Genomic DNA, 144,179 nt, shown 5'->3' with positions numbered 1-144,179 from the left:
TATCAGGATTACTCTCGCCCTGTCTTCTCTGATCTTCCGAATCACTTGTGGCAGGAGAATCAATGGAGGGAAGGCATATGCCAGCTTGAACTTCCATGAGGCTTGGAGGGCATCCAGTATGTCTGGGTGATCTGACGGAGACAGGGAAGCAAACGTCTTTATCTGTCTGTTCTCCCTCGTGGCAAAGAGGTCCACCTGAGGTTGTCCCCATAAAGCTACTATATCCTTGAAGATTCGGCGGTTGAGGCACCACTCCCCTTGCCGAAGAGTGTGTCGGCTTAAGAAGTTCGCCTCTTGGTTGTTCTCTCCCCTGATATGAATAGCCGAGAGGGACAACAAATAGCTTTCAGCTAAGCTTAAGATTCTTGCAGCAGAAGACATCAGAGTCTCTGATCGAGTACCTCCCTGTCTGTTTATGTAGGCCACTGTAGTGGTGTTGTCCGATAGGATCCTGACATGTTTCTGTTGGAGCTGTGGAAGGAAATGGTGTAGAGCATAGTATACCGCTGTCAGCTCTTTTAAATTAGACGAGTATTCCCCTTCCTCTCTATTCGACCTTCCTTGACAAAAGCTATTCCCCATATGGGCTCCCCAGCCATGGGGGCTAGCATCGGTGGTTAGGATACAGGATGGTACTATGACCCATGGGACTCCTGAGGATAGATGGTCATCATCTAGCCACCACTTTAGAGAAGTCAAGACCTCCTGAGTTAAGGTTATCTTGCTCTCGAGGTGACCACCATGTCGCCTGTCCTCTTGGAGGATCTGATGCTGAAGTGTGCAGACATGATAATGGGCCCACCGGACTGCTGAGGCACAGGAATTTAGCGACCCCAATAGCGACATTGCCCCTCTCAGAGACATGCATGGTCTATCTATGGCTGCCTCTACTTTTTCTTTTGTGAGTGCAATCTTTACTTGAGGAAGTAGACATCTCTGGGTTGTGGAGTCTAACTGGAACCCTAAAAACATCTGGAGGGATTGCGGAACGAGTCTGGACTTCTGTATATTGATGATCCAGCCTAGATCCTGTAAAGATGAGATTGCGTCAGCCACACGTTTGGTACATTGGGTGACCGAGTTCCCGATTATTAGGAAGTCGTCTAGGTAAGGTACGATTAGAGTGTCTTTTTGGCGAAGATAGGCCATCACCTCTGCCATCACCTTGGTGAAGATTCCAGGCACTGTAGAGAGGCCGAAAGGCATGGCTGTATACTGAAAATGACGAATCTTGCCTTCGAACACCACTGCGACCCTTAGGTATTTTTGGTATCTATCATGGATAGGAAGATGATAGTAAGCATCTTTTAAGTCAATTCCCCCCATTACACAGTTTGGAAAGAGAAGCTTTATGGTGGATCTGATTGATTCCATCTTAAACTTATAATTTCTTATAAACGTAAATTAATAATTGTTCTAAACGTACCATCTGGTTTGGAAATTAAAAATAACGGAGAGTAGAATCCTCTACCTTCCTGTCCCTCTGGGACCTCCACTTAAACCCCCTTGGATAGTAGGCTCCGAATTTCTTCTTCGAGGGCCTTTTGTTGAACTATAGAGTTAAGGCGAGTTAAGATAAAGAAATCATAAGGGGTTTGAAGGAATTCTATTTTCATTCCCTCTTTAATTATACCTAAGATCCATGGGCTCGAAGTTATTTGTTCCCATTTTGAATAAAAAAATTTTAATCTACCCCCTACTGGTGGGTCTGATTTTTTAATTTTTATTTTCCTTCCGGAATGTTGAACCCCTGAACATGCTACCCTTTTGTTTTTCTTCCTTTGTGGGCCATCAATTTGATCTATCCATTTGCCTCCTACTTCCAAACGGTCATCTTTTAAAGGTTCTCCTATAGAAAGGGATAGAAGAGTCAGGGAACGCCTTCTTCCTCTCCTTTGCTTTGGCGAGTATGTCGTCTAGGGCTTTCCCGAAGAGAAACTCATCCTCGCACGGGGTTGCACAAATCTTAGATTTCGATTGTGCGACCCCCTTCCAGCTCTTCAAACACACAGTGCCCGCCTGGCGTTGTTCACAAGAGCTGCCGACCTTGCTGCCAGCCGCAGAGTGTCTGCCGAAGCATCGGCCATAAAGGCAGCTGCCCCTCTGATTAATGGAATAGCGGCCCGTAGCTTTTCTCTTGACACCTTCTGCTCGATTTGTTGATCCAATTGGTCCGACCATACGAGCATAGATCTGGCGGTGCACGTGCTGGCTACTGCTGGCTTAAAAATACCCGTGGTAGATTCCCAAGACCTTTTCAATGATGACTCTGCCTTACGGTCTAGCGGGTCTGCTAATAAGCCTGCGTCCTCTACCGGAATAGTAGATTGTTTTGAGGTAGAGGCTACAACGGCATCAATCTTAAGCACCTTGGTCCATTTTAATAGCTCGTTATCGCTAAATGGATATTTCCTCTTTGAGGCCGATGGGAGAAAACTTCTTTGATCATGTTTTTCCCATTCTCTTTTTATTAGGGCCTTAACTGCCGGTATCACTGGAAACGCTCTCCTTTTCTTTTCCGCCAACCCCGCAAACATTATTTCTTGTGTGGTTTGGGCACCCCTTGGTTCCTCACACCCCATAGTACTCCTCACAGATTTGACCAGGTTATCCACACTATCCAGGGGAAAACATGACCGTCCCTCCATGTCTGATGATGATGACGAGGATGTGAGTGAGGAGTTGGAGATTAACCCCTGTTCTTCCTCTGACTCTGAGCTGAGGGTCACTTGTTTTTTGCTCCTAGTCTCTGAGGGAGTACTGGCGCGGTTGATAGCCTGTATTTCCTCTCTGATTATGGCTCGAATGTCTTTTGACGACACTGCGGGACCCTGCCTAGTCTCTCTGGTGCACTGCTTGCAGAGCTTTTTGGGGTAGGAGTCAGGAAGAGGTTCAGAGCATACCGCACATTCCTTATGCTTAGATTTTTCTTTTTTCTTTGTCTGGAAAGGGGAGCCGAAAGGAGGGGGGCAGGAAGAGGTCAGCTTAATAGGTAGAGTATATACTTTGCACACTCACCCAGTGAAGCATTATATTACCGGATCGGATGGCTGAGATCCCGCCCTAGGTCTTGACTCTCCTGTCTCGCTCCGGCGGCCGGTGTCTGTCCTAGCGTTGCGGTCCCTGATGGAGTTGCTCCCAGCAGAGTCTCCTGCTGGAGCGTGCGCTTCCATTGGGGACGACATGGCTCACCACCGCTCAGCTGCGGCGCTGTTTAAATAGATTGCTTCGGTATTTTTTTTTTTTTCCACTCCTGTGTCTGCCCCCGGAAGTCGCTCCTCCTCCCTGGGATCACTGCGCATGCGCCGTCGCGCTCTCAGCCATCCTGCCCCGGAAGTTCAATCATTACTTCCAGGGGTCAGGAGCCTTGGCACCAGCCGGCTACCGCGCCCCCGCTTCTATATGCGGCCCGCGCTCTCCATGCCACCGCTGCTGTTTTTTCCTCTTTGCGCCACTGGCGCACTTACCGCTCCTAGCAGCGGCAGTCTGCGCATCTTGGTGCCACCCGACGTGCTCCTGGGTGAGACCGGGCGGCCCACCCCGGACCCGGTCATCACCCTCCATACATCAGACGAGGGGGGAGCCATCTAATGGGGTCTCCCCCGACGCTGCCTCCGGACCGCAGCCCCTGCCGTTCGCGTGGAGACTGCACAGGCGGCATGCATGGCCCAGGTATGCTTTCCTGAAGGATCGTGGCTCCGTTTGGAACAGGAAACCAAAACTGAGGAGGAAAGGCGGACCGCCCCTTTTATCTTTCCAGTAGGGTTTCCTGTTCCAAATGGGGTGGATCCGATATCTCCAGTGGGTGCTGTCGTGGCGAAGGGTAAAAATAGATTATGCTGATACGATAAAATGCTGACTATTTTATGTACCAAAAACACACCAAAAAAGCGTGTGAACATACCCTTAGGCCAGGGTCACACTTGCGTGTGCAATGCGAGGAACTCGAGCAAGTCTCTCTCATCGATGCGCAGCACTGCCATCAACACTTGGACCGGAGTGTGCTGCATACAAATACATGCGGCCGCACACTCCGGTCCCGAGTGCCAGCAGCAATGATGCGTGAGTTTCATAATGTCTTCCAACCTCCCCCAATAACTGCCCAATAACTGCCCATACCAACAACCGCTATTATTGAATAATAATAGTGGAGACAAGATTTTATTTTGAAAACAAAGATTATTTTTAATAACTTTTTTAGGCTTTTCACATTTTAACCCCTTCACCCCCAAGGGTGGTTTGCACGTTCATGACCGGGCAAATTTTTACAATTCTGACCACTGTACCTTTATGAGGTCATAACTCTGGAACGCTTCTATGGATTCCGGTGATTCTGACATTGTTTTCTCGTGACTTATTGTACTTCATGTTAGTGGTAAAATTTCATTCAAATAACTTGTGTTTATTTGTGAAAAAAACGGAAATTTGGCAAAAATTTTGAAAATTTCGCAATTTTCCAACTTTGAATTTTTATGCCCTTAAATCACAGAGATACGACACACAAAAAACTTGATAACTAACATTTCCCACATGTTTACTTTACATCAGCACAATTTTGGAACCAAAATTTTTTTTTGTTAGGAAGTTATAAGGGTTAAAACCAGCGATTTCTCATTTTTACAACACCATTTTATTTTTAGGACCACATCACATTTGAAGCCACTTTGAGGGGTCTATATGATAGAAAATACCCAAAAGTGACACCATTCTAAAAACTGCACCCCTTAAGGTACTCAAAACCACATTCAAGAAGTTTATTAACCCTTTAGGTGCGTCACAGGAATTTTTTTGAATATTTAAAAAAAAATGAACATCTAACTTTTTTTCACAAAAAAAATACTTCAGGTTCAATTTTTTTATTTTACCAAGGGTAACAGGAGAAATTGGACTGCAAAAGTTATTGTGCAATTTGTCCTGAGTACGCTGATACCTGATTTGTGGGGGGGAACGACTGTTTCGGCGCATAGCAGAGCTCAGAATGGAAGGAGCGCCGTTTGACTTTTTCAATGCAAAATTGGCTGGAATTCAGATCGGACGCCATGTCACGTTTGGAGAGTCCCTGATGTACCTAAACATTGGAAACCCCCCACAATTGACCCCATTTTGGAAACTAGACCCCCCAAGGAACTTATCTAGATATGTGGTGAGAACTTTGAACCCACAAGGGCTTTACAAAAGTTTATAACGTACAGCGGTACAATTAAAAAATCATATTTTTTCCACAAAAATGATCTTTTCACCCCAATTTTTATTTTCCCAAGGGTAACAGGACCCTAAAAGTTATTGTGCAATTTGTCCTGAGTATGCTGATACCCTACATGTGGGGGTAAACCACTATTTGGGCGCATGGCAGAGCTCGGAAGGGAAGCAGCGCCATTTGACGTTTTTGGCTGGAATTGAGATCGGACATCATGTTGCAATTGGAAAACCCTTGATGTACCAAAACAGTGGAAACCCCCCACAAATGACACCATTTTGGAAACTAGACCCCCTAAGGAACTTATCTAGATGTGTGGTGAGAACTTTGAACCCCCAAGGGCTTCACAGAAGTTTATAACATAAAGCCGTACAATTAAAAAATCATATTTTTTCCACAAAAATGATCTTTTCACCCTCAATTCTTATTTTTCCAAGGGTAACAGCACCCTAAAAGTTATTGTGCAATTTGTCCTGAGTACGCTGATACCCCACATGTGGGGGTAAACCACTATTTGGGCGCATGGCAGAGCTCGGAAGGGAAGCAGCGCCATTTGACGTTTTTGGCTGGAATTGAGATCGGACACCATGTCGCGATTGGAAAACCCCTGATGTACCTAAACAGTGGAAACCCCCCACAAATGACACCATTTTGGAAACTAGACCCCCTAAGGAACTTATCTAGATGTGTGGTGAGAACTTTGAACCCCCAAGGGCTTCACAGAAGTTTATAACATAAAGCCGTACAATTAAAAAATCATATTTTTTCCACAAAAATGATCTTTTCACCCTCAATTCTTATTTTTCCAAGGGTAACAGCACCCTAAAAGTTATTGTGCAATTTGTCCTGAGTACGCTGATACCCCACATGTGGGGGTAAACCACTATTTGGGCGCATGGCAGAGCTCGGAAGGGAAGCAGCGCCATTTGACGTTTTTGGCTGGAATTGAGATCGGACACCATGTCGCGATTGGAAAACCCCCTGATGTACCTAAACAGTGGAAACCCCCAACAAATGACACCATTTTGTAAACTAGACCCCCCAAGGAACTTATCTAGATGTGTGGTGAGCACTTTGAACCCCCCAGTGCTTCACAGAAGTTTATAACGCCCGGGCGTGAAAATAAAAAATTCGTATTTTTTCCACAAGCATGATCTTTTAGTCACCATTTTTTTTATTTTCCCAAGGGTAACAGGAGAAATTGGACCCCAAAAGTTGTTGTCCAATTTGTCCTGAGTATGCTGATACCCCATATGTGGGAGAAAACTACTGTATGGGAACACGTCGGGGATCGGAAGGGAAGTAGTGACGTTTTGGAATGCAGACATTGATGGAATGGTCTGCGGGTGTCATGTTGCCTTTGGAGAGCCCCTAATGTACCTAAACAGTGGAAACTCCCCACAAATGACCCCATTTTGAAAACTAGACCCCCTAAGGAACTTATCTAGATGTGAGGTGAGTACTTTGAACCCCCAAGGGCTTCACAGAAGTTTATAATGCCAGGGCATGAAAATAAAAAAATCGTATTTTTTCCACAAACATGATCAATTATTCCCCAATTTTTTTATTTTCCCAAGGGTAACAGGAGAAATTGAAACCCCAAAGTTGTTGTCCAATTTGTCCTGAGTAAGCTGACACCCCATATGTGGGAGAAAACTACTGTATGGACACACGTCAGGGCTCGGAAGGGAAGTAGTGACGTTTTGGAATGCAGACATTGATGGAATGGTCTGCGGGTGTCATGTTGCCTTTGGAGAGCCCCTAATGTACCTAAACAGTGGAAACCCCCCACAAATGACCCCATTTTGAAAACTAGACCCCCTAAGGAACTTATCTAGATGTGAGGTGAGCACTTTGAACCCCCAAGGGCTTCACAGAAGTTTATAATGCCAGGGCATGAAAATAAAAGAATCGTATTTTTTCCACAAACATGATCAATTAGTCCCCAATTTTTTTATTTTCCCAAGGGTAACAGGAGAAATTGAACCCCAAAAGTTGTTGTCCAATTTGTTCTGAGTACGCTGACACCCCATATGTGGGAGAAAACTACTGTATGGACACACGTCAGGGCTCGGAAGGGAAGTAGTGACGTTTTGGAATGCAGACTTTTATGGAATGGTCTGCGGGTGTCATGTTGCCTTTGGAGAGCCCCTAATGTACCTAAACAGTGGAAACTCCCACAAATGACCCCATTTTGGAAACGAGAACCCCTAAGGAACTTATCTAGATGTGTGGTGAGCACTTTGAACCCCCAAGGGCTTCACAGAAGTTTATAATGCCCGGGCATCAAAATAAAAAAAATCGTATTTTTTCCACAAACATGATCAATTAGTCCCCAGTTTTTTCATTTTCCCAAGGGTAACAGGAGAAATTGGACTGCAAAAGGTGTTGTCCAATTTGTCATGAGTACGCTGACACCCCATATGTGGGAGAAAACTACTGTATGGACACACGTCGGGGCTCGGAAGGGAAGCAGTGCCATTTTGGAATGCAGACTTTGATGGAATGGTCTGCGGGTGTCATGTGCGTTTGGAGAGCCCCTGATGTACCTAAACTATTGAAACTCCTAACAAGTGACCCCATTTTGGACACTAGACCCCCCCACGGAACTTATCTAGATGTGTGGTGAGCACTTTGAACCCCCAAGTGCTTCACAGAAGTTTATAACGCTCGGACGTGAAAATAAAAAAATCATTTTTTTCCACAAAAATGATATTTTTGCCCCCAATTTTTTATTTTCCTAAGGGTAACAGGAGAAATTGGACCCCAAAAATTGTTTTGCAATTTGTCCTGAGTAGGCTGATACCCTACATGTGGGGGTAAAACACTGTTTGGGCGCATGGCAGAGCTTGGAAGGGAAGGAGCACCATATGACTTTTTCAACTCAGAATTGGCTGGAATTGAGATCAGACGCAATGTTGCATTTGGAGAGCCCCTGATGTGCCCAAACAGTGGAAACCCCCAATTCTAACTCCAACCCGAACCCCAACACACCCCTAACCCTAATCTCAGCCCTAACCCTAGCCCTAACCCAAGCCCTAACCCTAGCCCTAACCCTAGCCCTAACCCTAACCCTAGCCCTAACCCTAACCCTAGCCCTAACCCTAGCCCTAACCCTAACCCTAATGGAAAAATGGAAATAAATACATTTTTTTAATTTTATTATTTTTCCCTAACTAAGGGGGTGATAACGGGGGGTTTGATTTACTATTTATGGCGGTTTTTATTTTTGGCAGCTGTCGCACGCTAAAAGACGCTTTTTATTGTAAAAATAGTTTTTGCATCACCACATATTGAGAGCTATAATTTTTCCGTATTTTGACCCACCGAGTCATGTGAGATCTTATTTTTTGCGGGACGAGTTGACGTTTTTATTGGTACCATTTTCGGGCACGTGACATTTTTTGATCGCTTTTTATTCCGATTTTTGCGACGCAGAATGAACAAAAACCAGCGTTTCATGAATTTCTTTTGGGGGAGTGCGTTTACACCGTTCCGCGTGCGGTAAAATTGATAAAGCGGTTTTATTCTTTGGGTCAGTACGGTTACAGCGATACCTCATTTAGGTCATTTTTTTATGTTTTGTCGGTTTTATGCAATGAAAACTATTTTATATAAAAAATAATTATTTTTGCATCGCTTTATTCTGCGAGCTATAACTTTTTTATTTTTTTGCTGATGATGCTGTGTCATGGCTCGTTTTTTGCGGGACAAGATGACGTTTTCAGCGGTACCATGGATATTTATATGTGTCTTTTTGATCGCGCGTTATTACACTTTTTGTTTGGCGGTATGATAATAAATCATTATTTTTTGCTTCGTTTTTTATTTTTATTTTTTAAGGGGTTCGCTATAGGGGTTAACTAATGGGACAGTTTTATAGGGCAGGTTGTTACGGACGCGGCGATACCTAATATGTGTACTTTTATTGTTTTGGGTTTTTTTTATTTTCAAAAAATGAATTTATTGGGGAATATTTTTTTTTTTTTTTTACTAATTTATTTGGCGATTTTTTTAAAATTATTTTTACACTTTTTTTTATTTTTTTTTTACTTTATTACATAATCCCAGGTGGGACATCACTGTCCTGTGACAGATCGCTGATCTGTCACATCACAGATCACTGTGACAGATCAGCAATCTGTCACAGGCATTGAAGAAGACTTCCTCTTGCCTGCGCTTTGCAGGCACTGAGGAAGCCAGCTTCCTCCAGGCCCCCGAAGGCCACCGTCGCCATCTTGGATTCGGGGGCCTGGAGGAAAGGAGCCCCCCGCAGCAGCGCTGCACATTGCGCTGCCGTGGGGGGCTCAGGGAAGCAAGGAGGGAGCCCCCTCCCTGCCGATGCTTCCCTTTAACTCCCGGTACACCGCGATCATGTTTGATCGCGGTGTGCAAGGGGTTAACGTGTTGGGGGCGGTCCGTGACCGCCCCTGACACATAGTGCCGGGTGTCAGCTGTGATAATCAGCTGACACCCGGCCGCGATCAGCGGTGCTCACCACTCGGGCGCCGCTGATCGCGGTAGACGTACTATCCCGTCCATGGGCATAGGGGCCTGGGTCCCATGGACGGGATAGTACGTCGGATGTCAGGAAGGGGTTAAGAGAACAACAGACCTTGCTTGCTTGTAGTTAGTCTTCATATCTTCTCTGCTGTCCTGGCTGCTCAACACCGGCACAGGAGTATTGCCAGTGCACGGCACCTTCAGGACTCATGAAGTAGTCAGTGAAGGTTTCTCGTACACGCACACCCGAGTTGGATACCCTTCCTTAACCCAAATTTGCAACAGCATTTAATTCAGACAGCTGTGACTCCTCATCTACATCAGTGCCATATTTTCGAGCGTAGTTGAGTACACAGCATGCCTTAATTACTGTGTCAGCTGTCTGCATATCCAACTGGATGGTTGTGTGAAAGATCCGCCACTGACTACACATGATCCCAAATGTGCATTCCACATATCTGTGTGCACGACTCAGCCGATAATTAAAAACTCTCCGCTGGTCATCCAGTGCCCTTCGTGGGTATGGGCGCAGCAGGTTGGTCTTTAAGGGAAACGCCTCATCTGATACCTTCACAAAGGGTACTGGATGTGTAGAACCCGGCAAAGGTCTTGGCGCTGGGAGCGTTCCGACATCTAGAAGAATTTGCAGTCCAATCTGTGATGCTCACAACACCCGAGAATCCCCAGTACTGCCATAAGCACCAACGTCAATGGCAACAAATTTGCAATGTGCATCAGCCACCGCCATCAGGACCACAGAAAAATACTTCTTAGGCCGTAGTCACACTAGCGATTAAATCGGACGAATGCAATGCGATAAAAAATCGCATTTCATTCATCCCAATGTTATTCTATGGTGCTGCTCCCATCATGCGTTTTTTTAACGGATCCGTTCCTCGGACCGAGAAAATCGCAGCATGCTGCGATTGTCACCGATTTTCGGATCGGATTCGACAATGCAAGTCTATGGATGCGATTAAAAATCGCATTGAAAACGCACCACACGTGTGACTTGCGATTAAATCGCAAGACTTCTCCAGGTCAACAGGAAAGAGCATCAGGCATTGGCATTGGATGTCAATTTGATGCTTAGATGCGAATAAAATCGGTTCATCGCCGGAAAATGGGATGACAGACGGATCCCTGGACAAGAATTCTTTGTGCGATTTCGTACCGTTAAAATGGACCGATTTTTTATTCGTTGTGTGTGACTCCAGCCTTATAATTAAGGCTGTGTGCCCACTATGCGATTTTTAAGCGTTTTTGCCGCGATTTTCGGTGCGAAAACGTTTAAAAATCGTGTACAGAACGCCCCCCATGCATTCCTATGGCATTCCGCACATGCTGTGCTAATGCTGCGATTTTTTCCGCAGCGGAATCGCATCGCGGAAAAAATCGCAGCATGCTCATTCTTTTGTGCAGAATCGCAAAGAATTGCAGCGATTCTGCACCCATAGGAATGCATGAGAATCGCTTACTTCCCGCATGTGGCTATGCCCACCATGCGGGAAGTTAAGCGTCTCATGTGCGGTTGGTACCCACGGTGTGGAGGAGAGGAGACTGTTCTCCAGGCCCTGGGTACCATACCCCTGTAAAAAAAAAGAATAAAAAATAAAAAATCGGGGTATATTTACCTTCCGACGTCCCGCGCTGCATGGCAACATAGGACCCAACAAAACTTAAATACTCTATAATAAATAATTGAGACATCCAGACATATGTGGAGAAAAGTGGCCATGTAAACTTTATTAAGGGTTACTGAAATCCATGGGAAAAACCAAAATCCACCAAATAATTAATTCTTTAATAAATAATTCCATAAATAATTCCTTTATTAATCCGATAACCAAAATTCGCTCATTGAAAAGAGCAATCGTACCCAACTCTAATAAAGTTTTCATGACGGAAAAAGAGAGAAATACATAAAATTGGGGAGGGCGGGCGGGCATCTTCTTAACTTCAAAGTTGAAAAGTGATGAAATCACCTCAGGTTCTAGTATATATAGTCCTTTACTCCCGCCGAAAAAGGCAGACCAATCAAAGCCCGTTACCGGGTCAATTCACACAACTCGATTTCTTATTGGTTAATAACCAGCCAATTAATAAAACAATTCCTCAGAACCTGAAAGAAGAAACTTAGAGACAGCATTAATCCTTAAACTACCCAACCCAAATAAAAACAGGTCCATGTTGCCATGTAACCATCGGACAATGGTCCACTGCTTTGACATTCCCAGCCTAGCGTTCCCAGTAATGCCTTGCGGTAAGGTCCTGTGATGACGTAGTCTCTCGTGACTCTAGCGGTCTCGCGAGATCGCTATAGCAACGCGAGACCAACGTCATCACAGGTCTCGCAAGGCATCGCTGGGAACGCTGAGGCCCGGGATGGCAGCGCGGGACGTGGAAAGGTAAATATACCCCGATTTATTTTTTTATCATTTTTAACATTCTATCTTTTACTATTGATGTCGCATAGGCGGCCTCAATAGTAAAAAGCTGCTCACACTTGTCAAACACTATGTTTGACGAGTGTGACCAACCTGTCAATCACTTTCCAAGTGATGCTTCAAATCACTTGGAAAGTGCTTGAGAAAATCGCGAACAAAATCGCGGCAAAATCGCGAACAGAATCGCGGTGAAATCGCGCGATTTCTGGGAAGGCGTCCGGTTTTCACTGTGCTTTTTAAAACACTACGTGGGCACATAGCCTAAAGAAGCGTGATCCTGATCGCGATGGCTTCAGCACTTTCACATGTTTGCCATCGACAGCACCTATGCAGTTTTGGAAATTGGCAACAGACTGAAAGCCTGCTGCGACCTGCAGCCAAGTCTCCTCGGTTGGGGGAGGCATCACCATGGGCTGCAACTGCCAGATAACGGCACATGTGCACCTCACAATTCTAGAGATGGTGGTTTTACCAACCCTAAATTGGAAGTGCAGTGATGTGTAGCTCTCTCCTGTGGCCAAAAACCTGAAAAAAAAAAATTGATAAGCAAAAAAAAAGGCCAGGCAAAAATAGCACATTTGAAATATAGACGGCAGCAGTATGGGGGCAGTGGAAAGGGCAGTGGCTGGCAGCAGTATGGGGCAGAGTGTGGCAGCAATATGGGGGCAGTAGCGAGCAATAGCTGGCAGCAGTATGGGGGAAGTGTGTCTAACAGTCTTTTGGGGGCCAAATGTGTTACTGAAACCCAAAAAAAATAAAAAAAACTTACCACAAGGTGATGAGCAGCCTTTCCGCAGTAGAGATGGTTCGTCATATGACCGTGTCCTCATAATCTAAAGCTGGAGAAAGAAGGCCGAGTAGGCGATCAAATGCTTCACTTGGGATCCTGCAGAACTGTATGAATTTTTCAGGATGACCGTGAAAAAAAAAAAATTACGATTAAGCACACAGATGAAAATGTCACATAACAACAAAAAATAAAATTAACTATCCATTAGGATCACACGGCTACCAATAGACCTATTTTCCATTATATATCTTACCTCCGTATATCCTGGTAAAGGAGATGGAAGTGGCCCTTTGCCGCCCGCTCTTGAACTATCGGGTGCACCCACATTCTTGTTCTCTTCCTCCTCCTCTTCCTCCTAGAGCGCTCCTATGATAGAATATAGACTTTAGTCAAAAATACATAAAATATGTAATAAAATATTAAACAGATCAAAAAATCGAATGACATTATGTTACCTGCTCGTTGTGGTGTAGGTGTAGCAGATTCAGTAACAAAGTCAGCAGCAAAATCCTCAAGTTTTCTTCGCTCAGACTCCACTGGTGCTGCATGGGTGAGGCATTTTGAAAACAGCCCGAAAGCAAAATGGAGAAAAGGGGTTGGAAAAGGAAATGACCACAGTCATTTTTTTTTCTTTTTTTTATAAGCAACTTTATTTGGGGGTCAAAAACGCTTAAAAAAAGCATTGAAAAACGCATGAAAAATGCGTCAAAATCACGTAAAAAAACACGTAAAAAACCGCATGCGTTTTTCCTGGCAAGGGTATGCGTTTCTGCTCAGGAAAAAAACGCTTCAAAAGCACATTGTGCACACATAGCCTTAGGCTATGTGCCCACGTTAGCGTTTTCAAACGCTCAGGAAACTGATCCCCTTCCCAGAAAATGCGCGGTTTTTTTCCACACGTTTCTTGCGCGTTTTTTGCACAAAAGACGCGTGTTTTTGACGCGTTTTTTTACCGTGCGTTTTCTGGGAACATTGGAAAAGGCTAAAAACGCTCAGCAATGCAGAAATTAATGAGCATGCTGCGTTTTTAGCCTCTAAGCGATTCCTGAGCGTTTAAAAACGCATGCATTGGCACAAAAAGCCAAAACGCATGCAATTTAATGTGAAGCTTCTTTTAAGCGTTTCTGCAGTGTCTGAGCCGGCACAAACGCTGCGGAAACGCTTCAAAAAACCCAACGTGGGCACACAGCCTTAATGTGCTTTCTATGTTTATAACAATAACATTTTATAACTTCCCCCTTACCCAAAATAGTCTACAAAATCAGAGAATCAAATTACTTGGACTTCACTGTTTTCGCGCATGAGTTTAAGGGACCTCTGTATGTCCATTACTGCTTCCAACTAATGTGTTGTGCCGCAGTTATTGTTATTATTTATTTATATAGCGCCATTAATTCCATGGTGCTGTACATGAGAAGGGGGGTTACATACAAAGTTATAAATATCGTTAACAGTAAACTAATTTACAATAACAGACTGGTACAGAGGGGAGAGGATCCTGTCCTTGCGGACTTACATTCTACGGGATAGTGGGGAAGAGACAGAAGGTCGGGGGTGCAGCAGCTCTGGTGGTTTTGAGGTGGCGGCTCAGGGGGTGGTGAGGCGGCAGAATGGTTATTGCAGGCTGTAAGCTTTCCTGAAAAGATGGATTTTCAGGTTCCGTTTGAAGGATCCAAGGGTGGTGGATAATCGGACGTGTTGAGGCATGGAATTCCAGAGGATAGGTGATATTCAGGAGAAATCTTGGAGGCGGTTGTGTGAGGAATAGTGTTGAGCGATACCTTCCGATATCGGAAAATATCGTATCGGATCGGATCGGATTGGATTGGACCGGTACCCAAAAAGTATCGGATATCGCCGATTCCGATACCGGAAACCAATGCAAGTTAAAATAAACCCTTTCTTTCCATGTAGGTTATTTCTACATGAAGGAAAACAACTAAGAATAATGTAGAATGTATTGGGGGAGGTGGAGGAGACATTAAAGGCATAGAGGTTTAGCCCAATCAAATGTAATTGCAGGAATTAATTTTTTTTTTAAAGACGTTCGGAGTTACAAAGATATTGACTATGTTAACTTTTTTATATTTTGTCAGCTATGTATGTTTCACTACTTCCATGCTCTTCATCTTCTTTTTTACTTCTCCCACACTTTCTCCTTCATCCTCAGCAGCAGCATCTTTTTCATCAACTTCTTCTTCTCCTTATTCATCTTCTTCTTCTTCACCTTCATCCTATTATTCTTTTTTTTTAACATTCTTCATATTCTTCTTATTCAACTATTATTCTTCTTCATATTCTACTTCTTCATCTTCTTCCTATTCTTCTTCTTCATCATATTCTTATTTGTGACAGGCATTCATGTAGTTGTTATCTATAAAAGTTTGAAGATTACACCTTCCGTTCTGCCTGTCACAAAAGATTTACAACAAGGATTTGTCCGCGCTCAGTTTGGCCTGCAGCAGCAGGCATTTTCCAGGGGCACCACGAGGAGGAACGGACTCAACCCCATACACTGCTTAGTCTTCTTCTGCTTATAATTTAAATAATATCTTTTGCTTTGATTTTTAGTCTTATGCTTAATGTTCTTCTGCTTTTTGTTCTTCTGCTTCTTGGTCTTCTGCTTCTTGGTCTTCTGTCTCTTGTTGTTCTGTATCTTGGTGGTTGTCTTCATGTTCTTTGTCCTCTTGGTCATCTTCTTCAGGGTCATCTTTTTTGCCTTCTTTGGGGTGGTCTTCAGGATCGTCGTCTTCAGGGTCATCGTCTTCGGGGTCGTCGTGTTGTTCGGGGTGGTCTTCAGGGTCGTCGTCTTCAGTGTCGTTGTCAGGGAGATCCAGAGTAATTACCAAAAACCATTTCAAAAAGCTTGAACTTGGAAATGTAGCAGAAGGTACAAGAAGGCTGAGGAACTGCCGAGAACCAGCTGACGGTACTGGATCCCGGATGGGTAGCAGAAGGAACAAGAGCCAATGGCACTACTGAGGACCAGCTGATGGTATTGGAACCCGGTTACTAAGCAGGAGGTACCTGTGCTAGAAAGCACTACCAAGGACCAGCAGACGTTGCTGGAACTTGGATACCGAGAAGGAGGCACCTAAGCCAAAGGCACTGCCGAGAACCAGCTGACGGTAGTGGAACCCGGATGGGTAATAGAAGCTACAAGAGCCAATGGAACTACCGAGGACGAGCTGACAGTGCTGGAACCCGGTTACTAAGCAGGAGGTACCTGTGCCAGAAAGCACTACCAAGGGCCAGCAGACGTTGCTGGAACTTGGATACCGAGAAGGAGGCACCTAAGCCAAAGGCACTGCCGAGAACCAGCTGACGGTACTGGAACCCGGATGGGTAATAGAAGCTACAAGAGCCAATGGCACTACCGAGGACCAGCTGATGGTACTGGAACCCGGTTACTAAGCAGGAGGTACCTGTGCCAGAAAGCACTACCAAGGGCCAGCAGACGTTGCTGGAACTTGGATATCGAGAAGGAGGCACCTAAGCCAAAGGCACTGCCGAGAACCAGCTGATGGTACTGGAACCCGGATGGGTAGCAGAAGCTACAAGAGCCAATGGAACTACCGAGGACCAGCTGACGGTGCTGGAACCCGGAGGGGCAGCAGAAGGAACAAGAGCCAATGGCACTACCAAGGACCAGCTGATGGTACTGGAACCCGGTTACTAAGCAGGAGGTACCTGTGCCAGAAAGCACTACCAAGGGCCAGCAGACGTTGCTGGAACTCGCATACCGAGAAGGAGGCACCTAAGCCAAAGGCACTGCCGAGAACCAGCTGACGGTACTGGAACCCGGATGGGTAGCAGAAGGCACCCATGAAAAGCAAAGTTGCAAGACCGCGAGCCGGCCGCAGTTACCGAAACCCAACAGTCCTACAGGGGGTGCTTGTCCTATTGGCACTACGGAACCAGCCTTTATTGCCAGATCCCGCAGCCCACATAGGAAGCACCTAAACTGCAGGCACCATAGAGTCGGCTAACCCGACCGCAACACGACAGGACAAAGTTTTGGAGGCAAAGTGACGTTGACACTACCCGGAAACAGCTGGCGTGCTGGAACCAGGCTGGGCAGGAGGGAGTACCCATGCCAAAGACACTGCCGGGAACCAGCTGGCGGTGCTGGAACCCAGGGTAAATACTGCAAACAGAGTGGAGACAGAGGCCTAATTGGAGCAAGTTTGAAATCTGTAGTTCTGTGAGTGTGGACAGAGCAGGAGAAATTGCCGGACACACAGCTGGGGATCAGCTGACATTACTGAACCCCAATAACAAGGGAGCATATGTTGACTGTGCAGACGGCACTTCTGAGCAGCAACTGGCGGTGTTGGGGCCCAGGGTCAATAGTACAAACAGAGTGGAGACAGAGGCCTATTTGGAGCAAGTTTAAAATCTGTAGTTGTGTGAGTGTGGACAGAGCAGGAGAAATTGCCGGACACATAGCTGGGGATCAGCTGACATTACTGAACCCAGATAACACGGGAGCATATGTTGACTGTGCAGATGGCACTTCTGAGCAGCAACTGGCGGTGTTGGAGCCCAGGGTTAATACTACAAACATAGTGGAGTCAGAGGCCTAATTGGATTAATATCTGTTGTAGACTACTACTAATTTTAAACTTGCTCCAATTAGGTCTCTGGCTCCACTCTGTTTCTAGTATTTACCCTGGGCTCCAACACCACCAGTTGCTGCTCAGAAGTGTATGTTGACTGTGCAGACGGCACTTCTGAGCAGCAACTGGCGGTGTTGGGGCCCAGGGTAAATACTAGAGACAGAGTGGAGCCAGAGGCCTATTTGGAGCAAGTTTAAAATCAGTAGTAGTGTGAATGTGGACAGAGCAGGAGACATTGCCGGACACACAGCAGGGGAGCAGCTGACATTACTGAACCCCACTAACACAGGAGCTAGTGTTTTTCTCTGTGCAGATGGCACTTCTGGGCAGCAACTGGCGGTGTTGGAGCCCAGAGTCAACCAGGGTGTAGGCTAAGGCTTAATTGGAGCAAGTTTAATATCTGATGTTGTGTGAATGTGGAGGGAGCAGGAGATATTGCCGGACACACAGCAGGGGAGCAGCTGACATTACTGAACCCCACTAACACAGGAGCTAGTGTTTTTCTCTGTGCAGATGGCACACTTGAGCAGCAACTGGTGGTGTTGGAGCCCAGGGTCAATCAGGGTGTAGGCTGAGGCCTAATTGGAGCAAGTTTAATATCTGATGTTGTGTGAATGTGGAGGGAGCAGGAGACATTGCCGGACACACAGCAGGGGAGCAGCTGGCGTTACTGAACCCCACTAACACAGGAGCTAGTGTTTTTCTCTATGCAGACGGCACTTCTGAGCAGCAACTGGCAGTGTTGGAGCCCAGGGTCAATCAGGGTGTAGGCTGAGGCCTAATTGGAGCAAGTTTAATATCTGATGTTGTGTGAATGTGGAGGGAGCAGGAGACTGTTGTGAGTTCATTTTCCCCTTCACTACTGAGGCCCGAGGAACTCCCTCTTCTGGTAAAGAAAGGTAGTGAGCCTGATTATCAAACACCTGAGGCTGATGATGATGACTGGCTGAGTGGTGTTACTGACTGGATATAAGGCTGCCGACGCCCTTCTGCCCTGCGGGTGATTTCTCTTTGGGATCCTTGAAGACCAGTCTGAATTCCTGCTCCTCTAAAGCTAAGTTTGCTGCTCGGCTTTTTGCATTTGTGCTTTGACTTTGTTTTGCTTTGTTTTTCTGGATTTCTGCCATTCCCTGCTGGGGTGTGCTGAATTCCTTTAGCTCTGTCTTCTGAAAATACCTGAGTGCTGATTTAATTTTTGAAGCCTAGCTGCTTCAGGGTCTTTTTCATATCAGCTTGTTGGCTTATGTCTTTGATAGGGTTTTGGCAGATTGCAGACAGCAGCCTTCCTGTCCTTTCCTATCTAGGTAATTTTGGGCCCTGACTTTGCTCAGTCTATCTTTCTGTCTGTGTTAGTGTTTTCATCTTGCTTCACCGTCATTATATGTTGGGGGCTGCCTATTGCTTTGGGGTCTGCTCTGGGGCAGTTTAGATTTCCCCTTTCTTTCTTTAGGCCTATTTAATTCTCCGGCTGTGATCGAGGGGTCTAGGGCATCATAGGAACCCCCCACGGCTACTGCTAGTTATGTTGATAGGTTCAGGGGTCTGCAATCTGATAGTTGCCAACTTCTCTGGTTTTCTGGACTTAGCTTGTATTTCTGTTTTTGCCTCCTACGGTGACTCAATCATAACAGAATCACCCGCCATACCGCAGATCCTAGGGTACTCAATAGCATGAAAGAATTGTAAGAAAAAAAAAAAGTGTGTATATTTTTTCCTCTATATCTCGGAGGCCGTAGGGGGAATTTTTTTTCTCTCTCAATGGAGATAAAGCAATTGTCTGATCGTGTGGAGCAGCTCGCTGCGGAAGTGCGGGGAATTTCCGCCTACCTTGCTCATTCACATGCTGCTGAACCAAAGATTCCTACACCTGATGTATTTTTTGGGGATCGGTCTAAATTTTTGAATTTCAAAAATAATTGTAAATTATTTTTTGCCTTGAAGCCTAACTCGTCAGGGAGCTCTGCGCAGCAGGTTAAAATTGTCATCTCTTTGCTGCGTGGCGATCCCCAGGATTGGGCGTTTTCTTTGAAACCAGATGATCCTATTCTGACTAATGTGAACGCATTTTTTCAGGCCTTGGGGTTGTTGTATGACGAACCTAATGCCATTGATCAGGCTGAAAAGACCCTGCTGGCATTGAACCAGGGTCGTGATTCTGCAGAATTGTACTGTCAAAAATTCCGATAGTGGGCAGTACTTACTACCTGGAATGATAATGCCTTGGCTGCTCTCTTTCGGAAGGGGTTGTCAGAAGCCGTAAAAGATGCTATGGTGGGATTTCCTGTTCCCTCTGGTCTTGACGATTCTATGTCATTAGCCATTCAGGTTGATCGGCGTTTGCGTGAACGCAAAGCTGCACGAGAGGTGTTGCCACCTGTTGAACAAATGTCTGAACCTATGCAATGTGATAGAGTTTTTTCCAGAGAGCAGCGTCAGGAGTTCAGAAGGCGTAATAAGTTGTGTTTTTTCTGTGGAGATGCCTCGCATATTATTTCTGTCTGTCCTAAACGAGAGAAACGCTTTGCACACACGTTTTCTGTTGGGGGTGTTCAACCTAAGTTTCTTCTGGCTATTTCTCTGATCTGCTCCCTGTCCACATTTTCCGCCAAGGCTTTTGTGGATTCGGGAGCAGCCCTAAACCTAATGGACTTGGATTTTGCTAAACGTTGTGGATTTCCAATGACACCTCTGCAGACGCCTATCTCTTTGAGGGGGATTGATGCTACTCCTTTGGCTAAAAATAAACCTCAGTTTTGGACCCAGGTGGTAATGCGGGTCGCCCCAGACCATCAAGAAAATTGCAGATTTTTGGTGTTGCATAATCTGCATGATACTATTGTTCTGGGGTTTCCCTGGTTACAAATTCATAATCCAGTTTTGGATTGGAAATCTGTGTCTGTGGTGAGTTGGGGTTGTCGGTGTGCCTTTAGTGAGGCTCCGGTGTTTTCCACCTCTCCTCAGTCGCATGATGTTCCTGATTATTTGGCGGACTTTTATGATGTATTTAGTGAGAATGAGTCTGCGTCTCTGCCTCCTCATAGGAGTTATGACTGTGCAATTGAACTGAGCCCGGGGTGTAAATTTCCCAAGGGTCGGCTCTTCAATTTATCTGTACCCGAGCACGAGGCTATGCGATCCTATATTAAGGAGGCGTTGGAGAAGGGTCATATTAGACCATCCTCGTCACCCTTAGGTGCCGGTTTTTTTTTTGCAGCCAAAAAGGATGGATCATTAAGATCTTGTATTGATTATCGTGCCCTCAACAAAATTACTGTTAAATATCAGTAGCCGTTACCCCTGATTTCTGATCTATTCTCCAGAGTTAAAGGTGCTTGCTGGTTTACCAAGCTTGACCTCAGGGGGGCGTATAATCTTATTCGCATTAAGCATGGGGATGAATGGAAGACAGCGTTTAATACTCCGGAGGGACATTTTGAGTACCTGGTGATGCCTTTTGGGCTCACTAATGCCCCTTCTGTTTTCCAGTGCTTCATGAACGATATTTTCCGAGATTTTTTCGATAAATTTTTGATTATCTATCTGGATGATATTTTGATCTTCTCCAAGGATTGGGATTCTCATGTGGAACATATTCGGACTGTGTTCCGGATCTTGAGGGAGAATTCCCTGTATGTCAAAGGATCTAAATGCCTTTTTGGAGTACAGAGGATTTCTTTTTTGGGATTTATTTTGTCCCTGTCAACTATTAAAATGGACCCGGCCAAGGTACAGGCCATTTACGATTGGGTTCAGCCCACTTCTTTGAAAGCCCTCCAGAAGTTTTTGGGTTTTGCTAATTTTTATCGGAAATTTATAGCAAAATTTTCTAGTATTGCCAAGCCATTGACTGATTTGACTAAGAAGGGTGCTGATGTGTTAAATTGGTCTCCGGAGGCTGTTTCTTCCTTTCAGGAGCTGAAGCGAAGATTGACCTCCGCCCCAGTTTTGCGGCAACCTGATGTCTCACTTCCATTCCAGGTAGAGGTAGATGCTTCTGAGATTGGTGCAGGAGCTGTTTTGTCCCAAAAGGATCCTGTAACATCTAAAATGAATCCCTGTGCTTTCTTTTCCCGAAAGTTCTCTCCATCTGAACGTAACTATGATGTGGGGAATCGGGAACTGTTGGCCATGAAATGGGCATTTGAGGAGTGGAGACATTGGTTGGAGGGAGCTAAGCATCAAGTCGTGGTCCTCACTGACCACAAGAATTTGATTTACCTAGAGTCGGCTAAGCGCTTGAACCCTAGACAGGCTAGGTGGGCCTTGTTTTTTACACGTTTTGATTGTGTGGTTTCTTTTCTTCCTGGAACGAAGAATGTCAAGGCAGACGCCCTCTCTAGGAGCTTCTTTGCTGATTCTCCTGTGGTGACCAAGCCTGCTACCATATTAAGCGAAGGGGTAGTTCTTTCTGCCATCTCGCCCGATTTGAGACGTGCTCTGGAAGAGTTCCAGGAGAACAAACCTGAGCGTTGTCCCAGTGGAAAGTTGTATGTTCCTGACCAGTGGAAGAAGAGAGTGATGTCTGAAGTTCATTGCTCTGCTTTGGCTGGTCATCCAGGTATTTTTGGTACTAGAGATCTGGTGAGTCGGTTTTTTTGGTGGCCCTCCTTGTCTCGTGATGTCAGGAATTTTGTGCAGTCCTGTGGGACGTGCTCCCGGTCTAAATCGTGTTCTCGCTCTAGTGGGTTGTTGATGCCTTTGCCTGTCCCCAAGAGGCCATGGACCCATATTTCAATGGATTTCATCTCTGATATGCCTGTCTCTCAAAGGATGACTGTTATTTGGGTGATTTGTGATAGGTTCTGTAAGATGGTTCATCTTGTACCACTCCCTAAGTTGCCATCTTCCTCTGAGTTGGTGCCCCTGTTTTTACAACAGGTGGTTCGTTTGCACGGGATTCCTGAGAACATTGTATCTGACAGAGGAGTCCAGTTTGTGTCTAGATTTTGGAGAACTTTCTGTTCCAGGCTGGGAATTCAGTTGTCCTTCTCCTCTGCTTATCACCCTCAGACCAATGGGCAGACAGAGAGAACAAACCAGACCTTGGAGTCATATTTGAGATGTTTTATTTCTGCTGATCAGGATGATTGGGTTTCATTTTTGCCCTTGGCCGAATTTGCTTTAAATAATAGAGCTAGTTCTGCCACTTTGATGTCACCTTTTTTTTGTAACTTTGGGTTTCATCCTCGATTTTCTTCAGGGCAGGTGGAGCCTGCCTGCCCAGGTGTTGACACTGTGGTGGAGAGAATGCACCAGATCTGGGACCAAGTGGTGGATAAGTTATCTCTCTCCCAGGAAAAGGCCCAGCGGTTTTCCAACCGACATAGGACCATTGGTCCCCAGTTTAAGATTGGTGATATGGTGTGGTTATCATCAAAAAATATTGCTATGAAGGTGGCTTCTCCTAAGTTTAAGCCTAGATTTATTGGACCTTACAAGATTGTGGAGATTATTAATCCGGTCTCTTTTCGTTTGGCTCTTCCTGTCACATTTAAAATCCATAATGTGTTCCTTTGTTGAAGAGGTTTGTTGAACCTGTTGTTCCGGGGGTGGCACCTCCAGACCCTGTATTGGTTGAAGGTAACATGGAATATGAGGTAGAGAAAGTACTGGATTCCCGTCTGGCTAGACGGAGACTCCAGTATTTGGTTAAGTGGAAGGGTTATGGTCAGGAGGATAATTCCTGGGTCTCTGCCTCTGATATTCATGCCAAAAGATTGGTGCATGCCTTTCATCGCGCTCACCCTGATCGCCCTGGTGGCGTGGTTGAGGGTTCGGTGACCCCTCCTCAAGGGGGAGGTACTTTGTGAGTTCATTTTCCCCTTCACTACTGAGGCCCGAGGAACTCCCTCTTCTGGTAAAGAAAGGTAGTGAGCCTGATTATCAAACACCTGAGGCTGATGATGATGACTGGTGAGTGGAGTTACTGACTAGATATAAGGCTGCCGACGCCCTTCTGCCCTGCGGGTGATTTCTCTGTGGGATCCTTGGAGACCAGTCTGAATTCCTGCTCCTCTAAAGCTAAGTTTGCTGCTCGGCTTTTTGCATTTGTGCTTTGACTTTGTTTTGCTTTGTTTTTCTGGATTTCTGCCATTCCCTGCTGGGGTGTGCTGAATTCCTTTAGCTCTGTCTTCTGAAAATACCTGAGTGCTGATTTAGTTTTTGAAGCCTAGCTGCTTCAGGGTCTTTTTCATATCAGCTTGTTGGCTTATGTCTTTGATAGGGTTTTGGCAGATTGCAGACAGCAGCCTTCCTGTCCTTTCCTATCTAGGTAGTTTTGGGCCCCGGCTTTGCTCAGTCTATCTTTCTGTCTGTGTTAGTGTTTTCATCTTGCTTCACCGTCATTATATGTTGGGGGCTGCCTATTGCTTTGGGGTCTGCTCTGGGGCAGTTTAGATTTCCCCTTTCTTTCTTTAGGCCTATTTAATTCTCCGGCTGTGATCGAGGGGTCTAGGGCATCGTAGGAACCCCCACGGCTACTGCTAGTTGTGTTGATAGGTTCAGGGGTCTGCAATCTGATAGTTGCCAACTTCTCTGGTTTTCTGGACTTAGCTTGTATTTCTGTTTTTGCCTCCTACGGTGACTCAATCATAACAGGAGACATTGCCGGACACACAGCAGGGGAGCAGCTGGCGTTACTGAACCCCACTAAGGCTGGTTTCACACTAGCGTTTGATGGTGGTCGCAGGGTCTTGCAAATGTAGGCGCTCATCAGCGTTTAGCGTGCGCTGCGCATTTTACAGGTGTGCGCCCAGATGCGCCGTATGCTACATGTTGCATTTTTTGTTCCGCCGACATCGTTAAAAAAATCGCGCGTGCACGTGTGCGCTCGGTGTGCGCGCAAAAATAGCATTACAGTCTATGTGGTCGCTGACGAGCGCTTGGCAGTGCACGCGTCAGCGCCTTGTGCGCGCGCGCAATTTGAGTAAACAATGTCTAGACACTTATCTAAAACGCCCCCTAAATAAGCAACATTGTTTGGGAGGAGTGTAGATAAAAGAAGGTGTCTTCAGGGACAATTACTCTACAGACAGCCTTGCAGAGAGACCAGACAAGAGCCTAGAAGAGCCTTTACAAGTGTGGATTCAAGCTTCAGGAGCCAAAATGTGGGTATTCTTCAACATAATGTCTGTGTGTCCTGTACAATTTTATAATGTACTAATGCATTTTTTGTTTTAATTTCAGCATGTCTTCTTCTGGATCGGTGTATTCGCCATCTTGGCAAGAACTGGCCCAAGCTGATCGTGAGGTGAGGATCTTGCTGCCTTTGGGTAAGTATATCTGCCTCTATAAATGTGTTTAATTTTTTCTTTCTTTACAGACATCGGACACGGGCACAGAAGGTGAAGAGCGGGAGCGGTCTGAGCGGGAGCAGTCTGAGCGGGAGCGTTCTGAGCGGGAGCAGTCTGAGCGGGAGGATTCTGAGCGGGAGCAGCGCAGTCAAGTTGTGGCGAGGAGACACAATGTTAGTATATATTATTATTTATTTTTTATGTCTTTTTTTATCTTGCTTTTTCTCTGTTTCTTTTTGTATCTGTTTCATTTTCCAAAATTCAAAACATTATAATATTATTTTCTAGGTTCCACAACGGGATGACGAAGTAGTGTACATCGACAATGAGCACCTGATCCGCCTCATTGAGCAGCGTATCCCGTTGTGGGACAGCCGTGACCAGCAGTACAAAGACACAGTGGTGACCCGGCAGCTCTGGAATGAGGTGGCTGCAGCAATGATGGATGGCTGGGACAGCGCCTCTCCAAGTTCAAAAAGGGCGTTCAGTAAGTATAAAGATGCTCTGTGATACTGCATTGATTTTTGGACCTGATGGTGCTGATGTGTTTTTTGCAAGATATATTCTTGCATTAAACACATCAATGCCTTGTGGAGTACATAGATTGTTTTTTGTCTTCAACTGCTGCATTGCTTTATGGTCCTGATGGTGCTGGTGTTTTTTTTGGCAAGATATTTTCTTGCATTAAAAACACCAATGCCATGTGGAAAACAGTGATTGATTTTTGTCTTCAACTGCTGCATTGCTGTATTGTCTTGATGGTTCTGATGTGTTTTTTGCAAGATATATTCTTGCATTAAACACATCAATGCCTTGTGGAATACATAGATTGATTTGTGTCTTCAACTGATGCATTGCTTTATGGTCCTGATGGTGCTGGTGTATTTTTGGCAAGATATATTCTTGCATTCAAAACACCAATGCCATGTGGAAAACAGTGATTGTTTTTTGTCTTCTGCTGTCATGATCCGGTTTTCACTCTTGCTCCAGATGATACTGTTGTTTTCACTGCTACATATATTCTAGCAGGAAACATAACAGTGTCCTCAGTATCATTAGTGACTGCATTGTGTCTCGAATTTTATTTGTGCTGCAGCATTGACTTTGCAAAGTTCTATCCGGTGTGTGTGCTGATAATAACGTTTCCTCCAGTACACTTTCTAATTTTTTTTCTTCTTTTTTTCCCCAACAGTGAACCAAATCCGCACACGTTGGAGCTCGATAAAGGACCGCTTCAACACTGATGTTCGTGCTGAGGGACAGGTTCGGAGTGGTTCAGCGGCAAGGTGCAGAAGAAAGTACCGATATTATCGAGAGTTGGCTTTCCTGAGACCGGTCCTTGCGAGCAGAACGTAAGTTTTTTTTTTCTCTGGTTTGTTATTACTGTGTGCTTTTCAAATCCACAGGTGATGCTTCTTGTAAATGCATGATACTCATGTTTTCCCTTTCTTTCCACAGCACTTGGAGCAGCACCCTGCCACCTGTCAAGGGAGCGGTTCTTCATCGATCGACCTCGAACCCGTCCCAGCCATCCGACAGCCAGGAAGCATCTTGCAGGTCAGCAACACAGACAGCTGGTGACCAGGAATCTGGTCCATCAGGTGTTCCCCTGTCCCAGGTCTCTGTCACTGGCTATGCGGGCACTACCCACCAGAGGCAGAGGGCATTGGACAGGCCTGTCATGCCCGAGTTCATGCTCTTGAGCGAGGCCTTTAAGGGCAGCCTCAAGGCGCTGTCCGCCAGAGTGGAAAGCGGTTTTTCCCTGATGGAACGTGGTTTTAACCACATGGAACACCGCTTCCACTCTGTTGACCAGCGCCTTGACCGTCTGGAGACCGACCTCAACAGACCAGCGCACCATTTTTTCAGTAAAATTGAACAGGGCATGGCGGAACACCTTAGTCCTGAGCAACAGCTGAGTGTGTTACAGGCCTGCAACACTGCTTACTTGCAGGCTATGCAGCAGAATCGGTATGTGCAGCAGTCAGTGGTGTCATTTCCAACAGTTCCACCACTGACTCGCTTCACCACAGTACCGACTTTTGCTGCATACCACTGCACGGCCACCTGCATTCCCAGTGAAGCCTTCTGCTGGACACTCCTCCGCCACCACCACTATGGCAAGCGCTGCTACTGTATGGAGCACCACCACCGCCACAGCACCACCAGCTTGGACCCAAACCACCACAGAACCTGCTTGGGCCACAGACACCACCAGTCAACACCAAAGGAGCACCGCCAGCACTCCTCAGCAACAGAGCACCGCCAGCACTCCTCAGCAACAGAGCACCACCAGCACTCTTCAGCAACAGAGCACCGCCAGCACTCTTCAGCAACAGAGCACCGCCAGCACTCCTCAGCAACAGAGCACCGGCAGCACTCCTCATCAAAGGAGCACCGCCAGCACTCCTCATCAAAGGAGCACCACCACCACTCCTCATCAAAAGAGCACCACCACCACTTCTCATTGGAGGAGCACCGACCAAACTTTATCCCCTTCTAGCAGCGCCATTGCCACTTCTACCGCCACTGCCACCACAGAGCAGCAAAGGGGTGATCCGCATTCCCTATTTTACGGGGCAACAACACAGTCCACCATCACCAGGCGGTCCACCAAAGTAAGGCGGTCACAGGCTGCAAGTTGGTCCGGGCAGGATATTCCTGCGCCAAAGAAAAAGAAAAAAAAACTTTGTTCGTCCATCCACCCTCTCCTCCTAATGTGTCTCAACCTGCCTCCATGTCCTTTCCAGAGCTCCCTTCCCCCAGTACTTTCGTCGCCCCTTCTCCTAGAACCACTTCCTCTACCTTTAGTCGTTCCTCGTCTCTCCACACACCCAAAGTATCCCAATCTTCCCCAAACGTCTTTCCTATTAAAACTTTTTTTTTAGTTTTTGTTACAAAATAAATGTGCAATTGTGCTTTCAAAATATTTTGATTGGTTACTGTGTAAATCGCCGACTACACACACTGTGCCATACTCTTAGCGTTTTTGCCACCAGATATCTCCATTACTGAGACATGTTTCTTGTGTCAGTCTTGGAGATATGTGTTGTCAACTAAACAAATCTACATGACTTGTCTTTTCCACAACAGTCTCTACATTCTTGTAATATTGCAGAGTGAATCCAGCAGGGTTCCCCAACTCCAGTCCTCAAGGGCCACCAACAGATCATGTTGTATGGAATCCCTTGTTTTTTTTTGGCTCTTGATATGGATTTCATTACAATAGGATCTGTTGGTGGCCCTTGAGGACTGGAGTTGGGGAACCCTGCTGGATCCACTCTGTGCAATATTACAAGAATGTAGAGATTGCTGTGGAAAAGACAAGTCATATAGATATGTGTTGTCCAAAAAAGAAATCCAATCTACATGATTTTTCTTTTCCACAGCAGTCTCTACATTCTTGTAATATTGCACAGAGTGGATCCAGGCAGGGTTCCCCAACTCCAGTCCTCAAGGGCCACCAACAGATCATGTTGTATGGAATCCTTTTTTTTTTGGCTCTTGATATGGATTTCATTACAATTTGATCTGTTGAAGTTGGGGAACCTTGCTTGATTCAGTCTGTGCAATATTACACGAATGTAGAGAGTTACCTACTCAGGAATATTAGTGAATTCATGATGCACAAAACACAGCATCATAAATTCACTGATACACCTGGATACTTGCTAATGGTTTTGGGAGTGTAAAAACAGAGAATGCACTCAGTACAGGTTTCAAAAAGGTTTTTTTTATTAACATACCAACAACAGGTATCAAAAATTTTTTTTTTATTATTAACATACCACCAAGAAATTTTTTTTACACCATTTGCTCTTGCCATTCCACCCGTCCTACATCTGAGTTAAAGTAGGCCCCAAATTGGTCCCTCATTTGGCCAACTTCAACGGATGACCTGAGAGGGTGCTGAGTGAATTCAGGCAATGGGTTAGAAGCAACATCATCAAGATCTAAGTTCGGGTGCTCTCTAGCCATGACAAAATTATGTAGAACCACACAGGCCATCACCAACTCATCCACTGTTTCCAGTTTCAGATTAATAGCTGTGCCAAGAATGCGCCATCTAGATACAAGTATACCAAATGCACACTCTACAGTTCTTCTGGCCCTGGTGAGCCTGTGATTAAAAATTCTTTTGTTGAGGTCCAAGTCCCAGCTGGAGTAGGGTTTGAGCAGGTTTTGGAACATCTGGAATGCTTCATCACCAACCATTACAAATGGCTGTGACGGACCTTCGGTGTTGGGAAGAGGCCGTGGCATGGGGAAATTGAAGTTGCTGCCATACAACCTCCTGCCCATGTCCGAGTTCTTAAAAGCCTGGGAGTCATTCCCACGGCCAAATGCCCCAATGTCCACTGCAATAAACTGACATTCTGCATCCGCAATGGCCATGAGTACAGTAGAAAAGTACTTTTTGTAGTTGTAGTACTCGGAGCCTGTTCTTTTGGGCTTGATAATCCGGATGTGTTTCCCATCCACCGCTCCCAAACAGTTGGGGAAATTGCAGACAGTCCAGAATGTTTCGGCAATTTCCAACCACTTTTCTGCGGTTGGCAGGGGCATGAATTCGGGACAAAGAACATTCCACAAAGCCCGGCAGGTGTCCGCTACAATTCCAGACAACGTGGAGATTCCAATCCGGTACTGGAAGTGCAGTGACGAGAGGGTCTCTCCAGTAGCCAGGAATCTGTGACACAAAGACAACAAAAAAAATTAATATTTGTGTATATGTAATTTTTTGACACACGTTAAATTTAAAAGAAAAAAAAAAATCTGCAGGCTTTGGTTCAATACATGGCATCAAAAAATTATGGCAGCCTTTAGTTAACGACTTGGCAGAACTGTAATTCTGCCAGATTTGGAAGAGTACATGTCCCAACTAAGAAAAATCAGCAGGCATTGGTTTAGCAAAACTACGTACCTTAATGTGACCAAGAGCCGTTCCTCAGGAGTAGAGTTGAGCGACTTTTGGTTTTTTAGGGTCGAGTTTGGTTTCATGAAACCCGACTTTTCCAAAAGTCGGGTCGAGCAAAATTGGCCGACTATATGGAAAAGTCGGGGGTTCGACCGAAACACGAAACCCAATGTAAGTCAATGGGGAATTAAAGTCGGCAGTGAGAGGAGGACAGGAAACACACCTACAGTGCCCATTTGAATGCCAAAAGCATCAATTCTTATTACTTAAGCTTGTCAACCCTAATTTACTTCATAATACTAGTTAAGCACTGAAAAATGGGGGTTATTTGGCTAAAGTTGTGGGGGTGTAGGGCTGGCTCCAGGTTTTCGTGGGCCCAGGGCCAAAGAGCACCCCTTTAACCATACCAAAACTCATGATGCTCCGATACGGCAGAGAAATAGCAGTATAGTACAATGAAAAATACTTCACTTCTTACATCTCATGACTGATATCCATTTTAAATTCTCCAATACCTTCAAAAACGGACAGTATATAACTCCATACAGTATTTTGGCAAGCGCTTAGTGTGCTATACAGAGTAATGAGGCCCATATATTTCTCCTTATGGAATCATTGATCCCATATAATGTTTCAAACCGTATATGATGAGCTCCACATAATGCTATAGTATATGTTGGTCCCAATGGATGAAGCTCCACTGTCTTATGGGCCCAAATAATGCTCCATATATAATGGGCCCCATTTCTACTGCTCTAGTGTATAATGGGCCCTGTTAATGCTTCTCCAGTGTCTGATGTCCACCTTTGGAATGCTCCAGTGTATGGTGGGCCCCATATATCATTCACCAGAGTATAGTGCTCCCCAAAAATTGCTGTCCCAACATTGAAAACAATTACATAAGTCTCCTTGCTAGGGAATCCCAGCACTACTCTGAACTCCTTGTCGTCCCCATCTTCCATCTCACTGCACTTGGCTGTTTAGGCCCTCCCACCGGTAGAGACACTTTTGCGTACTATGCGGTGCCCTGTGCCAGTGCCATCACCCATGAGTATGCCACCCCCACCTGCTCAAGGAACCTGCACTTTCATCTGCACCTTCCTCTTTGTCACCGTGTAAGGTGGTATAGTATGTGGGAAGGGGAACCTGAGTTTCCTCTGGGTCAGATTCTGGCAGTGTAGAGTGCGAGGGGAATGTAGTGGTCTGGGTCAATGTACCAGCAGCATCATCCAGCAGTGGCTGGGCCTCAGTGCACTTGTGGCGTCCCCAAGAGTACGGTCACCACTGTGGCATTACCTTCCTCCTAGAGAGTGTGTTGTCAAGCTTGGGAGCAACGAAGGATCTCTCTAGCAGTGAAACCAACACACAACACATTTCCCACTCCAGGCTAGCAGGGAGACCTCTGAACCTGACTGCTGAGGAGCTGCTCTCTGTGGTCGGGAGGAGGTACGTTAGGGCACTCTGTGCAGGGAAGGGGAAGTGTGTGAACGTGAGAAGGGGAGCTGGAGGATGAGCAGAGTTAAGGCTCACTCCTAGCTGGAGCGCATGGTCCCGATTCCGGTCTCCGAGTTTGTAGGGACACTGACGTTCCTGCAGCAGAAACCGGGGAAAGTAGCAGCTGTAAATGCTCTGTACCCAACTAAGGCTCGGAGGCCCCAGCATCGACGTGTGGGAGCCAGAAAGAAAATGCTACAAATGTCTGCCATACAAGTAAAGTCTGAGGAACATCTGTTAGACAGGAGGTGCTTCAGTGAACCACGGTCCTGTGAGTGCTTCCCCCACAAGCGCTAGAAAGGAGACGTTCAGGAAGGTACATGTTAGCGGAGTGTTGGAAGGGAGCTTTCCATTTTGGTCCCGCAGGTTGGCAGAGGTCCTGACCCGGAGGACACAGCACGGAGGCAGGCATCTGTGTAACCTGCAGACTGTGAGTAAAGCTTTGGAACTGCACGCTCTGGTGTCCTACAGTTATTCCAGCACCGCTACATCTGGGTACCAGCACCTACACCACCTGTGCCTTTCCCCCATCACTACATCTACACTTCCCTGGGACTCCAGCTCCATCTGTGGGGAGCTTCACCATCTTTGCTGCACAACACCATCAGTCCCAGAGGATCTGCATGCAGTGTCGGCCTAACATCTATGTTGCCGAACACCACAGGTGGCGTCAAACTATCTATATAAACTCTTTACCATTATACCACGCCATTTACATAAACGCCCAGGGCCACCGTCCGGGTCACCGCTGCTGTGACACATCCCACTGACACCGTCCCAGTACCGAGTACCCCACAGCCCTGGGAGGGCGACCCATATGCCGATTGCTGATCGGGCGGCGTTATTCCCACGAACCTCCAAACAGCGTCCATGAAGGCAAAGTTTTTGGTTTCCGGGGGCAGTATGATTGCAAAGCTGAACCTTAAAGGAATGTCCAAAAGGGCACCACCAGGAGTGGAGCCTGTGGCTTAATTGGACTCCACCCGGGAAACCACAACCAAGCCACCTAAAGAAAAGATGCACACTTTGAAAGCTTTGTCGATTCTGTGTGTGGTGTGGTATGTGTGTTTGTAGTTGTGCTAGCGATTTCTCAGCTTTATTCCATTAACAACCGAGACTCCGGCGTGCCCCCGCAGTACGCGTCAAGCTTACTAGAGGGATAAGCAAGGCTCTGGCACGTGAGATCGAGCAATATCAGGTCTAGCATTCCCGTACATGTCCAGGGCTGCATGCACGCTACACTGAAAGGACCAGCTTTTGTCGCTTACAGGTGCAGATTACCTGCTGAACTCCGTTAGTGATGGGGATCTGGGATTCAGATTATTCCCCGCGAACGAACGATGATTTCCCAGTAAGTTCAGGTCAACCGCAATTCCGGAATTAGGCCTAACCGTCAATCCTGAAAAAATTACGTGTCCAAACCACAGGTGCTGTAGCTTGCTTAACGGCTCGGCAGCCGTTCTCAGGCCCAGTATGGATTCAACAACATTGTAGAAAGTTGATAAAGGGTACAGTTTCACCGGATAACACGTATATATGTAGCCTAGTTTACACATTAAAAATATATGTCTATAGATCAGGAGGCAGACTCAGATGTTCTCAGGCCCAGTATGGATTTGACCAGATTGTACAAAGTTGAGAAAGGGTACTTTATCACTGGATAGCAGGTATATATAGCATAGTTTAAACATGTAAAATCTCCGTGTTCTCAGTATGGATTACACAGCAATCTAAAAAGTGGAAAAAAGGAAATGCATTTGAGGCGTACACAACTATATACTTTTGGTGTTATTTTTAAATCTTCATATATATTTCTGTCTCAGTAATACAGTCCAGCCTCTCCGCAATAGGAAATGAGATGCATACAATTACTGACATAAAGGCTAGTGATTGCAGAAATCTAGGAATTACTATTCAAGGGAAAAGCTTCCGTCACAATTCTCATAGGCGATGCTGACCCTCAATTAATTTGTGTGTTGAGGCAGTGAAAACATTTTTTTGTGAATAAAGTCTTGCTGTATCGCACTACCATTGATTCCATCACTGTTACTCATCTCAATCAAATTTATATCACAGGGAGCGATGTAGTCATGGTGCTCACTGGCTATCATGATCTGTCACATAACTTTGGAGTGCAAAAGACAGAAGCCACAGGCCGTAGGCGATTCTATTTGATTGGCATGAGAGGGCACATTTTAAAATGTGCGCCGGAATGTCACACGTTTGTGAGTAGGAAAACTGTGAAAGCTGATGATAAACCACCACTGCATGTCATTGTGAGTCGACGCCCATAAGAAATGGAAGCCATTGAGCATCTGGAGCTAGAGCCCGGCCAGCAGGACAGGGCATAGCTACATCTTAACCATCATCTTTCAGTTCAATCAATTTGTAGTGGCAGTCCCAGTGAAGGATTTGACAGCCCAGACTACACAGCGGAGGAGCAGGGAGAGGTAAACATTGCAAATGCTGGGGCCCTGCCCAAGCAAGGGGGGCACACTCGTGGGCGTCGGTACTGGCACTGGGCCCCTCATAGTTCGGCGGTGTGTCTGACGACGGGTGTGCACCACCACCGTCAGAGACACTTGATTGCACTATGAGGGACCCTGTGCAAGTGCCCGCGCCCAAGAGTCGGCCTATCCACCTGTCCAGGGCAACGGCACTCGCACGGTTTCGTGCGCTAGGTGGTGACCCCGGCCATGGGGGGGGCAGCCCAGTTAGGGCGGTTTACAAAGTGGCATATGTTGATGTGGGACATTCAGCTGCTGCAAGAGGCGAAATAGGTCAAGTTCGCGGAAATGGATGAGGACCAAAGCAAGCCATTTTTCTGGCAACCTATGTGTCATCAAGAGAAGGTGGGACAAAATCCTTGGAAACCCATGCATGGTTCATTTTAATGAAGGTTAGATCATCCACATTTTGGGTTGACAGACGGGTCTTTTTTTCTGTCAGGATTGATCCAGCTGCACTGAAGACTCTTTCCGATAGCACACTTGCAGCTGGGCAAGCAAGCTCCTGTAAGGCATATTGTGCCAATTCAGGCCAGGTGTCCAGTTTAGCGGCCCAATAGTCAAAGGGGAATGACCTGTGCGGGAGAACATCGATATGGGAGGAAAAGTAGTTTGTAACCATAGTTGACAACTGCTGTATCCTGTCACTTTCCATCGATGCAGTATTACCAGTTGTGTGAGCGGTACTTGAAAAATCAGTCCACAACATTGTCATGAAACCCCTGTCTCCAACGACACTTCTGCTGTGTGCACCACGAACACCTCTGCCAAGCTGCCCCCAGCCCGTACGGCTCGTGTGAGAACCATCACAGCTGCTGTGTGCTGGGAATGCCTCAACCAACCAGTTTACCAGAGTTGCTTGTTTATTAGCCAATATTAGGTCAAGGTTCTCGTGTGGCATGATGTTTTGTAATTTGCCTTTATAGCGTGGATCGAGGATGCTGGACAACCAGTAGTTGTCATCGTTCATCATTTTGGCAATGCGGGGGTCCCTTTTTAGGATCTGCAAGGCATAATCTGACATGTGGGCCAATGTTCCTGGTGTCAATGATGCACTGCGAGTGCTGGGTGGAGGAGCACTTTCTGGCAAATCCACATCCCTCCAGTCACGCACAAACCCTGTACCAGACCTTGCCACGCCAACATTTTCACTTGCCCCACGAGATGCATCCTCCTCCCCTAAGTAATCATCTCCATCATCATCCTCCTCCTCCTCTTCTTCCTCCACCTCGTCCAGGAGAGGTCCCTGAGCAGACAATGGCTGAATGTCATCAAGGATTCCCTCCTCCTCTTCCTCCTCGTCAACATTCGCTGCAGACGCCTGCTCCTTAAGGTGCGTCAAAGTTTGCATAAGCAGACGCATAAGTGATCCGCTCATGCTTAGGATGGCGTCGTCTGCGCTTACCAGCCGTGTGCATGCCTCAAAACACTGAAGGACTTTACAGAGGTCTTTCAGCTTCAACCACTGCACACCTGTCAACTCCATGTCTGCTCTTAAAGTGCCTGGCCGTGTATCCTCCCACAAATACATTATGAGCAAGAGGAAGAAAAAAAAAGTGATCCAGCTGGAGACGGAGGCGGCTGCAATTTACAAAGCTTTTTATTGGACAACTTAAAAATATGTTGGTTCTGTAAAAATTTCTTATAGCAAACACCAAGCACACCAGTGAGGAGGATCAACGCGTTTCAACTAAAAAATAGTCTTAGATCATGTCTAAGACTATTTTTTAGTTGAAATGCATTGATCCTCCTCACTGGTGTGCTTGGTGTTTGCTATAAGAAATTTTTACAGAACCAACATATTTTTAAGTTGTCCAAAAAAGCTTTGTAAATTGCAGCCGCCTCCGTCTCCAGCTGGATCACTTTTTTTTCTTCCTCTTGCTCCTAATTCATGTGGATGCTCACCACAGTCCGTGCTGGGCGTTGGCAGGCTTGGGGATTGCTTTGCAGATGGGTAAGCTGACTACAACTTTTTTTTTTCTACAAATACATTATGGCCTGCCTCTGTTCGCACAGCCGCCAACCATGTGCAAGGTGGAATTCCACCTTGTTGCAATGTCGATAATGAGGTGGTAGTTGGGAAGGTAGAGCAATCGCTGCAGCTTCTGCATACGAATGGAGTGTACAGGCGACCGGCGGATGTGCGCGCACAGTCTTCGCACCTTCTGGAGCAGGGCTGTTAACTCCGGATAATTGTTGAGGAAGCACTGCACCACCAAGTTCAAGGTGTGAGCCAAGCAAGGTATGTGGCTGAGTTTTGAAAGGGCTATGGCTGCCGCAAAATTACGGCCGTTATCACTAACTACCTTGCCTGCCTCAAGATGTATACTGTCCAGCCATGACTCAGTTTGTCGCTGAAAGTACTCGGCCAGCACCTCCGCGGTGTGTCTGTCGCCCAAACACATCATCTGCAACACAGTCTGCTGACGCTTTCCACTAGCTGCTTGATAGGGGGACACCTCGTGTGCAACAGTGGCAGCTGCAGATGGAGTGCTCGTACGACTGCGCTCTGTGGACGAGCTTTCGCTTCTGGAGGAGGAGGAGGAGGGTCGAACGCCTACAGCCAACTGTTTCCTATACCGTGGGCTAGGCAGCACTGTCCCACCACCGCTGTCCCCTGTGGACCCTGCATCCACCACATTAACCCAGTGCGCAGTGATGGACACGTAACGGCCCTGGCCATGCCGACTGGACCATGCATCTGTTGTGAGTTGCACCTTTCCACTCACTGACTGCTTGAGTGCATAGACAATGCGGTCTTTCACATGATGGTGGAGGGCTGGGATGGCTTTGCGAGAGAAGAAGTGGCGACTGGGTAGGTCATAGCGTGGTACTGCATAGGCCATGAGTTCGCGGAAATCTGCGCTTTCCACCAACCGATAGGGCATCATCTCTAACGAGATTAGTTTGGCAATGTGGACGTTCAAACCCAGTGTACGCGGATGAGAGACTGAGTACTTTCTTGACCTACTCATAGTCTCTGGGAGGGTGAGCTGGACTTGAGAGCTGCATATGGTGGAACTAGCGGTGGACAGGGCGGACTGAGAGAGGGTTGATGATGGTGATGGAGTTGGTGTTCTTTCTGATGACCTAGATTCAGTCTTTCGTTGATATAACAGTGGGATTCCCTGACTGCTTTGGCCTTGCAACGACACCTCAACATTTGCTGCTGTGCTAACCAGTGGGCTTACAGTGGGGGAAACAATGTAGCATTGCTGACTACCTTCTTTGTGATCAGTTGCACATGTGGTACTTGAGGTTTGGTGTTGTGTCCACGCTTGCAATTGCATGCTGGTTAAATGTCTAAGCATGCAACTGGTATTCAAATTTTTCAGATTTTTCCCTCGGCTAAAGGTCTTTGCGCACTTCTTACAGATAACCTTGGCCTGATCATGAGGATTTTGTTCAAAAAAGTGCCACACTGCACTCTTCCTACTTTGGAAGACATTTTGCGGCCTAGCACGCTGTGCTATTTTGACCGTCTGGACAAGCTGTCCAGCAACTCTTTTGATTATACGCAATAAACGCAGTGGGCGTGTCTTATGGAAAATCTTTATATAGCCCCTGTTTACAGCTGAATTCTTCACATTTGCTTGCATTTAACTTCAGAACAAGGATCTGCGCTGGAAGAGCTTTGACTTGGATCTGGACATGAGGATGGCTCAGGCTTATGCCGTTGCTTGCCATGAACAGAGGGAGAGAGAGGCAGCGAAGACGGCAGCAGCGGCGTTTGTGAATACATCCCATTATTGAACTCCGGGAGAGCCGTGGAGCGTACCACACCCTCTACAATACAGCGAGCTCCAGGCAAACCCGGAGAAATTTACGGATTATAGCAGGATGACCAAAGAAACTTTTCACTAATTGCTTGGTTGGGTAAAAGAAGTCATCCAGAGACAGGACACACAGCTCTGGCGTGCGATTACTCCTGAGTAGAGTTGAGCGAAACGGGTCGAAAAATTTCAAAAGTCGCCGACTTTTGGTAAAGTCGGGTTTCATGAAACGAAACCCGACTCTAGGGTGAGGTCGCAATAAACTCCCTCTCTCTCCTGTTTTGGCCGTTTGGGGAATCTCTTCCTCAGAGCTGCTCCCACCACCTTCCTGTTCCTCACGCCATGATGGTTCAAGGACCTCATCATCTACACTACCCTCTTCAAACACCTGCTTCTCTTGGGTAGTCTCGCCAGTACAGTACGCACCAGAAAGTGACACCTGAGTCTCATCATCAGATACGTATTGAGGTGTGCTGACCATAGGCACTGGCCCACCCGCCTCTTCAGATTCAGAGAGACAAAGCTGTTGCGCATCACTGCATACTCCCTCTTCTCCACATTCTAGAATGCTGCTTGGCTGAACCCCTCTTTCCAAGCCAAGAGATTCCGAGAACAGAAGTAGAGATGGCTCCTGTCCAGGGCTCTCTGACTGCCTGGGCAATTTGGCAGGTGTTGAAGAGACAAATGGTTGCTCTTCAGTGCTCTGGACCTGAGAGGATGTGGAAGTAATTGAAATGGATGCGTTAGCTGCCATCCATCCGACAACAGCTTCAATTAGTTCCTCCCGCAGCAGTGGGGTACGGCGAGGTCCTACAAAGCTGCGCATAAAGGACTGTTCCCTGGGAAAACTGGGGGATGCTGAGTCACTGGTGCCCGCAGCAGGCACAGAATTCTCACGTCCTCTCCCTGCTGAAACTTCACGCCCACAACCACATGCCTTACTCCCTGCCTTCTTCATCTTGGTAAACTGATAAAGATAGGCAGAAAAGTACTAAGGGCTTAGTGTGCTTATTCCTGAACAGCTGCTAACAGGTATAAGAAACACTAATTTTATAAAGTGTGGACTACACTTTAATATGAGCTAATGTGGCCTACACAACTGTAAAGTGGAGTGTTTGGTGAACTTTTTTTACGTGTTTTGTTTTCACAAAAAACAAAAGGATGTGACCAAAGATGTAAAAGCGATAGTATCACAAACGTTTTGGAGCTATTACAATGCAGGAAGGTAACCTACAATGCAATAGATGAGGCTACAAAAAATAGGCTAATACTAATCTGGCTGGGGCTGCAGGGCACAAGCCAGCAGAAAGGCTCCTCTATCTGCTCCTATGTAGTGTTTGCAACCAATCTAGCTGAATACAGATGGAAGCACACTAATAGGAGAAATTCAGGAAAAATAAGCAGCACTACAGCAAATAAGGACAATGTATGAGGCAGTGACACATGCTGAGCGGACTACAACCAGAGGTGGCTGCAGAACACACTACAGCGTGAGCTGCACTCACACACAGAGACCTCACAGACAGCCGTGAACAGTGCAGAGAACTGTGCACTAGCACTGAAAGGCTGCAGAAAGGCTCCGCTATCTACTCCTATATAGTGTTTGCAACCAATGTAGATGGATACGGATGGAAGCACACTAACAGGAGAAATCAGGAAAAATGAGCAGCAATAAAACAAAAAAAGGACTATGTATGAGGTGGTGCAGAACACACTACAGTGTGAGCTGCACTCAAACTCACAGACCTTGCAGACAGCCGTGAACAGCGCTGCAAGGCAAAAGAAAGCTACAGCGGTTGATAAAGTAACCTGGGTAAAGCACAATATAGAAAATCGCTATCTCTAACTGTCCCTCAGAGTCTGAACAGCAGCGTCCTGTCCCTAACTGAATTCACAGCAGAGTGAACCCAAAATGGCAGCAGCGGCTTTTATAGTGCATCATAACATCATTTCAGCAGCCAATCACAGCCATGCCATTAGTTAACATGCCTACATGCCTAACAGGATGTGCCCACACTTCTTAGGATTCCTCATTGGCTGAATCAAATCAAACTGGCTCATAGCATTATGGGAACTTCCGATTCCGGTACAAAAAGTATCGGAACTCAGTATCGGAATTCCGATACCCGATATTTGCAGTATCGGAATGCTAAACACTAGTGAAGAATGAATAAGTGTGGAGGAGAGTAGGGGGTCTTGGGAGGATTGAAGATTACGTGAGGGAAGATATTGGCAGATTATAGGGACGGGATAGGTTGTGGATGGCTTTGTAGGTCAGTGTTAGTTGTTTGAACTGGATTCGTTGGTGAATTGGGATCCAGTGGAGGGGTTTGCAGAGGGGAGAGACAGGGGAGTAGCGAGGAGAGAGGTGGATTAGTCGGGCAGCAGAGTTGAGGACAGACTGGAGTGGTGCAAGAGAGTTAGCAGGGAGGCCACAGAGGAGAGTGTTGCAGTAGTCAAGGCGGAAGATAATTAGGGCATGTACAAGAGTTTTAGTAGATTGAGGGCTGATGAAGGAACGGATTCTGGAAATATTTTTGAGTTGGAGGCGACAGGAGGTGGCAAGAGTTTGGACATGTGGTTTGAAGGACAGGGCAGAGTCGAGAGTTACTCCGAGGCAGCAGATTTCAGGTGCGGGAGAGAGCGTGATGCCGTTTACCATAATAGATATATCGGGTAGGGAAGATACGTGAGATGGAGGAAAGATAATGAGTTCAGTTTTGTCTAAATTTAGTTTTAGTAAGTGAGAGGTGAAAAAGCATGATATGGCTGATAGACACTCCGGGATTCTGGACTGCAGAGAGGTGACATCTGGGCCAGAGAGGTAGATCTGAGTGTCGTCCGCATAAGGTGGTACTGTAAGCCATGGGACTTTATGAGTTGTCCTAGACCAAGAGTATAGATGGAAAAATGTAGGGGCCCCAGGACAGAGCCTTGAGGGACCCCAAGAGAGGGAGGGCGGGAGGAGGAGGTAATGTGGGAGTGGAAAACGCTGAATGTGCGGTCAGAAAGGTATGAGGCAATCCAAGACAGGGCAAGGTCTTTGATGCTTAGGGAAGAAAGACTCTGTAGCAGTAGACAGTGGTCGACTGTGTCGAAGGCAGAGGACAGGTTGAGAAGGAGGAAGATGGAGAACTGTCTTTTAGCTTTGGCTGTGAGTAAAGCCCCCTTTACTTTTAGCGATGCACCAGCGATCCCGACAACGAAGCGACCGGATATCTCACAGCGACGTAGCAATGCAGCAGCGGTCGATACTTACCTTTCAGATGCGGCGATGATGACGTCCTCCTGCCCGCATCCATGCGTTTCTTGTCGGCGCCAGCAGGAAGCCCAGCAGGAAGCAGCTGACGAGAAATGGACGTGGACGATCTCGCGCGATCAGCGATAGCTAGCGGGGGAGCCGGTCGGAGGTATCACACATAGCGATATCGCTAGCAATATCGCTGCTGCATCACAAAATCGGTGACGCTTTAGCGATATTGCTAGCGATATCGCTATGTGTAAAGCACCCTTAAGTCATTAGTAATTTTGGTCAGGACAGTTTCAGTGAAGTGGTGGGGGAGGAAGCGAGATTGGAGGATGTCAAGTAGGGAGTTAGATGAGAGGTGGGAGGAAAGTTGAGCATGGACATGCTGTTCAAGGAGTTTGGAAGCAAATGAGAGCAGTGATATGGGGCGATAGCTGGGCATAGCAGTAGGGTCAAGGTTTGAGTTTTTGAGGATGGGTGTTATGGTGGCATGTTTGAAGGCAGAGGGGAAGGTACCAGAAGATAGGGATAGGTTGAAAAGATGGGTTAGAGCTGGAATGATCATGTTAGTGAGGTTGCAGAGCAGGTGGGAAGGGATGGGGTTAAGTGCACAGGTGGTGAGGTGTCATTTGGAAAGGAGATGAGTAAGCTCTCTTTCAGTGATGTTGGAGAGAGAGGTTAATAGGGAAGGGCAGAGGTCTGGTATGTGGAGTGGTTGGGGTGGTGGAACAGTAAAGGTTTGCCTTATTTGGTCGATCTTATTTTTGAAGTAGGTGGCAAAGTCCTCAGCAGAGATGAGGGGAGTTGGAGGTGGCAGTGGTGGGCGGAGGAGAGAGTTACATGGGCTGAACAGTTGTTTTGGGTTGTGGGATAATGAAGATACAATTTTTGTGAAATAGGTCTGTTTAGCAGAGGTGAGGGCTAATTTGAAGGCAAGTGTAGCTTGTTTGAAAACAATGAAGTCGTCTGGCAGGCGTGTTTTCTTCCAACGCCGCTCCGCGACCCTGGATGCTTGTTGAAGTTTTCTGGTGAGGTTGTTGTGCCAGTTACCGCCAACCTTCAGGCTTCTCTGCCTCATTTTGTCATTATGTCAGCAGGGAATTGCAGCGCAAATCTGATTTTCTTTCCCACTAATTCTGTACGTACATATTTGACTGAAAGCTCTATTGTGACTTCCACAGAGTAGTGTCACAAATGTGTCACATCCTCCTGGATGATGTAAAGTTAGAAGATCACTAGTACGTATTGTGAATCGCAGGTCTTCCATTTAGCCTGTGTGTTTGTGTCCCATATTAAATGGATTTGGTTTCCTTTAGTGGTGAAAAGGTTAATGACCCTTTATATGCTGGACAGAAACTCGCAGCTCCAGTTCAGCTGCTTCTGATCTGGTCATTACCTCTCCATATAAACCTGGCCTGACCCTCTCTGCCTTGCCAGTGAAAGCTTTGCTTCCTAGCTCCTTGGAGACGCTGTGCTGAATTGGAGATCATTGTTGCTACTGGATATTGATGAATGCTATTTTTGTATGCTTTCCTCATTGTCCTATCCCATTTGGTTGGCACATTTCTATCCTTCCCTATATACCTCTTTACCTTGGGTGAGTGTTTGTATGTTTGTTGCTTTCTGTTATTTCTGTTTAGTCTTTGTGTCTTGTTTACCTTACATATCGGTCCCATTCCTCATGGGGTGGGGGAGGGTACAGCTCATGATTTAACAAGAGCATAGTAAGGTCAGAGACTCGGACCTCTTTACCTTCAAAAGTACCCCCAGGACAGGAATAGTTAGGGTCACAGTACCAGGGACAGTTTGAAGTCCCCCATCCTTACCAAAGATTGTCATAGTGTGACAAGTAGTCACTAAATATTAGCCTCTTATGTTCTCTTATCAGAACCGATGATTATTATTTTCTGTAGTTTTGAAGAATATTTGATTTGCCCACAAAGTCTAAATAATTTACAATGACTGGCCTAGGTCTGGTAATGGAAAACCCCTGTGGTTCTTGGAATGGAGGGCCCACTTTGTGAGCTCTTTCTACCTTCAGTGTGCCGGCAATTCACAGAGAAGTTGGTAACTCTTCCATGCATATCCCCATTAGCAGATTGGGAGAAATTGATTCTGGTAAGCCTATTATTCTCAAGCTATTTCTCCTAGATCTCTTTAACCAAATTATCTACTTTATTGAATATCTATTGGCTCATCTTAGCAGCCTTTATTAGTTCAGATTGTACATTTTCTAGTTCACCCTCTGTTGAGCTGATTCTATTTTCTTCGGCCTCAATTCTGTCTACCTCTTGTGAATGGCTGCTTGCATCTGTAGTAGTGTAAGGGAGGCCAGAACCGTAGTCGTGACCTGTATTCTGGTGGCAGCTGCGTCCAGCCCTTCCCCTACATGAAATAATACTATACTCCTCGGAATACCTGCGTCTCCAGATCCATCTTCACTTCGCAGGCCATAACGGTCCCTCTTCTAGGTGACCCCCATCAATGGAGACACAGTCTGAGACAACTTTAACACTTCACTTTACTTAGGATTTACTTAGGATTTTGCAAATTACAGCCACAGTTCGTGTTATGTCCCATGAATGAGACATTTTACAGACCAGCCTGTGCATTTTACATGCTGTATTGCAGTCTCTCATATTGTTTACTGTTGCTATGTGTTCCTTTGTTTTGCATAGCTGAAATCCTCCCTCTCCTTCAAGTTTGTCCCTCCTGTCTCCCTCTTCTGGGTGTGATGTCACTTCCTTCTTCTTCCCCTTGTGTCTCATTCTCCATCTTGGCTTCATTAGAAGCACATGTGTTTTAATCCTGTCTGAAGAAAGTCTTTTTTACCTGCTGCTGTTTGTATGCAACTATGCATTCATCAAGAATTCTTAAAGAAATCAAAGTCTCTTCTGGATTCTTCATAACATGTGTGCCAGCAGCTGAGTTGAGCTACCTGCGACCGTCGCCTATTGTAAGTAAGGTGAAGAGATTCAGCATCTCACAGAGCCATATTTGCAGCCACAGGCCTCGGGGACAGAATAGTAAAAAAGACTTACCAGATTCATCTGTAAAGCCCACAGCTTCTATAAAGCTACAGAACTTCCTGCAGAGCACCCGCTCTCAGCATATAAGAGACTATACATCTCCCCTTCTTCCTGTGAATCAGGATGGCTGAAGGAATGACTACACGGTCTCTGCCAGACCCAATGCTAGAGGAAGAGTGCATAGAACTCGATCCACCATTTAGTGAGAAGGCTAGACGTCCCACAAAGCCCACATGGAAAGTAAGGGAGAATCTAGAATCCAGTAAACATGATCTTCTCCGTGCTATAGAAGAGCTATGGCAAAAACGGCTGAGTCATATAGACAGCCTGTCTCAGCCTACTTCTCTCCAACGACCACCAGAGGGAACCCTTGCACAACTGTGTTCGGATTATCAACAGTATGCAGAATGAGCAGATCAGTACATATCAGTGTTTCAGAGACCTAAGCCATCAGTTACCTGTAAAGAGCTTCAAGCTTTCCAACTATTTAACTCTGAGAGAGAAAGCATGGTGCGCAATATAAAAGCCAAGACAGAGGCAATAATCGTGCTAATAGCCGAGATGTCATCTAGTATTTCTGGCTCAGCCAGACAGTCAAAGCGATCATCTAAGTCACGCTCTTCAAAATCCTCAACCCTCAGCGAACAGCTCGTAAAAGCACGTGCAGAAGCTGAGGCCACGAAAATACGAGCTGCCTTCGCTCAAAAGGAAACAAATGAAAATAGAGGCAGCCGAAGCAGTGCACCGAATAGAGGCCCTAGAGAAGGAACGCGAACACGCCATAGCCATGGCAAGGTTAAAGGTCCTGGAACAAGCCATCAGTGGGAGCCAAAGAGACAACATCAGTTTAAGTGATTTTGATACTGAAGACCCTCTTAAGCGTATTAGAGACTATGTACAAAGCCAATACAGTGCTACCCCTGCTCCTGCAATCCTTCCTGACCGCACAGATGCTCCCCTGGGACAACAGGACACAGAGTGTTTACCTGCACCCGAGGTCAGTACAATACGCTGCCAACCTTGCATCCTGATCCTCCTCTTTGCACCAAAATTTACCGGAAACCTGCACCTCACCAAATCTTTTACACAGAAACATACTGTACGTGCAGACCAATATGCAGGCAAGTCACCACACTCCGGTCAGTCACACAATTCCAGTCCCACGAGTGGCAGAAACTAAGTTCATTAAGCCAGTTAATGGACTGAACGCCTACGCTGCCCCATATGTACCTGCATTCCCAGGTCAAAGCACAGACTGTATGAACAATGCTACCCAGCCAGCATCGGTCCTTCCAAAATCAGAGAATGCTGATATGACTGGCCTTGCAAGGTACATGATTCGGCGTGATCTAACTAAAACCGGTCTTACAAAGTTTGACGATAAACCTGAGAATTACAGGGGTTGGAAGTCTACCTTTAAAACCACAATCAGTGACCTCGGGATCACCAAGGTAGACCTGCTAATCAGGTGGCTTGGGCCACAATCCACGGATCGGGTCAAGAGACTTAAATCCGTCCACACCAGTAATCCCATTGCGGGTCTCAACGCTGCATGGAAGAGGCTAGAAAGATGCTATGGCAGTCCTGAGGCCATAGAAGAGGCCTTGTTCAAGCGACCAGAGGATTTTCCAAAGGTATCTAATAAGGACAGTATATGGTTCCAAGAGCTCAGCAACCTCCTGTTAGAGCATTTTCCTACTTCTGCGAGTTCATAGAAAATATTGCAGAGTGTAAGACTGATCCAAGTTTTTCCTATGGAGAACACAGCGACCTTGCTTCATCTCCTAAACACGAGAATCCACGTCTTTACTACAGGAACTGCTGAGCTCCAATGTCCGTCAAGAAGACTGATGTTCTTCCCACACCTTCAGTATCACAAGATAAGAGCGACAAAGGTGAGAAGGTTGAAAATCCTAATCGTATGTGTCCCATTCACAAGAAACCTCACCCCTTAAAGAAGTGCATCGGCTTCAGAAAGAAACCACTCCAGGAACGCAGAGAGCTTCTGAAGAACTTTGGGATATGTTACAGGTGCTGCGCTTCTACTGAACACTTTGCTAAGGACTGCAAAGCATCTATTAAGTGTTTGGAGTGTGACAGTGAGGAGCATGTGCAAGCGCTCCATCCATCCCAATCTAACATTGCACAGCTTACTCCTTCCCCCACCACAAGGCAAGGCGGGGAGGATCATGTTCAAACAGTGAGTTCTATCTCAATATCTTCTTCATGCACAGAAGTCTGCGGAGAAGGCCTCTGGGACAAGTCGTGTGCGAAGATATGCCTGGTGAATGTGTATCCCAAGGGTCGACCAGAGAAAACCGCAAGGGTGTATGTTATCCTTGACGATCAGAGCAACCGATCACTTGCAAGGTCAGAACTCTTTGACATGTTTGACTTAAAGGGAAACTCTCACCCCTACACCCTAGGTACCTGCAGCGGTGTTATGGAGGTCTCTGGGAGAAGAGCCAATGGACTCATGGTGTCTTCTCTTGAGAACAATGTGGAGATACCCTTACCCACTCTGGTCGAATGCAACCAGATACTGTCCAACAGAAAGGAAATTCCAACTCCAGAGGCTGCACTCCATCACCCTCATCTAAAGACTTTGGCAGGCAAGATACCAGCTCTCGACAACAGCGCAAACATCCTGATCCTGCTTGGCAGAGACATTCTGCGACTTCACGAGGTACGTCAGCAAATCAACGGGCCACACGACGCTCCATTTGCTCATCACCTTGACCTAGGCTGGGTTATCATAGGCAATGTCTGTATAGAAAAGATGAAGAGACCCATGAGGATTTCCTCATTTAAGAGTCACGTCCTACCGAATGGTCGCAGCACTTACTTTCAACCATGCTCACATCATTCCTGGGTGAAAGAGATGATAAGCGACAACAAGTGGAAGAAAGAAACCTCTGATGACACGAATATATTCCTGTCCCGTAATGATGACCTCGGGTTAGCAGTGTTCATCTCTACAAGAGAAGACAACCAGCTAGCACCTGTAAGGGAGGACAAAGAATTTATAAAGATTATGGAAAAGGAATTCGCCCAAGATTATTCAAATAGCTGGGTAGCACCTTTACCTTTTCGTTCTCCAAGAACAAGGCTACCTGATAATCTGCAACAAGCAATGGCAAGGTTTTCATCCCTAAAACGCACCTTAAAGAGAAGGCTGGAGATGGAGAAACATTTTGTCGACTTCATGCAGAATAGAGGTCACGTGGAACCCGCACCCCTGCTGAAAGAAGGTGAAGAATGCTGGTATCTTCCATCCTTTGGTGTCTACCATCCTCGCAAACCCGACCAAATTAGAGTGGTGTTTGACTCCAGTGCTCAGTACGAAGGCATCTCCCTAAATAGCCTGCTCCTCACTGGGCCTAATCTAAACAACAGCCTTATAGGAGCACTGATTCACTTCAGGCAAGAATCTGCCGACATTCAACAAATGTTTCATTTCTTTACCATGAGAGAAGATAGCAGAAACTACCTCAGATTCCTATGACATAAAGACAGCAACATCCGCAACAAGGTCATAGACTACAGGATGAAGGTGCATGTCTTCGGGAACAGCCCCTCGCCTGCGTGGCCATCTATGGACTAAGACGGACAGCACGGGAAGGTGAGAGAGAGTATGAGTCTGATGCTCGTCTATTTGTGGAAAGAAACGTCTACGTAGATAATGGGCTTAAGTTTCTTCCCAGAAGTGAAGAGATTATTGATCTGGTCTCTAGGACTCAGGAAATGCTGTCAACAGCAAACTTTAGACTCCACAAAATCATCTCCAACAGTGAAAAGGTAATGAAAGCATTTCTATCTGAGGATCACGCTGCTGGTGTAAGGGATCTTGTTCTGAGTTCTGACGTTCCTCCCACGCAACGCAGCCTCGGTCTGCTTTGGAATATTAAGCAGGACATGTTCACTTTCCAGGTGTCAGTTTGCGATAAACCTTTCACTAAGTGAGGAGTCCTTTCTGTTGTGAACAGCATCTATGATCCTCTCGGGTTTGTCTCACCCATCACCATTCAAGGCAAGATACTGTTGGGACTGTTGACCGCCGAGAGTACGGATTGGGACACTCTGCTACCGTCCTAGAAACAACAAAGGTGGGAGGCATGGAAGAAGTCTCTGAAGGTTTAAGAGCATTTCCAAGTCCCACGTTGCTATTCCCCAGGCACCCTTTCAGCCACCATCAGAAGAGAAGTCCACATTTTCTCCGACGCTTCTACAGAGGCTATACCTGCCGTAGCCTACCTGAAGACTTTGGAAGAAGGTAACAAGGTGCATTGTGGATTCATCCTCGGTAAGGCAAAACTTACCCCGAAACCTGCTCACTCTGTTCCAAGTCTCAAACATTGTGCCGCCGTTCTGGCAGTGGAGTTAGCTGAAGCTATAACAGACGAAATGGACATTGCTATTGATTCATTTACCGTCTACACAGACAGTACAGTGGTACCAGTAACATCGGACCCTGATGCACCAATGATCCTTACTCCTTCTACACTTCTTACTCAGAAGGTTGGAGCTGCCGCAATTCCTCCAGGGAAGTTTGCGGATGGGGACATTTACAAACGTCAGTGGAAACAGGTACAACACTTGTCCAATGTCTTTTGGCACCGCTGGAAAACCAAATACTTGCACTTGCTTCAAAGCCATCACAAATGGCAGACTGCAAAACCTTATCTACAAGAGGCAGACCTCGTCCTCCTTAAAGATAAAGAAGCTCATGGCAACGACTGGCCAATGGGTCTTATTACCAAGGGTACACCAAGCAATGACGGGAAGATCCGTAAGGTAGAAGTCAAGGTTACGAAAGGTGGTTCAACTCGTATTTTCTTCCGTCCAGTCACTGAGCTTGTGCTACTTTTACCAAAGGAGGACATCACATGAAAGTCTTGTTTATGGACACAGCTCACGGCGGGGAGCCTACAGCCATATACTCCTCCAGCTGTGTTGGAACATTTTAACATTTGAACTTTCTCCAACGGATTATTGGGTTGGTGGAAGTGTTTGCACGTTGCGGCTTCCCCAATCTGAAAATTAGTTTATGTTTGGACTCGGTCTATTCCGCTGTTGAGGACTTCATGCCTCCAACTGAAGATTGGACCATGTCAATTGGACTATAACTGTTGTTATTTACTTGCATGCTTGTTTTCCTTTTGTTTTTCAGGTCTACAGTGACATCTCCAGAGGACATCATAAAAATTATGAAATCTATAGATTTCAGATGGGGAGTGTTATGACCCATGAATGAGACATTTTACAGACTGACCTGTGCATTTTACATGCTGTATTGCAGTCTCTCATATTGTTTACTGTTGCTATGTGTTCCTGTGTTTTGCATAGCTGAAATCCTCCCTCTCCTTCAAGTTTGTCCCTCCTGTCTCCCTTTTCTGGGTGTGATGTCACTTCCTTCTTCCCCCTGTGTCTCATTCTCCATCTTGGCTTCATTAGAATCACATGTATTTTAATCCTGTCTGAAGAAAGTATTTTTTACCTGCTGCTGTTTGTATGCATTCAACAAGAATACTTAAAGAAATCAAAGTCTCTTCTGGATTCTTCATAACATGTGTGCCGGCAGCTGAGTTGAGCTATCTGCGAACGTCACCAATTGAAAGTAAGGTGAAGGGATCCAGCATCTCACAGAGCCATATTTGCAGCCACAGGCCCCGGGGACAGAATAGTTGGTATATCATAACATTTGCTTGCTTCCTGATCTTTCCCTTGCTTGCTGTCACTTCTGTGCAGTACACGCCTGGACCAGACCGTACTAGACTGCTTTCCAGTTCCTTCCAGGTCTGACCTCACTACAATGACATTTCCTTCAGCCTGTTTCGCCCCAGACATTAATTCATCAATCACTACATTTGATGACCCCTGGTGAAGCATCTGGCCCATCCGTACCGATCTCGTCGAAGTGCCAACTCCTTTCATCTCCTTAGTCCAGCCAACTTCTGCCCTAAAAGCATTGGTCCAGGTGGTAAGACGCCACATCTTCCTTTTCCTGTTCTGACCTACTGCTAATACCTGCAGTGGTCCTGATCTTTCCCTTGCTTGCTGTCACTTCTGTGCAGTACACGCCCGGACCAGACAGTACTAGACTGCTTCCCCGTTCCTTCCAGGTCTGACCTCACTGCAATGACATTTCCTTCAGCCTGTTTCGCCCCAGACATGAATTCATCAATCACTACGTTTGATGACCCCTGGTGAAGCATCCGGCCCATCCGTACCGATCTCGTCGAAGTGCCAACTCCTTTCATCTCCTTAGTCCAGCCAACTTCTGCCCTAAAAGCATTGGTCCAGGCGGTAAGACGCCACATCTTCCTTTTCCTGTTCTGACCTACTGCTAAGACCTGCAGTGGCCGTAGGTAACATGGGCAATAACGACAACGTTACGTAACTGACAAGCTGTCTGGGCTTATAGCCCATGTGGACACTTGGGCGCCCTGGCACCGTCTTTCTTTAACATTCTACAAGCTTCCCTCTTACTACCCGGCAGCCCCTCCTATAATTAACTCTCTATGAACCTCCTAACAGATCCCACTAGTATGCCCCATCTAGTGGCCCGCAACATAATTACAACTACCCAGTCTATGGGGAACTATATACTAAAAGTGCCCTCCTCTAATATCCCAATAAAGGATGCACTAACTCTCCCTAACTATACATGAACAAAGAACACATATGTACACAATATTATAATACAGGAACACAAGGCAATATATACAGTTTTTCACATAATGGTAACACATTCAAGTGGCAATGCCATAAGCAATTAGCATACATACAATACATAGGTACATATGTAGCAATACAGCAAGCAATAATCATAAAAGCACGTCTGTAAACATTAGGAACTGGAAGACAATCAGAGGGAAGAGAGGCATAAGAGACATCATATCTTACCCTCTTACCGTAGCGTGGCAGATACTGTCTGCTCCAGTGTCTGTTTTATATCAGGAGCCGGCATTTTTGCTACTTCAGCAGCTAAAGTTTTGTAGACACATTAAGCCCAGTGAGTTGCTCATCGTCTCCCTCCTTCTGCACTTGAATCAAAGTCTGTGTAGAGGACTGACAGTTTTTCTTTGCTCTAGGCGTGTACGGCACCATCTTGCTGCACCCGTCTTTCTGTGCTGTCGGGATTATCTTGCTGAGGTCCTTTCCTGGTAAGATATTTCTACATACAGCAGGAGAGGTGTTTGGCTAGTCTCATTGACAGGTTTTTCACCTGTCTTGCGGAGGTTATGTTCCCAGGAACCCCAAGGGGAGAAGCCAAGGCAAGGAGCTTCTCTCACTAGCTGCTGTCCGTGAGCACACCGGAACCAGAAGTCAAATTACATGATTTTATGACGTTTTTTTTTTTTTTGAGTTTATTAGTTTTAATAGTCTTTTGCTCTTAAATTACATAATGCCTAATGAAAATCCAGTTTGGCATATCAATTTTTCCAAAGATATTTGCTTTTGTTTATGGTCTGCCATACATGTTTCTGACATGAAGTACGAAAGATCAGTGGAGAATGTTGTGCATCATAATGTTCTGCAGCCTTACAAGGTATTGGTTACTGACAAGTTTCTCCTGATAGGGCTATTGTGGGATGGAAATATCACTTCAAAATTAATATCTTTGTAAATGCAGTGAAACTATATATTTGAGTGTAATGTCCATAGAAGCATAGGTTAATGCACACATATAAACCCAATTTTTTACATACAGTACATATTTTATTGGCTAGTCATAAAAAGACATAATTTTTAATTTTAGTAAAAAAAATTAAGGGGGCTTCACACATAGTGATATCGCTAGCAATATCGCTAAAGCGTCACCGATTTTGTGACGCAGCAGCGATATTGCTAGCGATATCGTTATGTGTGACGCTTACCTCCGACTGGCTCCCTAGCTGGCTATCGCTGATAGTGCGAGAATGGCCTGGGACGTTTCTCGTCGACTGCTTCCTGCTGATGCCGGCGAGCGATGCGTGGACGCGGGCGGGAGGACGTCTTCATCGCCGCGTCTGACAGGTAAGTAACGACCGCCGACCGCTGCTAAGTCGCTGGTGAGATCTGCCTGTTTGGCAGCTCACTAGCGACCATTTAGCGATGCACCAGCGATCCTGACCGGGTCGTATCGTGGTCGGGATCGCTGGTGCATCGCTAAATGTGACGGGACCCTTAATGTCACGGGTTTACTGTGACAGAGAGGGGCCAGAAGACTGTGGTGTCTTATTTCTCATTCTCCTGCCCTTATTAGAAGCACATTACCTTTATATTAAATGATGCAGGTTTCTAATAGAAGTACAGAGGTTAATCTGCTCAGTTGAGGGCTCCTGGAGCTTTCCTGCTTTGATGCTCTTGGCTGTTCAGTATTGGCTACTCCCCTCTGCTATATATACTTGCATCTGGCAGTCAGGGATTTTTCCTTGGTTACTGCGTGAAGACTGCACGTGGTCCGGGCTATCCACTACACATGCCTTCAGGTGAGCTGGCTTCTTTTTCTCTTTTTGAGGGATTGCCAGTGTTAGTTTCTTACTGCCTGGTTCTGGGATTGCAGGTGATGGTTGTTTGAAGAGGTGTTGGGAGTGTTGTTCAGAAGACTGTTGCATATTGATTTGTCTGTGTGTATATTCTCATCCTCTACTATTTGTTTTTTCCTTCATTTCCTTCACAGTGTTGCACTCTGTTGTTTGTAAGTAGATATTTGTATGATTGCTACTTTGATTTATCCCTGTACGTCTTTTATTGTTAGTCTGGTTTGTGTATTCTTATATACTACAACTCTCTACTTCCCTGGGTGGGGGATGGGACAGATAATGGCTGATTCAGGTGTAAATCAGTAAGGCATGTGGTCACTGTGTTTTTACCATTGGAAGTAATCCGGGGACCAGGGATAGCTAGGACACCCCTAGCTTTAGAGATAGCTTTAGAGATAGGGAAGGAGCCCTGGGATATCCTGCAACAGTGCCGTGACAATTACATTGAACTTATAAATAGAAAATGTACATCTACTTCTTGCCAAGATAAAGAGCATTATATATAGATGGCTGCAGTGTATTAAATACATTCTCATAGATTCTACAACAGAATTCATACAATACGACGACTATTGTTTTATTGGGAGCAGGAAAATGATTTTCCATTTTGTATTGTATAATCGTTAGACTAAAACTCTTTTCTGAAACAATGTATACATCAGGCCCTTACAAGTAGTGACATTTACGATATGTCATTAGTCGGAAAAAAAAGTAAATTTGTTTTGTTTGGCATTTCACAGTAGCAGTAACAGTTTCTAAAACACCATATGATGTTTTTTAGCAGGTTCCTCCATGTTCCTTGTCATCTCTTCCCTGTTGCTTCCACTTCTGGAAAGTCTTCCGATGCTCTCAAATGATCCTTTGTGGCTCACATTATTGCAGCGGTGTACAAGTATTGGGTCACGTGAAATGTTGCGGCACTTTAGAAGACGCTGCAAGATTTGCTTATCACAGCGCTCCTTCCGAAAATCATCTTCATACACCTTCAGCTGTGGGAACAACAAACCAATGTGAAATATAGAAGGAAGCATTCCGCTATTAAGACAAAATAACAAATTGAATGTGCAAGTGGAAACATCAGAATTTTCTCACTTGGTTTATGTATAAATGGTGATGTGCCTACTTGCATCATATTGGGTATTCTTGTATTTTCCACCAGTTTGTTTTGTTTTTTTTTTATTTCTTTGACCTACCGTATATACTCGTATATAAGCCGAGATTTTCAGCCCATTTTTTGGGTTGAAAGTCCCCCTCTCAGCTTATACATGAGTCATATACCGGGGGTCGACGGGGGAGAGGGAGTAGGGGGTGTCAGAGACCATACTCCCCCCTCCTGGCTCGGTCTCTGCAGCCCCCTGCTTCCCCCATGATCTAAGTGTCCCAGCTGTTCCTGCATTCAGCGGTCACGTGGTACCACTCATTAAACTCATGAATATGCGCATATTTAATGAGTGGTACCACGTGACCGCTGAATGCAGGAACAGCCTGGGATGCCGACATCATGCTCGAAGCAGCAGGGGCTGAAGACTAGAGACCGGGTGCCAGGTGGGGGGTGGTGAGTATGACGGGGGAGCAGAGCAATACTTAGCACTCCCCATTCCATCGCTGTCTCCCCGGTCCTCTGGCTGTGACTTAGCGGAGGGCGTGGTGACGTAGTCAGTGCGCGCCCTCTGCTAACGTCACTGCACAGGACCCGGGAAACAGCGATGGAACCGGGAATGGTAAATAGCCAGTGCGGGGGGCCTGAGCCAGCGGCTACACCGGCACCTGGCCCCCAGCGACGGAGAGATGAGTATGTCTTTTTTTATAGCAGCAGCGGCAGCAGCTTATGGGGGTATTTTATGTATGGAGCATCTTGGGCCACCATTAACCCCTATGCAGCATATGGTGGGTATTTTATGTATGGAGCATCTTGGGCCACCATTAACCCCTGTGCATCATATGGGGGGTATTTTATGTATGGAGCTTCTACTTGGGCCACCATTAACCCCTGTGCATCATATGGGGGGTATTTATGTATGGAGCTTCTGCTTGGGCCACCATTAACCCTTGTGCAGCATATGGGGGGTATTTATGTATGGAGCTTCTACTTGAGCCACCATTAACCCCTGTGCATCATATTGGGGGTATTTATGAATAGAGTTTCTACTTGGGCCACCATTAACCCTTGCGCAGCATATGGGGGGTATTTATGAATGGAGCTTCTACTTGGGCCACCATTAACCCTTGTGCAGCATATGGGGGGTATTTATGTATGGAGCTTCTACTTGGGACACCATTAACCCTTGGGCAGCAATATATGGGGGTATTTATCTTTGGAGCATCTTGTTGGGCTACCATTTACCCTTTTGCAGCATTTTATGGGGGTATTTACCTATGGAGCATCTTTTTGGACCACCATTAACCCTTGTGCAGCACCACCCTTGGCTTATACGTGAGTCAATAAGTTTTCCCTGTTTTTATGGCAAAATTGGGGGGGGGTCAGCTTATACGCGCGTCGGCTTATCCATGAGTATGTACGGTATTTACTATTGTTTTAATAAGGGAAAGGCGGTCTGAGATGTCACACGTCTCACCTCTTAATTTTCCTCCCTGTTCACACCATCTGTCCCAACCACATAGTACGTTGCAGCATTGATCTTTTCTTTGGTCTATTCGTCATGCTAACATTAGTAACATAGCAAGGCAGAAAAAAGCCATTTGTCCATCCAGTTCAGCCTATATTCCTTCAGAATAAATCATCAGATCTACATCCTTCTAAAGAATCTAATAACTGTAAGATACAATATTGTTACTCTCCAGGAAGACATCCAGGCCTCTCTTGAACCCCTCGACTGAGTTCACCATCACCACCTCCTCAGGCAGGGAATTCCAGATTCTCACTGCCCTAACAGTGAAGAATCCTCTTCTATGTTGGTGGAAAAACTTTCTCTCCTCCTTGGCATAAACAGATCCTCGTCTCCTCCTTGGCATAAACAGATCCTCGTAGAGATATTTGTATTGTCCCCTTATATACTTATAGATGGTTATTAGATCGCCCCTCAGTCATCTTTTTTCTAGACTAGATAATCCTAATTTTGCTAATCTCTCTGGGTATTCTAGTTCCCCCATCCCCTTTATTAATTTTGTTGCCCTCCTTTGTACTCGCCCTAGTTCCATTATATCCTTCCTGAGCACCAGGGCCCAAAACTGTACACAGTACTCTATGTAAAAAAGGAACCAGAATGAAATAAATTAATATGAATGAAAGACACCAATGCTTCAAACAAAGATGTCAAAAACAGCAGGTATACGCCAAAATACAATTATATACAGCGTTGGGGCTGTGTGGTCTGATGACATACAGGTATTCATTTGGGTAAGACCTCTTTTGTGAGTGCTAGGCTATTAACTGTTTAATATTGGTGTTCACTAGTCTATAGCAATGGTGGCAGTTTGTTTTAATCATCTCTAGCTATGCACCTCTTGTGATACCATGATTCTGAGATTTTATTTAATGGGGTACTGCTACAATATTTATATATATTATGGTATTAAATGATTTTTTTTAGTTCTAAAATTCCAGGTCCATATGTAAGGGGGTGGCATTGCTATGGACAGTAGAGACAAGCTGCCCCGTTAAGAGGCAGCACCACCTTGGTTAGATCAGTGGGACATTCTGCACTTCCCTGCTGTAAAGGCTGTTTTGGTTTCATCTGCCTGACTACAGAGGGGAGGGGCTGCTTTTCTGTGTGAAGAAGAGGAGATTTCTGCAGGAAGCAGAGCTGTGAGAAAAAAAGAATGTTTAGCCTGAAACTGTGACTTTGTAAACTATTCTGGGGATTAAAAGGTGGCTTTCCTGCCTTGCTGCCAGAAGCCTCGAAGAAAAGACAAGAAAGGAACAGGCTTGGAATCTTCACACAAGGACAAGACAACATTGCACAGAGCTTCCAGGGGTCGCATCATCTTGTAGAGAACTGCAGGGGGCCCCCAGGAAGGAACTGAGACACCTTACTGTGAGTGTTAACCCCATGTGCGCCCACGTTTATGGCTTAGGATAGGCTGCAATAGACAGAGCACGGTAGCCGTGCAGCTGAAGTAGCAGCGGCCAGTCAGGCTATAGTTAGAGTAGCAGCATACTGTACTTTATTGTATTGTTTTGCCTTTTGCAAAATACACTGATCTGTAATAGTTGGTGCACCATGCCATTTGTACGGCCCAGCTAGAGAATATCACTTTTGTAAATTGTTTTATGTCATTGCATATCCCTGTTTACACTTTCCTAACACTGCATTCCTTGCCTGTAAATAAATTAAGGGTACCGTTACACTTAGCGATGCACCAGCGATCCCGACAACGATATGGATCGCTGGTGCATCGCTAAGTGGTCGCTAGTGAGCTGCCACACAGGCAGATCTCACCAGCGACATAGCAGCGGTCGGGGGTCGCTACTTACCTGTCAGACGCGGCGATCCTGATGTCCTCCCGCCCGCGTCCACGCGTCGCTCGTCGGCGCCACAGGAAGTCAAGCAGGAAGCACCCGATGAGAAATGGTCCAGGACGTTCTCGCGTGATCAGCGACAGACAGCGGGGGAGCCGGTTGGAGGTATGTATCACATGTAGCGATATCGCTAGCAATATCGCTGCTACGTCACTGGTTTTGTGACGTAGCAGCGATATTGCTAGCAATATTGCTATATGTAACGGGCCCTTAACTCTTTGTTACTTGCACCTCATCTTGTGTACCATAGTCTCCCTGCATTGTGGTGTCCCTCAGCCATCGCTTCACATACATTATCTGTACTTGTCTCAGATCTTCTGTTTGTGTCCTTCGCTTTGAATTTTTGTCCATATGAATATTTTTATAATAAAAAATATGATTATCTTACATGAGTAAAATAAAGAATAAAAATAATTTTTATAATTTTAAATGGGTGTTTGTACTCCTTTTTTTTTGTATATAACAGTACTCTATGTGCGGTCTAACCAGAGATTTGTACAGAGGCAGTATAATGCTCTCATCATGTGTATCCAGACCTCTTTTAATGCACCCCATGACCTGTTTGCCTTGGCAGCCGCTGCCTGGTACTAGCTGCTCCAGGTAAGGTTATTAACTGGGATCCCCAAGTCCTTCTCCATGTCAGATTTACCCAATGGTTTCCCATTCAGTGTGTAATGGTGATATTGATTCCTTCTTCCCATGTGTATAACCTTACATTTATCATTGTTAAACTGCATCTGCCACCTTTCGGCCCAAGTTTCCATCTTATCCAGATCCATCTGTAAGCAGAGTACTGTCTTCTTTTGTAATAACTGCTTTACATAGTTTTGTATCATCTGCAAATATCTATATTTTACTGTGTAAACCTTCTACCAGATCAATAATAAATATGTTGAAGAGAATAGGTCCCAACACCGACCACTGCGGTACCCCACTGGTCACAGCGACCCAGTTAGAGAATATACTCAGCCAGTTACTTTCCCATTTACACACATTTTCCCCCAGATCCAGCATTCTCATTTTGTGTACCAAGCTCGTGTGGCACGGTATCAAATGCTTTAGAAAAATCAAGATATACCATGTACAATGACTCACCTTGGTTCCGTCAATAGCTTACCTCTTCATAAAAACTGATTAGAAAGGTTTGACAGGAGCAATTCCTCATAAACCCATGCTGATTTGGAGTTAAACAGTTATTCTCATTGAGATAATCCAGAGGTTAGACTTACTGGCCTATAATTTCCAGGTTCACTTTTAGAGCCCAGTCCTGTAGAACAGACCCCGTTGCTATAGAGTCCCTAACTATAAGAAATAATGGCTTGTCTATTACATTACTTAGTTCTCTTAGTACTCGTGGGTGTATGCCATCCGGACCTAGAGATTTATTTATTTTAATCTTATTTAGCCATTTTCACACCTATTCTTGGGTGATTGGTGATCCTTAATATAGGGTTTTCATTGTCTCTCGGCATTTCACCTAGCATTTAATTTTCCTCCGTGAATACCGTGGAGAGATAGGTGTTTAATATATTAGCTTTTTCCTCGTCATCTACAACCTTTCTTTCCTCACAATTTTTTAATGGGCTTACACTTTCACTTTTGATTCTTTTACTATTGATATAGTTCAAGAACAGTTTTGGATTAGTTTTGCGTCTCTGTTTCCTTTTTGGCAGCTTTAATTGGTTTTTTAGATAAAGTATTTTTCTCCTTATAGTTTTTTAGAGCTTTAACAGTACCATCCTGCTTTAAGGCCCCGTTACACATAACGATGTTCCAGCGATCCCACCTACGATCCGATGTGGACGGGATCGCTGGGACATTGTTAGGCTGATCGCTGGTGAGATGTCTCATAGACAGCCCCTCCAGCGATCAGGACCAGCGAGCAAGCTGGTTTCCAAGGTAAACAGCGGGTAACCAAGAGCCGCACGGCTCTTAGATACCCGCTGTTTACATTTGAAACCAGCGTCCAGCGTTGTTGATCAATGGTCTCTCACTGCCACACGCAGCGATGCGTGCTGGCCAGCGGGAGACCAATGATCAAAAAAATGGCCCAGGACGATCCTGCACGATCAGCGATACCCAGCAGGGGGGGCGGTCGCTGATCCATGTCACACACAGCGATGTCGCTGGTGAGATCGCTGTGGCGTCACAAAATCAGCGATATTGCTGGCGATATCGTTGTGTGTGACGGGGCCTTTAGTAGTGTAAATGCTTTCTTTTAACTGTTAATTGCCCCTCTTATTTTGTTTAGCATCTCTAAGGTGGTCAAACTTTGCCTTCCTAAAGTTCAGTGTTTTTGTGACTCCCTGACAAGTCCCCCGAGCGAAAGACAAGTGAAACTGTACAATATTGTGGTCGCGATTTCCTAGATGCCCGACGACCTGCAGATTTGTTATTCTATCAGGTCTATTAGATAGTTTTAGGTCTAAAAGTGCTGATCCTCTGGTTGGATTCTGCACTAATTGTGAAAGATAATTTTTCTTGGTTATTAGCAGAAACCTGTTGCCTTTATGGATTTCGCAGGTCTCTGTTTCGCAGTCAATATCTGGGTAGTTAAAGTCCCCCATAACAAGGATCTCATCATGGGTTGCAGCTTCATCTATCTGCCTTAGTAGTAGACTTTCCATGATTTCTGTTATATTTGGGGGTTTGTAACAGACCCCAATGAGAATTTTGTTACTATTTTTCACTCCTTGTATTTCGACCCATATGGACTCGACATCCTCATTCCCTTCGCTAATATCCTCCCTTAAAGTGGACTTTAGACACGACTTTACATAAAGACATACCCCTCCTCCTCTCCAATTTTTACGATCCTTTCAAAACAGACTGTAACCCTGTAAGTTAACTGCCCAGTCATAGCTTTCATCTAACCAGGTCTCGGTTATTCCACTATGTCATAGTTACCTGTAGATATTTCTGCTTCTAGTTCTTCCATCTTGTTTGTCAGGCTTCTGGCGTTTGCGAGCATGCAGTTTAGAGGATTTTGTTTTGTTCCAATCTCCTCCCTGTGGATTGTTTTAGAAATTTTCTTACCTCCTTTCGGAGTACGTTGTCTTGGGTCTTCTTTACCGCACCTCTAATCCTTCATCAGTATGTTTTCTGGCTTCATTTTCGAGTCTAATGTTTTTCTTCCTGTCCCCTCTTCTTCTAGTTTAACGTGCTCCTGATGAGTGTAGTAACTCTTCTGGCGAATGGGTGTTTCCCAGGTTTGTTGAGGTGTAGTCCGTCTCTGGTGAGGAGTCCGTCGTACAGGTAATTCATACCGTGGTCCAGGAACTCGAATCCTTGTTGACTGCACCATTGTCTTAGCCAGTTGTTCGCCTCAAGAATCCTGTTTCATCTCCTGGTGCCATGCCCATCTACTGGAAGGATAGAAGAAAAAATTACCTGTGCATCCAGTTCTTTTACTTTCTTCCCCAACTCTTCAAAGTCCTTGCAGATTGTCGGTAGGTCTTTCCTTGCCGTGTCATTGGTGCCAACATGTATCAGAAGAAATGGGTGGACGTCCTTGGAACCGATGATCTTTGGTATCCTATCAGTCACATCCTTGATCTTCGCACCTGGGAGGCAGCATACTTCTCTTGAGGTTATGTCCGGTCTGCAGATGGCTGCTTCTGTGCCTCTCAGTAGTGAGTCTCCCACCACTACCACTCTTCTTCACTTCTTGACTGTACTTTTTGTTGTCACTTCTGGATGTTCCGGTGTGCCCTTTTCTTCTTTGCTTGCTGGTAGTGCCTCATCCTTAGGTGTGCCCTCAAGTGACTACCAAGTGACTTCAACTCTCCTAAAGGGTGAACGGCACAATTTGCTTCTTTCACTTTCTAATGGCCAGCTGCCCTCGCTTTTATTAGGGAACCCCTCAGTTTTGCACGAGACTCAAGCAATAAACTTCTACATGTTGAATGAGGTGTAAAAGAGTGTTTATATGGGCCAACCTAAGGTGCTAAAGGACTGATCGGTGGTCATTTAATAGCCAATTTACACGACTTCAAATGTGTACCAAACAATCTATAGCAGATAGTTCTGTGCGCATAGGCTGCCATTGTACTTGACAAAAGAAGTCAAGTTTACACAGAACAATGTACCTATGAGAATGATTAACTTTCATGCACCACAAAAAAATCATTTCACCCGATGAACAAGTAATTTGCATTTCTCAGCTGATTGGCAGCCTGTTTAGACTGCAAGAATATCAGGAAACACTCATTCACAGTAATGTTGCGGTGTAAATGGATCTTAAGGTGTAATTTACTTAAGTCGTATTTGGCTCTGACCTCCTCTTATGATTGAACACTGCCCTTTTCATGTCCACTGAATAAAACTGAACTCTGTCAACCTATTACTGCCACGTATTGTGAATTGGAACCTTATGACATCAACTATTCAGCTGTTGCCGACAGTCACTACTCTCTGGATTCCCTGCCATGAAGTCGACAAAGTTAAAAAGGAATTGTCATTTGCATTAACCTTACATAGATTAACAGTGCAAGTAAATGTAGGAGGCCTTATATCAGAGACACATCTCATACCTCTAGGCTCCTTAAAAGTGTTTTTTTTTTCACAAAGTACATTTTAATCTTGGAATAATAATAACAAGCTACACTACTGTATGTGTTAAAAAATGTTCCTGTACTGAGATAGTCATATAAATGTGCCTCTCCTCCCATTATGTAATAACATCCTCGATCCTGGTATTAATGTCACCCATCCTGGTATATACTGTATGTCACATGTCCCCAGTTTTGCCACTGTTCTTTTAATGCATAAAAAATAAACTATTCTACTCACCTCCCTTGGTTCCCACAAAGTTCAGCGTCCTTTTCTGTGGCTAGCAGATTACTTAAGCCTACAAACGACGGGTAGTGCATGATGTCATTGCCACGCACAACCAGTGACTTGTAAGCCAATGTCAGCTGTTGAAAGGTCCCCCTCCCGCACTGGCCCGGTCACAGTCGCACCCTCTGCAAACGTGACTTTTACGCTCGTGGCAGGGTCTGACCTTGAAAAGTTGCTCCTGTTCATGGTCAGCATATACCACAGCTCCTGGACCGGGGATGGAAGCATAAGTCACTTATGATAAGTAAGTGAATAATCATAAGTAGAGATGGGCAGACACCTGGATGTTCGGGTCCGGCTGAACAGTTACAAAAAGTTTGGGTTTGGGCACCAGAACAGTACCTGAACCCAGGCCCCATTCACTTGAATGGGGGCCCAAATATCCAGTGTTTGCCACACTGTCATGTGCATGACAGCGTGGCAAACACCACTTCTGATCAGTGGTAAAATCATCACTGCCGGTCAGACAGCCACAGTTCCCACGCTGTTAAAAGACAGCGTGAGCATGCAGCTGTGATCAGAGGTATAAAGTTAACTAGTAATAAAGTTAAAGTTAACTAGGTATAAAGTTAACTAATAAAGTTAATTAGTGTCAGCTGATGGGACTACTGCTCCCATCAGCCGACACCTGCTGCCGCTAATAACAGCGAGAGCAGGAGCGGTTGATGGGAGTATTCATTAGCCAGCTCCTGTGCTGTAAATAAATAATTGAAAAAGAAAACAGCATAGGTTCCCCCGTTATTTTATGAAACCAGTCAGGTAAAACTCACAGCTGGGAGCTGCAAACCTCAACTGTCAGCTTCAGCAAGTCTGGTTATCAAGAATAGAGGGGTCCCCATGCCGTATCTTTTAATTATTTAAATAAATAATTTTATAAAACAGTGTAGGGTCCCCCCCATTTTTGACAACCAGCCTTGCTAAAGCAGTCAATGGGGGCTGGTATTCTAAGGCTGGTAAGGGGCCATGGATAATGGCCCCCAGCCTAAAAATAGCTGCCCAGTAAAGGTGCATATATTGAATGTGCCAATTCTGGTGCTTTGCCATTCTGGCGCTTTACTATAATCCTATAGTTATATGGTAACTAAAGACATAGCCAGAATAAGTATTTTATTTGAAATAAAACAAAACACACTTTTACTTTTTTTATTTAAAAATAACAAACCCAGTTATACTCACCTAACACTGATTCCATTGAAGCTCTTGTCTCATGTAATAACACAAAAATAATAAAACAACAATATCCCTCACCTCTCTGTCATTCTGTCCCATGCCATAATCCATGTCTGGGGGATAAACAGTTTTCAATCTAGAGGGTGCCAAGATGCAGCTGTTCAGGCTGAGAACCACTGGTGACTGAGCTGCTGCAAGCGCAGCCTCAGTTACTAGAGACGACTTCATCAAGGTTACCTTCGGTTGCTGAGGCTGCTTTCCCAGCAGGGCTGAGGTGTAGTGACCTCAGTGAGATCCCCACTACATTGTGAGACTTTCTCACGGTGCTAGCCGGGATCTCACCGAGGTCACCGCAGAGCGGTAGTCCCATCAGCTGACACCAGTGACTGGAGGTGAACATTATACCTCCGATCACAGCTGCGGGTTCACGTTGTCATTTGACAGCATGGGAACAGCGGCTCTCTGTCTGATGGTGATGATTTCACCCCCGATCAGTAGCAGTGTTTGCTGTGCTGTCATGCACAAAACAGTGTGACAAACACCCGGGGGTGATCTCGAACAGTAACGTGGACTTCCTGGTGAAGTACGATTTCGGTGTCAGTGCCTGAACAGTAGGTGTTCGGTACAGACGCCGAGCTTTACTGTTCAGGTTCACCCATCTCTAATCATAAGTGACTTAACAGCTCAGACTTGCAGATGATTCGTTCTTAGATAACACATTTCCCTGCATGTTTTATCACAGGAGCGAGTGCTTCTGCTGTTTCTCCAGCCCACTGAGCTCATAATAAATCAAGTCAGTGATGTAGGAACTCCCGCAGCCGCTGAGCTTATATGTCACTGACTTGAGTTATGATAAGCTCAAAGGACTAGTGATGGATGCAGTGCACAAGAAGAAGTTAAAAGGTTAATTTGCCTGCACACCTTGATTGGAGAAAAAAATATTTAGCAGTTCTCCTTTAAATCAATTGGTGGTTTATGTTTATATTGAAGAGTTACGTCTTCTAGGGAGAAAGCGTGAGAACTGTTTTGCAGCCACTCTCTGTTCTAGATAATAGCGGTTTCAGAATATGGGAATCCCTTTCATGAATTCAGAAGGACAACATCTGCATCCAAACGTGTCTAAGGGCTACAGATAAAAATATACTGGTATTTTATTTACTGAAACATTTATTTTGCAATAGTTACGTTTACCTGTTCTTTTAGGATCAACATTTGCTCTTTCATTTCCTTTTCCTTCTTCTTTAGCTTTGCATTCTCTGTTTTCACACGTTCACGATCTACGTGCTCTGTCTTGTAATCTGCTGCATAAATTTCTGTCTAAATCAGAAAGGAAACATTTAAATATTGATCCTGATTATTAAATTCGTGAAGTTAGAGTAGTTACAAACCTATGGTGAGTCCCAAATCAGCACTTCTACTACTACTACTACACACACACAAAAAAATTATTATATATACAGTATATAATATATACAGTGCTGTGCAAATTAATCGGAACAAAGCATTTTTTTAAGTAAAATCGTAAGTTGGTTACCAGTCAGTGATTCATACCAGTTTTAACTGCTTTGAACAGGCACTCACACCAGTTCAAAGTAGTTAAAACAGGTTTAAATCACTAACTGGTAACCAACTTACGATTTTACTTAAAAAAATGCTTTGTCCCAACTAATTTGCACAGCACTGTATATTTATATATACCATATATACTTGAGTATAAGCCGACCCGAGTATAAGCCGACCCCCCTAATTTTGCCACAAAAAACTGGGAAAACGTATTGACTCGAGTATAAGCCTAGGGTGGGAAATGCTCCATAGATTATTCCCCCATATGCTGCCCCCATAAGAAGCTCCATAGATTATTCCCCCATATGTTGCCCCCATAAGAAGCTCCATAGATTGTTCCCCCATATGCTGCCCCCATTAGAAGCTCCATATTGTTCCCCCATATACTGCCCCCATAAGAAGCTCTATATTGTTCCCCCATATACTGCCCCCATTAGAAGCTCCATATTGTTCCCCCATATACTGCCCCCATTAGAAGCTCTATATTGTTCCCCCATATACTGCCCCCATTGGAAGCTCCATATTGTTCCCCCATATACTGCCCCCATAAGAAGCTCCATATTGTTCCCCCATATGCTGCCCCCATTAGAAGCTCCATATTGTTCCCCCATATACTGCCCCCATTAGAAGCTCCATATTGTTCCCCCATATACTGCCCCCATAAGAAGCTCCATATTGTTCCCCCCATATGCTGCCCCCATTAGAAGCTCCATATTGTTCCCCCATATACTGCCCCCATAAGAAGCTCCATATTGCTCCCCCATATGCTGTCCCCATTAGAAGCTCCATATTGTTCCCCCATATACTGCCCACATTAGAAGCTCCATAGATTATTCCCCCATATGCTGCCCCCATTAGAAGCTCCATATTGTTCCCCCATATACTGCCCCCATTAGAAGCTCCATAGATTATTCCCTCATATGCTGACCCCATAAGAAGCTCCTTAGATTATTTCCCCATATGCTGCCCCCATTAGAAGCTCCTTAAGATTATTTCCCCATGTGCTGCCGCTGCTGCAGCATGTAAAAATAAAAAAAATGACATACTCACCTCTCCGTCGCTGGGTGTCAGATACTCACCTGTCCTGCGTCCATGGCTGCTCACCGCTATCTGCCACGTCATCAGTCAGTGACGTTCAGACTGCAGGGGGCGCGGCGCGCACTAATCACGTCACCGCGCCCTCTGCTGTCTGAAGTCACTGACCGATGACAGACAGCAGCAAGCAGCCATGGACGCAGGACAGGTGAGTATCGCTATACTTACCCGTCCTGGCGCTGTGTCTTGAGCCCCCAGCTTCTCCGCGCTCTCTCTTCCTGCCTTCAGCGGTCACGTGGTGCCGCTCATTAAAACTCATGAATATGTGCATATTCATGAGTTTTAATGAGCAGCACCACGTGACCGCTGAAGGCAGGAAGAGAGAGCACGGGGAGAAGCTGGGGGCTCAAGAGACAGCGTCAGGACGGGTAAGTATGACCTGACACCCCCGCCCCCCCTCCCCCTCTGACCCCCCGATGTACCCGATGTATATGACTCGAATATAAGCCGAGAGGGGGACTTTCAGCCCCAAAAAACGGGCTGAAAATCTCGGCTTATATTCGAGTATATACGGTATATATATATATTTTTTTACTCATTTATATAGCGCCATCAATTCCACAGCGCTTTACAGACATTATTGGTATATATATATATATATATATATAATGATAAGCAGAATTGTAAGCGTGGGTTGTCTACCATAGCAAGCATTTTTAGGAAAAGTTCTTGCCTTTATAGAAAAAAAAATTAACTACATTTTATTATGGGTTTTTGTTGCCTTGTGCTTAGTTTTTCTCAATCTACCACTGGTCTGGGAATAAAGTTGTGTTTACAACACAATATGTGAACATGTCATACACTGGGAAAACTTTGAGGATATACACCAACTGCAGCCATGGCCCCCAGGGACCTTACGAAGGTCAAAATATGTTAATTCATTAATCCATTGTTTTCCAACTTCTTACCTTTTCTCACTGTATTGAACAGCGCAGCAAATTTTGCAAAAGTTTTCCCATAGAGCAGAGCATCACAGAAGAAATATAAAGCATGATATGTGTTTTATCTTTCATGGTACCGGAGGTCCGCTGCCTCAGAGTAACCCTTGACTCTGCCCTGTCCTTCAAACCGCACATCCAAGCTCTCTCCACCTCCTGTCGCCTCCAGCTCAAAAATATTTCCAGAATCCGTCCCTTCCTCAACCCTCAATCTACTAAAATGCTTGTGCATGCCCTCATCATCTCCCGCTCGACTATTGCAACATCCTTTTCTGTGGCCTCCCTGCTAACACCCTTGCACCTCTTCAGTCCATTCTCAATTCTGCCGCCCGACTAATTCATCTCTCTCCTCGCTACTCCTCCACTTCTCCCCTCTGCAAATCTCTTCATTGGCTCCCATTCCCTCAGCATATCCAGTTCAAATTACTAATACAGACCTACAAGGCCATCTACAACCTGTCTCCTCCTTACATCTCTGAAATAATCTCCAGATACCTCCCCTCACGTAATCTCCGGTCCTCCCAAGACCTCCTTCTCTCCTCCACACTTATTCGCTCCTCACCCAACCGCCTCCAAGACTTCTCCCGAATAGCCCCCATCCTCTGGAATTCCCTGCCCCAACACGTCCGGCTATCAACCACACTCGGATCCTTCAGACGGAACCTGAAAACCCACCTCTTCAGGAAAGCCTACAGCCTGCAGTTATCCCCGCTGCCTCCTCACAACTACTGGAGCTACCGCCTCACCATCACTGGAACCGCTGTAACCCTCCAACCTACTGTCTCCTTCCCCAGTATCCTGTAGCATGTAAGCCTGAAAGGGCAGGGTCCTCTCTCCCCTCTATATCAGTCTGTGATTGTTAGTTTGTTTGCTGTAAGTGATATCTGTAATCTGTATGTTTCCCCTTCTCATGTACAGCACCATGGAACCAATGGTGCTATATAAATAAATAATAATAATAATAATAATAGTGGTGGACATGCCACAGTGGTATTCTTCAGAAGTATATACCAGGGTGTGGGAGGTCGACACACTCAGCTGCTCACAGAGGTAGACACAGGAACGCTTCTTCTGCTAGTTTATTTAAAACACAGCATAAACCAGTGCAGGTGTGAGCAGGTGACAAGATGCAGTAACGGACCGGAGGCAGAGAAAGGGTTAATGTGGGGTTTAATTTAACAGAGGATACTCCATGCAGTGAGAAAAGGAGGTAGGGTTGAATTAAGGAGGGAATATGGAACTTGGGAAAAACAAGTGAAGGTATATAAGGCAAATAGTTCAGGGGTGTTAGACTTATCAGTCCGACGATGTCCGAAGTTAGATTCCTGGATGCAGGCGGTGGCGCCAAGGCCGTGGCGCGTAAGGGGGTCCGGTGTAGTCCTGGAGAAGATGGTGTCCTGGATCCTGGCGGCGGCGGTGTTCCTTCGTGATACCGACGAGGTCCTGGCGGCGACTGTGAATCCTCGTTGTCCAGACGGGGATCCTGGGTCCCGGAGATGAACCAGAGGTACAGTCACAGTCTCTAACACTGCCAGTTACTGGGCAGATGCAAGCAGGTGTATCGGGATACACTTCACAGCGGGTCACCCAGCTGTCCGGTTTCAGCACATACGCATCTATATCCTGACAGAGAACTTCGTCACTCGCGGTCTCTGGTGTCAGCGTACACTTCACTGGTCTCTGTCAGCAGTCTCTGGGTGACGGTCTGAGGCCCCAAAGGCTTGGGCCTGCTCCGTCCTGTTGCGCGCTGCATGCTCCCGCCAAGTCTGACTGGTTTCCCACGTACTGCGGCTTTTTTTTAGCTTAGCTGCACCTCCTAACTCTGAATGCAGAGGTTGGTCTGGGGCCTTAAGCTTTCCCCCGTGCAACATAGATGACAGCCCCGACAGTTCCGCATCCGTCACGGAAAAGGTGCACCCGATCTGCTCCTTCTCCTTACACAGGGTTCAACATAATAAACATGGCCTTTCTGGCAAAATTGGGAAACAAAAAGATATTGCACAGTCCTTATACCTGCGTGGATCCGCCAGCTCAGTGTACAATCAATTAACAGTGTCCAGCACAGTCTCACATAAACACTTCTCTGGAGCTTCCTGACTCCAGACCCACAGACAGAGAAAAAAACTCATTGGCAGGACATTTAATGTGCAGAACCACACTCTTAGGGTGGAGTTATAGTGAGTAACCATCTTGCCCATCTCTTACAGCTACTCATAAAAAAAAAACGACCCAATCATGGCCAATTAACCCCTCTCAGCAAATACCATGCTGGAGAGAAACTTCTGTGTTTTCATATCCCGAAAGATAGCAATCTTTGTGATACATTTCTCTCCTCACTTACATTGTCAGGGATCCTGTCACATATTCCCCCTGTGCTCAAAGCCGGGGGTTTTGGCACTTTCAGACACCAAACATGGATTTCTGGAGAGGGCATCGACATTACCGTTCAACTTCCCGGGACTATGTTGTACATGGAAATTAAAGTCCTGAAGGCTTAAGAATCACCTAGTCACCTGGGCATTCTTACTCTTCTTTTCTCTTAACCATTTCAGAGGTTGATGGTCTGACTAGCTGAAACCTATGGCCTAGTAGGTAATACTTCAACATATCAACGGACCATTTGATGGCTAAGCACACTCTCCACAGTAGCATTATTTTTTTCGCAGGAAGAGAACTTCCGACTCAGATACAGGATGTGATGTTCTTCACCATTTATCTCTTGAGACAGCACAGCTCCTAACCCAAGTTCTGAAGCATCTGTCTGGACCACAACCACTTTACTGAAGTCCGGTGCGACCAGATCCGGCTGTTTACACAGAGCCAGCTTCAGCTCTTGGAATACCATTTCTGTTTCAGCAGTCCATTTGGCCATTGTTGATTTGGTGCCTTTAAGGAGATCCATCAGTGGTGCTAACTAGCAGAATAAAACTATAACTCTATTTATCATACATTGTGAGTGCTGCAAAAAAGAAAAACCATGCCAGAATTGCAATTTCTGTTCACCTCACCTCATCACTTGCGGATGCAGGGCCAGTCTCTGCATGCAGGATATTTGTCTTACAACACAGTGACAGTGCGCTCTCTTGCTGACTCGTCACTTCTAATCAGAGCTGGTGAGGGAACGCACTGTCACAGTTGTGGTAGATCATCTCACTCAGCTGTACACTGAGTTATATGTAGGAATACTGCCTGTTTAAGATCTTCACTGGTTTATTATGCATGCGGCATAAACCATAGAGATTTAAAAATACACATGGCTCTTTGGGCAAAAACAGGAAAACACAAGAAAGTAGTAAAATAGTCTTTGTGGTAGCAGGGATTCGCCTGCTCAGGGTTAGCAAAACACATGGTTCAGGTTAGCACAAACATGAACACTTCTCTGGAGTTAGCATCTCCAGACACACTGAATGCCTCAGGAGGCAGATCGCAACATGCAGAAGACGACTGTAGGTGGCGCCGAGAACAACTGAAGATGGTGGCTGTTGAGTATAATGTTAGGGGCAGGGAACTTACATTAGTGACACCACTCCAGCACTGTGATAAAAAATCCCCCTGGAGTGGTGCTTTAACTGAACAGTTACGTTGGAGGAACATCTGAATGCTGTCTTTCCTAGACAAAGTCCTAAGAGTACTGTAGAACATGGTGTGATCGGCTCCTAAAATAAACATCACTAGTAAAATTAGGCTGCCGATTTTACTTTTGATCCCCTAAAACACATGTAGCAACCACCGCCTGAAAGTTTGTGGTGCTGCAAGGCAGTAATTTACCCTTTCTCCACTATCAGTTATGTGCTCATCATACACTTTGGATTTGAAACAAATATTTGTTTTGGGCGCTGCTGGAATCTTCATCAGGCGTGTGATCAAATAGTTGCTGGGTCAGGAAATCATCATGAACATAGTATTTAGTGTTATACTGTAGCAGAGTCCCTGTAAGGCTATGTTTACACGTTGTGTTTTTGCTGGAAGCAATACCTGCTCTCTTGGCAGTAAAGAACCAGCTTACAAAAAGGAGATTTTGCTGTGTTTTTCAAGATTCCAAAGTTCAGCTGTGCTTCCACCACAGACTTATGAACAATGCAAGGTTTTAGGTCACCAATGCAAGACCTATGTGAAACTATAAAACCATTTTGGAGTAAAGGGCAATTTAATACATTTTTTTTCCAACAAACAACTTCGTCCGAAAGAAACAGCAACTATTCTGAACACAAAATGTCAGACGAGTTCATGAAAAAAAAAAAAACATAATTACAAATGTAACGGGGGGGAGGGGGATAAATTGGTCAGGAACAGTTTACTTTAGAAATTTCTCACAGTGAATTACAATGAACTCACTAAGCTCAGCGCTGCACTGTGAGACTTTTTCTCAGTGATCTCACCGAGTTCATCGCCGTTCATCGGCCGACTCACCACTCCATGGTTCACTAAGTGAGCTGGGAACGCAGCCTCAGTGACCTGCTGTAACCTAGATGATGTCACCACTGGTTACTGACACAGGAGCTCATTCTCCTGTGGTTTTCAGGCTGGAGAGTCACATCTTGGCCCCATCCAGGTTGAAAACCATTTATTACAGACATGAATAACGACATGGAACAGTATGTCGGACAGGTGATGGATATCGTTCTTTTTTATTTTTGTTTTATTTTTTTTTAACAGGACACCAGGGCTGAAATGGAATGGGCATTAGGCAAGTATTATTGGTGTTTATTTTCTGTTTTTTTTCTACAGGGGACCAGGGCTTCAATAGAATGGGCATTAAAATGAGTATAACTTTGTTTTTTATTTTTAAATAAAAAATAAAACAGTTTATTTTTATTTCAAATAAAGGACTTTATTCTGGCTGTGTGTTTTATTTACAATCTGACTATGGGGTTAGTAATGGAGAGGCGTCTTATAGACGCCTCTCCATTACTAACTTGTTGGGTTGATGTCAGCGGCCTTAAACAGTTGACACCAACCCCACAAATATTAACCCCACCTGCAACCGCCATAGGGCAAGTGGGAAGAGCCGGGAAAAGTGCCAGAATTGGAGCATCTAATCGATGCGCCTTTTCTGGGGCAGCTGACGCTGCTATTTTTAGGCTAGGGAGGGCAATATCTATGGCCCCTTACCAGCCTGAGAATGCCAGCCCCTAGCTGTCTGATTTAGTTTGGCTGGTTGTCAAAATTGAGGGGACCCCATCGTTTTTTAAAATCATTTATTTAATTAATTTTAGAGAACGACGTGGGGACCCCTCTATTCTTGATATCCAGCCATGATAAAGCTGACAGGACAGGGTTGCAGCACACAGTTATCAATTTTGCTATGTTGGTTATCAAAAATACAAAGGAACCTATGCCATTTTTTTAAGTGTATTTATTTATAGCACAGGAGCCGGCTGATGAATACTCCACATTCAGCGGTGCTGTTATTAGTGGCAGCAGGTGTACGCTGAAGGGAGTAATACGCTCTTATCAGCTGACGCCTGTGACTGGAGGTAAACTTTTTACCGTCTGTCATAGCTGTTGGCTCATGCTGTCATCTCACAGCGTGGGAGCTGCAGTGCTCTGACCAGTGGTAATGATCTTACTACTGATCAGTGGCAGTGTTTCTTGCGATATCATGCAGATGACATCGTGGAAAACACCTGATTTTTGGATTGAGCTTGAGCAGTAGGTCTTTGGGTTCACCCATCTCTATAAATTACGACAGAAACGTTCTTCAGCCCACATGTGGAGTACACGCCTGACGTTGGTGCACAAAGCTGAAAGATGCCATAAGTTTATTTATTGAGCCATGTTATAATTACCTGGCATTTCAGAGTTTGCAGCTGTTCCTTTAGTTGAATAATATCCTTCTCGGTTGTCACACTTTTAACTTCTCCCTTATGTTGCTGGCAGCGAAGCGTTTTGTTCGGTAGTTTGTGGTCTTGACTTGTCAGACAACTTTTGGAAACTTGCTCACCTTTGTCAGAAAAATGATCAGAACCTTCTTTACAGTTCTGCTGCGTCATGATGGCAGGAAAAATGGATGGAGGAAGATCTGATTGGATAGTCTCTTTTTTGGCCTGGTAGGAAATAAAATAGAGGGGACATCATAAATCATTAGGGCTTGTTTCATATATATTAGATTTAAAGTGAAGCAAAAAAGGTTTGCAGGACACTTGTGCAGCCGCCATGTTGGTTGTCTGTGGTCAATGGACCCAAGCACTTCGAGCCTCCTACTACCTGTGACATCCCTGGGACCTTTTCTGATTAATAGTCTCCCAAGAGGTCATGCATGTGTCTCACTGCAACTTAATGATGTCCTGGAGCCTAGAAATATAAGAGATGGCGAGGAGAGCGCAGATAGGAGGTTCGCAGTGCTATGATTCGGCTGCCGCGGACTACCAATGTGTCATCTACATTGGGATTCTGCAGGTCTTGTTTTGCTAAACTCAAATTATCATTTTTATTTTTTTTATCTAGAAGATTACTTACCCCATGTGCCCCGCTCCGAGAGAGCGCAGTGTAGTGCAGCATAACTTCAAGATGCCGCACATTCTCCTGCAACTTCTGATTTCTTTTCATTTCTTGTACCAGTGAAGTCTCATAATATTCCCTCTTATTCTGAGAAGATTGTCAATTAAAGGGAAATTAAATGACTTTTGCATTCAAAACATAAGCATCAATATTTATAAAAATTGACTTAAAAAGTCCCCTAACCCCTTTACCCCCAAGGGTGGTTTGCACGTTATTGACCGGGCCAATTTTTACAATTCTGACATATGTCCCTTTATGAGGTTATAACTCTGAAACGCGTCAACGGATCTAGGTGATTCTGAGACTGTTCTCTCATGACTAGTGTTGAGCATTCCGATACCGCAAGTATCGGGTATCGGCCGATACTTGCTGTATCGGAATTCCGATACCGACTTCCGATATTTTTTCAATATCGGAATTCGGCATCGGAATCGGAAGTTCAGTTGATTGACGGCCTGACGTCATCATGATGCGCGGTGTGTGCGCATCATGATGCGCCGTCATTTCGGGCCTTCCGGGGGTCTCTGCCGGCCTGCCGGGGGGCTGTGCCGGCCTGCCGGGGGGCTGTGTGGACTGCCCGGGGTCTCTGCCGGCCTGCCGGGGGGCTGTGCCGGCCTGCCGGGGGGCTGTGCACCCTGTGGGGGTCTGTACCGGCCTGCCGGGGGGCTGTGCCGGCCTGCCGGGGGGCTGTGCTGATGTCCGGGGGTCTGTGCAAGCATCGTCCGATGGGACTACAAGTCCCATCGGGCGATGCCTGCTACCATGACAGTGATTGACACATTAGCCAATGATGGGACAGTAGTAGTCCCATCATCCGGCTAATGTGTTAAATGTTAAAAAAAAAAAAAAAAAAATACTACATACATACTACATGCTACATACATACTACATATATACTACATACATACTACATACATACTACATACATACTACATGCATGCTACATACATACTACATATATACTACATACATACTACATACATACTGCATGCTACATACATACTACATACATACTACATACATACTACATGCATGCTACATATATACTACATGCTACATACATACCACATACATACTACATGCATGCTACATATATACTACATGCATGCTACATACATACTACATATATACTACATGCATGCTACATACATACTACATATATACTACATACATACTACATACATACTGCATGCTACATACATACTACATACATACTACATACATACTACATGCATGCTACATATATACTACATGCTACATACATACCACATACATACTACATGCATGCTACATATATACTACATGCATGCTACATACATACTACATATATACTACATGCATGCTACATACATACTACATGCTACATGCATGCTACATACATACTACATACATGCTACATATATACTACATACATACTACATATATACTACATGCATGCTACATATATACTACATACATACTACATATATACTACATGCATGCTACATATATACTACATACATACTACATATATACTACATACATGCTACATATATACTACATACATACTACATATATACTACATACATGCTACATACATACTACATACATACTACATATATACTACATGCATGCTACATATATACTACATGCTACATACATACCACATACATACTACATACATGCTACATATATACTACATGCATGCTACATACATACTACATATATACTACATGCATGCTACATACATACTACATGCTACATGCATGCTACATACATACTACATACATACTACATGCTACATACATACCACATATATACTACATACATACAATACATTCATACAATACATACATAGACATACAGTACATATAACATAGAGTAACATACTTACCAATACTTGTCACATTGTTCCCCGAAGCCATTGTCTTTCCGGAATAAATATTAACATAACAAACCACAAAAATACTCACCCACGATCCGAAGCAGTCCACGAGTGTGTCCCACGACGATCTTGGGTAGAGAACTGCAGCATCAGATGATGCTGCCGTTCTCTACGGGCTGCAGGAATCCAATGACGGAAGGTAGGTATCCTTCCGCACTGTATTCCTCCGCCACTTAAAAAAAAAAAAAGTCCCTAGTCTCACTTTATGCCATTGCTGTGTGGGAAATTCCCACACAGCAATGGCATAAAGTGAGACTAGGGACTTTTTTTTTTTTTAAGTGGCGGAGGAATACAGTGCGGAAGGATACCTACCTTCCGTCATTGGATTCCTGCAGCCCGTAGAGAACGGCAGCATCAGCTGATGCTGCAGTTCTCTACCCAAGATCGTCGTGGGACACACTCGTGGACTGCTTCGGATCGTGGGTGAGTATTTTTGTGGTTTGTTATGTTAATATTTATTCCGTAGACGACAATGGCTTCGGGGAACAATGTGACAAGTATTGGTAAGTATGTTACTCTATGTTATATGTACTGTATGTCTATGTATGTATTGTATGAATGTATTGTATGTATGTAGTATATATGTGGTATGTATGTAGCATGTAGTATGTATGTAGCATGCATGTAGCATGTAGTATGTATGTAGCATGCATGTAGTATATATGTAGTATGTATGTAGCATGCATGTAGTATATATGTAGCATGCATGTAGTATGTATGTGGTATGTATGTAGTATATATGTAGTATGTATGTAGTATATATGTAGCATGTATGTAGTATGTATGTAGCATGCATGTAGCATGTAGTATGTATGTAGCATGCATGTAGTATATATGTAGTATGTATGTAGTATATATGTAGCATGTATGTAGTATATATGTAGCATGCATGTAGCATGTAGTATGTATGTAGCATGCATGTAGTATATATGTAGTATGTATGTAGCATGCATGTAGTATATATGTAGCATGCATGTAGTATATATGTAGTATGTATGTAGTATATATGTAGCATGTATGTAGTATATATGTAGCATGCATGTAGCATGTAGTATGTATGTAGCATGCATGTAGCATGTAGTATGTATGTAGCATGCATGTAGTATATATGTAGTATGTATGTAGCATGCATGTAGTATATATGTAGTATGTATGTAGTATATATGTAGCATGTATGTAGTATATATGTAGCATGCATGTAGCATGTAGTATGTATGTAGCATGCATGTAGTATATATGTAGTATGTATGTAGCATGCATGTAGTATATATGTAGCATGCATGTAGTATATATGTAGTATGTATGTAGTATATATGTAGCATGTATGTAGTATGTATGTAGCATGCATGTAGCATGTAGTATGTATGTAGCATGCATGTAGCATGTAGTATGTATGTAGCATGCATGTAGTATATATGTAGTATGTATGTAGCATGCATGTAGTATATATGTAGTATGTATCATGTAGTATGTATGTAGCATGCATGTAGTATATATGTAGTATGTATCATGTAGTATGTATGTAGCATGCATGTAGTATATATGTAGTATGTATGTTGCATGTAGTATGAATGTAGCATGTATGTAGTATGTAGTATGAATGTAGCATGTATGTAGTATGTAGTATGAATGTAGCATGTAATTTTTTTTTTTTTTTTTTTTTTTTACATTTAACACATTAGCCGGATGATGGGACTACTACTGTCCCATCATTGGCTAATGTGTCAATCACTGTCATGGTAGCAGGCATCGCCAGATGGGACTTGTAGTCCCATCGGACGATGCCTGCACAGACCCCCGGAGCCTGCACAGACCACCGGCAGGCCGGCACAGCCCCCCGGCAGGCCGGCACAGCCCCCCGGCAGGCCGGCACAGCCCCCCGGAGCCTGCACAGACCACCGGCAGGCCGGCACAGACCACCGGAGCCTGCACAGACCCCCTGGCAGGCCGGCACAGCCCCCCGGCAGGCCGGCACAGCCCCCCGGCAGGCCGGCACAGCCCCCCGGAGCCTGCACAGACCACCGGCAGGCCGGCACAGACCACCGGAGCCTGCACAGACCCCCTGGCAGGCCGGCACAGCCCCCCGAAAGGCCCGTACAGACCCCAGAGAGGCTGTACAAGGGCAGGAAAGGGTTTTTCTTATTCCGATACCGGAAGTCCCATAGACTTGAATGGGACTTCCGGTATCGGAATCGGCGATACCGATACTTTTTTTAAAGATCGGCCGATACCATCCGATACGATACTTTGAAGTATCGGATGGTATCGCTCAACTCTACTCATGACATATTGTTCTTCACTTTAGTGGTAAAATTTTTTCACTATAACTTGCGTTTATTTATGAAAAAAACAGAAATATGGTGAAAATTTTGAAAATTTTGCAATTTTCAAACTTTGAATTTTTATGCCCTTAAAATAGAGAAATATCTGACCCAAAATAGTTACTAAATAACATTTCCCACATGTCTACTTGACATCAGCACAATTTGGGAAACAAAATTTTTTTTCGTTAGGAAGTTATAAGGGTTAAAAGTTGACCAGCGATTTCTCATTTTTACAACAAAACCATTTTTTTTTTAGGGACCACCTCACATTTGAAGTCACTTTGAGGGGTCTATATGGCAGAAAATACCTAAAAGTGACACCATTCTAAAAACTGCACCCCTCAAGCTACTCAAAACTACATTCAAGAAGATTTTTAACCCTTCAGGTGCTTCACAGGAGCAGAAGCAAGGTGGAAGGAAAAAATGAACATTTAACTTTTTAGTCACAAAAATATTTTAGCAACAATTTTTTTATTTTCCCAAGGGTAGCAAGAGAAATTTGACCCCAAAAGTTGTTGTCCAATTTGTCCTGAGTACGCTGATACCCATTATGTTGGTGGAACCACTGTTTGGGCACATGGCAGGGCTCAGAAGGGAAGGAGCGCCGTTGGACTTTTTCAACCTAAGATTGGCTGGAATTGAGATCGGACGCCATGTCGCGTTTGACGAGCATCTGATGTGCCCAAACATTGGAAACCCCCCACAAGTGACCCCATTTTGGAAACTAGACCCCCTAAGGAACTTATTTAGGTGTGTGGTGAGCACTTTGAACCCCCCAGTATTTCGCTAAAGTTTATAATGCCCGGGCGAGAAATTTTTTTTCCACAAAAATGATTTTTTAGTCCCAAATTTTTAATTTTCCCAAGTGTAACAGGAGAAATTGGACCCCAAAAGTTGTTGTCCAATTTGTCCTGAGTACGCTGATACCCCACATGTGGGAGAAAACTACTGTTTGGGCACACGTCGGGGCTCGAAAGGGAAGTAATGACGTTTTGGAATGCAGACTTTGAAGGAATGGTCTGCGGGCATCATGTTCCGTTTGCAGAGCCCTTGATGTGCCTAAACAGTAGAAACTCCCCACAAGTGACCCCATTTTGGAAACTAGACCCCCTAAGGAACTTATCTAGTTGTGTGGTGAGCACTTTGAACCCCCCAGTGTTTCGTTAAAGTTTATAATGCCCGGGCGTGAAAATATAAAATCCTATTTTGTCTCCACATAAATGATCATTTAGTCCCCAACGCCAGGCACCGGCTCTCGGATCGAGTACATCGGTATTCTGATCCTAGCCTATGACCTCATTGTTTCAGCCACTCCGATTGGCTGAAACAATGAGAAATGCTGCAATTGGCTGTTCATAATTGAACAGCCAATCACAGCGCTCTGGATGCCGGGGGGGTGGGATCGCAGCCCGGAAGGCCGACGCCATCTTCCCTAAGGTGAGATGGCGTCGGAATTTTAATGCAATCACCGCATTAAAGGGTGGGACGTACTATCCAGTCCACGGTCATAAGGGCCTGGGTACCGTGGACGGGATAGTGCGCCTGATGTCGGGAAGGGATTAAAGTGTAACCTTTTTTTTTAATCTTTCTTTCATAAATCAATAAGAAAAGAAGATAAGAATCTTTGTAATATATCTTATCAGAGAAATCCGCTTCTTTTTCCTCCTGGACTGATCATTCTCAATCTTCTCATTTTCTGGGTAAAATCTGTGATGTTAGATTGTTAAATTACTGTTATAGAATCTGGTTGAGTGTGTGCAGCATGCAGACCTCTGTTCCATCCTGAGCAGCACTCTGCTATGATTTTCACATGTATGACTTCTATGGGTTTTGTTAAAGTCCATAGAAGTATATGGACCTAAGAATGTACATTGACTGTTTGTTGTGGCTTGTGCTTAGCTAGACTTGTTCAGGATGCATCGAACTCCATGCTGCCTGTTGAGGTCTATGAATCCTATTGAGATTCAGCTGTAACTGTTTATTAACCTCTCATCTCATCATGCGTTTCACATGAGAAGCTGAGCATGCTTAGGGTTTCCCCATGGCAAAGGTAAGACGAGGACATGTCCTATTTTGATCCAACTTGCAGATCAAAGATCCCCAAAGGATCTGAGAAAAAATGGATGCCGTCTGGAGTTGATGGGAGAAAATATGAGGTTTCATACTAGAAAAATGGTTGTATAGAGATTGTAAAAACCGACACCAGAAAAAAATGGATCCTGTGTACTGAAAATAATAGTCCTCTTTTCAGATATGAGAAATTAAATTGAAGTGTAAGTGAGGTCTTAAGCAATGTGTACCACCGCATATGGCATTTTTGGAGTTTTTTGTGTAGGGAAATTCTGTAGGTTTAGTTCATATATTTGATTGTGGGGAGACCCTCATTACATATTAGTGCTGATTTATCCTGTGTGCCGGTCAGGTGATTGTTTTTATATAAATGATTTTCACTTTGTGCGGTGTCTTTCCAGCATTTGAATAAAGACTATGTGCTTTTTTGAAAGCACTTTTTAAAAAAAAAAAAAAAATGTTTCGTCTTGTGATATTTGCTGCCATTTGTATTCCAAATTCTTGAAATTGGGGCTCCCTCTTCATAAATTTTGCACAAAGTAAAGTAAGTTTTTTTTTTATTGAATGTGCTTGATTAGTTTTGTCACTTTTTAGCACAAAAAGTTGCATGTTTTCTAAAATGGCACAAAATTTGCACTAAAATATCTGGCGCCCATTTGAGACAAATTTTGTGACTGTTTTTAAAAATTGCAATTGATGAATCAGCTGCAAACATTTGGAAACCCCAAACTCTGTCCATAACGGCAGATAAAAAAAAGAATACAAAAACAGGCAAACACATAAAATAGACTTTAAAAAAGGCGCAAATTAAAAGAATTAGGCACATAAGAAAAACAGGAGAAAAACACCGAAAACAAATGCAATAATGAGTTAGTGTTATCACTGAGACCTGACACTCACATGAGGATGAACAAACCAGGGGAGATGTTAAACCTGCACACATTTGAGAAAAAGAAAGGAATCCAAGAAGAACTTCAGCATATGTGAAAACCCGGACCCTGAATGTAATATAATGGGAAAAGTACTGAGAAGAGGAACACACCAACAAACTGCAAGAGAAGGAATAGAGAAAACCTCAGCAAGGTAATCCATCACTGGGGAGGTGGGACTCCAAACATCCATATAGCTTGGAATATAGCCAGCAAAGACTGTATGTGTCAGGAGCGTATAAATACTGTAGCTTTCCCAAGAAGTGAATATGATAGGACAAACCAAGGAGGAAGCGGAAACACGTGCACAGTAGCAACATAGCAAAGCAAAGACAAGAGCCTTATCAGTAGTTGGACAGAGACAGCACAGGCTGTGGTCCAACAGAAAAGGGACACTGATTGTTACCACAGCTGGTCAGGTGAGGAAAATCTCCAGGAATGGACTCTCTGGATCGTGGCACCGGGTTGCCCCGGGTGAGCTGCCAGGTGGAGCCGACACCTATACAGAGATCATTAGGAGTAGGCCCAGGGGTTCGGGTACCACGATAGCGGTACCGAGAGAGGCGGCTCAGAACGGACTGGAGTAGGAGCACGAGACTGTAGGAGATAGGACAAGAGTAGGATTGCAGGACCGGACCAGGGATAGCAGGACGAAGCGGGAACACTGGAGACAGGACCAGAGTAGGACTGCGGGCCTGGAGCATAGACAGCAGGACAGAGCAGGATCACTGGTGACAGGACCGAAGTAGGACTGCGGGACTGGAGCATAGACAGCAGGACGGAGCAGGAACATGGGAGGCAGGACTGAGTAGGACTGCGGGACTGGAGCATAGACAGCAGGACAGAGCAGGAACTTGGGAGGCAGGACTGGAGTAGGACTGCGGGATTGGAGCATAGACAGCAGGATGGAGCAGGAACTCAGGAGGCAGGACTGGAGTAGGACTGCGGGACTCGAGCATAGACAACAGGACGGAGCAGGAACACGGGAGACAGGACTGCGGGACTGCAGAGAGTACACGAGGAAGCAGGGCCCAGTGTGCTAGCAAACACAACGATCAAGTGCCTCCCTCAAAGGAGGATGGCCTGATATACCCCTGCCTGGTCTGCCATTGGTCTGACGGTGCTTCCGGGTCAAGGCACCGCCGGAGCACAAGTGACAGGAGGGAGGCACATGCGCATTGCATGCAGAGATGCCGTCGGCCGTGGACCTGTCAGAAGGGGCCGCCGCGGCTGCTGAACGACGGGGGGCTGCGGCGCAGGAGCGGAGGCCTGGTGAATATACAGCGGCGGCATGACACTGACCACACAGCCAGAAGTTGAGTCATGATAATCAGGCCCTATGTCTACTCTCTGATCATACAGGTGACTGTGCATTAGTCTCTATTTTTGTGCATGTGTGTCATATCAAACAATCTTAGAATTTGTTATACCTGCTCATGCTCCAACTTGGCACTGAGTTTCTCACTGTGTTGCCTGAGGATCTGCACTTCATCCTGCAATGCCCTGGCTGTATAATGCATCCTTTCTGTTGTGTTGCGATAAATTTCATCCCATTTTTGGTTCAGTTTCATCAACTGTGAATTAGAATAGAATTATAATAATTATTGAACAGTTCTTGGCCCAAATCTGAAACACAAAAAATGTATGTTCTTTCAAAATTATAAATTCATAAACGAATCATAAAAGTAATACAAATTACCTCTACATTGAGCTTACGAAGCTCAGTGTTCTTGTTCAGAAGCTGCAACTTTTCCTCGTCAGAGGCTGTCACTGACATACTTTCTGTAATCACAGTCGTTTGTCTCTCAGAATCCAGTCTCTCTCCAGTAACAGGGGCATGATGAACCAAGTATGGCACAGAGCCCTGACTGTGAACACAACAGTAAACACAATTGTTTTGTTACTTGCTTGCAGAAACACATGTATAATGGAAAAGAATAGATATGAGCGAACGTCTCTGCACACTTTGAGAATTGGTACAAATATTCAGAAGTTTGTTGGCTTATGTATTGGAATAATTTGTGATTTGTTTTGAAAAAATTGCCTAAAATGCCCAGTGCCATGTAAGAGGTAGTATAAGTAAGAGAAGAAGGATCACATGACATCAGGCTTGGCCTAGCAGGCTTTCTCATAATACCTTGCAGTTACCCAACCCTATAGCACAGTAAATCACGAGGGACTATAGATCAGATGTGACTGTCGACTCCTAGCTATAGATGAGTGGATCTGACAGAATTCAAATTCACCAATTCGCAATGGAGTTGTTTTCCATTAATTGAATGTTCCATATTGTGCCCTAGTGTCTTTCCATACCGCAGCAAATTGTCTCTTCAGAGGGGAAGAGGACTAGAACTCTAGTGCCACTTATTGGAAGTAGCCATTCCAAAAGTCAGCATAGACCCTCTAACGAGCCTTGTCACATGACTTCCGATAAAAGCCAATAGAATCCGCCCTTTTCTCACTATGGAAACAACAAAAACCCTCACTGTTGCATTGATCCACTCTCGCCTGGATTACTGCAACGCTCTATTAATTGGCCTCCCCGTCACTCGACTATCCCCTCTCCAGTCCATACTCAATGCAGCAGCCAGGATCGTCCATCTGGGTAATCGGTACTCGGACGCGTCCGCTCTTCGCCAGTCCTTACATTGGCTGCCCATTCATTATAGGATCCAATTCAAAGTACTTGTTCTCACCCACAAAGCTCTCCACAGTGCACCCCCTTACATCTCTTCTCTCATTTCTGTCTATCGGCCTAGCCGATCGCTGCGCTCTGCAAACGACTTTCGACTAACCTCTGCACTAATCCGTACCTCCCACTCCCGACTCCAAGACTTCTCCCGTGCTGCTCCTATCCTCTGGAATGCTCTACCCCAAGAAATCAGGACTATCCACAATTTGCATAGTTTTAGGCGCTCCCTCAAAACACACCTGTTCAGAGCGGCCTATCACATTCACTAATCAAAGTCATTCTCTGTGTAAGTGTGCGTGCGTAGCCCATTCACTATCTCCATCCATCCTTCACTCCTGCAAGATGGCTGGACCTTCATTGTAAATACACCATTGTAAATACACACCTGTACTCTGTATCTCCTTCACCTCATTGTAGATTGTACGCTCTCACGAGCAGGGTCGTCTTATTTCGTCTTATTTTGCTTTAATTATTGTATTGTTAGCGTTGTTACTTATGACTTGTGTTTTGAAACTGTTAAACTGTAAAGCGCTGCGGAATATGTTGGCGCTATATAAATAAAGATTATTATTATTATTATTAAAAGAAAAACCTCAGTTTGCAGACACTGTGTTTCAGGGTACTGCCTCTCATCAGTGCAAAGTGTGAGATCTGGTTTGGCTGGGTGAGAGACATTTGATAAATGTAAGATCTAAATAACAATAAATGTAAGATCTAAAAAACACACTTATACTCACTTCACTGTCTCTTCTTTCCCTGGTCACAAGCCGCATCTCACAGCCTGTTCACTCTAGGCAAGAACATCCGGTTGTAACTACGTCTCACAGGTCACAGCTCGTCACACGTCTTGATGTCACAGATACGTGATGTGTAGTGACGTCTGAGGCCTGGTTGAAGCCATAAACCCCAGTTTGGAGTAAAAAATGCCGGTTACGAAGGCAGAAAGAAAAGGCCCTGAGCACCGAAGGGTGGGCGTTGATGCCCTGTACTCTTTTTTCTATTTTAGGATCATCAACCTGTTCACTCTAGGCCAGGACTTCCTGCCGCAACCAGGCCTCAGAGGTCTCTGCCCGTCGTATGTCCATGATGTCACACAGTTGACATTGTCTTGGAGCCTGCTTCAAACAGGTGGATACAGACAAAAATTATGTCAAAGTCACAACTCTGTTGTCCGGTGTCCCAGGACGAGGGGCTCCTTCCCTGTCCCTAATGCTAGGGGCACCCTAGCTCGCCCTGTTCCCCAGATTACTTCTGACGGGGCAGACACAAGGGCCACGCACCCTTAGCCCCTGAATCTGCCCTCAATTTGTACCCTTCCACCACCCAGGAAAGTGGGGAGTAGTATTGTACCGTAATACACCAACCAGGCTAACAAGGTAATATGAACAGGGACAAAGGACAATACTAATCATATAAATACACTCACACAGAAAACAAAGGAATACATCGGGGAGTGGAGGATGGGGTAAAACCAAAGAAGGGGAAGAAGGGAAATTAGTACACACCCAAAACCTAGCAACAACCTCAGATAAATCCACCAAATGCTTTATCAAATAATAACCACTAACTAACAACCTCCAGCCATGCAGCAAAAGCTAACTCTGACAATGAGTGCTTGCCAGGGCCAAGATTACATAGGAGATGGAAGTGGCTAAACAGTGAACAGCTGAGAGCCTTAATGCAGAAAAGCTTCCAGGAGCTCTCAACTCAGCACTGCTAAAAGAAACCTGCACCGTTTAATAAGAAGGTGAAGTGCTTCTAACCAGTGCAGGAGTAGAAGAAGTCAGACGCTGCGGTCTTCTGGTTGCGCTCTCTTGCAGTAAACTCGTGACTAGAGTTGAGCGAAACGGGTCGAAAAAATTCAAAAGTCGCCGACTTTTGGCAAAGTCGGGTTTCATGAAACGAAACCCGACCCTAGGATGAGGTCGGCCACGAGGTCGGCGACTTACGCGCCAAAGTCGCGTTTCAAAAGTTTGTTTTGTGCTCTTTTTCAGCCAATCAGGATCCACGGACACTGTGGGCAACGTGATGACATAGGCACGGGTCACCACCATCTTTCAGAAGGGCATGCAAGTGATTGGCTTGCTTTGGTGGGCGTCACAGGGGGTATAAAAGGGCGTGCACGCCGACCGCCATCTTACTTCTGCCGATCTTAGTATAGGGAGAGGTTGCTGCTGATTCTGTAGGGAGAGCGTTAGGCAGGGAAGAAGACAAAAAAACTGCTTCTGCTGCTAGCGATTTGGCCTGCACAACACACAAGTCACTGTGTGTGCAGTGCAAGGGGAGGCTATATTGTGGTGTATCAGTGGTGTTGGTTGTTGGGCTGCCTTCTAAGGCTTCCTGACACGCTGGCATTGCTGTTTACCCACTGCTCCGCAAACTGCTTTTTTAAAAGCAATCCAATCTCCCTTATCCTCTCGTCACTTTGGTCACAGGCAGCTGTGCCATCGAGCGTGTCACATAGCGCTCAGATATCAGTGGGCCGCACACAATCCACAAGTGTCCACTGTCCACAAGTGTACGCAGAGATTCAAAATCTCCATTATCCTCTCGTCACTTTGGTCACAGGCAGCTGTGCCATCGAGCGTGTCACATAGCGCTCAGATATCAGTGGGCCGCACACAATCCACAAGTGTCCAGTGTCCAAAAGTGTACGCAGAGATTCAAAATCTCCATTATCCTCTCGTCACTTTGGTCACAGGCAGCTGTGCCATCGAGCGTGTCACATAGCGCTCAGATATCAGTGGGCCGCACACAATCCACAAGTGTCCACTGTCCACAAGTGTACGCAGAGATTCAAAATCTCCATTATCCTCTCGTCACTTTGGTCACAGGCAGCTGTGCCATCGAGCGTGTCACATAGCGCTCAGATATCAGTGGGCCGCACACAATCCACAAGTGTCCAGTGTCCAAAAGTGTACGCAGAGATTCAAAATCTCCATTATCCTCTCGTCACTTTGGTCACAGGCAGCTGTGCCATCGAGCGTGTCACATAGCGCTCAGATATCAGTGGGCCGCACACAATCCACAAGTGTCCAGTGTCCAAAAGTGTACGCAGAGATTCAAAATCTCCATTATCCTCTCGTCACTTTGGTCACAGGCAGCTGTGCCATCGAGCGTGTCACATAGCGCTCAGATATCAGTGGGCCGCACACAATCCACAAGTGTCCAGTGTCCAAAAGTGTACGCAGAGATTCAAAATCTCCATTATCCTCTCGTCACTTTGGTCACAGGCAGCTGTGCCATCGAGCGTGTCACATAGCGCTCAGATATCAGTGGGCCGCACACAATCCACAAGTGTCCACTGTCCACAAGTGTACGCAGAGATTCAAAATCTCCATTATCCTCTCGTCACTTTGGTCACAGGCAGCTGTGCCATCGAGCGTGTCACATAGCGCTCAGATATCAGTGGGCCGCACACAATCCACAAGTGTCCAGTGTCCAAAAGTGTACGCAGAGATTCAAAATCTCCATTATCCTCTCGTCACTTTGGTCACAGGCAGCTGTGCCATCGAGCTTGTCACATAGCGCTCAGATATCAGTGGGCCGCACACAATCCACAAGTGTCCAGTGTCCAAAAGTGTACGCAGAGATTCAAAATCTCCATTATCCTCTCATCACTTTGGTCACAGGCAGCTGTGCCATCGAGCGTGTCACATAGCGCTCAGATATCAGTGGGCCGCACACAATCCACAAGTGTCCACTGTCCACAAGTGTACGCAGAGATTCAAAATCTCCATTATCCTCTCGTCACTTTGGTCACAGGCAGCTGTGCCATCGAGCGTGTCACATAGCACTCAGATATCAGTGGGCCGCACACAATCCACAAGTGTCCAGTGTCCAAAAGTGTACGCAGAGATTCAAAATCTCCATTATCCTCTCGTCACTTTGGTCACAGGCAGCTGTGCCATCGAGCGTGTCACATAGCGCTCAGATATCAGTGGGCCGCACACAATCCACAAGTGTCCAGTGTCCAAAAGTGTACGCAGAGATTCAAAATCTCCATTATCCTCTCGTCACTTTGGTCACAGGCAGCTGTGCCATCGAGCGTGTCACATAGCGCTCAGATATCAGTGGGCCGCACACAATCCACAAGTGTCCAGTGTCCAAAAGTGTACGCAGAGATTCAAAATCTCCATTATCCTCTCGTCACTTTGGTCACAGGCAGCTGTGCCATCGAGCGTGTCACATAGCGCTCAGATATCAGTGGGCCGCACACAATCCACAAGTGTCCACTGTCCACAAGTGTACGCAGAGATTCAAAATCTCCATTATCCTCTCGTCACTTTGGTCACAGGCAGCTGTGCCATCGAGCGTGTCACATAGCGCTCAGATATCAGTGGGCCGCACACAATCCACAAGTGTCCACTGTCCACAAGTGTACGCAGAGATTCAAAATCTCCATTATCCTCTCGTCACTTTGGTCACAGGCAGCTGTGCCATCGAGCGTGTCACATAGCGCTCAGATATCAGTGGGCCGCACACAATCCACAAGTGTCCAGTGTCCAAAAGTGTACGCAGAGATTCAAAATCTCCATTATCCTCTCGTCACTTTGGTCACAGGCAGCTGTGCCATCGAGCTTGTCACATAGCGCTCAGATATCAGTGGGCCGCACACAATCCACAAGTGTCCAGTGTCCAAAAGTGTACGCAGAGATTCAAAATCTCCATTATCCTCTCATCACTTTGGTCACAGGCAGCTGTGCCATCGAGCGTGTCACATAGCGCTCAGATATCAGTGGGCCGCACACAATCCACAAGTGTCCACTGTCCACAAGTGTACGCAGAGATTCAAAATCTCCATTATCCTCTCGTCACTTTGGTCACAGGCAGCTGTGCCATCGAGCGTGTCACATAGCACTCAGATATCAGTGGGCCGCACACAATCCACAAGTGTCCAGTGTCCAAAAGTGTACGCAGAGATTCAAAATCTCCATTATCCTCTCGTCACTTTCGTCACAGGCAGCTGTGCCATCGAGCGTGTCACATAGCGCTCAGATATCAGTGGGCCGCACACAATCCACAAGTGTCCAGTGTCCAAAAGTGTACGCAGAGATTCAAAATCTCCATTATCCTCTCGTCACTTTGGTCACAGGCAGCTGTGCCATCGAGCGTGTCACATAGCGCTCAGATATCAGTGGGCCGCACACAATCCACAAGTGTCCAGTGTCCAAAAGTGTACGCAGAGATTCAAAATCTCCATTATCCTCTCGTCACTTTGGTCACAGGCAGCTGTGCCATCGAGCGTGTCACATAGCGCTCAGATATCAGTGGGCCGCACACAATCCACAAGTGTCCACTGTCCAAAAGTGTACGCAGAGATTCAAAATCTCCATTATCCTCTCGTCACTTTGGTCACAGGCAGCTGTGCCATCGAGCGTGTCACATAGCGCTCAGATATCAGTGGGCCGCACACAATCCACAAGTGTCCACTGTCCACAAGTGTACGCAGAGATTCAAAATCTCCATTATCCTCTCGTCACTTTGGTCACAGGCAGCTGTGCCATCGAGCGTGTCACATAGCGCTCAGATATCAGTGGGCCGCACACAATCCACAAGTGTCCACTGTCCACAAGTGTATGCAGAGATTCAAAATCTCCATTATCCTCTCGTCACTTTGGTCACAGGCAGCTGTGCCATCGAGCGTGTCACATAGCGCTCAGATATCAGTGGGCCGCACACAATCCACAAGTGTCCAGTGTCCAAAAGTGTACGCAGAGATTCAAAATCTCCATTATCCTCTCGTCACTTTGGTCACAGGCAGCTGTGCCATCGAGCGTGTCACATAGCGCTCAGATATCAGTGGGCCGCACACAATCCACAAGTGTCCACTGTCCAAAAGTGTACGCAGAGATTCAAAATCTCCATTATCCTCTCGTCACTTTGGTCACAGGCAGCTGTGCCATCGAGCGTGTCACATAGCGCTCAGATATCAGTGGGCCGCACACAATCCACAAGTGTCCACTGTCCACAAGTGTGTGCAGAAATTCTAAAACTCCCCTGTCCTATAGACACCTTGTACCTTGTTTTACATTACTATATAGTTTGTTGGATTTTGTCTACATTTCTACCAAAAATGAGGAAGGCTGGTGGAAGAGGCCGTGGAATTGGGCGGGGGTTGGCAGCTGGTAATGATGGTGTTGGTGGTGGATCTGATGGTAGTGGCAAGAGCAAAATAGGACCAAATGCAGGAGGTGCTGACCCTGCGTCATCGTCTGTCTACATAAGGCCTCGAACGCTTAGTTTTCTAGGAGTTGGCAAACCGCTTTTAAAGGCAGAGCATCAGGAAAAAGTTTTGTCTTACATTGCTGACTCAGCCTCCAGCTCTATCGCCTCCTCTTCTTCAGTTGTAAAAAGTAAAAGCACTGAGTCGTCATTGGAGGCTCATATTCATGAACCACACCTTTCCTTGTGTCCTTCACCCCAACCAAGATTGAAGGATGATGCAGGCCATACTACTGATTACTCCATGGAGCTGTTTTCACATACCATGCCTGGATTATCAAGTCAAATGGTGAATTACCCAGGCCAAGATGAATCTGACATGGAGTGCACTGATGCACAGCCGCTGATGGATGATTCTGCTGGTACATTCACTCAGAGCACTACATTGTCCTCGCAGTGTACAGAGCCAGATTTTGACCCTGATGAGACTCAGGTGCCCCTTCCCGCACACTATACCACCATACACGGTGACACAGAGAAAGGTGCACATGACATAGAAGAGGAGGTGATGGATGACCCAGTTGTTGACCCAGATTGGCATCCATTGGGGGAAGAGGGTGCTGCTTCCAATAGCTCAGATGAGGAGCATCCACAGCAGACATCGACATCGCAACAGCTGTTATCTGGCAGGCCCGGAGCACTCCAAAGACAGGTTCCAAACATCAAAAGAGTTGCTGGACAGCTTGTCCAGAGGGTCAAAAGATCACAGCGTGCTAGGCCGCAAAATGTCTGCCAAAGTAGGAAGAGTGCAGTGTGGCAGTTTTTTGAACAAAATCCTCATGATCAGGCCAAGGTTATCTGTAAGAAGTGCGCAAAGACCTTTAGCCGAGGGAAAAATCTGAAAAATTTGAGTACCAGTTGCATGCTTAGACATTTAACCAGCATGCACTTGCAAGCGTGGACACAACACCAAACCTCAAGTGCCACATGTGCAACTGATCACAACGAAGGTAGTCAGCAACGCTACATTGTTTCCCCCACTGTAAGCACACCGGTTAGCACAGCAGCAAATGTTGAGGTGTCGTTGCAAGGCCACAGCAGTCAGGGAATCCCACTGTTATATCAACGAAAGACTGATTCTAGGCCATCAGAAAGAACACCAACTCCACCACCATCATCAACCCTCTCTCAGTCCGCCCTGTCCACCGCTACTTCCACCATATGCAGCTCTCAAGTCCAGCTCACCCTCCCAGACACTATGAGTAGGTCAAGAAAGTACTCAGTCTCTCATCCGCGTACACTGGGTTTGAACGCCCACATTGCCAAACTAATCTCGTTTGAGATGATGCCCTTTCGGTTGGTGGAAAGCACAGCTTTCCGCGAACTCATGGCCTATGCAGTACCACGCTATGACCTACCCAGTCGCCACTTCTTCTCTCGCAAAGCCATCCCAGCCCTCCACCATCATGTGAAAGACCGCATTGTCCATGCACTCAAGCAGTCAGTGAGCGGAAAGGTGCACCTCACAACTGATGCATGGTCCAGTCGGCATGGCCAGGGCCGTTACGTGTCCATCACTGCGCACTGGGTTAATGTGGTGGATGCAGGGTCCACAGGGGACAGCGGTGGTGGGACAGTGCTGCCTAGCCCACGGTATAGGAAACAGTTGGCTGTAGGCGTTCGACCCTCCTCCTCCTCCTCCTCCTCCAGAAGCGACAGCTCGTCCACAGAGCGCAGTGGTACGAGCACTCCATCTGCAGCTGCCACTGTTGCACACGATGTGTCCCCCTATCGAGCAGCTAGTGGAAAGCGTCAGCAGGCTGTGTTGCAGATGATGTGTTTGGGCGACAGACACACCGCCGAGGTGCTGGCCGAGTACTTGAAGCGACAAACTGAGTCATGGCTGGGCAGTGTACATCTTGAGGCAGGCAAGGTAGTTAGTGATAACGGCCGTAATTTTGTGGCAGCCATAGCCCTTTCAAAACTCAGCCACATACCTTGCTTGGCTCACACCTTGAACCTGGTGGTGCAGTGCTTCCTCAAAAATTATCCGGAGTTAACAGCCCTGCTCCAGAAGGTGCGAAGACTGTGCGCGCACATCCGCCGGTCGCCTGTACACTCCGTTCGTATGCAGAAGCTGCAGCGATTGCTCCACCTTCCCAACCACCGCCTCATTATCGACATTGCAACAAGGTGGAACTCCACCCTGCACATGGTGGAGCGGCTGTGCGAGCAGAGGCTGGCCATAATGCATTTGTGGGAGGATACACGGCCAGGCACTTTGAGAGCAGACATGGAGTTGACAGGCGTGCAGTGGTCGAAGCTGAAAGACCTTTGTAAAGTCCTTCAGTGTTTTGAGGAATGCACACGGCTGGTAAGCGCAGACGACGCCATCCTAAGCATGAGCATCCCACTTATGCGTCTGCTCATGCAAACTTTGACGCACCTTAAGGAGCAGGCGTCTGCAGCCAATGTTGATGAGGAGGAAGAGGAGGAGGGAATCCTTGATGACATTCAGCCATTGTCTGCTCAGGGACCTCTCCTGGACGAGGTGGAGGAAGAAGAGGAGGAGGAGGAGGAGGATGATGGGGATGATTACTTAGGGGAGGAGGATGCATCTCGTGGGGCAAGTGAAAATGTTGGTGTGGCAAGGTCTGGTACAGGGTTTGTGCGTGACTGGAGGGATGTGGATTTGCCAGAAAGTGCTCCTCCACCCAGCACTCGCAGTGCATCATTGACACCGGGAACATTGGCCCACATGTCAGATTATGCCTTGCGGATCCTAAAAAGGGACCCCCGCATTGCCAAAATGATGAACGATGACGACTACTGGTTGGCCAGCATCCTGGATCCACGCTATAAAGGCAAATTACAAAACATCATGCCACAGGAGAACCTTGACCTAATATTGGCTAATAAACAAGCAACTCTGGTAAATCGGTTGCTTGAGGCATTCCCAGCACACAGCAGCGGTGATGGTTCTCACACGAGCCGAACGGGCCGGGGGCAGCTTGGCAGAGGTGTTCGTGGTGCACACAGCAGAAGTGGCGTTGGAGACAGGGGTTTCATGACAATGTTGTGGACTGATTTTTCAAATACCGCTCACACAACTGGTAATACTGCATCGATGGAAAGTGACAGGAGACAGCAGTTGTCAACTATGGTTACAAACTACTTTTCCTCCCATATCGATGTTCTCCCACACAGGTCATTCCCCTTTGACTATTGGGCCGCTAAACTGGACACCTGGCCTGAATTGGCCCAATATGCCTTACAGGAGCTCGCTTGCCCAGCTGCAAGTGTGCTATCGGAAAGAGTCTTCAGTGCAGCTGGATCAATCCTGACAGAAAAAAGGACCCGTCTGTCAACCCAAAATGTGGATGATCTAACCTTCATTAAAATGAACCACGCATGGGTTTCCAAGGATTTTGTCCCACCTTCCCCTGATGACACATAGGGTGACAGAAAAATGGCTTGCTTTGGTCCACCTCTTCCTGGTACTTCACCTATTTCGCCTTTTGCATCAGTTGAATGTCCAACATCAACATATGCCACTTTCTAAAACTCCCTAACTGTGCTGCCTCCCCCCCCATGGCCGGGGTCACCACCTAGCGCACGACACCGTGCGAGTGCCGTTGCCCTGGACAGGTGGGTAGGCCGACTCTTGGGCGCGGGCACTGGCACAGGGTCCCTCATAGTGCAATCAAGTGTCTCTGACGGTGGTGGTGCACACCCGCCGTCAGACACACCGCTGTACTATGAGGGGCCCAGTGCCAGTACCGACGCCCACGAGTGGGCCCCCCTTGCTTGGCCAGGGCCCCAGCATTTGCAATCTTTACCTCTCCCTGCTCCTCCGCTGTGTAATCTGGGCCGTCAAATCCATACTGTGCCTGACACCGTCTGAGCCTGCCTCCTGATGTATAGACATATATTTTGAATGTGTACGCTATCCATACATGTTATCCGGGGATACGTTACCCCTTCTAAACTTTGTGCAATGACGTGCAATCCATACTGGGCCTAACACCGTCTGAGCCTGCCTCATGCTGTATAGACATATATTTTGAAAGTGTACGCTATCCATACATGTTATCCGGGGATACGGTACCCCTTCTAACCTTTGTGCAATGACGTGCAATCCATACTGGGCCTAACACCGTCTGAGCCTGCCTCATGCTGTATAGACATATATTTTGAATGTGTACGCTATCCATACATGTTATCCAGGGATACGGTACCCTTTCTAACCTTTGTGCAATGACGTGCAATCCATACTGGGCCTAACACCGTCTGAGCCTGCCTCATGCTGTATAGACATATATTTTGAATGTGTACGCTATCCATACATGTTATCCGGGGATACGGTACCCCTTCTAACCTTTGTGCAATGACGTGCAATCCATACTGGGCCTAACACCGTCTGAGCCTGCCTCATGCTGTATAGACATATATTTTGAATGTGTACGCTATCCATACATGTTATCCAGGGATACGGTACCCTTTCTAACCTTTGTGCAATGACGTGCAATCCATACTGGGCCTAACACCGTCTGAGCCTGCCTCATGCTGTATAGACATATATTTTGAATGTGTACGCTATCCATACATGTTATCCGGGGATACGGTACCCCTTCTAACCTTTGTGCAATGACGTGCAATCCATACTGGGCCTAACACCGTCTGAGCCTGCCTCATGCTGTATAGACATATATTTTGAATGTGTATGATATCCATACATGTTATCCGGGGATACGGTACCCCTTCTAACCTTTGTGCAATGACGTGCAATCCATACTGGGCCTAACACCGTCTGAGCCTGCCTCATGCTGTATAGACATATATTTTGAATGTGTACGCTATCCATACATGTTATCCGGGGATACGGTACCCCTTCTAACCTTTGTGCAATGACTTGCAATCCATACTGGGCCTAACACCGTCTGAGCCTGCCTCATGCTGTATAGACATATATTTTGAATGTGTACGCTATCCATACATGTTATCCAGGGATACGGTACCCTTTCTAACCTTTGTGCAATGACGTGCAATCCATACTGGGCCTAACACCGTCTGAGCCTGCCTCATGCTGTATAGACATATATTTTGAATGTGTACGCTATCCATACATGTTATTCGGGGATACGGTACCCCTTCTAACCTTTGTGCAATGACGTGCAATCCATACTGGGCCTAACACCGTCTGAGCCTGCCTCATGCTGTATAGACATATATTTTGAATGTGTACGCTATCCATACATGTTATCCGGGGATACGGTACCCCTTCTAACCTTTGTGCAATGACGTGCAATCCATACTGGGCCTAACACCGTCTGAGCCTGCCTCATGCTGTATAGACATATATTTTGAATGTGTACGCTATCCATACATGTTATCCGGGGATACGGTACCCCTTCTAACCTTTGTGCAATGACGTGCAATCCATACTGGGCCTAACACCGTCTGAGCCTGCCTCATGCTGTATAGACATATATTTTGAATGTGTACGCTATCCATACATGTTATCCAGGGATACGGTACCCTTTCTAACCTTTGTGCAATGACGTGCAATCCATACTGGGCCTAACACCGTCTGAGCCTGCCTCATGCTGTATAGACATATATTTTGAATGTGTACGCTATCCATACATGTTATCCGGGGATACGGTACCCTTTCTAACCTTTGTGCAATGACGTGCAATCCATACTGGGCCTAACACCGTCTGAGCCTGCCTCATGCTGTATAGACATACATTTTGAATGTGTACGCTGTCCATACATGTTATCCGGGGATACGGTACCCCTTCTAACCTTTGTGCAATGACGTGCAATCCATACTGGGCCTAACACCGTCTGAGCCTGCCTCATGCTGTATAGACATATATTTTGAATGTGTACGCTATCCATACATGTTATCCGGGGATACGGTACCCCTTCTAACCTTTGTGCAATGACGTGCAATCCATACTGGGCCTAACACCGTCTGAGCCTGCCTCATGCTGTATAGACATATATTTTGAATGTGTACGCTATCCATACATGTTATCCAGGGATACGGTACCCTTTCTAACCTTTGTGCAATGACGTGCAATCCATACTGGGCCTAACACCGTCTGAGCCTGCCTCATGCTGTATAGACATATATTTTGAATGTGTACGCTATCCATACATGTTATCCAGGGATACGGTACCCTTTCTAACCTTTGTGCAATGACGTGCAATCCATACTGGGCCTAACACCGTCTGAGCCTGCCTCATGCTGTATAGACATATATTTTGAATGTGTACGCTATCCATACATGTTATCCGGGGATACGGTACCCCTTCTAACCTTTGTGCAATGACTTGCAATCCATACTGGGCCTAACACCGTCTGAGCCTGCCTCATGCTGTATAGACATATATTTTGAATGTGTACGCTATCCATACATGTTATCCGGGGATACGGTACCCCTTCTAACCTTTGTGCAATGACGTGCAATCCATACTGGGCCTAACACCGTCTGAGCCTGCCTCATGCTGTATAGACATATATTTTGAATGTGTACGCTATCCATACATGTTATCCAGGGATACGGTACCCTTTCTAACCTTTGTGCAATCACGTGCAATCCATACTGGGCGTGAGAACGGCTGGCGAGCTGTTAAGCAAGCTACAGCACCTGTCCAGACAAGTACAGGGATTCCCTAGCGAGGAGACTTATTTGATTGTTTTCTATGTTGGGACAGCAATTTTTGGGGAGCACTATACTCTGGAGAATGATAGATGGGGCCCACCATACACTGGAACATTCCAAAGGTGGACATCAGACACTGGAGCAGCATTTACAGGGCCCATTATACACTAGAGCATTAGAAATGGGGCCCATTATGTTTGGAGCATTATTTGGGCCCATAAGACAGTGGAGCTTCATCCATGGGGACCAACATATACTGTAGCATTATGTGGAGCTCATCATATACTGTTTCAAACATTATATGGGACCAATGATTTTGTATGGAGAAATAGATGGGCCTCGTCATGAGATGTAAAAAGTGAGGTATTTTTCATTGTACTATACCGCTATTTCTCTGCCGTATCGGAGCATGATGAGTTGTGGTATGTGTTAAAGGGGCGCTCTTTCGCCCAGGGCACATGAAAACCTGCAGCCAGCCCTCCCCCCCCACAAATTTAGCCAAATAACCACCATTTTTCAGTGCGTAACTTGTATTATGAAGTTAATTAAGGTTGACAAGCTTAAGTAAGAAGAATTGATGCTTTTGGCATTCAAATGGGCACTGTAGGTGTGTTTCCTGTCCTCCTCTCACTGCCGACTTTTATTCCCCATTGACTTACATTGGGTTTCGTGTTTCGGGACGACCCCGACTTTTCCCTATAATCGGACGATCTTGCTCGACCCGACTTTTGGAAAAGTCGGGTTTCACGAAACGAAACGCGACCCTAAAAAAGCAAAAGTCGCTCAACTCTACTCGTGACAGTCAGACAGCAATATGTATCATATAAGTGTTGCTTCAATTTAATCAAACATCAAACAAAATGCATATATACACACAATAAAAATTTTATTGAAATACACAACTACACAATTAAAATGTAATTTAATAGTTAATGTAAGCAAGGGGATGCCCATGAATGGCACAAAATAATGAATATAAGATTGCAGAATATTACCAAGGCGTTATGATAACAGTATATATACATAATTATTAATTACAATGCAATTCTGCAAGTTAGATATGTAGGGATGCGATAAATGTAATGTACCAAAAAAGAAGCAATAGTGAAAAAATCAAATAAACATTATAGTCAGGCATACCCAAAGAATAATAATAGACTGTGTCACCATATCGGCATTCACCTTAGACTCTAATGCACGTTTCAACCCTACTTCATCTGGGGGTCGGCACAAAAATGCAATATGATCCAGCCTAAGAATGTGGGAACCTATAACACATGTAGCAGCAGTGTACAGTGGACACCTGCTATTTCTCAAGTAGCAGCAGACTTAGGCCACTATTATCCTTTGTCTCCAATATTTGTATTATAGTGGAAGCATAGGACATTCTGGATTGGATGGCTTGATGATGTTGTTACCTCTGACAGTGACACCAGAATTTTGAGCAAGTTTTCAGCCCATTCTTCCTCCACTGCTTTAAGAGTTTATTTCAGTAGTAACATTTCAGTGAGTCAGGCGTCTTTTTCTCTCATAAGAGACAACACTCTATGGTGGGATAAGGAAAATATTTCTTAATATAGTTTTCACGTTGATGAGTTGGATTAAATCAATTAGCATTCATACTGGCATGAGGTAAAGGATCAGGTGGAGATGGACTTAATGAAATGCAAAGCTGTTTTGGTGGTGGTAGAAGTAGCACTTGTAGCTATGGTTGAAGTGGTAGGGGCTCTGGAAACTGTTGTGGTAATGCCATTTGGGGCAAATCAGACTACTAGCATTTAAACACCACACCAGTGTTAATTCTAGTTTAGTCTGTGACAAGTTAGCCTTAGTGTCATAGTAATTCATGAGTTCTGGATGGGGGGTTAGCAGGAAGCCCATTACATTTCACTGAGAAAAGTGGCGGGGATGATGATGATCATGATCCACCTCACTCCCTTCAAAAGAGATGCTGTGCTGCCTGACGCTGATGAGCCCAAGCAAGAAAAGTCACACAGTAGTGTAATTGCTCTTCTGGGTCTAGCAGCATATTTCCTACTGGACGTCTCACTGCCAACTACAACTAGGCAATGTAGTCCCCGACTATGGCAGGATCATTGTGACTACACAGCAGTGGGGCACTCTAACACATTCTGCAGTATGCATAATGTCCTAAATTTGGTGATGAAATGCTTGTTAAAAATATATAGAGGGTAGAAAAAGGTGGTGCCCATGGCCAGGAGAGTGTCCAGAAATTTCATCCATTCTTATGTAGCTAAGAAAGCCCTACTACGGTTGCAGAGACAGGAGGATCAGCCGTTGTCTTGCTTGATCTGCAATCTCCAAATCTCTGGACCATCAGTACAAGTGGTCAATGATTAAATCATGTACCTCACCACCGGGAGGGTGTCTTCACCACCGGGAGGGTGTCCTCACCACCGGAATGGTGTGGGGTATTTTGAGATGAAGCTTAGGCAGCTCATCTGGAATGTGTGTCAGGTTCAAAAAGACCATTAGAATTGTGAGTAGCAACAACTGTGATGTCAACCATTTTATTCCATCGATTCTTATATTAGGGAAAATGATCAGAATCATGCAACACAGCATAGAGAAAGAAGAATATCTTTCACATCTTGATCACTGCCTGGGGCTGTTGGGGACTCAGATAAACAATGTCACATGAAGAAGGAAGTAAGGGAGGATGAAGAACTAGAAGGACTTGAGGTCAAAGTGTTGCATGTCGAGAGGGACAAGAAATTTCTAGAGGATTGTAGCACCTGCATCTCTGCCTGCAGTCCCTCTCTCCCTGCAGAGAAACCAGCGTACTCACCGCTGAGGCTCCCGTCCTGCTCCTTAAGGGTCTGCTGCTGCCCAGGGTGCACGCACTCCTAGTAGGTCTCCAGACACTGTGGTTAGAGCATGTGCACACACTTATTCTTTCTTAATGGGGCTTTCTCTAAAGCAGGGGTCGGGAACCTATGGCTTGCGAGCCAGATGTGGCTATTTTAATGGCTGCATCTGACTCTCAGACAAATCAGTCTAAACACCAGGTGTTTTATCAGGCTGTCATGGGCATGATAGCGCGGCAAAAACCACTTCTGATCGGCAGTGAAATCATTCCCGCCTGTCAGACAGCCGCAGTTCTCACACTGTCAAAAGACAGCGTGAGTGCTCAGCTGTGATCGGAAGTATAAAGTTTACCTCTGGTCACTGGTGTCAGCTGATGGGACAACTTCTCCTATCATCCGACACCTGCTGTAGCTAATAACAGCGAGAGCAGGAGCGGCGGATGGGAGTATTCATCAGCCGCTCCTGTGCTGTAAATAAATAATTAAAAAAAAAAACATCTTTGGTTCCCCTGTATTTTTGATAGCCAGTCAGGCAAAACTCACTGCTGCGGGCTGCAACCCTCAGCTGTCAGCTTCAGCAAGGTTACTTTTTCTCACCATGCTAGCGGGGATCTCACTGAGGTCACAGTAGTTCAGCACGGCTGGGAACGGAGCCTCAGTAACCGGACGTAAATTCAATGACGTCACCACTGGTCACTGAGGGCCACTCAGTCACCAGTGTTTTTTCCATCATGGCATCGTCCAGGTTGAAAACTGTTTATCCCCCAGACATGGATTACGGTGTGGGTCAGAACGACGGACAGGTATGGTATATTGTTGTTTTTTATTTTTGGTTTATTACAGGAGATCGAGGGCTTCGGTGGAATTCGTTGAGGTCGTAAGTATGGTTTAATTAAGATTATTAAAGGAGCATGTCATTCTTTCAATTAAAGGACTTTTTTCTGTGTGTGTGTTTTTTTTTTGCAATGTCACTATGAGATTAGTAATGGATAAGTGTCTTATAGACGCCTCTCCATTACTAAGCCTTGGGCTTGATGTCACCTGACAATACAAAGATGACATCAACCCCACAAATATTAACTCTATTTGCCACCGCTACAGAGCAAGTGGGATGAGCTGGGCAAAGAATCAGAGATGATGCATTTAATAGATATGCCTTTTCTGGGAAGGTGTGGGTTGCTATTTTTAGGCTGGGGGGGCAATATCCATGGCCCCTTACCAGCCTGAGCATACCAGCCCCCAGCTGTTAGCTTTAGCAAGGCTGGTTGTCAAAAATGGGGGGGGACCCCAGGCTGTTTTTTTTAATTATTTATTTAAATAATTTAAAAATATATTAAAAATAAATATAAATAAAATAATAAATTAAAAAAAAACAGCGTGGGGACCCCTCTATTCTTGATAACTAGCAATGCTGAAGCCAACAGCTGAGGGTTGCAGCCACCACCTGTGACTTTTGCCTGGCTGGTTATTAAAAATACAGGGGAACACACCCCGCTTTTTTAAAATTATTTATTTACAGCGCAGGAGCCGGCTGATGAAAACTCCCATCTGCCGCTCCTGCTCTCACTGTTATTAGAGGCAGCAGATGTCGGATGATGGGAGTAGCTGTCCCATCACCTGACACCAGTGACTGGAGGTAAACTTTATATCTCTGATCACAGTTCTTTTGACAGCGTGGGAACCACGGCTCTCTGACCGGGGGGGATAATTTCACCGCTGATCAGAAGCAGTGCTTGCCACGCTGTCATGCATATGACAGGACAACAAACACCTGGTGTTCGGGCAGCTGAACCCGAATAGTAACACGGACTTCCTGGTGAAGTACATGTTCGGTGTCAGTGCCCGAACAGTAGGTGTTTTTGGTACCGACGCCGAACTTTACTGTTCGGATTCGCCCATCTCTAGCTATGTCTCAATCCATCCATCCCTCATCCACACATCCATCCCTCCATTCCGTCCAGCTATCTACATCCATCCATTTCTCATCCAGTCATCCCTCCAGCCATCCATTCTTTATGCCTCCGTCCCTCATCCACACATCCATCCATCCCTCCAGCATCATTGGTTAGCAATAGCATAACAACGTTATTAAAAAGAATTCAGAGACTTATTGTACTTTGAAAGTGATGATGTTACATAAAATGCACACATTTACTAGTATTTAGTTTTAAACATATTGTATGTTAGGAACGGCGGAACGCACTAAATAAATAATTTAAAAAATAGCAGAAAAGAGAACGGCACTCACCGGGTAATGTAGTCAAGACTTTATTATAAAAGCATATCAACGGGAGAACGGGTGCAAAAAGGAAAGAGCAACGACTATCGTTTCGCGCTGCAAAGGCGCTTCCACAGGTTACATGGTGAGCTGCACCTTGACTACATTGACTACATTACTCTGTGAGTGCCGTTCTCTTTTCTGCTATTTTTTGCTATGTGGATTAGCTTATTTTCCATGAATGTGCACCTAAGGATAAAACAGTTGTATTGCCGGCTGCGTCTCTTTTATACACGTATGACGGTTCGGATGCGTGGACTATTGTGACGGTGCTTGCTTTCTATTTCTGGACTTTGCAAATAAATAATAAAGTGTGTTCGCCGCTCGGGGTCCACCGTGCAGAAGGTGTTAACACTGCTGCTGAATAATGGCAGACGAGCTATATGGCGGTATAACGCGCACGGGTTAAACGCCACCCGATATGCGCGTACTCTGTTAGCTCTCAGAGGCGCTGTAACATAAACGCCGAGCCTGTTAGACTCACAGGTCTCAGCAAAATTGCACGCGTGGTATCCGGTCACAGGACATGGGCCCAAGGCTGAGGTCGGTGTCCGTGTAGACCTACCGTGTGTGCGGTGTCGTGCGGTGTGTGCGGACGCCGGTAAGTGCTGCTGAATGCAGCACGGCGGCAAACACAGCCGCTATGCGATAGAGCCGTAAGACGTGACACAATCGGACGCTAGTGTAGAGGTGCTGTGTGCACAGTGGCCTATGGCTTGCCACTGACTGGCGCTGACTCTTTCTCTAGTTCCCTGTCCACATGCGTAATATCAAAGGGAAGGGAATCATAATAAGTCAGTCACCAGAATCATACATCCATCACCATTCACACATCTAGCAAGTGAAGTCTATACTAGCGTATGGCCGAGCGGCCATGCGGGCCTTTTATAGCCGAGCGCTGCCGGGACCTTCCAGATCTCTGAGATGGACCAATCAGATCTGGAGAAGGACCTGAGCACGTGACTCCTGACCTCCAATGGGAGATTGTCTCGTGAGCATGCTCAGTGGAGCGGCAGATGAACTTAGCCTCAGGAATGGCTTGCTGCAGAGCAGCATGTGAGGCTCTGGATTCCTGTTGTGTAGCTGCAGCAATCCGATGCCTAACAACTGTATGGCTCTCACAGAATTACATTTTAAAATATGTGGTGTTCATGGCTCTCTCAGCCAAAAAAGGTTTCCGACCCCTTCTCTAAAGTGTCCCCAGCCAGTAGCTGAAGGTCTCTTACTATTTAAACCGCCTCCTCCAACATGAAGGTGCCTGTGCAATGTTGTGAGTTTATTTCTAACACGCTTGTCAGTTCTCAGGTCCCTGCATTTGCATCGGAGTCTGCTGCACCAGTCAGTGCTTTCTTCAATGGTAGTTGAGTCTGTTGCACCCACCAGTGCTTCCTTCAATGGCAGTCGAGTCTGCTGCACTCGCCAGTGCTTCCTTCAATGGCAGCCGAGTCTGCTGCACCCGTCAGTGCTTCCTTCAATGGCAAATGAGCCAGCTGCACCCGCCAGTGCTTTTCTCAATGGCAGCCGGGTCAGCTGCACCTTCCAACGCTCACCTCAGTGGCAGCTGAGTCAGCCATACCCTTCAGTGCTCACCTCAATGGCAGCTGAGTCTGCTGCACCCGCCAGTGCTTCCTTCTACGGCAGCCGAGCAAACTGCACCCGCCAGTGCTTTCCTCAACGGCAGCCGAGCCTGCTGCACCCGCCAGTGTTTCCCTCAATGACAGTCAAGCCATCCGCACCCGCCAGTGCTCACCTCAATAGTAGCTGAGCCAGCTGCACCTGCCATTGCTCACCTCTACGCAGCTGAGCCAGCTGCACCTGCCATTGCTCATCTCTCTGTCAGACTGTCCTGTCTGCATCTGCAGTTGCTGTCATCTTCTCTGCCTGCCTGCATCTGTTGGACATTCCCCTAGTCCAGCCCAGCTACATGTTTCTAGGGGTCAGCTGCCATCTACCCAAGGTCAGTCCTGGAGTAGCACCTGGATCACCTCCCATGTCTCTACACGGACTGTGGTGTCGTTAGCTGCTGCATGTCTATGGTCAGATTGGGTGAGGCTCCTAGTCACGCTCCTCCGGGTCTTCCTTGGGCTTTGGCACAGTGGTTCCACCACCCAACCTGTTACAAAGATGAGGCTGGCACTCATTGTGATGATGATGAGGAGGAAGATCACTCTGGCTATAACCAACCTAAAGTTAATTTTCTCCTGGGTGCCACACTTTCAATACTATGGCCACTTTCCTAATAATATTATCCTGCAGATAAACCCCACATTTCCAGGTTACTAGTATTATCAGACCTATCAGGTTCCCTTTAAGTGTTTGAAATAGGTTGGACACAGTTCTGGAAGACCTTGGAGTGGTAGACATATCAGGGCACTTGGATGGTTTTGAACACTTTCAGTTCATGATAAATTGCCTCAGTCCAAGTCAAATGTTTCAAACAAATCGGACAAATTGAACCCTACAGGTATTTCAGGAAATTTGTTCATGTCTAAAAAAAGAGTTTTGGGAACTCCATGGGATGGATACGCAAGAAATTATAGCTACTCACACTCAAATATTATGCAATTGGAAGGTCAAAAATAAGTTTTGGAGTGATTCTTTCATCCATAATGTTCTAGAGAGCCAAAATAAGCAATTTTTTTATTGTCTGACAAAAAAATTCAGTGTAAAGCTTACCATAAAGACAGTTCATCATAACTAGTCTCCTCATCATTGTCCCAGTTTGCTTGAAAATCAAGATCTTTATTTGCCAACGGAATAGGAAAGTGGACGATGGACGTGTTTTCCATCCTATCCTGGAAACAGTTAAAGAATTAGTATTGAGTAAATATTTTTTTAAATCTAAAATTACACATGCAGAATATACAAATAGCTATATGTGCTATACACAAATACAGTATACATGTGTATATATTGTAGGGATTTGCTCTGGAAGGTAATGGCAGGGCTGCAGTAACAAGGCAACACAACAGCTTAAAATCTAATTTCAGTGGTTTAATGTCACTTTGCAAACAGCAGGTTAACAGAAAATAAGGGAAAAACATAAATGTACTCCAGCTTGGAGAACCACTGGTCCCAGACTCACCCCTTGCATGGGGTGCCAGGTCCTGTGGCATCCACCAGGTGCCATTCCCAGGGTTGTTGAGAGTCTTGCTGCTATAGTCCTGCAGCCCGGGGATCCTGTATACAAGTTCAGGCTAAGTCCAGCCAAGTTCCTGTAACTTCCAGACACACACTCACCATGTTCCAAATACCAACTTCCATTACATAGCCCATAATCTCTCCCACTGGTGAGGTAAACATCACATGGGCTGATCACGTGACCATGACATCATCGCAGATCCTGTCTTTAGGGAAAAACCCGGCCAAACATTAATCTGCTGGGAGAAATGTATCTCCCATCCAGTAAAACACCCTTTACTGTACCACATACCTTCCTCCTATGTTCAACCCTAGAGGGGTGGACACATGACATACAGTGAACTCTGGACAGGGCATCTGCATTCCCCTGTAGCCTGCCTGCCCGATGTTCTACTGAAAATTTTAAATTTTGCAGGGACAGGAACCACCTGGTGACTCGGGCATTCCTCTCCTTAGCTTGACTCATCCACGTAAGAGGGAAATGATCTGTCACCAACCGAAATGTTCTCCCCAGCAAATAGTAGCGCAATGACTCCAGTGCCCACTTGATGGAAAGGGACTCTCTCTCCACAATACTGTACCTGGTTTCAGCTGGGGTAAGCTTCCGGCTTAGGAAAATAACGGGATGCTCTTCCCCCTTAACCTCCTGAGACAGCACGGCACCAAGCCCTATCTCAGAGGCATCAGTCTGCACAACGAACTCTCGTTTGAAATTTGGAGTGATCAGGACTGGTGTACCACACAGTACCTCTTTTAACTTTGTAAAGGCCCCCTCTAACTGATCATTCCAGTGGACCATAACAATTTCCTTCCTTTTAAGCAGTCTGTTAAAGGCGCGGACAGGGTTGCAAAGTTGGGAATGAACCGCCAGTAATATCCCACCAAACCTAAAAAGGCTTTTACGTGTTTTGCTGTGAGAGGACGGGGCCAGTTCTGAATTGCCTCCACTTTGTTTACTTGAGGCTTGAGAACTCCTCTCCCAATGACGGAACCCAAGTCCGAACTTCCTCCAACCCTATGGAACACTTCTTTGGGTTGGCAGTTAGCAAAAGTACAGGCAGTGATAGACTCTCTGCGACAAGCAGAACTAAGTGACTTTCCCAGTAGGTGCTGTACACAATAATATCGTCTAGATAGGCTGAAGCCTTGGGCGTTACAAAAGCCGTTTTTTCCTTCGCCGCCTCTGTTAAGGGTACCTGCCAATAATCTTTTGTGAGGTCCAGAGTTGTAAAATACCGTGCCTGCCCAAATTGCTCTATCAACTTGTCAACCCGGGGCATGGGGTAGGCGTCAAACTTTGAAATGTCATTAAGCTTTTTAAAATCATTACAGAATCTTAGAGACTCATCAGGCTTGGGTATTAGGACTATTGGGCTGGCCCACTCACTTTGGGACTCTTCTAAGACCCTTAACTGTAGCATAGTTTTCACCTCTTCCGAGCTTGTCGCAGGGCCTCAGGCCCCCGATATGTTTTTAGTCGGACTTTGGCCTGTGGGTCCGTGACAATGTCATGTTGGATAGGGGAGGTGCATCCGGGGAGCTCAGAAAAAACATCTGTATTGCGGGTTGGGCTTCTCCTGCCTCGCCCCGAGGTAATGGAGCCTTCTCCATCTGAAACGCAGGCACCGGACTATCCCCACCAAGGTTTTCTCTATCTTTCCATGGTTTAAGCAAATTAACATGGCAAACCTGTTCTGGCTTTCTCCGTCCTGACTGGTGTACCTTGTAGTCTACTGGCCCCACCTTTTCCATGATCTCGTAGGGTCCCTGCCACCTTGCAAGGAATTTGCTATCTACGGTAGGCACAAGTACCAACACCCGATCCCCAGGGCTAAAGGTTCTTACCCAAGCCTCCCGGTTATAGACCCGACTCTGTGACTGTTGTGCTGCCTCCATATGTTCTCGGACTAAGGGTAGGACTGTCTCCATTCTTTCTTGCATTTTTGCAACATGTTCTATGACACTTTGGCTATATCGAGTAAGCCCCGTGGATGTCTGCCGTACTCTAGTTCAAAGGGCGAGAACCCCGTAGATGCCTGAGGCACCTCCCGCACTGCAAACAACAAATATGGCAATAACAGATCCCAGTTCTTCCCATCTTTGGAAACTGCCTTCTTTAACATGTTCTTCAGCGTCTTATTGAACTTTTCTACCAGACCGTCTGTTTGGGGATGATAGACCGATGTGCACAACTGCTTAACATTTAGTAAACGGCAGAGTTCCTTTATAATTTTTGACATAAAGGGGGATCCCTGGTCTGTTAAAATCTCTTGATGAATTCCCACCTGTGAAAACATACCCATGAGTTCCTTTGCTATAAGCTTAGCTGATGTGTGGTGCAGAGGAATGGCCTCAGGATATCGGGTAGCATAATCTAGAACTACCAGGATGGTGTCCCCTTGCTGACTTATTGAGAGGCTCCACCAAATCCATTGCCACTCTCTCGAAGGGTACCTCTATAATTGGCAAAGGCACCAAAGGACTCCGAAAGTGAGGCTGGGGACTGGTTACCTGGCACACTGGACAGGAACTACAGTACCGTTGAACTTCTTCATGGACCCCTAGCCAGTAGAACCGCTGCAGAATTTGGTCTAGGGTTTTCTTTTGGCCCAAATGCCCACCAAGTACATGCGCATGCGCTAAGTCCATTACCAGCCTACGATATGTCTGAGGTACGAGTAACTGTTCTACCTGTTTCCCACGTATTTTCTCCACTCGGTACAACAAATCTTGGTGTAGTTCAAAGCGTGGCAGCACTGTAGCTACCCCAGGTTGTTGGGGTTCGCCATTGACAAACAGTACATTTTTTCTGGCCAGAGCCAAAGTAGGGTCTCGGAGTTGCACCGTACCAAAATTGTCACCTGACACATTCAAGTCTGACAACTCGGGTCCCGGCGGCAAGTCTTCCACCTCTCCAGCCAATACTTCTATGGGAGAACTCTTCCCCTCGTCCACCGAAGGGAAGGTTACCCCTACCGCCAGCACTTCTTCCTCTGGGCCACCAGGTTCATGCCCTACTTCTGGAGAGTGTAACTTGGTTGCCTCTGGTGCTGGCAGTTGCTCCGTGGGTGAGACAACAGATGGCCACAGCATAGAAAATAAAGGAAAGTCTCTTGCAATTATGCATATATGGGTGTGACCGCCCTCTTTCTGAGCTGGGAAAACCATCCTGTCTGGCCTAAGCTTTTACTAGTGGTTCAGCCACTCGATCCTTGTTCACATTCACGTCACTTGGCTAGTGAAAAGGTTTTAAATACTAGAGTAGGGACTGTCCCACAAGGGTTGCCGTGACGTGGCGGTATGGCTTGTACATTATTTTGATCAAAATTATGTTTACTAAATACCCTTATTATTATTATTACCTTTATGCATTCTTTGCAGTTTATTTTTTTTACATTTTAGTTCAGGATATTTGTGTTTTTTGCTTCCTGTCTTCTCTGGTAAGGGTCATGTGTTAATTTGCACTTACATTGTGCATACCCATTAACTTACTTTTCTCAGTTCAGATTAGTTTTTTATTCACCTTCATGACCGGTTACCGTGGGCAACTGCACCGCCGTGTTAATGTCTCTTTACTCACAACTTTACCTAGTACACGATATCCTTCAATTTACAGTCACTAAACACACTAATCCTCCTTCGGGCACAGGAAAGTCTACCTCCGGTTCACCACCGGGCAAAAGACTGTCTAGTTCCGAGACCATTTACCGCTGGCGACCTCATTGCTGTGTAAGCTGTGAGTGCCAGGTATCTCAGCTGCCTTGGCTGCTTGGCTCCGCTGGCCTGTGTTGCCTCACACAGGTGGAACTCTGCAGAGCCGACTGCTCTGTACTCCTCCAAACACCAGACTGACACTGATTCTGACCCTGACCTTACACACCCAAACCCTTTCCTGCAGGGATTTTAACTTGGATCTGTGACCTTCAGCCACATGGAAAACCTGGGCCTGGAATGAAACAGACTGCACAAATACCATCCTGCAGTATGTTTAAAAATACAAAACCCAGAGCAGATTTTCCAAAAATCTGCCTTGGACACTAGAATGCCCAAGATTAACACTTATTTTTAGTCCGTATTGCAATCACAGCTACGCCTGTGACTGCAATACACTTTCTTGGCCTCCATACGCCTCTGTACGCATCCTAGGGAGAACACACAGCGACCCTTGCCTTTGACACCAGTCACTGCCTCACAATATCCATAAATTAACCCCTTCACCCCGGGACATTTTTCATTTTTTAGTTTTTATTCCTACTCTTTTCCCAAGAGCCATAACATTTTTATTTTGTTAATCAATATGGCCATATGAGGGCTTCTTTTTGCAGGACAAGTTGTATTTTTTTATGATACCATTTATTTTTCCAAATAGTGTACTGGAAAACGAGAAAAAAATTACAAGTACGGTGAAATCGCAAAAAAAGTGCAATTGGACAATTATTTTTTGGGTTTTTTATTTACCATGTTCACTATATGGTAAAACAGACCTGGCAATATGATTCTCCAGGTCAATACAAGTACGAAGATATCAAATACGTGTAGTTTATTTTTTATTTAAGTGGCGAAAACAAAATCCAAAATTTGTATGAAAAAAAGTTTTTGCTTTTGCCCCGGTTTTCCGACATCCATAGCATTTTCATTTTCTGGTATCTGGGGCTGGGTGAGAGCTTACTGTACTTTTTGTGCTTCCCTGGGGCAGAGGGACTCCATTGTATGTGCGGGGACATCGCCATTAGTGACAGGTATAGCCCTTTCATTTTGTTCTGGTATATACCCAATTGTGGTTAATGATACTGTGGGTGTGTTGATTAACGGCCTTTGATTGTTATTGGGACTTTTCCTGTCATGTATAAAGCACACTCTTTATTTTGGGTGGGTAGGAAGTCATAGCATTTGGCAGGCATGTAATTATATAGCAGAAACCATTGTAAATCTACCCCCTGAGTGTATATTTTAGGTTTTACATTGCATATACTAGTGCCATCTATGTGTTAGTGCTGTCCATGTACTATTTAGCACAACCTTGGTTTTCGGTCCCTCTTTTTACTGCACTTTTTTTGTATATATAATTTTGTAATTGTTCTAATAAAGTTTATAACTTTTAATGAAACTATTACATGCGTCTTGTTGTTACCAATATTTTATATATTATTGGCAACCCAAATGATGACTTTTTTTGCCCTGAGCAATTCTGGCATTTTGATTTTGTTTCTTGCTACTTCGTCTACTGATCTGATTAACTTACTATTTTGGTAGATCGGACATTTCTAAACACAGTAATAACAAACATGTATTTTTTTTATTGTTTTATTTTCAATGGGACAAAACGGGGGTGATTAGAACTTTTGTGTTTTTGTAACTTTTTTTTCATATTTGAAAACTTTTTAGTCTCACTTTTTACAGTATTTTCTAGTCCCCTTCAGCCCTGCTCTGTGTAGCAGAAATGATGATCTCCTATGAACGGCGGCCACGAGCCGGCATTCACTGGAGTATCATAATGAAAGGCATGACGGTCCATTGCTGACCCCCTGGCTGTTATGAAAATCCATTGACGCCCTCGATCATGTGTCAGAGGCACCTAAGGGCGGGATTTGTGATGCACTTCAGGCTGGCTCATGTTAGATTTAACTGGTTATCAACTAATTATTAAATAATATTAAAATACTAATTACATCACTTCATATTGATCGATATTAAGTATGCCAACACCTCCCTTAATACAGTATGAGCCCTCACACAGTCCACTATATTCAGTATGAGCCCTCATATAGTCTCTATATTCAGAATGAGCCCTCATATAGCCCCCTATATGCAGGCACACATCCTATACATAAAAAAACACATAGTCACCTCACTCCCATTCCCCCCACACTCTATTTCCGTCTCCAGTGCACTGAGTCTCTGCATAGCAGACACAATGAAGTGACATCCTTGCTTCTGCTGTCTCAGTTGAACACACTGATTAGTGGAAGGTTTCAGCAGCTCTGTCCTCTACAAATATATTGACCATTGCGCATTGATATCTGATCGCAGGACCCGGGATGCCAGTGAGTCACTGTTTTCAGCCCTTCGACTGCCCTTTGCCCAAGTATGATACTTTGTGACTACTGACATGAGATGATGTCTGATCACAGTACATTACATACCAGCAGTCCTGAGCTGGGATCGGGATAAGTCGGTGCACCTGACCGAAATGGGCGTGGTGCACTTAAAAGGAGCGGAAACTTGGCGGGAAGGTTACTACAGAGCAGGACGAAGGTTGACTCCCTCTCCTTAACTACTGCCACTGACGCCAGTCCTTTACTGACTGTCCTCCACTCATACCTGCTACCCAGTGCCCCTCCACGAACGAGACCAGTGATGGGTAGAGCAGCAGACTTGCCGACCGTTCCTGAGCTTTGTGATACTGTACGAGGCCTTGTCACCTCTGTGGCCTGTACGGCAGTGTGCTCCCAGTGTGCCATGTCACACTTTAGGAACCCACAGAAGGAACTGTATTCCCTCTCCAACGGACCCAAGATCTACGGACCCAAGTTCAACGGTCCCAAGTTCAATGGACCCAAGACGAAATGATCTGGATACTTCGGCACGGTCAGGAGATAGTGCATCTCATTTCTACACAGCAGAGCCAGAGACTTTGTTCACAGACTGTGACGCCATCGGGAACTGTTCCATCCACTCTCCAACAAGAACTCCAATCGATAAGTCTCTACCTTCACTTTTTCCCTTCTTGTTGTGTTTGTTGTATAGTTCACCATTTGCCTTAACACCTCCCTGTGTTGAGGTTTCCCTGAATTCATATACAGTAATTGCTTAAGTAAACTTTTGTTAACCCCTTCTCTGACTCCTGCTGTTCACTGCATCCGACGGACCTTAACAATGGGGAAAAGGCAATAATTGTGGTGGTGGAGGAAAGGACGATGATGGTTGTGATGGAAAGGGCAATAATGGGGTGGTGAGGAGGAGGAAATGATGGAGGTTGTGGAATGGGCAATGATGGGGGTGGTGGGGGGAAAAGGCAATGATGGCGGTAGTGGAAAGGACAATGATGGTGGGAAGGGGAATGATGGGGGTGATAGGGGAGGAGGAAATTATGGAGGTGTGGAGGAGAACGCAATGATAGATGTGGTGGAAAGGGCAATGATGGTGATTGGGGAGAGGACAATAATGGGATGGGAGGAGGAGGACAATGAGGGGCGGGAATGGAGGAAGGGAGATTTTTAATGGATTTAGGGGAGGTGGAGGAAATCGTTATTATCGCTTATCATGTTTAAAGGGAAGCTGTCACCACATTTTTTGCCTACCAGCTAAAAACATCAGTTAATTCGGTGTCAGCTATGCATTCCACAACTACTTCTGAAGCCCCCTGACTCCCCATGTATCACCCATAAAAACCTTTTTTATTACTCCCGCATTCTTTAATGCTGTAGATAAGCCCCCAACCGACCTGCAAGTGAAGAAAAATAAGTTTTATTTTACTCACCCGGGGGTGGGGGTGGGGGGGCATTACAGAATGCTGTAGATAAGCCGTGAAAGGCAGTGGCTACATCTTATAGCGGCCAAAACAGGTGACAGGTTCCCTTTAACACAGTCGCTTAGTATATAATGAACTCACTTATTATACATAGCACAGGCCCTTAGTATATAGTGTACTAGCTTATTATGTGTAGTGCCATCCCTCAGTATATAGTGTAGTCACTTTTTAGGTATAGCACAGACCCTTAGTATATAGTGTACTCACTTATTATATATAACATCATCCTTAGTTACATAGTTTTCTATTTTTTTATGTATAACACCGTCCCTTATTACATACCATCCTGTTGTGAGTTCATTTTCCCCTTCATTACTGAGGCCCGAGGAACTCCCTCTTCTGGTAAAGAAAGGTAGTGAGCCTGATTATCAAACACCTGAGGCTGATGATGATGACTGGCTGAGTGGAGTTACTGACTGGATATAAGGCTGCCGACGCCCTTCTGCCCTGCGGGTGATTTCTCTGTGGGATCCTTGATGACCAGTCTGAATTCCTGCTCCTCTAAAGCTAAGTTTGCTGCTCGGCCTTTTGCTTTGGTGCTTTGACTTTGTTTTGCTTTGTTTTTCTGGATTTCTGCCATTCCCTGCTGGGGTGTGCTGAATTCATTTAGCTCTGTCTTCTGAAAATACCTGAGTGCTGATTTAGTTTTTGAAGCCTAGCTGCTTCAGGGCCTTTTTCATATCAGCTTGTTGGCTTACGTCTTTGATAGGGTTTTGGCAGTTTGCAGACAGCAGCCTTCCTGTCCTTTCCTATCTAGGTAGTTTTGGGCCCCGTCTTTGCTCAGTCTATCTTTCTGTCTGTGTTAATATTTTTATCTTGCTTCACCGTCATTATATGTTGGGGGCTGTCTATTGCTTTGGGGTCTGCTGGGGCAGTTTTGATTTCCCCTTTCTTTCTTTAGGCCTATGTAATTCTCCGGCTGTGATCGAGGGGTCTAGGGCATCGTAGGAACCCCCCACGGCTACTGCTAGTTGTGTTGATAGGTTCAGGGGTCTGCAATCTGATAGTTGCCAACTTCTCTGGTTTTCTGGACTTAGCTTGTATTTCTGCTTTTGCCTCCTACGGTGACTCATTCATAACAGAATCACCCGCCATACCGCAGATCCTAGGGTACTCAATAGCAGGAAAGAATTGTAAAAAAAAAAAAGAGTTTGTCAGAATTTTTTTTTTTGTGTATATTTTTTCCTCTATACAGTCATATGTTAAAGTTTGGGCACCCCTATTAATGTTAACCTTTTTTCTTTATAACAATTTTGGTTTTTGCAACAGCTATTTCAGTTTCATATATCTAATAACTGATGGACTCAGTTATATTTCTGGATTCAAATGAGGTTTATTGTACTAACAGAAAATGTGCAATCTGCATTTAAACAAAATTTGACCGGTGCAAAAGTATGGGCACCTCAACATAAAAGTGACATTAATATTTCGTAGATCCTCTTTTTGCAAAAATAACAGCCTCTAGTCGCTTCCTGTAGCTATTAATGAGTTCCTGGATCCTGGATGAAGGTATTTGTGACCGACCATTCCTGCTTACAAAACAATTCCAGTTCAGTTAAGTTTTATGGTCGCCGAGCATGGACAGCCCGCTTCAAATCATCCTACAGATGTTCAATGATATTCAGGTCTGGGGACTGGGATGGCCATTCCAGAACATTGTAATTGTTCCTCTGCATGAATGCCTGAGTAGATTTGGAGCGGTGTTTTGGATCATTGTCTTGCTGAAATATCCATCCCATGCGTAACTTCAAATTCGTCACTGATTCTTGCACATTACAGTATTGTCAAGAATCTGCTGATACTGTGTTGAATCCATGCGACCCTCAACTTTAGCAAGATTCCCGGTGCCGGCATTGGCCACACAGCCCCAAAGCATGATGGAACCTCCACCAAATTTTACTGTGGGTAGCAAGTGTTTTTCTTGGAATGCTGTGTTTTTTAGCCTCCATGCATAACGCCTTTTTGTATGACCAAACAACTCAATCTTTGTTTCATCAGTCCACAAGACCTTCCAAAATGTAACTGGCTTGTCCAAATGTGCTTTTGCATACCTCAGGCGACTCTGTTTGTGGCGTGCTTGCAGAAACGGCTTCTTTCGCATCACTCTCCCATACAGCTTCTCCTTGTGCAAAGTGCGCTGTATTGTTGACCGATGCACAGTGACACCATCTGCAGCAAGATGATGCTGCAGGTCTTTGGAGGTGGTCTGTGGATTGTCCTAGACTGTTCTCACCATTCTTCTTCTCTGCCTTTCTGATATTTTTCTTGGCCTGCCACTTCTGGGCTTAACAAGAACTGTACCTGTGTTCTTCCATTTCCTTACTATGTTCCTCACAGTGGAAACTGACAGGTTAAATCTCTGAGACAACTTTTTGTATCCTTCCCCTGAAAAGCTATGTTGAATAATCTTTGTTTTCAGATCATTTGAGAGTTGTTTTGAGGAGCCCATGATGCCACTCTTCATAGGAGAATCAAATAGGAGAACTACTTGCAAGTGGCCACCTTAAATACCTTTTCTCATGATTTGATACACCTGGCTATGAAGTTCAAAGCTCAATGAGGTTACAAAACCAATTTAGTGCTTCAGGAAGTCAGTAAAAAGTAGTTAGGAGTGTTCAAATCAAGAAAATGATAAGGGTGCCCATACTTTTGCACCGGTCAAATTTTGTTTAAATGCAGATTGCACATTTTCTGTTAGTACAATAAACCTCATTTGAATCCAGAAATATAACTGAGTCCATCAGTTATTAGATATATGAAACTGAAATAGCTGTTGCAAAAACCAAAATTGTTATAAAGAAAAAAGGTTAACATTAATAGGGGTGCCCAAACTTTAACATATGACTATATCTCTGAGGCCGTAGGGGGGAATTTTTTTTTCTCTCAATGGACATAAAGCAATTGTCTGATCGTGTGGAGCAGCTCGCTGCGGAAGTGCGGGGAATTTCCGCCTACCTTGCTCATTCACATGCTGCTGAACCAAAGATTCCTACACCTGATGTATTTTTTGGGGATCGGTCTAAATTTTTGAATTTCAAAAATAATTGTAAATTATTTTTTGCCTTGAAGCCTAACTCGTCAGGGAGCTCCGCGCAGCAGGTTAAAATTGTCATCTCTTTGCTGCGTGGCGATCCCCAGGATTGGGCGTTTTCTTTGAAACCAGATGATCCTATTCTGACTAATGTGAACGCATTCTTTCAAGCTTTGGGGTTGTTGTATGACGAGCCTAATGCCATTGATCAGGCTGAAAAGACCCTGCTGACATTGAGCCAGGGTCATGATTCTGCAGAATTGTACTGTCAAAAATTCCGAAAGTGGGCAGTACTTACTACCTGGAATGATAATGCCTTGGCTGCTCTCTTTCGGAAGGGGTTGTCAGAAGCCGTAAAAGATACTATGGTGGGATTTCCTGTTCCCTCTGGTCTTGACGATTCTATGTCATTAGCCATTCAGGTTGATCGGCGTTTGCGCGAACGCAAAGCTGCACGAGAGGTGTTGCCACCTGTTGAACAAATGTCTGAACCTATGCAATGTGATAGAGTTTTTTCCAGAGAGCAGCGTCAGGAGTTCAGAAGGCGTAATAAGTTGTGTTTTTTCTGTGGAGATGCCTCGCATATTATTTCTGTCTGTCCTAAACGAGAGAAACGCTTTGCACACACGTTTTCTGTTGGGGGTGTTCAACCTAAGTTTCTTCTGGCTATTACTCTGATCTGCTCCCTGTCCACATTTTCCGCCAAGGCTTTTGTGGATTCGGGAGCAGCCCTAAACCTAATGGACTTGGATTTTGCTAAACGTTGTGGATTTCCGATGACACCTCTGCAGACGCCTATCCCTTTGAGGGGGATTGATGCTACTCCTTTGGCTAAAAATAAACCCCAGTTTTGGACCCAGGTGGTAATGCGGGTCGCCCCAGACCATCAAGAAAATTGCAGATTTTTGGTGTTGCATAATCTGCATGATACTATTGTTCTGGGGTTTCCCTGGTTACAGATTCATAATCCAGTTTTGGATTGGAAATCTGTGTCTGTGGTGAGTTGGCGTTGTCGGTGTGCCTTTAGTGAGGCTCCGGTGTTTTCCACCTCTCCTCAGTCGCATGATGTTCCTGATTATTTGGCGGACTTTTATGATGTAATTAGTGAGAATGAGTCTGCGTCTCTGCCTCTTCATAGGAGTTATGACTGTGCAATTGAACTGAGCCCGGGGTGTAAATTTCCCAAGGGTCGGCTCTTCAATTTATCTGTACCCGAGCACGAGGCTATGCGATCCTATATTAAGGAGGCGTTGGAGAAGGGTCATATTAGACCATCCTCGTCACCCTTAGGTGCCGGTTTTTTTTTTGTAGCCAAAAAGGATGGATCATTAAGACCTTGTATTGATTATCGTACCCTCAACAAAATTACTGTTAAATATCAGTATCCGTTACCCCTGATTTCTGATCTATTCTCCAGAGTTAAAGGTGCTTGCTGGTTTACCAAGCTTGACCTCAGGGGGGCGTTTAATCTTATTAGCATTAAGCATGGGGATGAATGGAAGACGGCGTTTAATACTCCAGAGGGACATTTTGAGAACCTGGTGATGCCTTTTGGGCTCACTAATGCCCCTTCTGTCTTCCAGTGCTTCATGAACGATATTTTCCGAGATTTTGTGGATAAATTTTTGATTATCTATCTGGATGATATTTTGATCTTCTCCAAGGATTGGGATTCTCATGTGGAACATATTCGGACTGTGTTCCGGATCTTGAGGGAGAATTCCCTGTATGTCAAAGGATCTAAATGCCTTTTTGGAGTACAGAGGATTTCTTTTTTGGGATTTATTTTGTCCCCGTCAACTATTGAAATGGACCCGGCCAAGGTACAGGCCATTCACGATTGGGTTCAGCCCACTTCTTTGAAGGCCCTCCAGAAGTTTTTGGGTTTTGCTAATTTTTATCAGAAATTTATAGCAAAATTTTCTAGTATTGCCAAGCCATTGACTGATTTGACTAAGAAGGGTGCTGATGTGTTAAATTGGTCTCCGGAGGCTGTTTCTTCCTTTCAGGAGCTGAAGCGAAGATTCACCTCCGCCCCGCTTTTGCGGAAACCTGATGTCTCACTTCCATTCCAGGTAGAGGTGGATGCTTCTGAGATTGGTGAAGGAGCTGTTTTGTCCCAAAAGGATCCTGTAACATCTAAAATGAATCCCTGTGCTTTCTTTTCCCGAAAGTTCTCTCCATTTGAACGTAACTATGAAGTGGGGAATAGGGAACTGTTGGCCATGAAATGGGCATTTGAGGAGTGGAGACATTGGTTGGAGGGAGCTAAGCATCAAGTCGTGGTCCTCACTGACCACAAGAATTTGATTTACCTAGAGTCGGCTAAGCGCTTGAACCCTAGACAGGCTAGGTGGGCCTTGTTTTTTACACGTTTTGATTGTGTGGTTTCTTTTCTTCCTGGAACGAAGAATGTCAAGGCAGACGCCCTCTCTAGGAGCTTCTTTGCTGATTCTCCTGTGGTGACCAAGCCTGCTACCATCTTAGGCGAAGGGGTAGTTCTTTCTGCCATCTCGCCCGATTTGAGACGTGCTCTGGAAGAGTTCCAGGAGGACAAACCTGAGCGTTGTCCCAGTGGAAAGTTGTATGTTCCTGACCAGTGGAAGAAGAGAGTGATGTCTGAAGTTCATTGCTCTGCTTTGGCTGGTCATCCAGGTATTTTTGGTACTAGAGATCTGGTGAGTCGGTTTTTTTGGTGGCCCTCCTTGTCTCGTGATGTCAGGAATTTTGTGCAGTCCTGTGGGACGTGCTCCCGGTCTAAATCGTGTTCTCGCTCTAGTGGGTTGTTGATGCCTTTGCCTGTCCCCAAGAGGCCATGGACCCATATTTCAATGGATTTCATCTCTGATATGCCTGTCTCTCAAAGGATGACTGTTATTTGGGTGATTTGTGATAGGTTCTCTAAGATGGTTCATCTTGTACCACTCCCTAAGTTGCCGTCTTCCTCTGAGTTGGTGCCCCTGTTTTTACAACAGGTGGTTCGTTTGCACGGGATTCCTGAGAACATTGTATCTGACAGAGGAGTCCAGTTTGTGTCTAGATTTTGGAGAACTTTCTGTTCCAGGCTGGGAATTCAGTTGTCCTTCTCCTCTGCTTTTCACCCTCAGACCAATAGGCAGACAGAGAGAACAAACCAGACCTTGGAGTCATATTTGAGATGTTTTATTTCTGCTGATCAGGATGATTGGGTTTCATTTTTGCCCTTGGCCGAATTTGCTTTAAATAATAGAGCTAGTTCTGCCACTTTGATGTCACCTTTTTTTGTAACTTTGGGTTTCATCCTCGATTTTCTTCAGGGCAGGTGGAGCCCTCTGCCTGCCCAGGTGTTGACACTGTGGTGGAGAGAATGCACCAGATCTGGGACCAAGTGGTGGATAAGTTATCTCTCTCCCTGGAAAAGGCCCAGCGGTTTTCCAACCGACATAGGACCATTGGTCCCCAGTTTAAGGTTGGTGATATGGTGTGGTTATCATCAAAAAATATTGCTATGAAGGTGGCTTCTCCTAAGTTTAAGCCTAGATTTATTGGACCTTACAAGATTGTGGAGATTATTAATCCGGTCTCTTTTCATTTGGCTCTTCCTGTCACATTTAAAATCCATAATGTGTTCCATAAATCTTTGTTGAAGAGGTTTGTTGAACCTGTTGTTCCGGGGGGGTGGCACCTCCAGACCCTGTATTGGTTGAAGGTAACATGGAATATGAGGTAGAGAAAGTACTGGATTCCCGTCTGGCTAGACGGAGACTCCAGTATTTGGTTAAGTGGAAGGGTTATGGTCAGGTGGATAATTCCTGGGTCTCTGCCTCTGATATTCATGCCAAAAGATTGGTGCGTGCCTTTCATCGGGCTCACCCTGATCGCCCTGGTGGCGTAGTTGAGGGTTCGGAGACCCCTCCTCAAGGGGGAGGTACTGTTGTGAGTTCATTTTCCCCTTCATTACTGAGGCCCGAGGAGCTCCCTCTTCTGGTAAAGAAAGGTAGTGAGCCTGATTATGAAACACCTGAGGCTGATGATGATGACTGGCTGTGTGGAGTTACTGACTGGATATAAGGCTGCCGACGCCCTTCTGCCCTGCGGGTGATTTCTCTGTGGGATCCTTGGAGACCAGTCTGAATTCCTGCTCCTCTAAAGCTAAGTTTGCTGCTCGGCCTTTTGCTTTGGTGCTTCGACTTTGTTTTTCTGGATTTCTGCCATTCCCTGCTGGGGTGTGCTGAATTCATTTAGCTCTGTCTTCTGAAAATACCTGAGTGCTGATTTAGTTTTTGAAGCCTAGCTGCTTCAGGGCCTTTTTCATATCAGCTTGTTGGCTTATGTCTTTGATAGGGTTTTGGCAGATTGCAGACAGCAGCCTTCCTGTCCTTTCCTATCTAGGTAGTTTTGGGCCCCGTCTTTGCTCAGTCTATCTTTCTGTCTGTGTATTTTCATCTTGCTTCACCGTCATATGTTGGGGGCTGCCTATTGCTTTGGGGTCTGCTCTGGGGCAGTTTAGATTTCCCCTTTCTTTCTTTAGGCCTATGTAATTCTCCGGCTGTGATCGAGGGGTCTAGGGCATCGTAGGAACCCCCCACGGCTACTGCTAGTTGTGTTGATAGGTTCAGGGGTCTGCAATCTGATAGTTGCCAACTTCTCTGGTTTTCTGGACTTAGCTTGTATTTCTACTTTTGCCTCCTACGGTGACTCATTCATAACACCATCCTCTCTAGTTATATATGGTGCTGTGTCTTATTATATAGCTTACTCTGCTGTTACGTACAGTGCTGTCTCTTGCATATCGTATTCTTGTTATTTTGTTATTCACAGCGCCATCTTTAGGTATGTAATGAAAACAGGGCTCTATATAATCCAATATGTAAAGAACGGTGCTGTACATAGCAGGAGAGGGCACTGTATAAGGGATGGCAATATACATAATAAAGGAGACTATGAAATATATATACAGTTGTGGCCAAAAGTATTGACACCTCTGCAATTCTGTCAGATAACACTCAGTTTCTTCCTGAAAATGATTGCAATCACAAATTCTTTGGTCTTATTATCTTCATTTAATTTTTCTTAAATAAAAAAACACAAAAGAGAATGAAGCAAAAAGCAAAACCTTGATCATTTCACACAAAACTCCAAAAATGGGCCAGACAAAAGTATTGGCACCCTCAGCCTAATACTTGGTTGCACAACCTTTAGCAAAAATAACTGCGACCAACCGCTTCCGGTAACCATCAATGAGTTTCTTACAATGCTCTGCTGGAATTTTAGACCATTCTTCTTTGGCAAACTGCTCCAGGTCCCTGATATTTGAAGGGTGCCTTCTCCAAACTGCCTTTTTTAGATCTCTCCACAGGTGTTCTATGGGATTCAGGTCTGGACTCATTGCTGGCCACCTTAGAAGTCTCCAGTGCTTTCTCTCAAACCATTTTCTAGTGCTTTTTGAAGTGTGTTTTAGGTCATTGTCCTGCTGGAAGACCTATGACCTCTGAGGGAGACCCAGCTTTCTCACACTGGGCCCCACATTATGCTGCAAAATTTGTTGGTAGTCTTCAGACTTAATAATGCCATGCACACGGTCAAGCAGTCCAGTGCCAGAGGCAGCAAAGCAACCCCAAAACATCAGGGAACCTCCGCCATGTTTGACTGTAGGGACCTTGTTTTTTTCTTTGAATGCCTCTTTTTTTCTCCTGTAAACTCTATGTTGATACCTTTGCCCAAAAAGCTCTACTTTTGTCTCATCTGACCAGAGAACATTCTTCCAAAACGTTTTAGGCTTTTTCAGGTAAGTTTTGGCAAACTCCAGCATGGCTTTTTTATGTCTCGGGATAAGAAGTGGGGTCTTCCTGGGTCTCCTACCATACAGTCCCTTTTCATTCAGACGCTGACGGATAGTACGGGTTGACACTGTTGTACCATCGGACTGCAGGGCAGCTTGAACTTGTGTGGGGAGGTGGACCCCCATATAGTGTTTGGGCCGGAACCAAGGGGACCGCCATCAGAGTTATTGAAGGAAGCACAACAGGGGGATTACAAAGGGAGACATGCGACTGAGGTTGTCAGGGCAACAAGGGGTGGGGCTAGGGTAAAAGGAGCAGGGGACGCGCTGAAGTGGCAGTTGGGGAAGAGAGGGAGTGAAGGCAAGAGGCAGGGTGACTTGCAGGTGCACCGAGAGGAGCCTGCGAGGAGAAAGCAACCGATTGACCGACAGGAGAGACGTGAGAGACTGTGCCCAGAGACTGCTTCCCGCTCCCGTTCTGAGAGAATTATCCCCGCTAACCCCCGCCTTGAAGGGAGAGGAACTATACCTCCGGTTGTGGCCGTGAGTACTGGTAACCAGGCCTCAGAGACCTGGGCCCTTCCCCCCTGCCTTCCCCCATCACGCCTACCCGGCCATCATCGGCCTCAAGATACGCCACATTGTCACAGGCGGGATAAAAGGCTCGCTACCCTGGCTTAGGAAGAGACTCCTTGGTAAAGGACGGCTACAGGCCTTTCTGGGGAACTGCATCATCACCGTGCGCCACCTCCATCATTTACTTCAGGTCCCGTTGAGCCCCAACGGCACTGCTTTCTTCAGGGCCTGTTGCGCCCCAGCGGCAGCATTTTCTTCAGGGCCTGTTGCGCCCCAGCGGCAGCGTTTTCTTCAGGGCCTGTTGTGCCCCAGCGGCAGCGTATCCTTCAGGGCCTGTTGCGCCCCAGCGGCTGCATTACCTTCAGGGCCTGTTGCGCCCCAACATCCCCGTATCCTTCAGGGCCTGTTGCGCCCCAGCGGCAGTGTTTCCCTCAGGGCCTGTTGCGCCCCAGCGGCAGCGTTACCTTCAGGGCCTGTTGCACCCCAACGTCCCAGTTTCCTTCAGGGCCTGTTGCGCCCCAACGTCCTCGTTTTCTTCAGGGCTTGTTGCGTCCCAACGGTATTATTTTCTTCAGGGCCTGTTGCCCTCACCGACGTCACTTTCCTCAGGACAGCCGCCTCAGTGACCTCAACGCGGCCACGCTACTGAACCCCGCAGTCCCTGAAAGGCTAAGTGAAACTATATTTGGTTAAGTTTGTTGAGTCCCTGCGTGGACTGTTGGTGTTGTTTCTTTATCCTTGTTTTGTTCAGCCTAGCCCATCGGCTAGAGTTATATAAACGTGATTTCGAAAACCACCATTCGTCTAGTGTCTCGTCACTGCATCCTGCGAACCTGTCCGACCCTACACTTGGCGTAGTCGGCAGGATGCAGTCTCCGAGCATAGACGGTGGTGGAGCAGGTCAGGGGGAAGCTGTAGAATCTGTAAATAATGAGGGCCCCCGTACTAGCATTTCATTGGGGGCCATGCTGAACAACCTGCCTAGATTTTCCGGCTCCAATACTATGCTATGGAGCTGGACAGAGCGAATGCGGGGGCTCTTTCGGATGCACCCAATGACCCCTGACCTGGAAGCTGAAGTGGCACTCATGGCCCTAGACGGGGAGGTGCGGAGGTCAGTGATGTTGAAACCTCCGGGGCACCGCAACACTTTTGAAAAGGTGTTGCAGAGAGTGGAACAGACGCACGGAGATCCCACTGAGGTGGGAGAGTTAAGGACCCGTCTGTTTAGTCGGATGCAGGCAGAGGGGGAGACGATTACTCAGTATATGAATGTGCTCCAAGAATTGCATACGGCTATTGAAAGAAAAGACGGGGTAGGGGTAGGACCTGTTGACATTACCCTACGTGACCTACTGGTGACTGGACTGCGAGATCTACTGATAAAACAGGCATTACGGGAACAGATCAGAATGAATCCCCAAATAGATTTTTCAGAAGTGGGAAGTCAGGCACGGGTTTGGGAGCAAGAGCAGGGGATGGCGGTCCCCGTGGGGAAGGTCCGAGGTGTGGAGGCCTCCTCGAACACAGTTGAGGAACCCTAGTGGGTGGAGGAGATGAAGCGAGAATTGAAAAATATTAAGAGCGAGTTGGCTGAAGTAAAGAGAAGAACCAAACCAGAGACTGGACGACCCAGTGTTAATCCCGGTCCCTGGGGGTCACGTTCTCCGTGGGGTGGTCAACCTATACCGGCCCGGTGTTATGAGTGTGGAGAACCAGGCCACTTCGCCCGAGAGTGTCCGCGGCGTGGGAGATACCCACCCCGGCGGCCATTAAACTAAAGGGCTCCGGGCTGGGGGGACGCCGCTCGGAGCCGAAAACCACAACTAGGGGTGGTGGAAGTCCCGAAGATTTGATAGCAAATTGTCCGGTAGTTTGGACAGAAGTAGAGGGCCGGGCCGTCCGGTGTCTGGTGGACACGGGGTCACAAGTAACCACTATGCCCGCAGCGTACTTTCAACGAAACTTTCCAGAGGCAGCAAGGCCTCAGTGGGGACCCATGATTAGACTAGTAGCTGCTATCCAACTGCCGGTCCCGGTTGCCGGGGTAGTGTGGGTGCAGATGACGTTGTGCGGTAAACCCCAAGGCCGCAGAGGGGTGGTGCTGACTCAAGGAGAAGCTGATCAACGACACCCCGTCACCCTAGGCATGAATATTTTAAAAGAGTTTGGTAACCTGTTGCTTAATGATCCCACACAAAGGACACTGAAGCAGTGGGGTTCTCGCACAGCTCAGGGACAGGTATTCCAGCAGCTGGTGCGAGGTGCGCGGGTTCCTTCGGGACTGCCAGGAGGGTGAGGCTCTGGGTAAGGTCATTGTTTCAGCGGCACCCCTGCTTGTGCTGCCTCCTGGACAGACAGTGGTGGCCCTGCCAATTCAGGCCCCAATATCTTTGGAGGGCGTAGAGGTACAGGTGGAGCCGTGTCACTCAGAGCACTTACCTCCTGGCATACTGGTGGCTCGTTCCCTCGCTACGGTGCGAAAAGGAACCGTCCTGGTCCGCTGCGTTAACCTTGAAGACCGAGATACCATTCTGAAAGCCCGGACTGTACTGGCCAAACTAGTAAAGCCTTTAGAAGAAGTGCTGCCCGCTCCTGTGGTTCAATTACGAGTACACCCCGAGGATCCTTGGGAGGTAACAATACGAACCTTACAGGCCCACAAAGTCTCGACACAAGAGAAGGGCCGAAATATTTTGGAGCAGATGCGGGCCGAGCTTTCTAGACTAACTGAGGCCCAACTTTCACAAGTAAAAGCATTGCTGGGACAGTACCACAAAGTATTTGCTAGCCATGAGGATGACTTTGGGTGTACCACCGCCATCACTCATGAGATCCCCACAGCAGGAGCGGCCCCCATCCGAGAACGATATCGACAGACCCTGCCACAACTCTATCAAGAGGTGAAAACTTTGCTGGCTCAGATGCTGCAAAAAGGGGTGATACGGGAAAGTCAAAGCCCTTGGGCGGCCCCCATCGTGTTGGTCCAGAAGAAAGATGGTACACTACGATTCTGTGTGGATTATCGTAAATTGAATGCTTGCACTATTAAAGACTCATGCCCACTGCCCCGCATAGAAGAATCTCTGTCTGCATTGGGCAAAGCAACATATTTTTCGACCCTGGACTTGGCCAGTGGGTACTGGCAGGTGCCCATGTCAGAAGAGGACAGAGCTAAGACGGCGTTCATAATGCCCATGGGACTGTTTGAGTTTAATCGTATGCCATTCGGGCTGGCCAACGCCCCCGGGACCTTTCAGCGATTGATGGAGCGATGTTTAGGAGATCTCAATTTTGAGGCCACGTTGATCTACCTGGACGATATCATTGTCTATGCCGCCTCCTTCGATGACCACCTGAAGCGGTTGGGACAGATACTCAGCCGGCTGCAAAAGTACGGGTTGAAGGTGAAGCCTCAGAAATGCCACCTATTTCGCTCTCAGATTGAGTATCTGGGTCGTGCCGTTTCGGCAGAGGGTGTGAGACCATCCCGGGAGAAGGTTGCTGCTATCCAGGAATGGCCTACCCCCGAGACGGTGAAAGATGTGCGGGCTTTTCTGGGGTTAGCTGGACATTACCGTCGTTTCGTAAAGAATTTTGCACGTCGAGCTCGAGCCCTGCATGACCTGCTGAAGGGGGCTCCCGCTGGGGCCAATGGGCGAAAAATCCAGTGGCAACACCCTCAGGAAGAGGCCTTCCGAGATCTCAAGGCTGCACTCTCGGATGCCCCAGTGTTGGCTTATGCGGATTTTTCTCAGCCGTTCATCCTGCACACTGACGGGAGTCTTCATGGGCTAGGGGCTGTGTTGTCACAGGTTCAGGATGGCCGGGAGAGGGTGATCGCTTATGGAAGCCGTTCACTCCATGACTCCGAGCGTAACCCTGACAATTACAGCTCTTTTAAGCTCGAGCTCCTCGCAGTGGTGTGGGCTATGACGGAGAGATTCGCAGAGTACCTAGCGGGCTCCGAGGTGGTAGTGCGAACTGACAACAACCCACTGGCTCATTTGGAAAACGCCAAGTTGGGGGCTTTGGAGCAGCGATGGGTGGCCCGAATGGCGAAGTACATTTACAAGATTATTTACAAAAGAGGGGCCGAGAATGTTCATTCAGATGCTCTCTCCAGGATTCGACATACAACTCCCGGGCAGAATCGAGATGAAGAATTAGAAGGAGAGGAAATACCGTTCACTCTTACCGCTGCCGTGCTCACCAATGTTGATGCAAAAGTATCTTCTCCAGAGGCCCACAGGGGCATCCTGGAACAATCTCGGGATAAGTGGATACAACAGCAACAAGAAGATGAAGAAGTTGGACTTCTCCGGACATGGGTCGCCGCTGGTCAATTACCCACTGATACTCAACGACAAACTTTGTCCCAAGACCTGTCGCTGATGCTGCGACAATGGGAGAGACTGATTATCCGAAAGGGACTACTGTACCGTAAAATCACTTTGCAAACAACCTCAACGACTGTTTGGCAGGTGGTTACACCCGGAGCTCAACTACACGAGCTGGCTCAAGAGGCTCACGAAAAAGGGGCCCACTTTGGAGTCAAAAAGACTTTACAATGGTTACAACAGAAAGTTTATCACCCACGCTTGTCGGCTGTTGTGGAAGAAGTTTGCCGTACCTGCCGCTTATGTGAATTGGCCAAACCGCCTGCTCAGAGGGCCGCAACACAGACGATTGTGACTTCAGCGCCCTTTGAGCTCCTGACGGTGGATTATCTGCACATTGGTCCCGCATTCCAGGGATACGAACACTGCCTCGTCATGGTGGATCATTTCACCAAGATCGCTGTGGTCACCCCTACTCGAGACCAGACCGCGGAGTCAGCCGCCTCCGCAATTTGCAGAAACTTTATACAAGTGTACGGCTGTCCTCAACGTATACATTCCGACCAGGGAGCATGTTTTTTGGGGAAAGTTATGGAGGAACTACATCATCTTTATGGGATTGATAAATCCCGGACCACACCATATCACCCGCAAGGGAATGGGGCTTGTGAGCGATTTAATCGGACATTGATTCAAATGCTACGCACTCTGGAGAGTGACAAGAAAGCTCGTTGGCCTGAATATGTTTCTGAATTAGTATGGGTTTATAATAATCGGGTACATCGAGTTACGGGCTATACTCCTTATTTCCTGCTGTTCGGACGAGAGGGTAAAGGGATCACGGAGGTAGAGTTGGACCCCGAAGAGCCTCAGCCCTGGACCGGAGTGTCGTCTTGGGTCCGAAATCATCGCCACAGGCTGCAAACTCTTCACCGAATTGTACATACGAAACTTCAAGACTGGGAACACCCAGGGAAGAATATAACCTCCCCTCCCCATCTCCAAAACGGGGACCGTGTGCTTGTACTAGATCAACGCCCCCAGAATAAACTGGAGTCACGTTGGGAAGAGAGTCCTTATCGGGTACTACGCCGTATCCATCCAGAAGGACCTGTGTATGAAATATGGCCCGAGCAGGATGAAACACTGCCCACCCACATTGTGCATCGTAATATGTTATGCCCGTGTATTTCCACCGACCCGAAGCAACTGGAACCTGCCCCGAAGACATCCGAACCGGAGTCCATATGCTGGGACTCGGAAGATGAGGATTTCCCTCCAGTTCCCAAGGGCCCTCCACCCAATAATGAGCCAGTTGACACAATTAACCCACCAGCCTCATGCAGCCCACCGACGTCCACCACCCCAGAAGATTCCACCCCAGAAGATTCCACCCCAGTCGAACTTAGACGCTCCGAGCGGTCAACAGCCGGCAAACCCTCCGAACGGTATGAACAAGATCAGTTCGTATGGCAACGAATATTAACACCTTTACAGGCCAATCTTAATAGACTAACTCCCTCGCCCGAGGACTGGCGAGCTTACAGGGTGGGGGAATGTGGGGAGGAGGACCCCCATATAGTGTTTGGGCCGGAACCAAGGGGACCGCCATCAGAGTTATTGAAGGAAGCACAACAGGGGGATTACAAAGGGAGACATGCGACTGAGGTTGTCAGGGCAACAAGGGGTGGGGCTAGGGTAAAAGGAGCAGGGGACGCGCTGAAGTGGCAGTTGGGGAAGAGAGGGAGTGAAGGCAAGAGGCAGGGTGACTTGCAGGGGCACCGGGAGGAGCCTGCGAGGAGAAAGCAACCGATTGACCAACAGGAGAGACGTGAGAGACTGTGCCCAGAGACTGCTCCCCGCTCTCGTTCTGAGAGAATTATCCCCGCTAACCCCCGCCTTGAAGGGAGAGGAACTATACCTCCGGTTGTGGCCGTGAGTACTGGTAACCAGGCCTCAGAGACCTGGGCCCTTCCCCCCTGCCTTCCCCCATCACGCCTACCCGGCCATCATCGGCCTCAAGATACGCCACATTGTCACAGGCGGGATAAAAGGCTCGCTACCCTGGCTTAGGAAGAGACTCCTTGGTAAAGGACGGCTACAGGCCTTTCTGGGGAACTGCGTCATCACCGCGCGCCACCTCCATCATTTACTTCAGGTCCCGTTGAGCCCCAACGGCACTGCTTTCTTCAGGGCCTGTTGCGCCCCAGCGGCAGCGTTTTCTTCAGGGCCTGTTGCGCCCCAGCGGCAGCGTATCCTTCAGGGCCTGTTGTGCCCCAGCGGCAGCGTTACCTTCAGGGCCTGTTGCGCCCCAACGTCCCCGTTTCCTTCAGGGCCTGTTGCGCCCCAGCGGCAGTGTTTCCCTCAGGGCCTGTTGCGCCCCAGCGGCAGCGTTACCTTCAGGGCCTGTTGCGCCCCAACGTCCCAGTTTCCTTCAGGGCCTGTTGCGCCCCAACGTCCTCGTTTTCTTCAGGGCTTGTTGCGTCCCAATGGTATTATTTTCTTCAGGGCCTGTTGCGCCCCAGCGGCAGCGTATCCTTCAGGGCCTGTTGCGCCCCAGCGGCAGCGTTACCTTCAGGGCCTGTTGCGCCCCAACGTCCCCGTTTCCTTCAGGGCCTGTTGCGCCCCAGCGGCAGTGTTTCCCTCAGGGCCTGTTGCGCCCCAGCGGCAGCGTTACCTTCAGGGCCTGTTGCGCCCCAACGTCCCAGTTTCCTTCAGGGCCTGTTGCGCCCCAACGTCCTCGTTTTCTTCAGGGCTTGTTGCGTCCCAATGGTATTATTTTCTTCAGGGCCTGTTGCCCTCACCGACATCACTTTCCTCAGGACAGCCGCCTCAGCGACCTCAACGCGGCCACGCTACTGAACCCCGCAGTCCCTGAAAGGCTAAGTGAAACTATATTTGGTTAAGTTTGTTGAGTCCCTGCGTGGACTGTTGGTGTTGTTTCTTTATCCTTGTTTTGTTCAGCCTAGCCCATCGGCTAGAGTTATATAAACGTGATTTCGAAAACCACCATTCGTCTAGTGTCTCGTCACTGCATCCTGCGAACCTGTCCGACCCTACACTTGCTTGGATGTTAGTCGAGGTTCTTTATCCAACATCCACACAATCTTGCATTGAAATCTCTTGTCAATTTTTCTTTTCCGTCCACATCTAGGGAGGATAGCCACAGTGCCATGGGCTTTAAACTTCTTGATGACACTGCGCACGGTAGACACAGGAACATTCAGGTCTTTGGAGATGGACTTGTAGCCTTGAGATTGCTCATGCTTCCTCACAATTTGGTTTCTCAAGTCCTCAGACAGTTCTTTGGTCTTCTTTCTTTTCTCCATGCTCAATGTGGTACACACAAGGACACAGGACAGAGGTTGAGTCAACTTTAATCCATGTCAACTGGCTGCAAGTGTGATTTAATTATTGCCAACACCTGTTAGGTGCCACAGGTAAGTTACAGGTGCTGTTAATTACACAAATTAGAGAAGCATCACATGATTTTTCGAACAGTGCCAATACTTTTGTCCATCCTCTTTTTTATGTTTGGTGTGGAATTATATCCAATTTGGCTTTAGGACAATTCTTTTTGTGTTTTTTAATTTAAGACAAATTAAATGAAGATAATTATACCAAAGAATTTGTGTTTGCAATCATTTTCAGGAAGAAACTGAGTATTATCTGACATAATTGCAGGGGTGTCAATACTTTTGGCCACAACTGTACATGTATGTGTGCGCGGCTATATATACACTGCTGAAAAAAATAAAGGGAACCCTGGACACGCTTACTGAACAGACACATGGATGTTAGTGACCTTCATATCATTTCTAACTGTTGTTTAAAAAAATTTACTCAACAGCAGGAGAAATTGAATCACAATCAGTGTTGATTTCACATAAGTTTGACTGACTTGGAGTTACATTTTCATTTTTATGTGTTCCCTTTATTTTTTTTGAGCAGTATACAAATCTACTATATAATCATCTAATTCTGTCTGTCTGTTTGTAACGGAAATCCCGCGTCGCTGATTGGTCGTGAATTGGCGCAGAATTTGAACAACGCATGCCACCGCTACTGTCAGGAGATCTGCGGCACTAGCCGCTGATCTCCCGATGGTTGCCGCGGGTCATCTCCTGCCGCACGGATTTGCCGCAATCAGCGATATTGGCGCGGAATTTAATGGGGATCTGTCACCCCATTTTTGGCCCATCAGCTGCAGCCACCGCTATCAGGAGCTTATCTACAGCATTCTGTAATGCTGTAGAGATAACCCCCTGATGAAACCTGAAAGATAAGAAAAAAGAGTTAGATTATACTCACCCCGGCGTTCGGTCCGGTCTGATGGGTGTCGTTCTCCCATCCGGCGCCTCCCATCTTCATACGATGACGTCCTCCTCCTTGCTTCTCCCTCGGCTCCTGCGCATGCATACTTTATCAGCCCTGTTGAGGGCAGAGCAGAGTACTGCAGTGCGCAGGCGCCGGACTTCTCTGACCTTTCCCGGCGCCTGTGCATTGCAGTACTTTACTCTACAGGTCAGATAAAAGTACCCGTGCGCAGGAGCCAAGGAAGAAGCAAGGAGGAGGACATCATCGTATAAAGATGGGAGGCGCCGGACCGGACCGCGACACCCACCACACCCGCCCCCCGGTGAGTATAATCTAATGTGTTTTTCTTATTTTTCATGTTTCATCGGGGGCTTATCTACAGCATTACAGAATGGCTTGTACATTATTTTGATCAAAATTATGTTTACTAAATACCATTATTATTATTATTATTACCTTTATGCATTATTTGCAGTTTATTTTTTACTTTATATTTCAGGATATTTGTGCTTTTTGCTTTTTGTTTTCATGTTAGAGTAGGACTGGCAAGTGTAAGGAACTTTGACGCAGTTTGCCAGCTTCCGTATTAAGGCCTTAATATCAACCAATACCTTACATATATTGATATGTTTTTGTGCACTTTTTATATTTCTTTCAGGGTGCAGTTGGGCCCAAATGGTTCTGCAAACTTGTGGCCTCTGTTCACATGGGATGCATTCTAGTTGGCACTGGGCACCACACGGCCAATCCCAATTGTAGGCTGGCTGTTTCATTTGGTATTTATGCACCTGTGCAGCTGCCATTTTACTTGGTCCGCTGCACCCTGTATTAGTGCAGATGCATTTAGGCCTGTCTGGTTTGTACATAGAATATATACTGTATATACAGCTCTGGCAAAAATTAAGAGACCACCATATCAAAACCCTGTCATGGGCAGCCCATTCTCCAGACCTGAACCCCATTGAAAACCTCTGGAATGTAGTCAAGAGAATGATGGATAGATGCAAGCCATCAAACAAAGAACTGCTTAAATTTTTGCCCCAGAAGCAGTGTGAAAGACTGGTGGAAAGCATGCCAAGACGCATGAAAGCTGTTTTTAAAAATCATGGTTATTCCACAGAACTTTTCCTGAGTTAAAACATTAGGATTGTTGTTTCTAAATAATTATGAACTTGTTTTCTTAGCATTATTTGAGGTCTGAAAGCACTGTTTTTTTTTTCATTTTGACCATTTTTCTATGTCAGAAAAAAAATACAAAATTCATTACTTGGAAATTCGGAGACTTTTTTCTGGGTGTCTGTGTTTTCTTTCAATGTGATTATGGGGTTAGTAATGGGGGCATCTTATTGATGTCTCTCCATTACTAACCTTGGGGATTGATGTCACCTGACAATACAAAGGTGATATCAACCTCCGCCAACTATCACCCCACTTGCCACCGGGAAGGGTTATTGGGAAGAGTGAGATTAAGTGCCCGAACTGGCACATCTTAGAGATGCGCCTTTTCTGGGACTGCTGAGAGCTGAAGTTTTAGCCTGCAGGGGGTCCCTTCCTAGGCTATTAATATCAGCCCGCAGCTGTCTGCATAGCCTTTGCTGGTTAATAATTATAGGGGGACCCTACGTCATTTTTTTAGGGTCTCCCATTTTAATAGCCAGTAAAGGCTAATTCTACAGCTGTGAGCTGATATTAATAGCCTGGGAAGCTCCATGCGTATTACCCCCTAACCCAGGCTATAAAAATCGGCCCCAGCTGTCGGCTTTCCCTCTGTAGGATATGAAAATTATGCGGGAGCCCACGCCATTTTTTTCAGAAAAATAATCTTTTATTAATTAAATACATGTACAGTAAGCTGCACACACGGTACTAATTGTATATGTCACTGACATCTGTATAACTATCTATTCTATTTGTGTTTACTGTATGTAATCCATCTATTCTATCCTGTCGACTCCTGCTGTGATTTTACAGTACAAATATATATATGTCACTGACATCTCTAACGATCAACGTGTGGCTGGACACAGCACCTCCAGCAGGGCGAATTTATGGCACATGTGACCCTGGATACACCGCCTCCAGCCAGGCGAATTTAAATAATAATGGGACGTGCAGCCGGATACACCACTTCCAGCTGGCGAATTTAAGAAGTACACGTAAAACTGGATACCCCGCCTCCAGCTGGTGAATTTAAATAATAAGGGTAAACACCAGGGAACAATTACAGTGGTGGGCCCTGCACTAGGGAATGGGGACGTGGAGACCTCCTGCACTCCCCTGAGCCAGTGACCTTGCACTCCTCAACAGTCCCTATGCCGGTTCCGCACCAGGTGCCGATCGGGAACCTAGAAACCCTGACTCGCCCTGCATCTAGTCCCTCACTACAGGGATAAAGAAACACTTAGCTCTCTCTGTGCTAATGCTCCAGCACAGAGTCCAGCAACCGGATGGAGCCTTCCACCTGAATAGCTGCCACCAAGCTCTGACAGAGCAGCAAGGAAATCCCTTCTGTGACTCCTTCCACACCAATGTAAAGAACTCTCTCCAGCTCCTTCCTCTACCAAGGTTGGTTGCAAAAGAACAACTATCACCAACAATTAAACACACCTGAACTCTTTTATAGAGCGTCACACCTGTATTAATCATGTGCACTTTAACTAAAGTGAAATACCACTAACCACCACCGGGGTAACTTAGACCAAACGACACCACGTGTAATGACCCTATTGGCCACCGAGGGGAAAAACTCCCTTTGGCACACAGCCAAGGAAAAAAAAAATTCACTATATACATTAACTCTGTCAGATCAAACTCAGATCATGACAACATCTATGTATGTGTACATATCTATTCTATCTATTCTATTCTAACCTGTCACACTGTAATTTTAATGAACGCGGCACATGAATTGCCGACTTTTATTCTTTTACCGAATATTACCGACTTTTTCCGATTTTTAGAAAAATGCTCATGTTACCAATTACGAATCCGAATGTACCATATTTGTGCCGAATTTATGTTTGGCGATCGTTTTCCGAACATATTCACTCATCTCTAGTTGATACCTTTTAATGGCTGAGACGATGGTAACAAATTGCAGCTTTCGAGACTACTCACGTCTCTTCATCAGGCGTAGAATAACACAAAATCTGAAGAATCACATATTTATACACAACAGTGCACAAAAATAATGCAACAGATAAGACAAGTGACTTGAAGCAGTACTATCACTATGGGAGAGGGATAAACAGTTGTGACTGTAAATATTGGAACAGTTTATAGATAAGGAGTGTGAAAGTTTCATTGTCCTGTGATTGAGGTCTGGTCCATGGTTGTGATGCCCCCACAAGGTCTGAGGAGCAAATACCTTGGTTCATGTTTTACATAAACTAAGAAGAAGACTTGTACATGGAAACGTATGTAGTGACATCTGGCACCGCACGGCACTTTAGGTAAATAACTTGATACCCTTTATGTCTACCTCAGCTTGTGATATCATGTATGGCTTATATCTTACCTAGTATTTACTTTACAATATTATCTAACCTACTTTGTTTGCCATCCATTTGTCACATTATTGCTGCTATTTTTCATAACATCATTCATTTTTGACTCCATGTCTTTACCTGCATATAGTTGTATCTATTTGACATTTACCCTGTGGTGACATCTTATGGCTATCTTTGTTATTACCACTGTTATTAATCATTAATAAAATATCATTTTTTTCTCCATGTATTCGTATATTTTCTGGTCATCCACACCTCTTTCCTCTGTATGATTTCTAAACTTCATCATTCGTTATCCACAGAATAATAAAGACCTGTGTGATCATCTAATGATAGATCCACTGAGAAAATACAATGCAAGTTTCAATCCATTGATAAGTAGAAAGCTTGAAATCCAGAATGAATTGGTTTTTTTTCATGATACAATAAATGAGATTCAGCTGCGTTTGCGGAGGGCAAGTTATCCTCTTGATAATTGACAGGTCTAGGTTCCAAAACAGAGCAACATATTATGTTTTTTTTTAGGCTGGGGCTAGATGGTGACTTTGACCGCGACACAACAAAAGATCACTGTATACTACTGTGATATTGCAGAGTAATTCTAAGTGAATAGAGTTGGATTATAACCCGCAAGGTGCTGCGACCACAGCAGGCAATTTGCAACATGTCGGATTCTTTGTGTCTGAATTGCCATTCACGGCATTATGCTGCAACATAGCTGAAGCGTGCCGCAAACCTAGACGCAAAACTTGTGTTACAGATAAAGACGCCATGTAACCCCAACCTTATATTATGCTGCCAATGATCTGTAAAGCACCAAATTAGGTCACAAAGGTGTACAGTGCTCTCTCACTCCTTAAAGGGGTTGTTCACTACTTGGAACACTTCTTTTTAAATACCATATGTCCTAGTGAAAGACAAAAATAACATTCACCTCCATGAAAAGAAATCAGATGAGAAATTTAATCAGTGGTTCAAACTGTGTGACATTTCGGTCTTACATAGACCTTTTTCAAACATACAGTTAGGTCCATATATATTTGGACAAAGACAACATTTTTCTAATTTTGGTTCTAGACATTACCACAATGAATTTTAAACAAAACAATTCAGATGCAGTTGAAGTTCAGACTTTCAGCTTTCATTTGAGGGTGTCCACATTAAAATTGGATGAAGGGTTTAGGAGTTTCAGCTCCTTAACGTGTGCCACCCTGTTTTTAAAGGGACCGCAAGTAATTGGACAGATTAAATAATTGTAAATAAAATGATCATTTCTAGTACTTGGTTGAAAACCCTTTGTTGGCAATGACTGCCTGAAGTCTTGAACATCACCAGACGCTGTGTTTCCTTCTTTTTGATGCTCTGCCAGGCCTTCACTGCGGTGGTTTTCAGTTGCTGTTTGTTTGTGGGCCTTTCTGTCTGAAGTTTAGTCTTTAACAAGTGAAATGCATGCTCAATTTTGTTGAGATCAGGTGACTGACTTGGCCATTCAAGAATATTCCACTTCTTTGCTTTAATAAACTCCTGGGTTACTTTGGCTTTATGTTTTTGGTCATTGTCCATCTGTAGCATGAAACGACGAACAATCAGTTTGGCTGCAGTTGGCTGGATCTGAGCACACAGTATGACTCTGAACACCTCAGAATTCATTAGGCTGCTTCTGTCTTGTGTCACATCATCAATAAACACTAGTGAGCCAGTGCCACTGGCAGCCATGCATGCCCAAGCCATCACACTGCCTCCGCCATGTTTTACAGATGATGTGGTATGCTTTGGATCATGAGCTGTACCACGCCTTCGCCATACTTTTCTCTTTCCATCATTCTGGTAGAGGTTGATCTTGGTTTCATCTGTCCAAAGAATGTTCTTCCCGAACTGTGCTGGCTTTTTTAGATGTTTTTTATCAAAGTCCAGTCTAGCCTTTTGATTCTTGATGCTCATGAGTGGCTTGCACCGTGCAGTGAACCCTCTGTATTTACTTTCATGCAGTCTTCTCTTTATGGTAGATTTGGATATTGATGCACCTACCTCCTGGAGAGTGTTGTTCACTTGGTTGGCTGTTGTGAAGGGGTTTCTCTTCACCATGGAGATTATTCTGCGATCATCCACCACTGTTGTCTTCCGTGGGCGCCCAGGTCTTTTTGCAGTTCACCAGTGCTTTCTTTCTTTCTCAGGATGTACCAAACTGTAGATTTTGCCACTCCTAATGTTGTAGCAATTTCTCGGATGGGTTTTTTCTGTTTTTGCAGCTTTCACCGTGGGTGAGAGAGCAAAGTAGCGCAGTAAGGTAATGCGACTTCCATCGCTTGTGGTGCCTTGCCGGATTTTCTCTTTTTATGGATCTGGGTTGGGACCCTATTCGAGCATTGACTTATCCAGGAGTGCCATATTCCTGCTGACTCATATATTCGCCTCCGTCACCCGCGTCATTCCAGCAATGTCAGTGTCAGACCTCCCGGTGCTCACGTGACATTTTATGCTATGTGAGCCCTGCAGCCAATCAGAGGCTAGTGTTGGGATGCAGTTCTAACACTTCTTTGAGATGTCTGAGGTTCATCAGAAGGAAGTGTGAAGGACCGCTGATTGGATGCAGGGCTCATGTGGTAGAACAATGTCTTGTGAGAACTGGGAGACCTGATTGTGATGTCACTGGAATGACAATGGTGCTATTTTTATTTTACACTGGGGAATATAATATCTAAAAGGGTTTTTTGAGTAGTAGACAACGCCTTCAAGCTTTGGATAGTAGAAAGTTGACTCAAAGCATCGAGGAACCAATTAAAATAAAAGTAATAGTAAAAGTATTGAAGAGCGAAACCACAAATGAAATCAAAGTCAATAATGATACATAATTTCCCTTGTCATGTTTTAACCTACTTGGTATCGAGATGGAAAATCCAAAACACTTTGTGTTTTGAAAGTCTCCTCCTGGTATCCTCTCTGCGTGTATGTTAGCTGACTGATTCAATGCCGTAGGCACAGAAATCATTAATTCTACCTTGATGCATATCTATTAATTGTCCAGACATACTACGGCATCTTCCACAAAAGTGACATGATTTAGGGTGCTCTAGAATTCTAAACTTTCCTGTGCGACAAGTACAACCGAGATATGGAAGTTTACAATTGGCACAAAACCAAGGAACACAACATTACATGATACAATTACAGGGTTTTGTCCACTTTATATTTCTGGTACCAGATGTGTTGGGCATATGATTTTGCGGCACGTACTATTAAATAAGTAGCACATGTTCTTTTCTTCTCTCTTGTTGGTGCCGCCTTCCTGAGAGAAGGCCCATTCTCAAAAAAATATTCAGGATTGAGAGTCCTCAGTAGTTGATACCTTTTAAAAGCCAACTGAAAAGATGGTAACACATTGCAAGCTTTCGAGACTACGCAGGTCTCTTCATCAGGCTAGACTAATATAAAATCTGAAGAATCATATTTATACACAAGACAGCAGATAAATAACTCAATAGATAAGACAAGTGATGTGAAGCGGAATAGTCATTGTGGGAGAGGGATAAGCATAAATATTGGAGCACTTCATAGATAAGCAGTGTGAAGGTTTTATTGCCGGTCTGGTTCTTAATTGATGTAAAAAGACATAAATCCATGTGACACATTAATACCTGCACTGAATGTGTCGAAAGTTTTCATAAATTTGCACTCAGAGATTCTTCTCTCTCTCTAAAACTTGAAGTTACCTTTTTATACAAGTAATTTAATGTTCATCATGCTATGACCAGGGATACAAAAATGTTTTGTATTTTGTATTAGTCTAGCCTGATGAAGAGACCTGCGTAGTCTCGAAAGCTTGCAATTTGTTACCATCTTTTCAGTTAGCCATTAAAAGGTATCAACCACTGAGGACTCTCAATTCTAAATATTCTTCTATCTACTGGCTAGCACGGTACAAAGATATATATATCTTTCCTGTATCATTCTCAAAAAGGCAGTAGATGAGAAGCTCGTGACCACATACGTCCATTATCCACCAGTCTCCTCCAATTGCTTTCCCGTGTGCTGTGTTTTTTGATTGGAAGAGATTGATGGACAGGTCTGGTCACCCACTCCTCCACCAGCGGCCATGATATGGACAGATCTGTGCAGTCTGAGAGTTAGGAGTAGACCTTGAAATACTTCTAGTTAGTGCCATAAAATCATGTTTCCTGCACATTTGTTAAGAAAACGTCAATGTGGACAACCCCCATTACACGGTAGAACAAGCTGGGCACATTATATACGGCACTGGAATAACATAGCTATGAAAAATTGCAAATCGTATTCTTCTATGTCCACTATCCATTATAGGCTGTTTTGTCTTCTATGACCCCTTTGCTAAAATGACTTGTTATTGGGAATGACTTATTATTAAGAAACATTTTGGGTCCGATTCATCAAAGCTTTCAAAAGCCACATAATTTTGATTAAATTGGTGGCTACCTTAAAAGTACACGACTTTTAGCATTCTCACTCCATTATTGCCCAGCTTTGTCAAAGTGGGTGGGACGGGGGTGGGACGGGGGAAGCCACAAAATCATGACGGGTGCTTTTGCTACACCACAAATGTTACTGCAGCAGGGACGGGAGTATGATTTGTGGCAGGGTGCACACAGAGGTTCGCTTTTTCACAAATCAGCAGTGTCTGACTCCAGCTCATCTCCTCATCATGACCGGTGTGAACAACGTCATTTTTCATACTCACAACCAAACTGTAATAAATTCCTTTACACATTTAAGGAGACATTTATTTTCAAAATGGGATCACTTCTCAGAGATTTACACGTATGGAGAGACCTGTCAATCCAGGGCAGCAGGCGGGGAGAGGCCGCCAGGGCCTGTCCGACTAGTCTACAGCGCTGCTCAGTTCCCAGCAACTATTAAAGTATGTTTTTCTGTGATACGCCGCAACTTTTCAGAGTCAAACATACCTGGCTGAGTTCATACAACCGGTGCATAATACACGCTGCCTGTGGATCAGCCATGTGTCAGCTGTCAGGTGCCCTTTAAAGGGAAAATGTCAGTAGGTTTTTGCTACATCATGTGAGAGCAGCATAATGTAAAGACAGTGACCCTGAATCGGACGATGTGTCACTTAGTTTATTGGGTGTAGCGGTTCTGAGATCTTGAATCTTAGATCTAGCAATGCATCAGAGCTGAGAAAGCTGACCCCGCCCACACCACTTCTGATCCCGCCCACACTCAGTTCTTTATGTATATTGTTTATTCACAGTAAGCTACTTATCACAGGAAGGGGCGAAGTCAGACTTGCAAGAGCGTGCACCAGCCAGTCTAAGCAATGATAATGTCCTGTGTGATAAAACCTTCACTGTAAATAAACAACAGCACACAACCTGATAAGTGACACATCATTGAATTCTGCGTTTTAACCCCTACCTCATGGTGTGCTCATATTATATAGCAAAAACCTGCTGACAGATTCCCTTTAAGGAACTAAGGGGAAAATGTCACATGGTGTAAATAAACCATTCCAGCAAAAGCGATGCTGCAAAAGCCGAAAATCGCTTTTTGCCTTATGAGACCTGCTCAGCAATTTACAACCACATATAAATTATTGTCACACTTCGAGTAACAAAGTATAAGATAAAGGAAGGTTTTCCTATATTTCTTACAAATAAATTTCAAAATGTGAAATTTTGAATGAAAAAATTTGGTTGAAAAAAAATGTAATTCTTAATTTTCACAGCCCAATTATAATAAATTCCCCAAAACAGCTGTTGGGTCTCACTGCTCTCTGCAGCCTAAGAAACATTTTTAGGTCTAGCGTCCACAAAGGGGTTCTTTTGCAGGTGTCTATATGGAATCTAAAAAACATCTTAAAAAAGGAGGCCCTAAAATACTCCTTTAATAAAGGATATTTCTAAAAACTATTAAATCTTTTACATTTTACATCCACTTTGGTCTAATTCCTGTGAAAGAGCTAAACTCTTACCAAATGTTTTAACTATTTTTTAATGAGTCAATTTATTAAATTCCCTCAAAGCCACTTCAGAACTAAATTTGTCTCCAAATAGCTTTTTGGACATTTTGTTGAAAATTGTAAAAATTGCTGGTAAACTAATAAGCTCAATAAAGTCATCAATAAGACGCCAGACAAGTGATTATTAACTGATCACTGTGAATTACAAATTCTAATTTTATATTTTTTAATAATGTTTAATATTTTTAGCTCTATCTAATTTTTTCTTATATTTGTATGACCAAAACTTAGCACCATCATTAAATGCATGCAACACATTACAGTTAAAAAGCACAAGGTTGTTGTCCATCAGGACTGTATAATTTTGTGAAATAACATCTGAAGCATGAAGAGGTGGACGGATCTGTAGGAGACGGGAATAGCACAACGTACCTTGTTCTCACTGTTCATGCAGAGACCTTTTGAAGTTGGTTTTCGCCTGTTCTGTTTCACAATCGAGTTCCTCTTTTCTGCTCGTATTCCGTCTTTACATCTGTTTCAATGTGGCTTCTTTTTTTCTAAACAAATGTTGGTATTTCGCTGATTTCGCCCCTATATCTCCTGGTGGACGGAGTATTTGTATTGATCTCTTGTGCTGTTTTTTCCTTTATTCCACCTCTGTCACATGTCGTGGTGAGTTCTTTTAGTGTTCGTAGCAGGAAGTCCTGTGTGGAAATTAGTGACACCAGATCTCAGTCAGCTGAGACTTGTTTCGTCACTTGGGAAATTACCACTGCGCATCGAACTGTGGGAAGAAAATCGACATTTGTCCTTTTCACTTGCCTGAAAACTTTTTTTGAAAACTTTTTGACGTAGTAGAAAAAGCCACATTGTGCATATGGCGTCATGACTTGTGACATCGGGGACAGGACAAACTTTCTAGACTTCCGTTCTGTGAACAGGGGTTCAGAACGCAGCACCACAACTCTCAAGTTTAACAATAAAGCTTTTGGAATAATTAATGATGATAACCAGTCTTGCATTTAACATCCTTTTTTATGTTCTATATGTACAATTGTGTTGGATGATATAGCATTGTCAGATGTCCAGATAAAGTGGTAGTGACCGGCAAATGCAGCAAGACTTCTAGGCTGCCCTCTAGTGTAAAGTCACTGCCCTTTGTACGAGTTCTCGTAAGTTCAGTGCACTTTGTTGGTGAAAGGTGAACATTACTTAGACAATAAATAGAAAGGAACTATCATAATACACTAAAACACACTAAAAAGACGTGGGTGTGAATATAATACACTTGTCAAACATCATCCTTCTCAAAATCCCTGTAGTCGCATATAATTTCAGTATAGCACATAATCGTCATCATTACAGACGTGGATTCTTTACTGTTAGAGCAGTGAGATTATGGATTCTTTACTGTTTGAGCAGTGAGACTATGGATTCTTTACTGTTAGGGAAGGCCGCAAAGGGATGTCTGGTACTTGGCTTTCTCTCCTCCACACATGTGCAGTACTCACAGTCTCTGGGTGCTCGGCACCTCTCTCTCTTATATTCTCGCTGGTGGCGACAGGAGCTGGCAATTGCAGCCTGTCGAAGCACCAGTGCTCAGGAGAAGGAGCACGCTGCTCACTCTCCTGCACACTGTCCATCCGAACCAAAAAACCCCACTGATGCGTGCATTTTTGTTTTTATCTCGCTCCTCCTATCCAAGTCAAGAGGTTGGTCCTGTCCCTCCTTCCTTCCCCCAGGCAACATGGGAGGCAGCCTCAACAGGTCTGGACCCGGCTCAGCAGAGGCGTGGCTAGGGTTTTTGTTCGGGGGGCGAAACTTCTGAGTGGGCCCCTAACCAGAGAACCTCAGCAGATGACTGCACTGTTGCCAAAAACAATCTATATATAAAAAGACAAGTATTGATTTTACCGCCATGTGGTCAGTGGTAAATAATACCAGTCCTACAGAACATATAATAGATTACAGCAGAGTTACAGATAATGACTTACCGCTGATGTTCTTTCTGATGGAGTCGTTCACTTTTCTCGTCTTTTCCATCTGGCCCAGACCGACATGACGACTCCTCCAGCCAGGACTCGGCTGCAGAGAATACAACAAAGACACGTTTCACTTCTCATATTTTCAGCACTGTCACCAATTGGACTATTCTCCATCTGCACAAACTCATCCTGCTGATACCCCAATGCTGAGCCACTGCTGCTGTATATGTCCCTATTACTGCACCTGATATCCCAATACTGAGCCGCTGCTGCCGTATGTGTCCCTGTTACTGCACCTGATACCCCAATACTGAGCCGCTGTTGCTGTAAGTGTCCCTATTACAGTACCTATTGTGTGGCTCTGTGTGACCTCTATATTCTAAAGCATCTCTATAGGATATAGTAATGCCTGGGGCAAGTGCCTTAGAAAACAGTGCCCACATTCAGGGTTGGATTGGGCCACCGGAGAATCGGAGGATTCTCCGGTGGGCACAGGCACTAACACCTGCTGGCATATAGGGCCAGCTGCTTAGGGCCCCGGCTGTTCCAGGGGCCCCCAGCCAGTGATGTGTCGCTAATAGCCGCACAACAGCAACTGCTATGAGGGCCCCCGATGCCAGCAGAGCAGCAGCGGGTGACAGGAAGCCAAAGCCTGTTCTCGCTGCTAAGGTGAAATAAATATTCATGCTTCCCCATGCCCCCATGGGCATGGAGAGGAGTGAATATTAAGTGAGCAGTGTTTGCCGTAGGCTGGGTCTAACACTGCCCGCTATAAGGGCCAGCAGACCAGGGCCCCCGCGTCCCCCAGGAGATCCCAGCCCATGGGGCCGAAAGACAGGGGGACGCAGCGTCAGCGCGGCCCCCTGTGGGCACCGCAATAATGGAAGAGTGTCACATGACGCTCCCTCTCCCATCATTACCCTCTTCCTCTGACACACAGCAGGTGCGAGATGACATCCCTTCATCGCGTCCCCGCTGTGTGACGGTCTGACTGCAGCACAGCTCCTGACATCAGAGCAGAGCCGCTGCCAAAATCAGTGTGGGAGTGAGGAGGAGAGGTAAGTATAGTTTTTTATTTATATAGTGAGTCCTAGTTGCATGATTATGATACTCCGTATGGGGGGGGCGGCAGCATCATACCCGTATGAGGGGGCAGCATGATATACCCCGTATGAGGAGGGGGCAGCATAATACCCCGTATGATGGGGGGCAGCATGATACCCCATATAAGGGAGGGCAGCATGATACCCCATGAGGGGGGCAGCATAATGCCCTATGAGGGGGGGCTGCATTATATTCTGAAGGGGCTACATTATATTCTTTTGGGGGCTGTATTATACCATATGAAGGGGGCTACATTATAGAGAAAGAAAGAACAGATAGAGAGAAAGAACAGAGAGAAAGAAAGAAAGAACAGAGAGAGAGAAAGAGGAAAGAACAGAGAGAGAGAGAAAGAGGAAAGAAAGACAGAACAGAGAGAAAGAGAACAGAGAGTAAGAAAGAACAGAGAGAGAGAAAGGAAGAACAGAGAAAGAAACAGAGAGAGAAAAAAAGATTCTATAAAGATGCTATAGCAGCCCAGCTCCCATTGTAGTGTCCACCTGAGCCTCCCGGTGCAGGAGATAGCATGATCCGCTCACATGGCCAACATCCCCGAGTTCAAGGTGATCCCACTGTCTAAGCTGTCAGAGGAGGACACGGTGATGGATCTGAAGCATTCCCTGAAGTGCCTCCATGGTTCCGTCACAATCTCCTCCCGAAATTACCTCATTTCCGGTCAGCTTTTAGCACGTCATTACCAGTGGAACGTCACCTGCAAATTTTAAAGTGCTCCTCGGGGCTCCGCCGTGTACTCCTGTGTCTGCAGGAAAAGTAAGCTCCCGGCCGGGGCAGTGGTAACATAGTAACATAGTTTTGAAGGCTGAAGGAAGACCTTATGTCCATCTTGTTCAGCCTATTTTTAGTGCAGCTGCTCTGCATTGCTGATCCTGGGGAAGGCAAAAAACCCACAGAGTAGAAGCCAATTTTCTCCATAGGGAAAAAAATTCCTTCCCCTAAGCTGGGTCAACCATCTACCTATAATATTCTGTTATTCGTAACCTTCTATACTGTTACTCACAAGAAAAGCATCCATTCCTTTCTTAAATTCATTCAGTGAGTTGGCCATCACCATTTCCTCAGAAAGAGAATTCCAGAGCCTCACTGCTCTTACTGTGAAGAACCCTCTTCTATGCTGGTGCAGAAATTGTCTTTCCTCCAAACGAAGAGAATGCCCCCTTGTTCTTGTCACAGTCCTTGGTACAAACAGTTCATTGGAGAGATCTCTGTATTGCCCTCTGATATACTTGTACATATATATTAAGTCTCCCCTAAGTCTTCTCTTTTCTAGAGTAAATAGACCTAATTTTGATAACCTTTCTGGGTATTGTAGTGAACCAACTCCATTTATCATATCATTTTTTGGTGCATACTCTCTCTCAAAATCAGGATGGTTGGGAGCAGACCCGGAGAGATAATCTGGCGCACCGGGCAGATGCCCGCTGGGCTGGCAGCTCTGAGCTAAAAATGGGCCGCCAGCCCTTTAAATGTTATGGACAGGCAATGGCGTGCACGCCCTTTCTCTGTGCACGCACCGACAGGGGCCACGGCGGCCTGCATCAGCGCGGCCCTCTTTTGTGCTTGCGCACGCTGCCGCCGGCCTCATCACAGTCTGTGAAGGAAAGCGCGCACATCAGGGCGGGCCTATACCGCAGTTTGAAAAGGCCACCGCCGCCGCGCGCACAGGAAAGGATGCCGGCATGAGCCTCACTCAGATGCTGGCCCTGGCCAGTACCAACCAGCATTGAAGAACAGGGCTCTGTTGTAAATTCGCTTTCTGGCCTACCTCTGGTTACTGCTGAAGGTGGTGGAGCTGGTCAGGTTGATGGAGGGGTTGCAAGTTCTCTTTCTGGGCTCCCTCTGGTGGTTACTGGAGGTAATGGAGCTGATCTGATTAACAGAGGCTTGCCACCTGATAATGAGGATGGCGATTGGAGATCTGGGGTTTCAGACTGGATTTAAGACAGCCGACTCCCTCTATCCCTGCTGGTAATTTTTTCCTGCCTCCTGAGGTCTTAGTTTCCAGCTCTGTCCCTGCATGCTCATCTAAGTGTATTTTTCTGCTTGAGCCAGTTTGTTTTTGTCCGTTATTAGATTGGCCTCTTTTTGCTCTGCTTTCAGAATATACC

The 144,179-nt window shown here is 45.7% G+C and overlaps 1 protein-coding gene across 3 annotated transcripts; it reads right to left on the bottom strand.

Annotated features, from left to right (window-relative positions):
• Positions 1–52,896: 52,896 nt before the first annotated feature.
• On the bottom strand, positions 52,897–139,686 carry LOC141087507 (uncharacterized). Of its 3 annotated transcripts, none has more exons than XM_073573050.1 (8): positions 139,400–139,686; positions 103,491–103,609; positions 81,877–82,045; positions 81,608–81,751; positions 72,889–73,017; positions 72,219–72,476; positions 64,025–64,150; positions 52,897–53,333 (listed from the first exon to the last, which is right to left on the bottom strand). In XM_073573050.1, the coding sequence occupies exons 1-8, from the start codon at positions 139,415–139,417 to the stop codon at positions 53,100–53,102; spliced, it is 1,197 nt and encodes a 398-aa protein (XP_073429151.1). In that variant the 5' UTR covers positions 139,418–139,686; the 3' UTR covers positions 52,897–53,099. The 3 variants fall into 3 exon arrangements, with proteins under 3 accessions (XP_073429151.1, XP_073429152.1, XP_073429153.1); XM_073573051.1 differs by having other exon boundaries at positions 103,491–103,604; XM_073573052.1 differs by lacking the exon at positions 103,491–103,609.
• Between the last annotated feature and the right edge of the window lie 4,493 nt (positions 139,687–144,179).

This window comes from Dendrobates tinctorius, unplaced genomic scaffold, assembly GCF_039654945.1.
Source record: "Dendrobates tinctorius isolate UK_male_01 unplaced genomic scaffold, ASM3965494v1 ptg000034l, whole genome shotgun sequence".
NCBI classification, from domain to species: domain Eukaryota; kingdom Metazoa; phylum Chordata; class Amphibia; order Anura; family Dendrobatidae; genus Dendrobates; species Dendrobates tinctorius.
The sequence above is the reverse complement of the archived record's forward strand: the minus strand, read 5'-3'. Positions and strand labels throughout refer to the sequence as shown.

What these genes read in the sequence shown, in the direction of transcription:
- LOC141087507 (XM_073573050.1), bottom strand. An exon ending in TTCGTAAGCTCAATGTAGAG is followed by an intron (nt 81,752 to 81,876) that starts GTAATTTGTATT and finishes TCTAATTCACAG; the next exon opens with TTGATGAAACTGAACCAAAA. An exon ending in TGTTGATCCTAAAAGAACAG is followed by an intron (nt 53,334 to 64,024) that starts GTAAACGTAACT and finishes TTGTTCCCACAG; the next exon opens with CTGAAGGTGTATGAAGATGA.